Source organism: Panicum virgatum, chromosome 4N (genome assembly GCF_016808335.1).
Source record: "Panicum virgatum strain AP13 chromosome 4N, P.virgatum_v5, whole genome shotgun sequence".
In the NCBI taxonomy this organism is placed as follows: Eukaryota; Viridiplantae; Streptophyta; class Magnoliopsida; order Poales; family Poaceae; genus Panicum; species Panicum virgatum.
In genome coordinates, this window is record NC_053148.1 from 3,907,887 (window position 1) to 4,020,156 (window position 112,270).

Consider the following 112,270-nt stretch of genomic DNA (forward strand, 5'->3'; position numbering starts at 1 on the left):
ATGATGGAGACCAATGAAAATGCAGCCATTTCTTTCCGTTTGTTCATTCTATCTAGTTGACCTGATTATGACTGCTTACCATATTAGAAGAGGATTGAAGTGGTAAAAAATTACATGTACAGGTCATGGAAAATGGTAAATTTTACTTGACTGAACCCTGATAGGCTTTACATTGCGCTGGCACAGTTTTCACGTTTCACCACCACCCTATTTATGACAAGTGGAAGAAACTGATCAACTCTTAAGATGAAAAAAAAAACATCGCCACACGATGCACATGCACAAGCTCATGCTCATGTGTGTGTCGTTTTCTTGCACGAGTTATGAAAAGATGCAGTTACATGCACATGTGCACTGAAGCAATCTGTAACTACCTTGAGGAAGCCAAATTGAAACATCATGTGTTTTCGCTATTCACAACACGTTGTGCCCTACCATTTCTTGTAAGCTGTCACATTAGCTGATTTGAATGGGACCTAGTAAATGCATCAACTGTCATATAGTAAAGTTTCTACTTTGAGTCCATGTATACTCATTATTCTGTATCAACCTAAGTTGTGAGTGCTGTAAACAGTTAAAGTTGCCTTCATCCTAAAAAAAGGATAAATTACGCTGCATTGTGCCGTTGTCTAAAGAAAAGATAAATGAAGTTGTGGGGCGGCTGTTTCTGCAAATTGCACTTGTTTCAGTTCACTGGTGGCTAGAAAACTGCACTTGTTTCAGTTCACTGGTGGCTAGAGAAGCCTTGGCACTGAGTTTTCTGTAACTTATACATTAGGGGAAACCTTTACTTTGTTATGTATTTGTATAAATATGTATGAGAAAGGCTGTACTCGGCCTGATGGGCTAATATTTCTTAATAAAAAATAGGGAAAAATTAGAATCTATACAAGGACATTGGGCCAAGAAGAATAGGAGAGATCTGAAACAGCTCATTCTATGTAATTGTAGAGAGACTTCTTTGGTGAAATCACCTTTCCACTTCTGTAATGTAGGCCTGATCTGTCTGAAAATGTGGTCATTTCTCTGTTTCCGGATGGTCCAGAAGATCTGAAGATGATTATGAATGCCTCCATGAAGAATGAGGCTTAAAATTATTGCTTTTTGAATCATAGGAAACACTTACGGATTGTTGCTGGGTGCCTTCTATTCGTTTCATTTTATACTTCATAGCTTTTGTGCCTATGAGGATTGAATTGCCATATGAATGTTGATTCAACTATATTTTACTGTTTTAGTTCTTTGAGTTAAGGTCCAGTCTGGATAATTTGGATAGTGATACTCTAATGACTGTGATGTGCTTAGCTGCAGCAACATAATTTTCTTGTACTATATTGATTCCTGCTGCAAGAGATTTCTCATGTTTATCCTAATTGCAGGAGGCTTCTGGATACTTCTTCTGCCTAGAGGACCGTGCACTACTTTGTAGAGATTGTGATGTTGCTATACACACGGTAAATTCATTTGTTTCGGTGCATCAGAGATTCCTGCTAACTGGAGTTCAGGTGGGCCTTGATCCTGCCGATCCAGTTCCGCCCATTGCTGAAAACCGTGTTAATGACGCTGGTGGCTCGGTATATCAACCAGCAAAACATCTGCCAAGGAGAAACCCAACAGTTCAATTTTCAGGTGAAGGCACTGCTTCTGTTCCCAGCAAAAATTTAATAAATGGAGACTATTCAAGACAGAATTCTGTTCCAACAGTCAGGACGGGAGTGGTTGATTGGACAATGCACAATGCTGCAATTCAATCCGTAGAATCTCCGACTAAGTACATGTCAGAGGAAAGTCCAACACTTCTGCAATCTAGCCAGACCACAGCGGCCTTTTCCAATCAAATTAACAGCAATAGTGATCGGGCCTACAACTTGCCGTTCTCAGGTGGTAATGGGTCAGACAGCCTACCAGACTGGCCTGTGGATGAGTTCTTCACTAACTCAGAATATGGCACAAATTTCAGCTTTTCGGAGCATGGTACTTCTAAGGCAAGTTACCATGTTATACACTTCATGTTCTGCCTCTCTTCTCTCAATGTCATTAGAATCTTCTTTTCATTTTTCTTTTTTTTTTGGGACTGCAGATGACATGGAGATCATTTCTTGTTTCCGTAATATTTAAGAATTCCAATTGTTTATTCCATCGGTTGACTACCTAGATACATTTGAATTTAGAACCTTTTACTGTGATAATAGTGTAGATTTTGTTATAATCATGTTTAAGAGCTTAGAGTCACATTCTTTGTCATTTACCTGAAGAACATTAATGCATAAGATTGTTTAGGTTGAAGCTTAATCTGACCATTTGATAACTAACTAATGATGAACTGTAGAGGTTCAGGCTTCTGCCACCAAACAGCTAGTTTAGTGACTTAGTTGCTAGATTTGTTGACCATTACTCTAACGTAGAAGGCTGGCTCTTTGCAATAGTTTAGGTTGAGTGTTTTGTGACATGGTGAACGTCAAGGTCTTGATGTAGCATCTACATTTATTCATTCACTTGAAATCCTTGAAAGGCAGACTATTAAATGTCATCTTCTCACTGGATAAACTGTTTTTGGAGACATTAATCTTTTTCTCTCCATTTCTGGGTTTACAGAGTGACAATGCTAAGCTGGGGAGTGCTGGGGGGTCTCCACAATGCCGTTTAGCCGAAGGCTTCGTTGCTGAGGAACTATTAGGCCAGGTGCCTGGATTGGTAACCGATGAATATATGAGCCGAGTACCTGAGAATTCATGGGCAGTCCCTGAGGTTCCCTCACCACCAACAGCATCGGGGCTCAATTGGCATGGGAATTTGCATTTCGCTGCATATGACAGCACCATGTTCGTTCCTGAAATCTCCTCCCTCCAGAGCTCTCAAGATCAATTTGCTGTACCTTCCGGTTTCAAGCGCCAGAGGCGACAGTATTGAGTGACAACAAAGAGCACTAGACACCACTGTCTATTTTAGACACTCTTGAGAAAGGCCTCTTGCTGGGCCAAACGTCGAGAAAGGATCAGAACTTGATGATCATTCCAACTTCAACTGAATTATCTGGTAGCCAGGTTTTAAGTGTGTTGTCCATTTTCCAAATATTCGAGCTTCAACAGTGAATCGTTGTGGTGTTTGAGTTTGTATATATAGAGAAATAAAGAGGAGCACCAGTAACATCATAATTAGTGGCACATGAAGTTCCTTCTCCAAGTTTTACTCCCGTTCGGTTTTGGTTGAAGGGGCACCGGTTGCCAGGGAATGCTAAAAGTTGCTCAGTTTTGATGGTACTCTTGCTGATAATCAACCTGGCATTGTGCCACGGTTTCCGTCCTGCTTAAATTAGCAAAGTATATATGCTTATCCAATCGTACTCAGAAACACATATCCTATGAATGAACGTTGAACGTTGGTGCATGTATGAAGAAAAAAAAAAGGTTATGAATGAACAAAGTTGCTCCCCCCCCCCCCCCCCCACTCTTTATCAGTTTGGATGAAAATGATTCGGTTCGAGAATTTGGGGCACCTTTTTGTGCGCATCTTTTTTTTTTTTTTTGCACCGGTCTATTTTTTCACAACTATACCGTTTTGTCTAAATTCAGTAGTTGACTCTCGTACTAAATGTGGTCTATGTGAAATGATGAAAATAGATGTTAGTTTAATTTTCAAATTTTGGAGAAATTCTCGCGTTATTGCAAATGGGGCGTATGCATTTTTGAGACAATAGCCTTCCATTTAGGCCAAATCTCAGTGGGAGTTTGTTTTATAAAGAGTTTCATGCATTAAATTATATATGTCACATCAGCATTTTTGATAATTTGGTATGATCATTATTAGGAGATAGGAGATGAAGTTTCATCAATTTGGCATGATCATTATGAGGAGAGGGGAAAGCGAGTTTCATGAGATGAGAGAAAAATTTTATCCCCATAAAACTCACATGACACGATTACCTAGTTCCTATTTTTGGAAACTGTGCACTCTTCGCCTTCGCGAGCCGTGATCATTACGAGGAGAGAGAAGAGGGAGTTTCATGGTATGAGAGAAGAGTTTTATTCCCATAAAACTCACATGACACGATTACCTAATTCCTATTTTTGGAAACTGTGCAATCTTCGCCTTCGCCGTTCGATTGCTCATCTAATGGTTCGTAAGATTTGCAGTTTTGCACCTGAGAGCCCACCCATCTTCTTAGCAAAGGGAAAACCGACTTGCTCATCTTGGTTCTTATGTTCTCAGGCATCTGATCCAACTTCTTCCATTGAGTATTGCTGCACTGCACGACTGCTGGTGCCTCCCTCCCTATCTCTAAATCAATTTATATGTTGAACAACATTCTTTCTGAAGGGTCTCTCCATTATATGGTTCTAACAGCATTTACCTTCTCCATTTCTGTTGAACATTGATAGAGGAGCTGTTGACACTGGCAGTTCTTTTCCATTGATACCGTAGTGCAGTGTAAACTATTTTGTTGGGAATAATGTCCTTAGTTCACATATGTGTTTTAAGCGGTGTGGGTTTTTCTCTGTAAACTTTGTTAGTCCTTAATATGGTTAAAATCTTAATAATTATATGTAAGAATTAATTGTACTACATGGGTAGAACATTACCTTTCCAGTTTTGACATGAGAACTGTCGTGGTGCTGCAAACCACAACCGGGTGGCGGAAGGCACCCGCCCTAGCCCAGAGGGTGTGTACTCGGGGGTTAGCTAGTCTTAGATCAATCTTCCTCAAGAACTCGATGAACACAGCAAGATTTAGAGTGGTTCGGGCCGCCGGAGCGTAATACCCTACGTCCACTGTGTGTTGTATTGCTTTCCCACGAGAGTGAGAAGGTGCGAGAGTTTCAGCCTATCTGGATTGTGGAGATCGTCCTGTGCACAGCGGGCACCTCCCTTTTATATCTCAAGGGGGCGCGTACACGGCTGTTGGATCCCCGACAGGTGGGTCCAACGATGCGATATAAAATAACGGGGTGTTCATACATTATGGCGTTGCAGGCGAAGGAGATCTCTCTCTTGGATTCGCTCGCCTGCTCCCGGAGCCCTCCGTCCATCATGTCTTGGCGCTGTCTTGTCGAGACGGAGCCCGACGCAGCTAGTAGCATCGCCTGTTACGTAGCTGAGCGGCTGTGTAGGGAGCGGCGTAGGTGGCATGATGGAAAAGTGCCGAGCCGTCGTATCCATTTAACGCGGCAGACGGGCTCTGCGCGGGCGCGGCTCAGGCGGCTCCACTGTGCTCCTTGGTAATACGCGGCGTGCAGCGGGGCCTGACAAAAGGCTGTCTTGTGTACCGCGGCGGCAGAGCACGCCTTGTCCATCGCATTAAATGCGGTAGGTGGGCGAGTCTTCCTGCGGAAGACTCGCGCACAACCCCACGTCTCCGGGACACGCGGCGGCTCCGGACCCCTACACGGTGAGGGGCGTCCGGACGGGCGCAGGAGGTCCCGGACCTCTCTGGGGGTCCGAGGCCTCGGCGGTCAGCTCGGAGCTTCCCTTTTGTGTAGACACGTGGCGTCACCGGACCCATCCTCAGGCGGGGAACGGTCCGGGGCCATTGGCCTGGTGAGGGAAAAACCTGGCCTGTGGGGCCTGGCTACTCCATCTTTCCCGCGCAGCTACGGGTAACTACGCGGGTCCTGCCTTGCTGCAGTAAGAGTGGGTATCCCTGTTACAGGGTACCGACAGTGGCCCCCGGGCCCACCTTGGGAGAGGTACGAACCCACAGGTGGGGCCACTTCAGCGATTTGGCTCTGTATAGCTTGAAGCTCCTTTCCGCAGGGGTCTTGACCGGCTTTGACCGCCCATTGGGTTGGTTGCTGCTTCATCACGTCGCAATGGATTACTGACTATGGGCCCCACGATCAATGGTTCACCTAGTCACACGCGCGACGTTCGGCATTGCTGCGGCCGGAGTAAACGGGTCATTTACCACCGGCGCAGCTCCCGAAAAGCTCGGCCACGCCTGCGATTAATGCGCGCACGTCAGCTCGGCTTTCGCCTTGCTTCACGCGCGCAGGCGACGGTTCGGATCCCGCCTTCTCGCACCCTCGTTGATTACCCCCCCTCCCTGACATGTGGGCCTGGCCCCCCCCCACGTCATGGACTGGGCGGCCAACTCCGGGTGCGGGCGTCGCTTGAGTTCCGGCGACGGTTCCGGGGCGCGCCGGTTGAGTCAGGCTTTATAACGGGGCATACCGCATTCCACGGTTGCTTTCCCGCATTCGTCTTCTTCCTCCAGCCTTTGCGCCCCTTTGCCTCCGAGCTTTCCTCGCCCTTCTCTCCCCCTTACACAGGCTCCTTCCTCACCCACCAAGAGATGGCATCCCTTGTTCATCCCCGTCGCTTCCAGACCGAGGGAGAGCTGAACACAGTGCGCCGCCTGCTTGGGTGGAGTGCTCAGGAGACCGGCTGGGGGGTGCGAGCAGGCTCGGTTCCCCTTGGCAACCTCCGCGGCGGGGAGTTCGTGCTATTCACCTCGCATGTCTCCGCCGGCGTGGGACTGCCGATTTCTTCATTCTTGCTGCTGCTGCTGGAAGACTTCGGCCTCCAACTTCAGCATCTGACGCCGCACTCCCTCCTCCTGACGTCCATCTTCGTGCACCTATGTGAGATGTTCGTAGGAGTTCGGCCCTGCGTCATCCTCTTCCGCTACTTCTTCATTCTGGTGAGGTCCGGAAGGAGCAGGGACGAAGTGGGAGGGTACTACTTCCAGATAAGGAGCGACCTGCCGACTACTTACATTCCCGGCCTTGCTGGCGGAAGGTGGGAGGAGTGGCGCAGGGATTGGGTGATCGCCACCACAGAAGCCAACGAGCGCCTTGCCCTGCCGATCGCGGGGCCCGCCTCCGACAAAGCATCCTGGAGGGCCAAGCCGTCGCTGCAGCCGGAGTTCGACTCCGTGCTGGACAAGATCAGGTCGCTGGCGGAGAGCGGCCTCACCTCATGGCACGTGCTCGGCGACTTCGTGAAGCGGCGGATCGCCCCCCTGAAGCAGCGGCCACGACCGGCGTGGAGCTTCACCGGCCTCAACGATTGCAGCAGGACCCACCGCGGGGAGGGAAGCGACCTGACCCAGGAGGCCTTGGAGGTCCTGGTGCGGAACGTGACGGGAGACACCTTCATCCCGGAGAACCTGATCCTCCCGCAGGGCATAGTCCCCCTCTGCGAGGACTCCACGAGGGTGGCAGTGCTGGCAACCCTGCCGACTCTGGACGACGGGGGACTGGCCCCACGCCAGACCGGGGGTGACGCGAACCGTGGGCTCCGGATCCCTGGCACGTCCGGGGATCAGGCTACGCTGGGCGCTGCGGGGTCCGGCGTCACTACGAAGAGGGAAACAGGCCGCGGCTAGCAGCGCGGCCGCGGCCGGTTCTAGCCGGGCTCAGAGCAGCTCCGGTGCGTCGTCGGGGGACGCAGGCCGGCGGAGGCTACTCCGGGGCGACGGGACCCTGGTCTCGGAGCCCGCCGCGAAGCGCCAGAGGTCTTCTGAGGGCGCAGGCCAAGGTAGCTCCCGGGCTGCCGGCCCCCACGGGCCCTCTGGCGCAACTGGACCACCACCATCGCCGCCGAGGAACTCATCGCGCCGGCAGCAAGAGCAGCAGCAGCAGGAGCAGCCGCAAGAGCAGCGGCAGCAGGCACGCGGACGGCAGCAGCAACAACAGGTGCGACCCCGGGTTGCGCCCATGCCGCAGCCGCAGGAACAGCAGCAACGGGTGCAGGCCCGGGTTGCGCCTGCATCGCAGCTGCACGGGCAACAACAGCAACAGCAACAGCAACAGCAGCAGCCACAAGAGAAGAGGCCCGGGCTCCGGGGACACTGGGTACCCAGTACTGCTGGGTTAGTGTCATCCTGCTCTCCTTGCCTGCGCTGGTGTTCTGTTTGTTTGTTTTTGTTGATGGCTTTTCTGCTTTGCTACTAGGGCTTCCCGCCCCAGCGGTTCTTCTACCACCGTTGGCACATCAGCAGGTGCCCGGGCGGCGGCGATCTCGGCATCGACAGCGACGGTGGCAGCAGGTGCGGGACCCTCAGGTACGGCGTCCTGCTGCTTACTCCGTGGCACATGATGCGATGCTGACTGTCATGCCATTTCCAGACTCTGCAGTGCTCAGTGCAGCAGCGGCGGCGGCGGTGGCGCCGGTGCTGGGTGCAGCCGCACCCGACACGGTGGTGGAGGTGCCAGTGCAAGGCGCAGCCACTCCTGACGCATCGGTGGAGGGGGCACCCGATGCGGCCGCGCGTCCGCTACGGCGGCAGCGGGAGTGCCGGAGTTAGGCTCGGCCGCGCCCGACTCGGCGCAGCGGGGGCACCGAGCTGGGCCCCCCGTGCCCGACTCGGCGGCAGCTGGGGCGCCAGAGCTGGGTCCGGCCGCCCCGACTCGGCAGCATCAGCGGGGGCGCCTAGCTGGTCCGCCGCGCCCTACTCGTCGCATCACAGGGCCCCGAGCTGGGCTCGGCCGCTTCCGACTCGGCGGCATCGGGGGCGCCGAGCTCTCGCTCTCGGCCCTCCTCGACTCGGCACATCGGGGGCGCCGGAGCTGAGCTCCGTCCCTCCCGACCTTCGGCAGCGTTTGCTCCCTCTGCTCTCGGCCGTCTCCCTCCATCAGCCGGGGGCGCCTTGCTGGGTCCGTCCGCGCCCGACTCGCGGCGTGCGGAGGCGCCGGAGACAAGTGCCGCAGCGGAGACGACCCCCTACCTCCAGCTCGGTCCTGTTGCGGAGGACGAGTTGGAGGTGGTGTTTGGCAGACGGCTCCTGCAGCTCCAATCCCCAGGAGGAGGATGCGACTCCGCTTCCTCAGGTGCTGTTGCGAGTTCGGCGGTCGATCGAGGAGGCAACCTCCTCTGCCGAGGCGGCCTTCCGGCGGGAGTGGTCTGCACTGGAGAGCGAGCGCCAGCGTCTCTCCGACTGGCACACCCGCCTAGAAGCGCACACGAAGGCAGAAGCCTCCCGCGCTGCGGAAGCTCGGTCGAAGCTCAAGTCGGACCAAGAGGCCTACCGAGCCAGCCTTAAGAAGGTGTTTGACCGAGAGCTCGCAGTGTCGAACCGGGAGAAATCCTTGGCGCAGCGGGAGCAGGACTTCACCCTGGAGGTTGTTGGCTTCGCTGCTCAGCGGTCCGACCTCGAGGCTCACCTCGCAGTTCAACAGTCCGAGCTGGAGAGTCGCAGCGAGGACCTCGAGTTCCGGAGGCTGGAGCTCGACGTCTTCTCTGCGACTCTGCAGGGATGGCGCGAGCAACTGCAGGAGAGAGCCAGCTAGCTGGCTGCCGACGAGGTGGATCTGGAGGAGGGCCGGAAGTCCCTCGCCAAGCGGGAGGCCCACGCCACCGGCATAGAGAAGGAGCTCGGGCGCCAGCGAGAGTCGCTCAAGAAGCTGAAGGGATATGCGGAGCAGAAGGAGGCCAAGCTGGAGGAGCGGTCCCACGAGCTCGAGGAGAGATCCCACGAGCTCGAGGAGAGGTCCCGCGAGGTGGAGGCGGCCAAGGCGGCCTTGGACACCCGGGTGCAGGAGGCTGTCCGGGAGGCGGTCCAGAAGCAGCAGGAAGACCAGCGCGCTGGAGCCCAGCGGATCGCTGACTGGGCGGCCAAAGCGAGCCTCGCACTGGTGCCATTTGGAATGAGCCCGATCCAGGTGGCGGAGCCGCCAGCTTCGATAGCTGACGCCCTCCCAGTGTTGAGCTCTGCTTCGGATAGGCTCCAGCGCCTGGGGCCGGTCCTTACTGGACAGCTCGAAACCGAGGGCCGCGAGCTGATCCGGATGGTGGCGGAGCACATCCTGACCTGCCTCCGGAGCCACGACCCGGCCATCTCGCTGGCGCCCATGGTCGATGGCCCTGTAGCAGAGACGGAGGCCGCCGCTCGGGACAGCGTGCGGGAGGTCGTTGACTTCGTCGCCGCCTACTTCAAGCGAGAGCCTGCGGACCCTTAGGCTGGGGATTGTATCTTTTCTCCTTTGCATTACGTAACAAACATTGTATTAGTTGAAAGTTTTTGAAATAGAAGAAACTTCAACTTAGCTGTTTGTCGGTTGTTGATTTGCGGTATGCGGCACCCTGGCGCCCTGGCCCCCTGGCGGATAGGTTCAGTTGTTTGGACCTGTCTGCCACGTGAGCCGCAGAAGATACTCCGGACCTCCTTGGGCATGGGTGTCACATAGTTTGTAAGACGAGCAAGCGTCTTGTTCCCTGCGTAGCATACAGAACTACAGAGAGAAGAATCAAATTTGCTTATATGGTAGCAATGATACTGCAACTTAGCTGTTTGGCGCATGCAGAATCCATTCATGGTGTCTGGGACAAGGTGGATGCTCGGGCCCCCTGGGAGATAGACTCAGTTGTTTTGAGTCTGTCTACCATTGAAACCGGACCTTGGTCTGCATGAAGGCTTTGAAGCGGATGCCAGGACCCCTGGTAGGTAGGCTCAATGGTTTGAGGCTGGCTACCACCCTAGAGGCGGCTTAACCTGTGTACCACTTCAAATTCACAGCTTAGTAGCAGGCCCGCGGGACTCATCCCTGACCAGTGCCAGGCTGGTACAGGGTCCGGGGCTCAAGATGCGCAGGTCCAGGTTGGTCAGTGCTTGTTACAGAGTGGTGGAGTGCGTAGGCTTAGGGTCGGAACCAGGCTAAAGCGCTACGCAGGGCTCCGGACCATTCCAGGAGACAGCACGATCTTTCCGGACCTGGCTTCACCGTCCCAGACCCTTCGCAGCAGTGGGTGAGGTCACTTTGCTGTGCTCGATCCTTTGAGATATAGTGCTGGACATGCCGTGTTGGACTTAGGAAGCCAGCCCTTGAGTTGGGACGAGGTCCGGGCCCCTAATTACCCGGCTCCAGGTACTAGAGCACTCGTTACAGGGTGGTGGAGAGTGCAGGCTTTTGGGTACGGAACCAGCTAAGCGGCTACACTGGGCTCCGAACCGCCCCAGGAAACAATTACCCGCTCCCCAGAGTAGGTCTCTAGGGGTCCGGACCCCTCTCCAGCAGCAAGAGGGTCCGGACCTGTACGGTAGTCCAGCAGCTCAATGCGGATCTTAGTTGCAGCAACAAGAGTGGAGGTCCCGCGGGGGTTAGAAAAAGGCGAAAATTCCGAAAATCGAAGCGCGTAATTTAGCTTTGACACAAGATAGAACTAGGAGAAATTCTTTCCTTTGCAATCTCGATGTACATGGCTTGCACGATGGATGTCAGAGGCCGGGTTTACGAGGTCGGACCTCTACCGCTCTGAGCCGCGCGTTAGCCGACGGTGCGATGGATACCAGAGGTCGGGTTTACGAGGGTGGCCCTCGACCGCTCTGGGCCGCACGCTGACTCTATCTTATTACAAAGGAAAAGTTATTTCCCTGCTCTGCCTAGGTGTAAAACTTACGCAGATGCTCTATGTTCCACGGGTTGGGCAGCGGCACTCCGTCTTCTGTGGCGAGGCGAACGCATCCGGGCCGGCATACCTCCGTAACCTTGAAAGGCCCCTCCCAGCTGGGGGAGAGTTTGTGGAGCCCCGCTCGGTTCAGGATCCGCCTGAGGACGAGGTCGCCAGCCCGGAGCTCCCTACTGTGCACGAACCGTTGATGATAGCGCCGGAGCGCCTGGTTGTAACGTGCATTTCGGATTGCTGCTCGCCACCTTCGCTCCGCATGGATTCGTCAAAGGCCTGGACCCGTGGGGAGCCCAGGTGAATTTCTGGGGGAAGGCATGCTTCGGCCCCGTAGACCAGGAAGAATGGAGTCTCCCCAGTAGCTCGGCTGGGTGTGGTCCGGTTGCCCCATAGTACACTCGGAAGCTCGTCAACCCATTTGGCTCCATGCTTTTTCAAGCAGTTGTAGGTGCGGGTCTTGAGTCCCCTGAGGATCTCTGCATTCGCTCTCTCAACCTGTCCATTGCTGCGGGGATGTGCCACGGACGCAAAGCATAGCTGGATGCCGATGTCCTCACAGTACTCTTGGAAGAGTCTGCTTTTGAATTGGGTCCCGTTGTCCGCGATGATGCGGTTTGGGACGCCAAATCTGCACACAATGGACCTGAGGAATGCGACTGCAGATTTCTTAGTAATATTCACCACAGGAGTAACTTCCGGCCACTTGGTGAACTTGTCGATGGCGACATAGAGGAACCGGTACCCGCCGACAGCCCGGGGGAAAGGCCCCAGGATATCCACACCCCACACAGCGAATGGCCATGAGGGTGGAATCATCTGCAGGGCTTGAGCTGGGGTGTGTATTTGCTTTGCATGGAACTGGCATGCTTTGCAGGACCTTACCAGCTCAGCTGCATCCTGGAGTGCTGTTGGCCAGTAGAAGCCATGCCGAAAGGCCTTGCCAACAAGCGTGCGAGAGGAGGAATGACTTCCGCACTCGCCTCCATGGATCTCCGCGAGCAGTTCGCAGGCCCTCTCCCTGGGAAATGCATCGCATGAGGATTCCGTTGGCGCCACGGCGGTAGAGATCCCCTTCTACCACCGCGTAGCGTTTAGCCAATCGGACTATGCGCTCAGCGGACACATCGTCATCAGGGAGGATGTTATCCTTCAGGTAGCCCCGGATCTCGGAGATCCATGCATCGGGAGCTCCCAAAGCAGGTAGGAGTGGCTCCGTGAGGACACCAGGTTCCTCATCAGAACACACAGCCCCGGTTGGGCACCATAGGTGGAATGCTGCCGGGACCGCTAGCTTCGAGGTGCCAGCTTGATCCCCCTCACCCGGCTCGGCAGGCTGGGCGGTAGGTTTCAGCAGCCGTCTTTCAAAGACACCCTCGGGCACAGATGCCCAGGTAGATGCTCTCGCAGAGAGATCATCTGCTGCTGAGTTGTGCTCGCGGGGAACGTGTTGCAGTTCCAAGGCGTCGAAGTCCTTCTCGAGCTTCCTCACGTGAATGAGGTATGCCGCGAGCTGGGGATTGTTGCAGTTGCAATCCCCTCGGACCTGCTTGATGATCAGCTGGGAGTCCCCCTTCACCAGAAGCTGCCGGACCCCCAATGAGAGGGCTTGCGTCAGGCCGAAGATCAGAGCCTCGTATTCCGCCATGTTGTTAGTGGCCTTGAACTCAAGGTGCACCATGTACTTCAACTGATCTCCGTTTGGGTCGATGAGGACCACACCAGCCCCGGACCACCTCTCGCGGGCGGACCCATCAAAGAAGAGTGTCCAGTGAGGCTCGGTGAAGACTGGTGTCCTGATTTCCGGCTCCGGGGGTCCAGCATTTATGACCGGACCCCCAGGGTTGCTTGGGGAAGGAGTCCACTCCGCTATGAAATCAGCCAGGATCTGGCTCTTGACCGCGTGGCGTGGCTGGAAGTCCAGTTGGAATTCTGCCAGCTCTGCTGCCCACTTGGCGATATTGCCTGTGGCGTTGGAGTTGTGTAGGATCGCTCTTAATGGGTAAGAGGTCACTACAACAACTCGGTGTGCTTGAAAGTAGTGGCGCAGTTTCCTGGATGCAATAAGTATTGCATAGATAAGCTTATGCGTCTCAAGATACCTGGCCTTTGCCTCGTGGAGGACTTCACTGACGTAGTAGACTGGCTTTTGGACGGTCCGGACCCTAGTTCCTGGGTCCGGCTCGCCCTTGTCCATCACATCTGTCCCTTGGGCCCCCAGTGGTTCTGGGTTCCCACTGGAATGAGGCTCCTCCGGACCTGCCTGTGCAGGGCCCGGACCTTCAAGCTGGGGTGAGGCTGACGGGCCCCCGTGTTCGGGGTCCGGCTCACCACCCTTGGCCAAGGAGTCCTTGGTGCTCCCCTGGGGAGTTTGCTCCATCCTTTCGGCGACCAGCACCATGCTGACCGCCTCCGCAGATGCAGCAAGATACAGAAACAACGGCTCACCGGGTTCTGGAGCCACCAGTACTGGCAGCGAGGTGAGGCGCTGCTTCAGCTCCTGGAAGGCTTGTTCAGCCTCTTCGGTCCATGAAAATGGACCGGACCTCCTCAACAGCTTGAAGAAGGGAAGGGCCCTCTCAGCCAGCCTCGATATGAAGCGGCTAAGAGCAGCGAGAGATCCAGTAAGCTTCTGGACGTCCTTGATACGGCCAGGAGGCCTCATTGCTTCGATCGCCTTGATCTTGGCTGGGTTTGCCTCAATGCCTCGATGTGAGACCAGGAAACCTAGCAGCTTCCCTGCTGAGACGCCGAAGATGCACTTCTCTGGGTTCAGCTTGGTGCGGGTGGCGTGAAGACGGTCGAAGACGAGGGACAGGTCCTCCACTAGTGTTGACCCTACCTTAGTCTTGACCACAATGTCATCGACATAAACCTCAACAATATTTCTAATTAGATTACCGAAGGTTTTGTTCATAGCTCGTACAAACGTGGGTAAGGCATTCCTTAGACCATACGGCATGACAATGTAGCAATAAAGCCCATCTACTGTTACAAAGGCAGTATGCTTCCTATCCTCTCTAGACATCTGAATCTGGTGGAAACCAGAGTATGCATCTAGGAAAGACAAAAGTTCACACCCGGAGGTGGAGTCCACGATCTGATCGATACGCGGAAGAGGATAGGGGTCTCTTGGACATGCCTTGTTGAGGCTGGTGTAGTCGATGCACATCCGGAGCTTCCCGTTGGCCTTTGGGACGACGACCGGATTGGCCAACCACTCGGGATGGTGGACCTCCTCGATGAAGCCGGCGTGTAGGAGCTTGTGGACTTCTTCGCTACCCTGTAACAGGGATACCCACTCTTACTGCAGCAAGGCAGGACCCGCGTAGTTACCCGTAGCTGCGCGGGAAAGATGGAGTAGCCAGGCCCCACAGGCCAGGTTTTTCCCTCACCAGGCCAATGGCCCCGGACCGTTCCCCGCCTGAGGATGGGTCCGGTGACGCCACGTGTCTACACAAAAGGGAAGCTCCGAGCTGACCGCCGAGGCCTCGGACCCCCAGAGGGGTCCGGGACCTCCTGCGCCCGTCCGGACGCCCCTCACCGTGTAGGGGTCCGGAGCCGCCGCGTGTCCCGGAGACGTGGGGTTGTGCGCGAGTCTTCCGCAGGAAGACTCGCCCACCTACCGCATTTAATGCGATGGACAAGGCGTGCTCTGCCGCCGCGGTACACAAGACAGCCTTTTGTCAGGCCCCGCTGCACGCCGCGTATTACCAAGGAGCACAGTGGAGCCGCCTGAGCCGCGCCCGCGCAGAGCCCGTCTGCCGCGTTAAATGGATACGACGGCTCGGCACTTTTCCATCATGCCACCTACGCCGCTCCCTACACAGCCGCTCAGCTACGTAACAGGCGATGCTACTAGCTGCGTCGGGCTCCGTCTCGACAAGACAGCGCCAAGACATGATGGACGGAGGGCTCCGGGAGCAGGCGAGCGAATCCAAGAGAGAGATCTCCTTCGCCTGCAACGCCATAATGTATGAACACCCCGTTATTTTATATCGCATCGTTGGACCCACCTGTCGGGGATCCAACAGCCGTATACGCGCCCCCTTGAGATATAAAAGGGAGGTGCCCGCTGTGCACAGGACGATCTCCACAATCCAGATAGGCTGAAACTCTCGCACCTTCTCACTCTCGTGGGAAAGCAATACAACACACAGTGGACGTAGGGTATTACGCTCCGGCGGCCCGAACCACTCTAAATCTTGCTGTGTTCATCGAGTTCTTGAGGAAGATTGATCTAAGACTAGCTAACCCCCGAGTACACACCCTCTGGGCTAGGGCGGGTGCCTTCCGCCACCCGGCTGTGGTTTGCAGCACCACGACATTTGGCGCGCCAGGTAGGGGTAACTACGCGGGTCCTGCCTTGCTGCAGTAAGAGTGGGTATCCCTGTTACAGGGTACCGACAAGAACAAATTTGGATATCAAAGTGACTGATCCCTGATATTCTTATGACTATGACTGAAGCAAAACTTATATGAAAATTTTTTACACGCAGAGGAATTGGTAAAAGAGAAAAGGATGTTTGATGCTGTAATTTCTCTTGAGGTACACATATTTTTTGTTACAACAGCACGCATCCTCTCCTAGTCTCCAAAAAAGTATAGAGGAGCCTTTGACCTGAATGATACTGAAAAAGATACCTTGTTGTTTCTGTATATTATTGCATAGAACTTTCCATTTGTGCCATCTTTTCTCTGCTTGAGAGTTTTACCTATTAGAAATGTGGATCAAACAGTTTCAGTACTTTTATGTGCATTAATCATTAAGTGGAAATATGCTTATACTTGTGTTAGCTCGGTCATAAGGTTAGGTAGGGCTATTTGTTTCATGTACATCTGGATCCATGTGAATATCAGTGCCCTGTGCACACCTACATAACTGGTCTATGAGAAACTTATGAAATTTAAGACCGAATATCAGCATATGAGCTCATCCTGAGCAATAGAATCTTTAAACATGCCACACTGCTTTTTTCAGGCTCATTTCATCTACAGCCTTGTTAACTGTTGTACGTTGGATCTGGAATATGGGTTGAACTTCATATATTTTACAGGTGATTGAGCATGTCGCTAATCCTTTGGAGTTCTGCCAGTCTCTCTCGGCTTTGGCAGTTCCTAATGGTGCCACTGTGGTTTCCACAATCAACCGGTCAATGAGAGCATATGCCACTGCAATAGTTGCTGCTGAGTATATCCTCAGATGGGTTAGTATCTAGCCCTTCTTTCATGTTTTAGCTTCGTTTTCTGAAATTGATAAATTTAGTTGGCCAGCCCGTTGTGTTGCAGAACTGTCTTGTGAAGTCTTTGATACTTGAGAGTGCAACTTGTAGTTCGCAAAAAAAAGAGAGTGCAACTTGTAGTTCCAGCCTATTCTGACAGCTAATGCTTCTTAGGAACCTGAGTTGTAAAGAACATGGTAGTTCATTTATTCCTAACAAATGATTCTACGGACGTACATATAGAGAGTGCCCCTTGCTTCCTGCAGTGTTGTCAGAACCAGGGTCTTAGATCCATAAACAAGTTGGCTTATGCTGCTCAAAGTTTGTCTGATTTGAAGACTTCGTTTCGAATATGAAAGTCTTAATGATGTAATGAAGAGAAGCTGTGAATTAAACCGGTAACTATTCTGAAATCAAGGCTCTCGGCTGATTCTTGGCTTTTGTTACCTTGGTCAGAAAGGATCCATTAATGGGCCTTGCGGGTGAAATCCCCAGAGAACCATTCAATACTATGATGTTTCTACAATTGTACTGGCATAGTTTTGCTTATGGTTAAAGTACTAGTGCAACTTAAGATTGATATTGCATTCTGAGTTATTGTACCTATGCACAGCTTCCTAAAGGCACACATGAGTGGTCCAAACTGGTCACCCCCGAGGAGCTTGCCCTAATGCTGCAAAAGGCTTCTGTCTCTGTAAGTTTTCAATCACCGTAACATGCTGATTTTATTTATAAAGTTATGTTGCTGATAGCTTGGGATGTTGGCATCTATCTCCAGGTGGAAGAGATGGCCGGGTTTGTTTATAATCCGTTGAGTGGAGAGTGGTCCCTGTCAGATGATATCAGTGTGAATTATATTGCTTTTGGCGTCAAGAAAAGCGGAACACCGTCAACAGATGGCGCAGAAGCAAGGTTACCATAGTTGGAGAAAAAGAACTGACTTTGAACTATTGTACATCATTTTCATTATGCAATGATGTTACTGCTGCTGCTGGGGCCTGCGGAGGCAACCAAATAGCAGAAGAGAATTTTCCCTATCGTTTTCTGTTTTGCCTCGGATAGAGGAGGGGCATGGTTGGAGATGAAGCCATGCTGAGAAGTTGACAAAGGACAAGTCGCTAATATGTAGCTCTGTTCTCATTGACTGTAATACGAGCGAGCTTCAGACAGTTTTCTCAATTTCGTTGTACCATAACATCGATCACGTTTCTGGCCTTGAAATATAGGAGTCAGATTCTGAATACTGAAAGGTGAAAGCTGACGCCCCTTCGTCCCAAACCTGAACAGCCTTCTTCCCTCACGGTGGGCCGACGAGAGAGAGAGAGGCAAGCGTCCACGCGCGCCAGGCCAAAGTCCATCGTCCCGGCATCAGCGCCACCATCTCCTCATCTTGCTCCCCGCCGAGCCGCCGCACTAGCTCGGGGTGGAAGACCTCCGCCGTCCACGCCTCGAGCCGTCGCCGTCTAGAAGGTAGAGGCTGTTCGGCGCCTGGTTGAATGAATAGTATTTGGTTGATAGAATGAATAGTATTATGTGAGAGAAAATAAGTCGAGACAAGTCGAGAACCGATCAGCCGAACAGCCCCGTAGTCCGCGAGCGCAGCTGCGTCGGGGTCCGGTCTGGGCACGAGGTTAGGGAGCACTTTGACGTTGCCGCGCGCCATTCCGTGGCCGGATCACCCAGCCTCCCGGTCCATCGGCATTCGGTCGGCGGCGTGTCTCCCCGTGAGAAAATCATTGGAAGCCGAGCATCTCCGGCGGCCGTTGCATCAAAAGCCCAAGTTGGGGATGTGGCGTCCTCCTTCGCCGACGCTCAGAAGTCAGAATTGGCTCGAGGAGCGTGACCTCCGGCCGCGAATGGAGAGACGGCGGAGGATGGTGGCCGCGTCCCGCGAGGTGGAACAGCTGGCGGATGGAGAGGCGGCGGAGGACGGCAATGGTGGAATGGCCGGCGAACTGGCGGGTGGCAGAAGAACCAGGGGCAATATGCAAAAAACATGGATGGTGACTAATAACCGCGATACAAAAACAAGGGTTAATATGTAAAAATGGGATCCAATATTTTCCCTAAACCCCCTAATTTGGATCATGATTATTAATTGTGATCCAAACCAGGGGTGTTTTGGTAAATAATTGCACATCAATTTGCAGATAAGCCCTATTTTGTTACTCAATTCTGGATCCGGCTCTCTCTTACCCATAGTCACCAGATTCGGGGTCGACCTCACGTTCCTCGACCCGGGAACGTCGTCCCAAATCGAGGATCGGGGACGACCAGGGTCGTCGACCCAATTTTAGCTGGTTCACGTCCCGATTTACCACCGGAGCGCACACGGCCGGCCTCCCAGTAGAGCGCAGATGACGGACCATGCCGGCGGGTCTCGCTGGTGGAGTGCGGACTGCGGAGGCATGAGAGAGCCATGGACTACCAATTTTGTTCTCGGATGGTGCCAGATGCTGCAGTCAGCTACCATATTGGTGAAAGCAGTGCAGAGCAGAGGCAGAACGGGGAGGAAAGAGATGGCGGCGGCTGCAGCATGCGACGTGTAGCAGCCAGCGACTCAAAGATAGGGTTACGTTAGATGAGTAATGGGCTATTTGGGCCAACATGGGCAGCCCAAGTTTCTTTTCTCTCCTTTTTTGCTTTTATATCTTTGCCAGACTACACATCTCTAATTGTAGGACATATGAGATCTACGTGACTTGTGTCATCGACCCGGAGGGTCGACCCCGGGGTCATTGGTTCCAAACTACTCCCTTCGACCCGCATTTTTATACACATTCGACCCTCGATCCTCGACCCCGATCCACGACCCGATCGACCCGGGAACTATGTGACTATGCTCTTACCTTCTTCCTCAAGAGTTAGGTCCCTCCATCCTTTGCGACGACGAACTCCCGCCATGGATGGTGTTCTCTCCTGTTCCGTCGTGCGTGCACTGCCTCGTCTCTGTTTGCGGCACTGTGAAATTTTCACTGCATTGTGCCCTCATGTACATGTTCCAAGGCTGCAGAGCGTCAGGCGATGGCCTGATCGAGTTGTAACATTTCATTTCATCATACCTGGCCCGGAATTCATGATTTGGGGGTTCGAATGGAAAATCGTCGATTATCCCGGAGAATTCAAATTCAGAGAGCTACGATTGCCTGTTCAGCAAAGCAGCACAAATGATTTTAGCTATGGACTGGCGGGTTTTGGAGCAGACATTTCAGATGGTTACAACTTGACAGAAGTGAACAGGACTGGGAGTTGATGCAAACAACGGGTAGTACGATACTATCAATATCCAGTTTGCAATCCAAAAGTTCTGAAGTTCATATTGTACCCAAAATTCAGCCAGATGCCTGGATTCACAGAAAACTTTACACTAAATGCTCAAGTCCTGTTATAAGAGCCTGAATTTAATTTAAGGATGCAGACCACATATCGTATTTGTGATAACAATCCTTACATGAACCGGAGGGTTCACATGAATTGTTGGAAACTGTCGGTACCCTATAGCAGAGATACCCACTTCTACTACAGCAAGGCAGGACTCGCGTAGTCATCCGTAACTACACCATAAGGGGCGGAGCAGCCGGGCCCCACGGGTCAGCCTCTTACCTCACCGGGCCAATGGCTCCGGACCCGCTTCTCGCTCCGGGACAGGTCCGGAGACGCCACGTGTCCCTGAGGAGGGGAAGCTCCGAGCCAACAGCCGAGGCCTCGGACTCCCATAGGGGTCCGGGACCTCCCGCATCCATCCGGACCTCCCATGCGCGCGCCGGGGGGGGGGTCCAGAGCCGCCACGTGTCCCGCAGGCACGGGCGCGGGCGCGGGTCTTCCGCTGGAAAACTCGCCCACCCACCGCATTCAATGCGGGTGGTTTAGGCGTGCTCTGCAGCGGCGGCACGCGGGGCAGCCTTTGTCGGGCCTCACTGTAGACCGCATATTACCGAGGTACACAGTACAGCTGCATGCGCCGCATCCGCGCAGAGCCCGTCTGCCGCATTAAATGGATACGACGGCACGGCACATTTCCATCATGCCGCCTACGCCGCAAGCTACACGGCCCGTTCAGCTACGCTGCAGGCAACGCCGCAAGCTACACCCTGGCGCCGTTTCGACAAGATAGGGCATGGATATGCTGGACGGAGGATTCCCATGGGCAGAGCAAGTAAATTCAGGAATGAGATCTCCTTCGCCTGCAACGCCATAATGTATGAACAGTACGTTATTTTATACTACATCGATTGGGTCCACCTATCGGGGACCCAACGACCATGTACGCGCCTCCCTTGAGATATAAAAGGGAGGCGCTCGCTGCACACACCAAACTCTCTCGGACTCTCTCGAGTCTAAGGGAACACAAACAATACAACACACAGTGGACGTAGGGTATTACGCTCCGGCGGCCCGAACCACTCTAAACCAGCTGTGTTCATCGTGTTCTTCCAGCAAGATCGAACTAGTCCTAGCTAACCCCCGAGTACTCATCCTCTGGGCCTAGGCGGGTGCATTACGCCACCCGGCTGTGGGTTTCCACTCCACGACAATTGGCGCGCCAGGTAGGGGCACATTTAGCTGGTTTTAGTTCATCTCTTGCTCGTCTCCATGGTTCGGGTGGCTGAGCACTCCCACCACGACGACGACGTGGAGATGACGGAGTGTGTGGCGTCATCCGCGCCACACGCCTCTCGCCTTCCTGCTCCAGGGGCAATCGTGCCCGTGGAGCAGCCACCGTCGGCGGCGGCGTGCGCTGCACGTCGGCAAGAGTCAGGGCGCCCGTCAAGGGCCCCCTCACGAGCTGCGAGCGGCGGAACGCTGGCGGCAGCTCGGGAGTTGCTTCGCAACCCTCCGGCTACTGCAGCCTCGCCAGACGCCCTGAGGCAGTGGCGGGATGACGTTGACCGTCTCCTCCATCTGGCTCAGGCCTCCCCCAGTTCTGCAAGGACTGGGCAACGACCTCCGCCTGGCAATGCGGTGGTACCCTACCATCGGCGCCAGGGTGCTGCGTCTGCGTCCGTGCGCTCTCCCACCGTGAGGGGTGCACGAATAGAAGACCTACGGGCAGAGCTCAACCCCAGGCGCGCGGGTGAGGACGCCCGCATCTCCGTGGAAAGGGCGCGAGAGTGCCGCCTCAACATTGAGGGCCGCAACCTCAACGCCGACTTGGATGCAGCGGCACCCAAGCCTCCGGTGAACGCCCGGATACAAGCGGGCACCCCGGTGGCTGGGGTGGGTTGCGCTGCGCTGGAGGATCACCTCCGCGCGGTGGCATGGCCGTCCAAGTTCCGCCCACACCTGCCGGAGAAGTACGACGGTACCACTAATCCGTCGGAATTCCTGCAGGTGTATGTTACCGCAATCACAGTAGCTGGTGGTAACGACGCCGTCATGGCGAGCTACTTTCATGTAGCCTTGACTGGGCCAGCCTGGACTTGGCTCATGAACCTCACTCCTGGGACAATTCAGTCTTGGGAGGAGCTCTGTGCGAGGTTCTCTGCGAACTTCGCCAGTGCGTACCAGCAGCATGGTGTGGAGGCTCACCTCCACGCCGTGAGGCAGAAACCCGGAGAGACGCTCCAGGCATTCATCTCGCGCTTCACCAAGGTACGGGGTACCATTCCTCGTATCTCTAATGCATCTATTATAACTGCTTTTCGCCAGGGGGTACGTGATGAGAAGATGCTCGAGAAACTGGCGACGCACGAGGTGGAAAGCGTTACCACACTTTTCTCCCTGGCTGACAAGTGTGCCAGGGCCGCTGAGGGCCGCGCATGGCACTCAGCCCCCCAAGACGGAGACGCCAAGGCTGGTGGCTCCGGGGCTACCGCCCAGGGCGGTGGCAAGAAAAAGAACAAGAACCGGAGTCGCGGGGAGCCACACCCCGGCGGTTCAGTTGCTGCAGTGGCGGCACCAGCTGCTGCGGCAGTGGCTGGGGGCCATAATGCGCATGGCAAACGCCCGCGCTCGCAAGGTGGCAGCGGAGGTTCAAGCCCAGTGCATCCCACCGCTCGCCACAACGCCGCTGACTGCCGCGAGATCCAGAAACTCACGAAGCGGGCCAATGGGCGGCGTGAGCAGTCTTCCAAGGACGGCTCACCCCCTCCTAGCCAGCGGTCTGGCAAGGAGAAAGCCTCCGACAGTGAGACCGCTGCCGGGGAAAAGGAGCTGGGGTACCAATCCCCCGTTAGGGAGCTGAAGGGCGTTTACCGCCACGATAACTCCGACTCCGACAACGGGGAGCGCCGCAAGAAGCTGTACGTAATGTACGACAGAAGCTGGGAGCTTGACTCCCGGCGGGACGTGAAGACCCTTCGCCGAGAGGTCCTTTCGGTGAAGCCGGGGGTCTCGAAGGCGGCGCCGCACCACAGGTGGATGAACACCACCATCTCTTTCGGGCCATCTGACTGCCCGGAGAACTGGCCGGAGCCAATGTACTACCTCTAGTCACCGCCCCTGTCATAGCCAACATCAGGCTCTATCACGTGCTGATAGACGGTGGGGCCGGCCTCAACGTCATCAGCTATGCAGCGTTCAAGCAGCTGCAGATCCCGGAGTCCAAGCTGACTCCCTCTCGCCCATTCTCCGGAGTGGGCCCACATCCGGTGTTCCCTCTGGGGAGCATCACTCTGCCGGTCACGTTCGGGACCGAGGAGAACTTCTGCACAGAGAGCATCCAATTCGATGTTGCGGAGGTGAACCTCCCGTTCAATGCCATCATTGGCCGGCCGGCTCTCTACCGCTTCATGGCCATTGCCCATTATGGGTATTTGGTCCTGAGGATGCCTTCCCCTGCCAGTGTCCTCACCGTGCGTGGTGACCGCACCGCTGCCGTCACTGCAGTTGAGAGACTGCATGCTCTGGCGGCAGAGGCTGCATGTTTTGAGGAGGACCCATCCACCTCGCAAGTCAGGGCGCCTACAAAGGCACCTAAGGTTCAGCCGTCTGATCCGGATGACGTTCCAGTGAAGACGGTGCAGATCGGAGCGGACTCCTCCAGGACCACCCGCATCGCGGGAAACCTGGAGGAGAAATAGGAAGACGCGCTCATCACTTTCCTCCGGGAAAATGTGGACGTGTTCGCCTGGGAACCGTCACAGATGCCCGGGATCCCCAGGGAAGTGATCGAGCACCATCTAAGGATCTACCCCGATGCCACTCCGGTACGCCAGAAGCCTCGGAAGCAGTCCGTGGAGCGGCAGAACTTCATCCGTGAAGAGGTCCGCAAGCTGCTACACGCTGGCTTCATCAAGGAGGTCCACCACCCCGAGTGGTTGGCCAACCCGGTCGTCGTCCCAAAGGCCAACGGGAAGCTTCGGATGTGCATCGACTAAACCAGCCTCAACAAAGCATGTCCTAGAGACCCCTATCCTCTTCCACGTATCGACCAGATCGTGGACTCCACCTCCGGGTGTGACCTTTTGTCTTTCCTAGATGCATACTCTGGTTTCCACCAGATTCAGATGTCTAGAGAGGATAGAAAGCATACTGCTTTTGTAACAGTGGATGGACTTTATTGCTATATTGTCGTGCCATATGGTCTACGGAATGCCTTACCCACGTTTGTACGAGCTATGAATAAAACTTTCTGTAATCTAATTAGAGATATTGTTGAGCTGTATGTTGATGACATTGTGGTCAAGACTAAGGTAGGGTCAACACTAGTTGAGGACCTGTCCCTCGTTTTTGACCGGCTACGCGCCACACGCACGAAGCTGAATCCCGAGAAGTGCATTTTCGGCGTCTCGGCAGGGAAGCTGCTGGGTTTTCTGGTCTCACATCGAGGCATCGAGGCAAACTCAACCAAGATTAAGGCAATCGAAGCGATGAGGCCTCCCGGCCGCATCAAGGACGTTCATAAACTTACTGGATCACTGGCCGCTCTTAGCCGCTTCATTTCGAGGCTGGCTGAGAGGGCCCTCCCCTTCTTCAAGCTATTGAGGAGGTCCGATCCATTCTCTTGGACTGAAGAGGCTGAACAAGCCTTCCAGGAGCTGAAGCATCACCTCACCTCACTGTCAGTATTGGTGGCTCCAGAGCCAGGTGAGACGTTGTTTTTGTATCTTGCTGCGTCCGCAGAGGTGGTCAGCATGGTGCTGGTCGCCGAGAGGATGGAGCAAGCTCGCCAGGGGGACACCAGGGTCTCCCCGGCCAAGGATGGTGAGGCAGACCCCGCACATGGGGGTCCGGCAGCCACTCCTCTGTCTGAAGGTCCGGACCCCAGACAAGGGGGTCCGGAGGAGCCTTGTCCCAGGGGGAACCCAGAACCGCTGGGGGCCCAAGGACCTGACGTGGTGGATAAAGGCGAGCCGGACCCGGTCGCCAGGGTCCGGACCATCCAAAAGCCAGTCTACTACGTCAGCGAAGTCCTCCACGAGGCAAAAGCCAAGTATCTTGAGACGCATAAGCTTATATATGCCATACTTATTGCGTCCAGGAAACTGCGCCACTACTTTCAGGCACACAGAGTTGTTGTAGTGACCTCTTACCCCCTAAGAGCGATCCTGCACAACTCCAACACCACGGGCAACATCGCCAAGTGGGCAACAGAATTGGCTGAGTTCCAGCTGGACTTCCAGCCCCGCCATGCAGTCAAGAGCCAAATTCTGGCTGATTTCATAGCGGAATGGACTCATTCCCCAAGCAATTCTGGGGGTCCGGACCTCAACACCGGACCCCCGGAGCCGGAAGTCAGGACGCCAGTCTTCACCGAGCCCCACTAGACACTCTTCTTCGACGGGTCCGTCCACAAGCAGTGGGCTGGAGCTGGTGTGGTCCTCATCGACCCAAACAGAGATCAGTTGAAGTACATGGTGCACCTTGAGTTCAAGGCCACCAACAACATGGCGGAGTATGAAGGTTTGATCTTTGGCCTGGCACAAACCCTGTCTCTGGGGGTCCAACAGCTTCTGGTGAAGGGAGATTCTCAGCTAATCATCAAGCAGGTTTGAGGGGATTGCAGCTGCAACAATCCCCAGCTCGCGACCTACCTCATCCACGTGAGGAAGCTCGAGAAGGACTTCGACACTTTGGAACTGCAACATGTTCCCCGCGAATTCAACTCAGCAGCAGATGATCTCTCTGCGAGAGCATCTACCTGGGCATCCGTGCCTGAGGGCGTCTTCGAAAGATGGTTGCTGAGACCTACCGCCCAGCCTGCCGAACTGGGTGAAGGGGATCAAGCTAGCACCTCGAAGCTAGCCGTCCCGGCGGCATTCCACCTGTGGTGCCCGCCCTGGGTTGTGTGCTCTGTTGAGGATCCTGGAGACCTCATAGAGCCACTCCCACCTGCTCAGGGAGGTCCCGATGCATGGATCTCCGAGATCTGGGACTACCTGAAAGACAATATCCTCCCTGATGATGATGTGTCCGCTGAACGCATAGTACGATTGGCTAAACGCTACGCGGTGGTAGAAGGGGATCTCTACCATCGTGGCGCCAATGGTATCCTCATGCGGTGCATTTCCCAGGGAGAGGACCGCGAGTTGCTCGCGGAGATCCATGGAGGCGAGTGTGGAAGTCATTCCTCATCTCGCACGCTTGTTGGCAAGGCCTTTCGGCATGGCTTCTACTGGCCGACAACACTCCAGGATGCGGCTGAGCTGGTAAGGTCCTGCAAAGCATGCCAGTTCCATGCAAAGCAAATACATACACCGGCTCAAGCTCTGCAAATGATCCCGCCCTCATGGCCATTCACCGTATGGGGCGTGGATATCTATGTCGCCATTGACAAATTCGCAAAATGGCCGGAGGTTACCCCTGTGGTGAACATCACTAAAAAATCAGTAGTCGCATTCCTCAAGTCCATTGTGTGCAGATTTAGCATCCCGAACCACATCATTGCGGACAACGGGACCCAATTCAAAAGCAGACTCTTCCAAGAGTACTGCGAGGATATCGGCATCCAGCTATGCTTTGCGTCCGTGGCACATCCCCGCAGCTATGGACAGGTCGAGAGAGCAAATGCAGAGATCCTCAGGGGACTCAAGACCCGCACCTACAACTGCTTGAAGAAGCATGGCGCCAAATGGGTTGATGGGCTTCCATGCGTACTATGGGGCAACCGGACCACACTCAGCCGAGCCACCGGGGAGACCCCATTCTTCCTGGTCTACGGGGCTGAAGCATGCCTTTCCCCGGAAATTCACCTGGGCTCACCACGGGTCCAGGCTTTTGACGAATCCATGCAGGAACAGCTGCGGCGTGACGATGTGGACTTCGTTGACGAATGAAGATGGCGAGCAGCAATCCGAAATGCACGCTACAACCAGGCGCTCAGGCGCTATCATCAACGGTTCGTGCACAGTAGGGAGCTCCGGGCTGGCGACCTCGTCCTGAGGTGGATCCTGAACCGGGCAGGGCTCCACAAACTCTCCCCCAGCTGGGAGGGGCCCTTCAAGGTTACAGAAGTGTGCCGGCCCGGATGCATTCGCCTTGCAATAGAAGATGGGGTGCCGCTACCCAACCCATGGGATATATAGCATCTGCGTAAGTTTTACATGTAGGCAGAGCAGAGAAATGAATTTTTCCTTTGTAATAAGATAGAATTTGCGTGCTGCCCAGAGCGGTGGGGGTCCGTCCTCGTAAACCCTGCCTCTGGCATCCATCGCACGCGCGGCCCAGAGCGGTAGAGGTTCGCCCTCATAAACCCGGCCTCTGGCATCCCTCGCACCAGCCATGTATATCAAGTTGCAAAGGAAAGATTTCCTCCCAGTTCTATCTTTGTGTCAAATTTTATTTCGCATTTCGATTCTCGAGCTTTTCCCTTTCTAACCCCCGCGCGGACTTCCACTCTTGTCACTATAGCTAAGATCTGTATTGAGTTGCTGGACTGCCGTACAGGTCCGGACCCCCTTTGCTGCTGGGATAAGGGTCTGAACCCCTAGGGACCCACTCTGGAGAGGGGGTGCTTATTTCCTGGGGTGGACCAGAGTCCTGTGTAGCCGCTTAGCCGGTTCCGTACCCAAAGACTACACGCTCCACCACCCTGTAACGAGTGCTCTAGTACCCAGAGCTGGGTAATTAGGGGCCCAGACCTCGTTCTAGCTCAAGGGTTGGATTCCTAAGTCCTACACGGCAGGTCCACCTCCATATCTCAAAGGATCGAGTACGACAGAATGACCTCACCCACTGCTAGCGAGGGGTCTGGAACGTCGGAGCCAGGTTCGGTAAAGTCGTGTTTGTTTCCTGGAGTAATCCGGAGCCCTGTGTAGCATCTTAGCCTAGTTCCGTACCCTAAGCCTACACACTCCACCACTCTATAACAAGCATTGAACTGCCTGGACCTGCGTATCCGGAGCTCCGGACCTCGTACTAGCTTGGGGGCCGGTTCAGAATAAGTCCCGCAGCCTACTACTAAGCTTCGACCTTGAGTGGTATGCAGGTTAGGCCTAGACTGGTGGTAGCTAGCCTCAAACCATTGAGCCTACCTACCAGGGGGTCCCCGCATCCGCTTTAAGATTGCATGCAGATCGAGGTCCAGTCTCGGTGGTAGGCAGACTCAAAACAACTGAGCCTGTCTCCCAGGGGGCCCGGAGTGTTCGCTTTGAGCCAGACATCACGAATCGATTCTGCATGCGTCAAACAACTAAGTTGCAGTATCATTACTAACATACAAGCGAGTTTGATTTTACTCTCTGTAGTTCTTTCTGCTATACAGGGAATAAGTCGCTCGTTCGACTTGCAATTTATGCTACACCTATGCCCAATGACGCTTGCTCAACCTCATATGGGGGTCCGGAGTGTCTTCTTCAGCTCCGATAGCAGATAGGTCCTAACAACTGAACCTATCTACCAGGGGGCCAGGGCGCCGGGGTGCTGCATACCGCAAACCAGAACAACTGACAAACAGCTAAGCTGAAATTTTCTTCTATTAAAGTTTCGACAAGTACAATGTTTTTTACATAACACAAAAAACAAAAGATCGCCTGCTGTGATGGTCTAGATCAGGGATCTGCAGGCTCCCGCTTGAAGTAAGCAGCGACGAAGTCGACGACGTCCCGCACGCTTTCTCGAGCAAAGGCCTCCGTCTCCGCCACTGGACCATCGACCACGGGGGCTAGCGAGATGGCTGGGTTGTGGCTCCGGAGGCAGGTCAGAAAGTACTCCGCCACCATCCGGCACAGCTCGCGGCCCTCGGCTTCAAGATGACCGGCAAGGATCGGCTCCAGGCGCCGGAGTCTATCAGAAGCAGAGTTCAGCACTGGGAGGGCGTCAGCAATCGAAGCTGGCGGCTCCGCCACTTGGATTGGACTCATTCCAAGTGGCACCAGCGCTGAGCTCGCTTCGCTCGCCCAGTCGACGATCCACTGGGCCCCCTGAGCTGGTCCTCCTGCAGCTTCCGGACCGCCTCCTAGACCGCCTCCTGTACCCGGGCGTCCAGTGCTGCCTGGGCCGCTTCCACCTGGTGGGTCCTCTCCTCGAGCTTGGCCTCCTTCTTCGCCGCCGACTCCTTCAGGGACTTGAGGGCCTCGCGCTGACGCGCAAGCTGGAGCTCCATGTTGGTGGCGTGGGATTCCCGCTTTGCAAGGGACTTCCTATCCTCCTCGAGCTCCAACTCGGCAACAACCTGCTTGCTGGCTGTCGCCTTCAGCTCCTGGCGCCATTCGTGCAGAGACTCGGAGAGCTTGTCAAGCTCCAGCTTGCAGACCTCGAGTCCCTGGCTGCGAGACTCGAACTCGGACCGTTGAGCCGCGAGGCTGGCCTCCTCCTTGGCAATAGCCTCCTCCTGCAGCGCCACGGCTTTTTCTCGGGTCGCCACCGCAAACTCCCGGTCGAACACCTTCCGAAGATTGGCTCGGTAGGACTCAAGGTCGGCCTTGAGTTCGGACCGAACACGCGCAGCATGGGAGGCTTCGGCCTTCGTGCGCCCCTCCAAGCGGGTGTGCCAATCGCCGAGGCGCTGGCGCTCGCTCTCCAGGGCCGCCCACTCCCGCTGGAAGGCTGCCTCGGCGGTAGAAGTCGCCTCTTCTATGGTCCGCCGGACCCGGACCAGCATCTGGGGAAGGGGAACCGCATCCTCCTCCGGGGGACCCTGCAGGAGCCGCCTACCAGAGACCACCTCCAGCTCTTCCTCTGCTGCAGGTTCGGAGCTGGGGGTGGGGACATCCGGCATAGACGACGGGACCTCGGGTACCGGGGTGCTCACCGTAGCTGCACCCGCTGCCGCTGTGACCGCCGTCGCCAAGCCCGATGTCGGCGCGACAGCCTCTGTAGCTGGGGGCTCAGGGGCCACCGCGTCGGGAGTGGCTGCTCCAGGCACTGGTGCATCCGCCACCGCCGCGTCGGGCATTGCTGCGCCTGGCGTTGGCGCATCCGCCTCCACCGCGTTGGGCGCCATCGGGTTAGCGGAAGCCGCCGCACCTGAGCTCCCCGCACCTGCCGTCGCTCCCGCCGTCGCCTCCGAGGCCCCGGTCGCCTGGACCACCACTGATGAGCCAGTGGCGGTGGAAGAGCTGCCTGGACGAGAAGCCCTGGCAAACAAAGAGAAGAAGCCTTCAGCAAAAAGCGAAGCACCGATAATAAGGGGAGTGAACGGAAGAACACTTACCCCGAAGCGCCGGGTCTCCAGCGCCCACGGAGGCTCGGCGACTGCCGCTGCTGCTGCTGCTCTCGAGGCGGTGGCGGAGGCGCACCTCGCTGCTACTACTGCTCCAGAGGCGGCGGCGGAGGCGCACCTCATGGCTGTTGTTGCTGCTGCTCCCGAGGTGGCGGCGGAGGCGCAACCCGTGGCTGCTGCTGTTGCTGCCGGGGGGGGAGGCATCTCCCGGCGGTGGTGGTGGCGACGCGGCTACTCAGGGGGTCCCGCGAGGGCCGGAAGCCCGGGAGCTACCCTGGCCCGCATCCTCAGCGGTCCTCTGACACTTCGCGGCGGGCTCCATAACTGGGATCCCGTCGCCGCGGTGCAACCTGCGCCGGCCTGCTTCCCCCGACGATGCGCCGGAGCTGCTCCGGGCCTGGCTGGGACCGCTCGTGGCGGAGCTACCAGCCACGGCCTGCTTGCCCTTGGCAGAAGGGCCGGACCCCGCGGCGCTCGGCACGGCATGTTCCCCGGACGCACCAGGGATCCGGATCCCACGGTCCGGGTCGCCTCCAGTCTGGTGCGCTGCCAGCCCACCGTCGTCGAGAGTCGACAGGGTGGCCAACACCGCAGTCCTAAGGTTTGAGTCCTCGCAGAGGGGGACGACACCCTGAGGAAGGATCAGGTGCTCCGGGATGAAGATCTCCCCCGTCACCGCCCACACCAAGACCTCCTGGGCTTCCTGGGTCAGATCGCTGTCCTCCCCGCGGTGGGTCCTGCTGCAGTGTTGGGGCCCAGTGAAGCTCCAGGTAGGACGCGGCCGCTTCTTCAGAGGGGCGATCCGGCGCTTCAGGAAGTCCCCGAGCCCGTGCAGCGAGGTGAGGCCGCCCTCTGCCAGCGCCCTGATCTTGGACAGCACGGAGTCGAACTCCGACGGCAGGGACGGCTTGGCCCTCCAGGATTGGCGGTCGGAGGCGGGTCCCCCGGTCGGCATGACGAGGCGCTCATTGGCTTCGGTGGTGGCGATCACCCACTTCTTGTGCCAATCCTCCCACTTCCCGTCAGTGAGCCTGGGGATGTAGGGCGTCCGCAATTCGCTCCTCGTCTGGAAGTAGTACGCCCCCACTTCATCCTTGCCCTTCCCGGACTTCACCAGGACGAAGAAGTGGCGGAAGAGGATGACGCAGGGCTGCACCCCCACGAACATCTCGCACAGGTAGACGAAGATGGCCGTCAGGAGGATGGAGTGCGGCTTGAGATGTTGAAGATGGAGGCCGAAATCTTCCAGCAGCAGCAGAAAGAACGAGGAGATCGGCAGCCCCAAGCTGGTGGAAATGTGTGAGATGAACAGCACAAATTCCCCGGCGCGCAGGTCGCCGAGGGGAACCGAGCCTGCTCGAATCCCCCGGGCAGTCTCCTGTGGACTCCACCCTAGCAGGCGGCGCACCGTGTTCAGCTCCTCCTCGGTCTAGAAACGACAGGGGCGAACAAGGGACGCCATCTTGCTATGGAGGCGAGCAGCAATCTGTGCAGAAGAGGAGGGGGCGAGGAGGCTCGAAGGCAAAGGGGCGCAAAAGTTGGAAGGAAGAAGGCGAATGCGGAAAAGTAATCGTGGTATGCGGTTCGTCCCTTTATGAAGCCTGACCCAACCGGCGCGCCCCGAAACCGTCGCTGGAAGCCAAGCGACGCTCACGCCTGGTGTTAGCCGCCCAGTCCGTGACAAGGGGGCCCAGGCCCGCCTGTCAGGGAGGGCGGGTAACAAACAAAGGTGTGAAAAGGCGGGATCTGAACCGTCGCCCGCGCGTAAAGCGAGGCGGAAGCTGAGCTGACGTGCGCGCATAAAGCGCTGACATGACCAGGCTCTTCGGGAACTTCGCTGGTGGTAAATATCCCGTTTACTCCGGCCGCAACAATGCCGAGCTTTGCTCGCGTGACTAGGTGTACCACTGTATGTGGGGACCACGAGTCAGTAAGCCGTTGCGATGTGATGAGGCAGCGAAAAACCCGATGGATGGTCAAAGCCGGTCAAGACTCCTGCAGTATGCATAGTCTAACACTAGAGGCTTCAAGTTATGCAGAGCCAAATCACAGTAGTGGCCCCACCTGCGGGTTCGTCACCTCTCCCGAGATGGGCCCGGGGGCCACTATCGGTACCCTGTAGCAGGGATACCCACTTCTATTGCAGCAAGGCAGGACTCGCGTAGTCATCCGTAACTACATCATAAGGGGCGGAGCAGCCGGGCCCCACGGGTCAAGCTCTTACCTCACCGGGCCAATGGCCCCGAACCCGCTTCTCGCTCCGGGACGGGTCCGGAGACGCCACATGTCCTTGAGGAGGGGAAGCTCCGAGCCAACAGCCGAGGCCTCGGACCCCCCATAGGGGTCTGGGACCTCCCGCGTCCATCCGGACCTCCCACGCGCGCGCCGGGGGGGGTCCGGAGCCGCCACGTGTCCCGCAGTCGCGGGCGCGGGTGTTGCGCTGGAAGACTCGCCCACCCACCGTATTCAATGCGGGTGGTTGAGGCGTGCTCTGCCGCCGCGGCACGCAGGGCAGCCTTTGTCAGGCCTCACTGTAGACCGCATATTACCGAGGTACACAGTGCAGCCGCATGCGCCGCATCCGCGCAGAGCCCGTCTGCCGCATTAAATGGATACGATGGCACGACACCTTTCCATCATGCCGCCTACGCCGCAAGGTACACGGCCCGTTCAGCTACGCTGCAGGCAACGCCGCAAGCTACACCCTGACGCCGTTTCGACAAGACAGGGCATGTATATGCTGGACGGAGGATTCTCGCGGGCAGAGCAAGGAAATCCAGGAATGAGATATCCTTCGCCTGCAATGCCATAATATATGAACAGTACGTTATTTTATACTACATCGATTGGACCCACCTGTCGGGGACCCATCGGCCATGTACGCACCTCCCCTGGAGATATAAAAGGGAGACGCTCGCTGCACACACCAAACTCTCTCGGACTCTCTCGAGACGAAGGGAACACAAGCAATACAACACACAGTGAACGTAGGATATTACGCTCCGACGGCCCGAACCACTCTAAACCAGCTGTGTTCATCGTATTCTTCCAGCGAGATCGAACAGTCCTAACTAACCCCCGAATACTCACCCTCTGAGCCTAGGCGGGTGCATTACACCACCCGGCTGTGGGTTTCCACTCCACGACAAAAACATTGTTGTCGGTTGGTGACGTGCATGATGACGTGCATGCAACATCGCTCTTTCGCTGGCACTGAAATCTAGAGTGGTTTAAAACATGAGAACATACTCACAGAAAACCTGTTTACATCATTGTAGGCAGTCGCTAGTTGCGTAGAAAAACGCAGAGTCACTACTAGGCATACATGTATTTTTTTAGAGTTTATTAAGTGCCAGATAAACTGATACTGCCTAATGGCATATCAGACAGCCAATTCTCCCTTACAACGTATTACAAGCCATGGCTGACTATGGCATTCAAAAATGCCGGTACAATACAGTTGCAAGTAACCGTTCCATCAGCATGGGGGAATGCTCACGCATCATCATCACCTTCAACAGTGTTGACACGCTCACACTCATCAATCCATTCACTATATCTGTTAAAATTAAAAATATTCCAGATCAGTCCCAGTTGTGGATAAAATGATGAATTTATTACTAAGTTGTAAAGCGTAAGAATAATTAAATGGGATTGACTTACATGTCAATAGGCTCAGTGAGTGCTGCAAGAAAAGAGATCAGACAATTAGCACAAAGCCACAAACATGAAGAAATGCCACTTAACAATGATTTAACTTCTACCAACCACACTACTATCTACACATGGTTTTCCATGCAGGTTTACTTTTGATGAATGCAGTTTGGACGTTTTACAGCTTGCATAATCAGACATCACCGTGATCAAGTCCGAGCCAAAGAAGAAGCAGGGGATATGCATGAGCAGAAGGGATGAACTACACCTGCATTTCCTTGTTTGAAGTTTCTAGATCCAAAGTAGTACGCATAACAGCTAACGTAGGAGAAAGTAGTGCAGTTATATACAGTTTCAACATACCATTAACAGTAGTGCTGAAGTTTTCCTGACAGATTCTGCAAGAAGCCTCGCCAATCAAATTCTTCATGTCACTGGAAAAAAGTGAGAAACCAAGTCAAAATCCTGAATGCATTACTAAATCCAGTATCAACAGATGAACAAGAAAACTGGGAAAATGATACTCACATACGGCACTCAACACTGTTCCCGTGATTGCAGAATGGGCAGGAAAAGACAGTGTCAAGCTTGTCCATCCGCTTCTTAGGAGGTGGCTTAGCAGCTGACTTTCTCTTCCCCATGCTTCAACTTTTTTTCTTCCTTCAAACAAAACCAAAAAAGCAGCGATTAAGTCTCCTAGGCTAGGCTAGTCAACACATATATGCTGTTTCTAGATGTAACAAACAAGCCACAAGAAAATTATACTCGCAGCAGATACATGTCAGGAAATCCAACATAAACTATATATTGTGGAAGACATTACCCAATGACCTAATGAATTCAACAGAGCTTTGGCTAACTTAAAAGGCTGTGCAAAGTAAAGATGTATAGAAGCTACAAAATTCATAAGAATACAGGAGCTAACTAAGAATAAATACAAGATATTCATTGAGAACCTGTGTGATGGGACAACTTAAATATAAGAAATCGTATTTGACATAATAACTGTTACTATTACCCGCAAAAAAAAACTGTTACTATTCAATCGTCCGCATCTTTCAATTGTAAAAAAACAAGTATTAATCCACCTACAACCAGTTTGGACATAAGAATTTGAGACATAAATTAGGAAAATATTCTTGTTTCCTGGACATATTTATCTGAATCGAATCTCATTAACGCCTGCACATGCAAGATTTGGGGAGACGGCATGTACCCCCCAAAACAAACCGCCGCACCTCCCGCAAGCCGCCCTCCACCCCGCCATTCGGTAACGGAGGAAGCCGCTCGCCCCCGCCATTGGCCCTTCCCGCCCGCCGGTTGTGGTCCGCCACCCTACCGCTCATCTAAGCCAGTCGGCCATGGAGATGGAGCCCTCCCCCAAAGAACCCCGAATCCGAAACCCTAACCCTAACCCAGCCACCACCATACCTCAATCCCAGAGGTAGGAGGAGCACGAGGAGGAGGACGCACCTCGTCGCCGGCCGTCTACCACAACCCACCAGAGTTGGATCGGGCGGATCAGGTCGTCAACACGCTCGTGCAAACGACGCAAAATTCACGGGAAATGAACGAGGGGACAACGCAGGAAGAGCAGTGAATCGATAGAAGAACATGAAAGGCAATCGGAAACCAGAGAATTGAGCATATTTTCGGGGATCGAGACATACCTCGTGCGGTCGAAGGGTTGGGGAACGCCGGAATGGAATGATCGGGAAGAGGAGGGAGGGGGAGCCGCGTTTGGAGGGAGGCGACTCCTTATAACAGAAGGGTGCGGGCACGCGGGGTACACCTCACTGACGGTTGGGCCCCACCGAGTCCACACCAGTTGCCTTGACCACTTCGAGGCGCATGCCGAACCGGACGCCACCCGCGCCGCCGCTTCCGCCGCCGCCTGCTGAAGAGTATGGCGGCCGCTCCTACCGCCGCTGCCACGCGACAAGCGGCGGCGGCGGCGTCAGCGTCAGCGGCGGCGGCGTGTTGCATCAAATACTCCGTCCACCACGCGCACCTCGCGGCCCTCCTCAACCCTTCCCCGCGCTCGCCACCGCTTCCGCTCCCCCTCCGCCGCCGCCACCTCCCACTCTCGCTACCCGCGGCCTCCCGCCTCGCCGCGTCCTTCCCGCCGCTCCCGCTCCTCGCCTGCCTCCTCCGCGCGGTCCGCCTCCTCCCGTCCCCGCCGCCACGCCCCTTCGACGCGCTCATCAGGTCCTACGCTCCCCTCCCCTCCCGTGCCTCCCTCGCCGCCGCGGTGCTCGCGTTCGCCAGGTCGGCCGGGTACGCCCCCTCCGTGCCCACCTACAACGCCGTCCTCCTCGCGCTCTCCGACGCCTCTCTCCCCTCCGCGCGGCGCTTCCTCGATTCCATGCTCCGCGACGGCGTGGCGCCCAACGTGTACACATACAACATCCTCGTCCGCGCGCTGTGCGGGCGCGGACATCGGGAGGCGCTCAACATCGTGCGCGACATGCGTGGCTCGGGGTGCGCGCCCAATGCTGTGGCCTACAACACGCTCGTCGCGGCGTTCTGCAGAGCCGGGGAGGTGGATGGCGCCGAGAGGCTGGTCCACATGATGCGGGAGGGCGGCTTGACGCCGAACCTTGTGACCTCCAACTCGGTGGTGAACGGACTTTGCAAAGCCGGGAGGATGGAGGACGCACGCAAGGTGTTCGATGAAATGGTCAGTGAAGGGTTGGCGCCAGATGGGGTCAGTTACAACACATTGGTGTCTGGGTATTGCAAGGAAGGGTGCTTGCAGGAGGCATCATCTGTTTTTGAAGAGATGATGCAGAAAGGAGTCTCACCAGATGTGGTGACATTTACATCGCTGATCCATGCGATGTGCAGGGCTGGGAACTTGGAGCGGGCAGTGGAATTGTTGAGGCAGATGAGAGAGAGGGGCATCCGGATGAATGAGATCACTTTCACAGCCCTGATTGACGGGTTCTGCAAGAAGAGATTCTTGGATGATGCATTGCTTGCACTGAAGGAGATGAGGGAATGCGGGATACAGCCTTCGTTGGTGTGTTACAGTGCGCTTATAAATGGCTATTGCATTGTAGGAAGAATCGATGAGGCAAGAGAATTGGTACGTGAAATGGAGGCTAAAGGAGTGAAACCTGATGTTGTGACATACAGTACGATTCTCAGTGCATACTGTAAGAGTGGCGATACAGATTCAGCGTTCCAAGTGAATAAAAACATGCTTGAAAAGGGTGTGTTTCCAGATGCAATCACCTACTCATCACTCATAAGGGGTCTTTGTGAGGAGAAAAGACTAAATGATGCGAATGCGCTCTTTGAGAATATGATTAAACTTCGCATACAACCTGATGAATTTACATATACATCACTTATTGATGGCCACTGCAAGGAGGGGAATGTGGAGAAGGCTCTTTCTCTGCACGATGAGATGATAAAGATAGGAGTTCTCCCTGATGTTGTGACATACAGTGTGCTTATTAATGGTCTTAGTAAATCAGCACGTACTAAGGAAGCGCAACGGTTGCTCTTCAAATTGTATCACGAAGATCCAGTTCCAGCAAATATTAAGTATGATGCCTTGATGCATTGTTGTAGAAAAGCTGAGTTCAAGAGTGTGTTGGCTCTCTTGAAGGGATTTTGCATGAAAGGTTTAATGGATGAAGCTGATAAAGTATATCAATCCGTGTTGGACAGAAACTGGAAGCTTGATGGGTCTGTGTATGGTGTGCTTATTCATGGGCATTGCAGGGGAGGAAATGTTATGAAGGCTCTCAGCTTCCATAAACAACTGTTGCAGTGTGGTTTTGCTCCAAATTCAACAAGCACAATTTCCTTGATCAGGGGTCTATTTGAAAAGGGGATGATTTTGGAAGCAGATAAAGTGACTCAGCAGTTGTTGAATTGTTGTTCCCTAGCAGATGCAGAAGCATCAAAGGTTCTCATTGACCTCAACATGAAGGAAGGTAACGTGGATGCAGTGGTAGATATGCGGCATGACATGGCAAGGAATGGACTGCTTCCAAGTCCAAGATGAGGGTGATTCAGGTGTGGAATACTGGAGACCTGATGATATTGTCTGGAGCACTTTGCATCTCATAACTCACAGAGAATTAGGATCAGTGTTTTGTGGCAGGATACTTTTCTGTCATGAGTCGTGATGTGCTCCATATTGAAGAGCTAAAAGAAGTTCTTTGGCCTCATGCTGCATGATTATGTGAAGTGAGCAACAACCTGATCTCATCAACTTTTCGGCTCCTAACAAGTGAATTAAATTTTGGTTCTTGATAAATACTTGATTTGGTACTAGCAGCTTGGAGTATTCGTTGTTTATAATCATTGCTAGGTTAGAGAAGGTATTTCTTGTTAAGGTTGGATTGTTTATTTTCATAGTATTAGACACTAAAAGAACATGATATATACTTTCCCAACTTACTAAGAGCTTCCTGGTGGTCTGGTCTATGTTTAGCACACATTTATCACAGCTGGAACAGGCCTTTCTTTGTATAAATTATAAAAGTCCAGTTATGGATATGCTACATTTTTTAGGAAAAAAAAAGATTTGCAATGGTGAGATTAGGTTCAGCTATATTAACATGTGAAACTCACTTGCTGAGTCAACAAAAATATGATATCTTAAAAAAATAAGCCTGATTAAAATGGTGTGGCCACTAAAATAATTCTGTGACCAGACAATGGTGTCCTTTTAATCACTTTGAATCAACAAGAAGTGACATTGTATGGTATTAGACTTTTAGGTAAATCACCTTATTTTCATACAATAACACTTGAATTGTTTGGCTTCTGCAGGATGAAGAATTTCATGCCCAGAAGGAAAACACAGTTTAGAAGAAGCCAACTTTGAGAAAAGAAGCCAACAGCAAAACAGTAGTGGTTTGTATCTGCCATTGGGAGCAAAGCCCATATGTCACCAAACAGGAGATTATTGTTATTTTCAGAGTGAGAAATTCATGGAAAATGAGGAGCATGAAGAAAATGGAACATCTGTGGCAATTGAAGTATACAGGCAGTTAGCACTTATCAGGTACACTTGTCTAATTCTCTAGCCGGAGATATAACTTGTTTCTGATTTTTTTTCCTACTCAATACCAACTATTTTGTTTGTACCTGTAACAACTTGGGTACTAGCTCTAGAAACCTTTGACTCCAGCTAAACTCTTCCCATTTTCTCAGTTGCATCAAATTGTATACTGTCAGATTTTGAGCTAGCCTTCCATGTTCTCAACCTTCCTCAGCACATCCGCCTCTCTGTCTGCTATCCCCTTGGCCTCCTCTGGGGTGAACTGTGGTGGCAGGGTGCACGGTTCGAAGCTGGCGACATGCCTCTCCATAGAGTCCATCATGCAGTCCCGGTGTAGGCCCTGTGCAGGGCATGCAATGGACTCGGTGCAGATCTCAACGGCCTTCTCTGGTACGGTGGGCTTGTACCTGAGCAACTTGGCATACTCAGTGAGCAGGTGAAGCATGTAGTCGTAGATGTAGTCCATGCTCATCTCCTCCCTTACGAACCAGCTGCCCTGCTGGCCGATGAGACGCACCTGCGTCGGGTGCTCGTTGCCTCAGTCGACGGCAAACTTGATGGACTTGCAGACATGCTCCTGGTTGATGGGCCAGTAGTGCTTGCCGGCAACGAGCCCCCTAGACAGGATGTCTTGGAACGGCGTCGTGATGAACAGCACCGGTGAGTCGCACGCCAGTATGTACTTCTCGCTCACTGACCATGCGTTTCCCTCCATGTACACCTTGTACCTGCACCATTGACAAATGATATGATCTACACAGTGCATTTAATTCGGATCTTCATATGTAGCTAGGAACGAATTTCACCAGAATTTCCCAGGAAACAATATGATTTGTTATAAGAAATTCAGCAAGAGTCGTGCACGTTGGTGCGCCTACCTGTATATGCATTGCTTAGGTATTCTTGAATCTTTGAACCCGTTTTGAATTGCATGATTCCAGTTCTACAAGAAAAGCGGTAAGGTAAATTAACATCATCTATTAGGCATACACGAGAAATGAAAAAACAACTGAAATGCAGCTTTCTTTTTTTGAAGGAGCACCTGGGTGAAGACGCGGACATTCCATTCTTGGCCGTTGGAGGCGTTGCATCTCAGGAGCTCGTGGCGAATGCGGTAGCCTTCGGGGTTGCCCTTCCAGAACGCGTAGGGTTGCCTCTCCGGCCACCGCACGCGCTCGTTCTCCTGCCTCACCTCCAGCATCTGCGTCCACGGCCGGATGCCCACCTCCGGCCATCCCCAGAAGGACCAGTCCGGGAACACGATGTCGAGCGTGGACGCGTCCTTGCAGTACCGGAACACGGGCGGCGCCTGCGACGGCGTCGGGAAGTCGGCGGCGCGCACCTGGCCGGGGTCGTCGCAGGCGAACATGATGTCCAGGTCCGGGACGCGGCCGGGGTAGCGGCGGATGAGCTGCAGGATGACCCACTGCGTGAACACGTCCCGGGTCTGGTACGCGCGGTGGTACGTCTCCACGTACGCGCGCCCGCCGACGACCACCAGCCGGAAGTAGGCGTGCGGCCGCGCGCGCTCCACCGCCTCCCGCGTGATTCCGGAGCCGCGCCACGGCCGGAGGTCGATGTAGCGGAAGTAGTCCGGGCACGATGGCGCCGGGCCACCGGCCGGCAGCCGCCGTGCTGGTGTTCCAGTTGCAGGGCATTTCAGCGGCTGCGGTGTCGTCTCGTTGCCGCAGGTGAATGGTATGGGCACGAGGGGCGCCGTAGAGTTGCTGTGGTGCCGCCGACGTTGGCCGGCGCCGATGCTGACCGTGTTGCCCAGTAGTGACGACTGTTGTTCATGCATGCAGGGAAATCGGAGTAAGCTTTACTAGTAAAGTTGTAACTGTATTGCACGTGTCCTTAACCTGTCAGCTCATTCTGAACCTCTTATATTCAGCAGAAAAATTCAGCTTCTTTCAAAAAAATTCAGGATGTTATATCAAGTAGAGTGGAGTAGGATTGAAAAAAATATGTGAAATGGCTCTTGGTCGTAAGAAACGCAAAATTTGCTGCTTTCTTAATCGGATGCGGCTAACGTAGGCCGGCCGTATGGCCACCCCAATTAGGAAAGGTGCAGGTATAGAAATAATTATTTTCTATATTTAATACAACATCTCGATTAGTACAAAGCTGACCCGACAACAATTATAGTAGTAAAAATAGTATGTTTCCCGTTAGATTCAAACCCACGCCACTACCCTCTTGCTTCTGGAGGCTATGTATCACCGATACGCGATACGGGTACGGCGATACAGCGATACGTGAGTTTAAAAAACGACATAGTGGTAGTATAGAGAGAGTATCGGAGTATCAAAGTATCGAAGTATCGGATACGCAAGTATCGGATACGGGTACGGCTGGGTTAGTGAAGTATCGGTGATTCATAGTCAGGTTTTTACCTTTCTAATACAGGTAATACAACTCAGCAGTTACATATAAGCAAAGTTTTGAATAACTACAAGCAAATTACAACATATACAAAAGCAGTTTTACCGTTTAAACATCAGACAATAAAAACCAGTGCTCAGACCTAATCCTCTAGAAGCAAAAAGGCTTGGACCGGCTCCATCATCAGTTTTGTGTGAGCGTGTTCTAGAAAATAGCACCAAACATATAAAATTGAATTAGATAATCAGAAAATAAAAAATCTTAACTACAATAATACAAAAAAAATGCTAAACCAGAAATGAATGTTTGCTGTACCATCATATCAAAGAATGCTAACACAAGAACACAAAAAAAAGCATTTTTGCTAGAAGTTATAGACATATTATAATGAACTCGCAAGCAATTTCAAACATATGAGCAGGCGAAAACTAATCAAAACCCACCCAACCTAATTTCTAGAAATTTATATGCTAGTAACCTAAATCAACAAGTTACAATAGGCAATTTTTTAGAACATCTTGAGCAAAGTTTCAAAAAACTATAAGAAATTAGAACATGGACCAAAGCATTTTCAAAAGACCGGATGTCATGAATTGGTTACATCAACAGTTTGTGTGAGCCTACTCTAAGACCAAGAACAAATCAGGTAGTAATTCAGTAGAAGAAGATGGTAGATGATTAGAAAAAACAGACATAACAAACTCAACTAAAATGCTTATGAGTTAAGCATTTCAGATGTCCATTCCAAGTAATTTATTGCCTAATGAAGTATATTCATTTGTATAATCCAGAATCATAATATTTCCTAATTCCCCCCATATTATTGCCTAACTGAAAACTGTAATTTCGCGTAGCAAAATATATTGGTTTGCCTAGTCATAACTATAAAATTGTATAATCAGAACAATATTATTGCCTAATGAACTATATTGATTTGAAAAATTGGGCTAGTTACATCAGCATAGCTCTAAGACAAAGACACAACAAAAACGGTGGGCTTGTTACCTGCAGTAAAACAATTTCACCAAGATCAAAACACATTAATAGAACTACTATGATTAGGTTCAACTATTCATTATGCAGAGTTAGTGTTTTGTACAAATATTTACTATATTTATTCAGTGATGATATTTTCCATATGAAACCTACAATTGAATTCCAGCAAACCAATGGTTAATCAATAAACTGTGATATTGCCTAATAAATATAATATTATTGCCTACATCGGATTACTAAATTGGTATTGAATAATTAATAAACTGTTTGACTTCAACTTAAATGCTGGAAATGATATATGTGAACACTCAGATTATAAGTGGGGCGGGTCGTGCCGCAAACCTGCTGATTAAACTCGCGCCGCAAACCCGCGTAACCCGCGTCGCAAGCCCACAAATCATGAGCGACCTAGGTGGGTCTGCCCGCGCTTCCCAGCGGCGCCGCGAAGCCCGCCACTCACCCTCCCTTGTAGAGACGACTGCTTCACCAGTAGTCTAATCCCCTCCGTCGTCCGCCGCTCTATGCTCTGTTATTCCAATCGATGATTGGGTTAGCAGCCCAACGCACGGTAGAGTTCGATATAGTCTGCTTCTCTAGCAGCTCTATTCAGCTCCCTGTCGCTAGTGATAGTAAAATCAATCATGCTTATTTAATTCAGCAGCAGGATCTTCCAATTGTTCTAACAAGCAAGATCTGATTTCAGCCTAAAAATTGAAAAAGAGATGGAATATGGAGAAGGAAGACAACAAGATCAAGCAAGCATGGTCACGTGGAGATTTTGCTTCTCCTTGCTACCGGCCGAAGGGTAATACTAGCATGTTGTAAGATGAAAAGCTTGCATCGAAACTATGAGGAGATGATATAAGAGCTACTAGTATACAGAACAAAGAAAGGAAAGGCACTCATGAAGAAGCTCCTCTCTCCCATCTCCAGTTTCTGCATCTGTGGCTGAAGGGGAGCGAGTGGGCCTTCACTGCAGCACTCGAGAAGCTGCCTCCATGCATCACGCACCAATGTTGGTTTGCCTATGCGCGGTGGAACAGAGCCAACAAATAGATCACGGCCGTCGCTGCGCCGCACACCAGCCCCAATGCCTGCTCGTGTGGCTGCCGTCCCGCTGCATCCTTCCACGTTTCATAGGGCTCGAAGTAGCCGTGGATGCGAGGCACCTGGAGGAGGGGGAGGAGGAGGATGCGGAGGTGGCCCTCGAGCTAGCTAGGGAGAGGAGCGGTGTGTGGATCTGAGCAGCAGTAGGCGGTGGATCTGAGCAACGGCAGGCGGTGCATCTGAGGAGGGGCGAGGGGAGGGAGAGAGCGGTGTGAAGGGAAGAAGGGGAAAGAGTTGGCGTGGTGTGGAGGCCGGCGAGCCGCACCTACTTCACATCCACAAGCGCGACCGTGGACCTCAACACTGCTCGCCACGCGGCCGTGGACGGTGGATGCCCGCTGTGGCACTCCTGCAGCTTGTAGTCACCCACCTTTGCCGTCCACCGTGGATCTAGATCTGAGAGAGGAAGGAAAAGGAGAGGAAGGGGGTGGACGCAGAAGAGGAAATTGCGGTAGTGGCAAAGTAGCAAGGGGCGGTGGCCGCGCTAGTGGAGAAGACAAAGGAGCGGCACCCGGGCGTGGGAGGCGGCCTCGATGTCGAGCCAGTGACAGCAAATGATCATGGATGTGCCCAGCGACGTGGGGCGCTGTCATCGCGGCGAGGGCTGGTAGCGGGGGCGGGGGCTTGCGGCAGCGCGGGCGTGGAGGGGCACGGGCCCTTGCGGGCGGCGGCGGCGGATCTGCTGAGGAAGGGGATGGGGAACAGGAGAGGCGTGGGTGGGTGTGGGGAGGAGGGGGAATGGGGACAGTTTCAATTAAATGTTCTGTTAGATGCTGATGCACCGAGCCCGCCGTTCCAATCGAAGAGAATACGGCCAGCTGTATAGAAGTCATTACCTTCTTAATCATATGGATCATGGATGTGCCCATCATCTTGTTCAAAAGAAAAGTGCCCATCGCCACAAGTCCTGTAGGCCCATCTAGAACGTTGGGATTTTTTCTGAGGATCAAGCTTTCTCCTTTGAAAATCATGCAAGATGATTAATACGTGCCAAACAAACAATAAGCCTAGGTTAGCACGTAATTGACTTCAAGCTGCAACTGTGACTGTGAATGATAGCTAGCCAGTCATGCAAACGGCAAAACTGAACACGAAAAAAAGTTCTTCAAAGGATGCATCACTGTTCTAGTTCTTACGGCGTCGAGGTCGATCCATCTGCGCGCGCCAAGCAGCAAGGCAAGGACGACGAGGCCGACCATGACGGACCCCACGCCCCTCGTCCGCAACACCGCCCCCAACGACGATACCGCCCGCCCGGCCCGCCCCACCGGGGGCGTCGCCGTCCTTGCACGGCGGCGTCCCGCCCTCCTCATCAATCTCCTCCGTCGCCGGTGGCACCAACGGCGCCCCCTCCTCGTCTTGCTCCCCCGACGACGTCGCCGGGAAGACGGTGCCCTTCATGATCGATCACTCGCCACGAAAACGAGAGGAGCCAAATTCTGCTGCACTAGCGAGCTACCCGGTGATCTGCAAGAAAGCGCAGCTTGCTCTTATATGTAGCTCTCGGAGCAAGTCATCGCGCAATCCAGTACCACTACGGCCCTGCTTGAATTCTGATCCCCAAGAGGGGAAATGAACAATGCTCGTACTGAACAACTATTGCAGGGCAGGGACGTCTCAAGAGAGAGTTTCTTCAGATTGCCACGGGATCAACCTCTCTTTGGTTTGAAAGTAGACGAATGCATGGCCCGTGCAAATGCGCGACTAGATGCGAAAATACGATTGCATTTGCTACATAGGTGTTGGATTACTACGATGCCGTGTGCCTATTTCGGCTATTTCAGACTTTCTTCAGCAAAACGTGGACTTTCTTCCGAAGTTTGGCCAGGTCCCCTCGTGCTTGCGTTCGGAGAAAATAAGCATGAGATGGCGTGGGAACAACGGCGGTTAGTTTTAAACAAGAGTTACTAGCTGTCTGGACTCTGCACACAAACCCCAAGACTTGACTTGGCACATCCTGAGAGAGATTTTGATAGATTGAAACGGATAACACCTGGCTTCAGGGCTAGTTGCTGTGCTTAGGTTGATGTTGAGTTGTGCTCAATGATGTCCTCCTCAACGTGTTGTGGCGTTGGGCGATTGGATCGTCGGCCAAGCTATAGAGTCGTTGTAGTAGTTGTAGGTGGCATTGTTTCCAGTAGTTGTCCAGTAATCTGTCCATGTTTCCTTCTCCTTGTTGGGGGCTTTTCTGATGCCAAATCTGATCAGTAAACTCGGCGCCACTGGCGCATGTATTGCTCTCCTTCTTATCAATTAATGCCGTCAATGTCCGGGTCTGCTGGAGAAAAAAAAGGTTTTGGGTAGTGTCCATACGGCTTTTAATCCGTTTTCTTACAAAATAGGTCATTTTTTCTTCTTATTAGTACAGCCGGACACCAAAAGGATTAAACCTAGTGATGACTAAAGAAGCATTCTGACTAAGCTCTTGATTGGAAGATCATCTTCCCTAAATGTGGTTTGTGGGCAGCAATGTTGTAAATAGCGAGCTATGAAGTTTAGCGGCAACCATTTCTAAAAGTTATAGTGGGCTATAGAAAAAACTAAACTATTTAGCAGAATGAATCATATATAAAATTATAACCACTACTGGTCTAACATTAAAAAATAAACTCTAATATGTCTTTTGACTGCCCAACGGTGTCCATGCCACGTTGTCTATGGTCCACACTACGTTCATTTAGTTATTTCGGTTCCTTTGACTGCGTTTTAAATGAATGACACCATTAAAATCTACTAGCGACTTAACATTTTGCACTGCTAAATCTTGCAAAACCACTTTAGCGGACATTTAACACCGCTAAATCTCGTGAAACCCCTTTAGCGGACGTAGCGGATAAATGTTGCGTAGCGTAACGGTAGATCTCCTATAACGCTAATAGTGGGCTATTTTCAACATTGTTTGCAATTGAAATCAACGAGGGGAGCTCGTACTAGTTGGCTCTCCACCACTCGCTCCAGCATTTAAGGCATATTTTTTAGAGTAAAATATACTACCGGTCCTCAAACTTGGCTTGGAGTATTACCCTGGTCCCTAAACTTTCAAAATATTCATGTCCACAAACTTGCTAATCACAACATGTGAAGTTCAAATTATTATTTTAAGATAGAAAGTGGAAGCGTTCCACTTATATGGTAGGTCCAATTTTTTTAATTAATTTTCAGCTCAACTCTTATATTTTAAAAAAATTCCAAACTTTTTTTTTTCAAATTTTATGCCAAAATTTTTCTTTTTCAATGTTTTCTCCAAAATTTTCATTTTCTATTTTTCTACAAATTTGATAATATGAGTTTCTTGTTTTAGAATTTTTATGCAAGGCTTTTGTATTTGAATATATTTGTACAAGTAAATTGGTATGAATTATTTTGGTGCATATATAATTTTTTATTTGAACAAATTATATAACTTCATATTTAGCTTAAACAACTAGGACCTCGCGTGATATGATTAGCAACTTCAAGGATTTGAATGTGTATTTTAAGAGTTTTGAGGACCGGGATGACAACCTGAGCCAAATTCGAGGACTGGCGGTGCATTTTCTCTTCTTTTTTTTACTTGACGCGGTTAGAAAAAAATATTTTGATACCCTGGTGCGAAAACATGGTGTTTTCTTTCCACGTGTCATCATGCATTTGCACTCATCTACCAAGTTGTTTTTTTCAAATATATGAGCAATTAGATAGATTAATGATGTATGAGTATCTAAGTTTACCCTTCTTCTAAGTTTCTGTGTTAATGATACATTTAACGTTTTGCTCAACTCTTTGTCCTTATTAACTTACCTCGATGGCTGCATCAATAGTGTGCCTCCAGCTGAACTGTATACTGTCAGTGTCAACTGTCATCTAGCTTAGCCCTCCATCTTCTCTACGTTCCTCAGCACCTCCGTCTCCCTGTCGGCGATCTCCTTGGCCTCCTCCTCGGTGAACGGCGGCGGCAGCGTGCACGGGTCGAAGCCGGCGACGTGCCTCTCCATGGAGTCCATCATGCACTCCCTGTGCAGGCCCCGGGCGGGGCACGCCATGGACTCGGTGCAGATCTCGACGGCCTTCTCCGGGACGGTGGGCTTGTACCGGAGCAGCTTGGCGTACTCGGTGAGCAGGTGGAGCATGTAGTCGTAGACGTAGTCCATGCTCATCTCCTCCCTCATGAACCGGCTGCCCTGCTCGCCGATGAGCCGCGCCTGCGCCGGGTGCTCGTTGCCCCAGTCGACGGCGAACTTGATGGACTTGCAGATGTGCTCCCGGTTGATGGGCCAGTAGTGCTTGCCGGCGACGAGGCCTCTGGACAGGATGTCCTGGAAGAGCGTCGTGACGAACAGCACCGGCGAGTCGCACGCCATGATGTACTTCTCGCTTACTGACCACGCATTCCCTTCGATGTAAATCTTGTACCTGCATCCATTGACCATTATCATCAGAAGTTCAGAACCACACCAAACATCGTGCAACCAGCCAACCATTCGATCTTCCATGAAAAATTTAAATTTTGAACATGATAAATCTTCCATATATATATATATATATATATACCCGTACGGCCGTACCTGTATAGGCATTGCTTCGGTATGCTTGAATCTTTGAAGCCATTTCTGACGGCATGCCTCCAGTCCTACAACAAGGTAAGAAAAGGTAAATTCACCCTGCTGATTCAGACTTTGTGCGAAGGATGAAAAGAACAGGAATGGTAGCTTCTCTTGATATGAAGCACCTGGCTGAAAAGGCGGGCATTCCATTCTTGGCCGTTGGAGGCGTTGCATCTCATGAGCTCATGGCGGATGCGGTAACGCGAAGGTGCCCCCTTCCAGTAGGCGTAGGGCTGCCTCTCCGGCCATCGCACGCGCTCGTTCTCCCTCGCCACCTCCTCCAGCATCTGCGTCCACGGCCGGATGCCCACCTCCGGCCAGCCCCAGAAGGACCAGTCCGGGAACACGATGTCGAGCGTCGACGCGTCCTTGCTGTACCGGAACACGGGCGGCGCCTCCGACGGCGACGGGAAGTCGGCGGCGCGCACCTGGCCGGGGTCGTCGCAGGCGAACATGATGTCCAGGTCCGGGACGCGGCCGGGGTAGCGGCGGATGAGTTGCAGGATGCCCCACTGCGTGAACACGTCCCGGGTCTGGTACGCGCGCTGGTACGTCTCCACGTACGCGCGCCCGCCGACGACCACCAGCCGGAAGTAGGCGTGCCGCCGCGCGCGCTCCACCGCCTCCCGCGTGATGCCCGCGCCGCGCCACGGCCACAGGTCGTCGTGGATGTAGCGGAAGTAGTCCGGGCACGATGGCGGCGCCGGGCCGCCGGGGACTTGCAGCGTTGTCGACGGCGGCGGCGGCGCTGGCGCCGCTGGGCATTTCGGCTGCTGCGGCGAGGTCGCGTTGCCGCAGGTGAATGGTATGTGCACGAGGGGCGCCGTGGAGTTGCTGTGGTGACGCCGCCGTTGGCCGGCGCCGATGCTGGCAGTGTTGCCTAGCAGAGACGACTGGGGACACGCATGCAAGGGAATTCATAGACAGTAAGGTAACCTGCACCTGCACGTATACTCAACTGCTCCCTCGTTTTTGACGACTTGTATTTTTCAGCAAAAAGTTCAGTTTCATGTGCCCATGATCTTGTTAAAAAATAAAAGAAGTCCCCAACACAATTCACACAAGTCCTATCTCCTGATCTGTCACAGCCCGATAATTTCTACTTAAACCGAGTGCAAATTGAGCGGTTCTCACATGATCCCTATGAACAACTGAACATGAAAATTACAAAAGCAAATGCATCCTTACGCTTACAGCGTCGATGTCGACCCATCTGCGCGCGCCGAGCAGCAATGCAAGAACGACGAGGCCGACCATGACGGACCCGACGCCCTTCGTCCGCAACACCGCCGCCAACGAGGACGACGACCGCCCGGCCCGCTCGCCCGACGCCGCCGCCGGGAAGACGGCGCCCTTCATGCTCAATCTGAACGGAACGGACCTGAACGGCTGAACCGATCGAAGCAGGGAAATGAGAGGAGCCAAGACAAGTCTGAATTCTGACACCGTGGGCGTGTATCAGTTTTCTTCAGCAAATCGTGGTCTTTCTTCAGAATTTTCTTGTCTAGGTCAACTCCGCTGCTTGCGTTCGGCGAAAAAATGCATGAGATGGCGTGGAGCAACGGCGACAACCTTGGTTTAAAAAAGAGTTATTACCAGCTGACTGCGCACAAAGCCCAAGACTTGCTTTGGCATATCCGGCCAGCGAGTTGGATAGATTGGAATTTGGAATGGATATCATCTGGTGATGCAATGGACTGATGGAACAGTGCTGTAGACTATGTGTTAATAGAGCACGGGTTTATACTAATGGCAGCTGCTTTAAGTGGCTAATACGCATGTACTGGCAGTCTCCGTAGCAGTTGCTTAAGAAAGATCAGTCCTCCAATGTTACCTTTTGTATTACCAGCATAAAGATGATTGCTGCAATGAACTTTTCAGTTGGCATTTTCAGATCATTTGTAGAACAAGCCCTCGTCCAAGCCTTATACACAACATTGACTGTACATTTCAATGTAGTAGTACGTGTGAACCATGTGTAACCCTGTATTTGTGTGTTTGTTTTGAAGGGTGTAACTCTGTATGTGCAGTCACGACAGAACAATGGGGAATCAGAACTCGACCCCGCTGTTCATCTGAACTGAGAACCATGGCCGGCCAAATCCGTGGAGCGGAGCGTCTACTCTGAACACTACCCCTGACCTTGCCGCGCCGCCGTTCAGCTTCGATCTTCCGATCTGTGTGTGATGAGGTCAAAACAAGAATATCAGAGTCTAGAGGTAAAATTTCTCCAGATGTAATGGGTACAACTGTTCAGACCGATATGGAGGCATGTGCAGAAGGCGAAGCAGTGTGGGAGTAGCCACAGATGACGCCAACATTCTCATTCGCCGAATAGATGAGCTCCATGCACACCCCAGGATGGCGTCCACCGATCGTAGGGCATATGCTGTGCATCAGAAATTCAGAATAGAACAACAGTCAGTCTGGATTCTGGAATCGGGACACCTATTTTCAGCAAGATTCTGGTCATGATCTGGTGAAGCAGATTTTAGTACAACGATAAACAGCAAGAAAAAAGCAACAGTATGGATCAAATTATGAATGCCACAAGGCAGTCAGGGTTCAAGTAATTTACCTGATCTGGGTTGCTGGTTGCAGCATCAGGCCAGATCTCCTCCAAGACAATGGCTGGACAAGCCCCAGTGAGAGGGAATTATCAGGCCACTGAACCATTGGGACAACGCTGCCCCCACTCCTGTTCTGCAAGCAACTGACAGCATATTGTAAGTACAACAATGCAGCTTCTGTTCCTCATGGACTAAAGCATTTCAACCATTGGCTGACCTTGAAAGAGAAGCTGATCCTCTTCTCCCCTGGGAACTTTCCATGGGCTTGCAGGACTCCACCGCCGAGCGGGAGGAAAGCGCGCGTCGTGAAGCCTTCGCCGGCAACGTATCTTAGTTGCCCATTTGGGAATTGCATGTCCATGAATGACTGAACAAAATTCTCAGTTAGAAATGGGCATGAGAAAACTGTAATGCAGTAGTAGAAACAGAAGGACCATTTCTAACTGACTTACACAAGCAAACGGGTTCAGGCATAACATGGACATGAAGAACCATCTCTTGTGAGCCGACCAATAAGCAGGGCAAACCGAGTGAACTCCATTCTGCAAGGGAAAAAAAGCACTTGTGCTCTCAAGTCAAGGCATTTTGCACGTTGAATTCTTTGCTTAGATGAAGCAATGCTGAATTTTTGGCGCGAAATCAACCGACGCACCTTTCGCTCGAATCCGTACCAGATGAGGTGCCGCTTGGACAGGTGCACCGGGAACAGCAGCGTCGTGTCGCGGACGAAGAGGACCGGGCCGAGCTGCACCAGGAACAGGTTGGCCCCGTCGCCGGAGCTTCTCGGAGCAGAGCCACCGGCGCCGCTGCTGTGCGATGCCTCCGCGCGCCACAGGTCGCCTCTGGCCACCACCGAGCTCTCCACGTCGTTCGTCCTGCTGTCGTACGTCGCCGACAGGTTCATGCTCCCCTGGGACCGCGCGAACTTCCCGGTGGCGCCGAGGGGATCGCCGCCGCCGGTGGCCCCCTCCTTGCCGGGCGACGGCGCTCCAGGCGCTGGCCTCCCGCCATTATTCTTCCCGGCGCTGCTCCGGCGCTGATTTGGCAGGCCGGAGTAGAATAAGGTGTCGTCGATGCGGAGGCGGCGGAAGACGTCGCCCACGGCGCGGCCCAAGCGTCCCCCGGCGTCGCGCACGGCGGCGGCGACGCCGGAGAGCTGCTGCTTATGCGGCGGCGGCGGGCGCTGGGGCATGGGGAGGAACGCGGCGACGCGGCGCACGAGGTCGTCGGCCGCGGCGGACATCGGGGCCTGGTTCGGGGTGATCGTTGGGCCGTCGGCGGATAAGGGGTTCGTGGCGGGAGCGAGCTGTGGCGAGGAGGAGGGTGGAGCCTCGCGTGGACGCGGTGTTTGGAAAGGCGTCGTGGATGTTGCGCGGGCTCGTTAGCGTGCTGCACGTACGGTGGTTTTGTGGACGCGGTCCATGAGGTTGGGTGAAGAGAGCGTGTTCAGATAGCCGTTGAACTGTTAGGCTATTTCCACGGCATTATTTCATTGCACGAATAGAGTGCTAATATCATCTAAAACTAAACCCAACGCTAATTTTATAGAGGTTTTATACGCATTAAATACAGTGACATGTCCCTTTCAAAATACTCTCACATTCATATAAGTTCTATCTTGATCAACAAAATCATTAAAAGTATCATTTACTACTGAAAAACAGTACACATAACAGTAAGGTATGGGAGCTCCTATCTATACTCTCGGAAGGTACTTAACCTATACATCGCACGGCCTGCTAGGCCCGCCCACTGTCGATCAGCACCGTCGTCCGTTGAGGGCCTGCTATCTTTTATGTGCGGAAACCAGCAGCTCTCGTAGAAATCATTAACTAGCAGCAAGGCTGGACAAAAAAAACTCGTAACTCCCTAGCTTGCTCAATTCGCTCGTCAGTGGCTCGGCTCGAGCTTGACTCGTTTTATAATGAACTAACTCGTTTTATAACAAGTCAGCTCGTTTTATAATAAGCCAGCTCGAGTTGGCTCGCGAGCCATAACGAGTCGAGATAAATAACAAATATTGTATGAATTACTCGAATCGATCAACGGATAATGATTGATCATGGTCATGGATGATAGCATACTTATATTTTTTATTATAAAATTCACATATATTTTATTTATTTCACTTTTAATATGCATGTGATGTATTCTTTTATGGATTTACGGTTACCATCTCTATGTAAATGTTTTTTATGCTCTGGCTCGCGAGCCAAACGAGCTAGCTCGAGCCACTAATGAGCCGAGCCGAGCTAGCTTTCTGATTCGTTTGTAAAACGAGCTATAACGAGCTGAGTTATAACGAGCCGAGCCACTAACGAGCCGAGCTGGCTCGTTATCTAGCCCTAGCTAGCAGCTGCAAAAGCTTACCTGCTTTCTTTATAATGCGTGAGGATCAACGGCAGCACCGAGCAAGGAATAAAGTAATCAAGCATTTTATCTGTTATTTCATCTTTTGATATTTTATTGTTTTGCTAAATAGTTTTTTACTTGAGGATATTAAATTAATATGGTTAACATTTTAAGATACTAGATTTAACATTTATTCAAATGTTGTATTTTGAAAAAGAAATTTTAAAAATAAAATATATTCATGTTTAATCTTGTTTTTTGTGTAAATTTTAAGTAATACTATGGTTCAAACGGAATACAAAACACATTCGTAGTTTGAGAGAAAAAATGAAATCAGAGTATTAGGTCCAAAAGAGATTCCTCCGGTCACTCCTCCACTGCAGCCCACCGGACGCTAACATGTATTCTGCTCCCCCACCTATAAGACAGCCGCACGCTCACTGCTTTCTCATGTGGTTTGATCTGGTTAACTTACTCTATTTGCACGAATTTATTAAAAGATCAATAACAAAATTTCTTCCAAAAAATGTATAGATGCTCTAGCGACACGTAACTAAAATCTGACCCAACCCCGGTCTGGTCCAATTAGGTATAGATCCAAGGAAATGGAGCATGTTATGGACGCTGGATTGTGGGCTTCAACCCCAATCCTCTTTTGTGCGACCAATTATATACCTGGGCTAGTGGTCGCAACTTTCTTTTTCTCAGAGGTTCAAAAAAAAACTTTGTTTTTCTCAGGACCAGACCAACTTCAGCCAGGGTCCGAGTTTTGCAGGCACGGAAATGAGCCTAAAACTGAGCTAAGCTCGGTTAGGATTTGCCAAATTTGCTCACCTCTACTACAGTGATTTAACTGTCATACGGATCCTAAAGAAAACTTACTGACTCAACTTCTAAAAGACCCGATCACATGCGACCAGGTTTTCTTGGAACAGAATGGGCATAAACTTATGTTTTTAGTGTGCTCCCCTAAGCTACTGGGCCTGCCGTCAGTGAACATGACTTGGGGGGATTTTACTGCTCAGGTTGCCTGATGAAGATGTGAGTCGACGAAGCACTCGTTCTTGTCACACCCGATTTCGGAAAGAAACCAGATGCATCTCATATGTGCGCCAGGATCAAGTTTACACACATATGATAGACATTATAAGTGAATATATCAAAGACAATGACCAAAACGTAAGTAAGAGAGAGTACATAACATTATTACACTCCGATAAACAGACACGAAGGTCTTTAGATGTTCCACCGATATCCTATACGAGAACTTCAATAAAGCTTCATCAAATCCCACAGGCAATTGACTGGTGAACGCACGCCTAAAACTCCTTGAAGTTGTTGTAGTTCTCCACTTCAATGTTCTTTTCTGAGCAGCAATTAGACAAGGATGAGTACATTTATGGTTGGTACTCAGCAAGTGAGGGAAGATGCAAGGCTATCAAAAAAAAGCTGAGGTTTATAACAGCTAGCATTTTAGTTGGTCAAATTTTATTAGCAAGCACCTAATTACTAGGTAAAGTTTATACCAACACACTTAAGCATAGGATCATAAAGGATCCAACACATACCAAAGAAACTCAAGTTAATTATTCTTCAAGTTTAATTATCATGTGAGGGTACAGGCCGCTCATGACTGTGAGCACGGCTGATATATTAGTTTTAACACTCTGCAGAGGTTGTACACTTTACCCACAAGTCGCGTAAAAGTTTAAAAGAACTTTGGACCCAACCATGTTGTGCTGATCAGGCACAATACCACACTTTGGAGGTGTAGTTGCATAGGGACGCAACGAGGCCTTTACAAAGATTCCCTAGTAAGAAGTAGTCCGCTAAGGTTTCCGGAGCAGTAGCAGAGTATAAACCTCCCTAATAGGCATAGTGTCTTAGCAAAGCCCACTTCCCAAGAGGACCGGGTTATACCCCGACAACCGCCGCCCCTCTTGCCCTTTCGATAAGACCACTTCAAACTAGAGTCTCTAATTAATCAGCCAAGACCAGAGCCATGTGGTCCTTGTGGTTCTACTATTTTCCTGGGTGGTTCTCCATGTTCCAATTAAAATCATATGGTCTTATAATTAACCAAAACATAACAATATAAATAAAGCATGATTAACATTTCTCAAAAGATTATGATATTCCCATTCCCAATGTTAAGCAACTAAGCATTTCTACCCAACAGATATATTAAACCCGGTGTTCAAGGTTTTTGGGTAAAAGACTAGGTAAAGTCCTTAATAGGTGTCCCATCAAATTTATGCAATTCAACAATAAAGTAAAGTGAATTATCATACTATTATTGGGACAAAACGAAATATGCAAGAGGAGAAGTCCACTTGCCTTCCTTGCCAAACTGCTGATTCTCTTCCTCGTATACTTGTTCTTGATTTCCCTCGAACGGCATGTCGTCTACACGATCACACAAGCAAAACATGCACAAAATAAGGAACAACACATAAAACAGTAAACACAGGGAAATATAAGGTGATAAAGATGTTGTACGCATTACAAGGATCGCGTGAGCGCAAGAATCGCTGAAATCGGAGTTAAAACGAAGAAGATATGGCTAAAACAAGATTACAGGGGCTTATTTGCGATGAAACAGAACTTCTAGGGATTATTTCTGAAGAAACTAGGGGCTAGATCAGAAATAAACCTTAAATATAAGGTTTAGATTGAAAAACAAAGGCTAAAGGATGGCGAGTACAATTTTAGAGAAGTCGAGGGGCTAAAACAGAAAAGAAAGGACCTTCTTGGAATTATTTTTGAACTGTGGCGGAGCGTGGATTGATTTTGATAAAACCCATGGGGTTTTTTTTTTGCAAAAATGATCAAAGGTTTTGGGGAATTGACTCATGTTGGATTGATTGGATCCGTTGTATCTCGATCCAATGGCTCAGGGCGCGCGGGACGGCTCGGCTTGGTTCTGCCGCGGCTCATCTGGCGGCTGGCTCGGGCAAGCCGCTCGGTTGGGAAGGCGGCTCGATGGGTGGCTCTAGCGACACGGCTCGGCTGGCGGAGCGATGGCTCAGCTGTGGCACTGGGCGGCTCGGCTCCGGGCGGAGCTGGTGGAGCTGTCGGTGTTTACCGCCAAGCCTGCTCAGGGATACCCTTAGCAGTAAGGTTTGTAGGTAGGGATCGACTGCTCTGGAACTCGATGGTGCAAGGAACACAAAGATTTAGACAGGTTCGGGCCGCGAGTTGCGTAATACCCTATGTCCTGTGTGGTTGTTTGTATTGCCTTAGGTGTTGATGTCTTTTGAGGGGATCCCTGCCGCCCTTATATATTCGGGGGGACAGGGTTACATGGAAAGTCCTAGCCGAGTACAGTTGGAACCCTACTACAACACAATCGGGTAGTTTATTTTGTACTGCAGCTAATTCTACACCTATTTGGGTAGTTACAAGAGAGGTAAGGTACATCCATAAGCTATCTCTTACTCTAGAACATTCTATGCTTATAAGCAGTCCCGCTGCCCCGGGTCTGACAAGCCCCCGAGCTCTTCGAAGCCGAGTCTTGCAGGCGTCGAGTACTTGGCTGGATGTCTTCGAGTACTTCAAGTAGTCAGAACATCCTTCTGGTTGCTTCTGGGCCTTCCTTCAGATACATCGAGTAGTCCTCCAAGTACTTCCGGTTGCTGTCAGACCCGTGACTGCTTATAGATATAGAATATTTTAGAGTAAGGGATAGCTCATGGATGTACCTTACCTCTTTTGTAACTACCCGAATAGGCGTAGAACTAGCTGCAGTACAAAGGAAACTAACCGATTGTGTTGTAGTTGGACTCCAACTGTACTCGGCTAGGACTTTCCATGTAACCCTGTCCCCCCGGATATATAAGGGCGGGCAGGGGCCCCCTCCAAACAATCATTAACACCTAAGACAATACAAATCACACAGGACGTAGGGTATTACGCAAACTCGTGGCCCAAACCTGTCTAAATATTTTGTGTTCCTTGTACCATCGAGTTCTAGAGCAGTCGATCCCTACCTACAAACCCTACTGCTAAGGATATCCCTGAGCAGGCTTGGCAGTAAACACCGACAGCTGGCGCGCCAGGTAGGGGCTTCGGCGAGTTCACCAACGAATTCGATGGCCGGATCAAGCAACTCCAACAGCGTGCCAGAAGACACGACTTTCATTTTCAGTTCCTGGGCTTGCACGGCTGATGGAACGGGAGGCTCTTATAGCCACCTTGTCACGCCTAACTCGCCTAAATCGAAAACCCGCTCCCAACTCGCCGACATCCGTGAGTCCGCAGATCTCGACGAGAAAAGAGTTCCACCCGAACTCGACTCGGACAACCCTGGAAACGTGACAACTCAAAACCGAACTCTTGGTTTGGTCGAGTTCGACACAAATTCTAATTCCGAAAAGCCTTACTTTTCAAAAACTCTTGGAAAATACCTGGCTCATCTGAAGACAATCAAACGCCCTAAGATTAAAAACTTAGAACTACTCGCCGGAGTAGATCAAGTTTCACGATCAATTGAGGGCTGCATCAAACTTGCAGAAACCGCTCTCAGCTCATCTGCGCCACAGCAGAACCCTAAAGCACTAAACCCACCATAGAAGAGGTCGGGCAATACGCTTTCAGGGGTCGCTCGAGTAAATCCGAAGCTTGCCAACTGCATTAAGGTGGCTGAAAGCATTCTGCAAAACAAAGAGCAGAAATCGGGAGGAGGAATCTGCGGGGGAGCTGGTGAGACAAACCCCCAGCTTGTTCGGATGGGACCGTCTATCTCCAGGATACCTCAGAGTCCTTCACCGAAACCTACTCACACTCGGATTCCGAAACCAGTCGAGTCCAAATTCGATCAGGACTTTGATCGCTTCATGAACGGTCTCGAGAACCTTGAACCGTTCGACGATCTTGAAGAGTGGTCAGACAACGTCGAGCAGTTTAGGGACGCTATGGCCAAACCAAACGAGCATGCTGACGCTCTTTGGGAATTGGCCAAGCTTAAAAAAAAGGAAAAGCCAAGGCTCCAGAATAATCCAGCAACTCAATCTATGACAAACCCTGGATCAAGAAGCCTGAGGGACTAACTCCTACTCAATCATGGCTACACTGGATGAACGAGAACACCCTCCGTATAGAGATGGACATACCACTTCTCGCTCACCCAAAGCATACATACTCAAAAATTGGTGGGCTAACCGATTCCGAATCCGAGTACTCCTCCGATCCGGAGGAACAGCTGGACGACCTAATCCAGTATAGTAAGAAAGTCAAGTTTAACTCGGCTAAGAACTCCAAGTCCGATCAGGACTCCATCCCTAACCTGATTATATATGCAACGCCACAAGGACGGATGGTGCACCTTAGGAAGGCACAAGATTCCAACGCTTCTGCCTCACAGCTAGCGGATCTGCCTTACCAACAGAGCACTCCTTTAGACCCGTCCTCAAACAAACAAGACCAAGAAGTTCAAGACCTCTGCCGTGAAATCCTCATGGTTCGTATCGCCGAAGAACCTGAGGGCGATCCCACGGAGCGTCTCAACCTCGACGACTACAATTCTGATGATTTCAACGAGTACCTTTCCGATAACACGGAAACTACTCCTACAATCACAAAAGCCCAAGTCACTACCAAGGTGGATCTACCCGCACCTCCCCCTCCCCCAGCAGTGACCGTCACCATCCAACTGGATAAGCAGCATCCAGCTGAAGATCTCTATGAACGTCATCGCCAGCTCAACCAGAAGAGGGCGTTCAGGCATCAGCGCCTTGCTAACAGCCTACAGGAACAGCAAGGCGACAGCTACGACTACTCCAGCTGCGACCTCCGCAGTGTGATCAACGTTGGGCGCGATGCGCGTAACATCATCATCTCAAGAAGAAAGGAATGAGAGGAAGTCGAGGCATACAACCCTTCTTCCAACTACTGCATCCCGCCAAAGGCTTCCGCATCTTTCAAGAAGTACAACCTGGCAACTTTCACTATCCGTCCTCAGGGTAAACCACGCACCCAGCATCAAGCTGAACTGTCTCAGAACGGAAACAGGATCAACAAAGCACTGCTACGCAAGTGCTTTATCCACCTAAAGAGCTCTCACATGATCTTCCAGTGTTACTCACTCCGCAAGGCCCTTGGGGCACCTCTCCTGAAGGAGACCCCACCAATAAATCCAGTCGACCTCTGCATCGACTAGCTCTACCCCAAATCTAGTCGACCCCCATATCAACTAGTACTATATTCGAATAAGTTTTATCCAGCTATGTAAATCATTGCTCACGTCCAATGAGCAAGGGGTAGGTCTTAAGAGTCAGAGTCTGTCACTTTACAGTTATTGTAATTTCGACAAATCCAAATAAAGTTGATTTCTCCTATATCGACTACTTGGCTCTCGCTCACACGACCAATACCCCACCTCGAAAGTCTTGCTCAGCATTAGAGCAGCTATCGAGTAGTTTTTATAGTTCTCACTCGAGTGCTTTTTTGACATTTATGTCTTGGGCAACCCGACGGGGTTCGTACCTAACAGTTCTGTCCTAAAAGACACTCTAGTCCTCCGGTAGGACACTCTACTCACCCTGCTCGAGTAGGTCTTGGATACTCTTTCATCACCTTCATCTTGGGCAACTCGATAGGGTTAGTACCTAACAGACTTGCCCTAAGAGTTACTCCAGTCCTTGGTTAAAGGACACCTTACTCGCCTTGCTCGAGTAAGTTTTGGATATCTTTCTGACATTTACATCTTGGGCAACCCGACGGGGTTCGTACCTAACAGTTCTGTCTTAAGGATTACTCCAGTCCTTGGTAAAGGACACCTTACTCGCCTTGCTCGAGTAAGTTTTGGATATCTTTCTGACATTTAGGTCTTGGGCAACCCGACGGGGTTTGTACCTAACAGTTCTGTCTTAAGGATTACTCCAGTCATTGGTTAAAGGACACCTTACTCGCCTCGCTCGAGTAAGTTTTGGATATCTTTCTGACATTTACGTCTTAGGCAACCAGGCGGGGTTTGTACCTAACAGTTCTGTCTTAAGGATTACTCCAGTCCTTGGTTAAAGAACACCTTACTCGCCTTGCTCGAGTAAGTTTTGGATATCTTTCTGACATTTACGTCTTGGGCAACCCGACGGGGTTCGTACCTAATAGTTCTGTCTTAAGGATTACTCCAGTCCTTGGTTAAAGGACACCTTACTCGCCTCGCTCGAGTAAGTTTTGGATATCTTTCTGACATTTATGTCTTGGGCAACCCGACAAGGTTCGTACCTAATAGTTCTATCATAAGGATTACTCCAGTCCTTGGTTAAAGGACACCTTACTCGCCTTGCTCCAGTAAGTTTTGGATATCCCTTCGACATTTACGTCTTGGGCAACCCGATGGGGTTCGTACCTAACAATTCTGTCTTACGGATTACTCCAGTCCTTGGTTAAAGGACACCCTACTCGCTGGCTCGAGTAGGTCTTGGATACTCTTTCGGCACCTTCATCTTGGACAACCCGACGGGGTTAGTACCTAACAGACTTGCCTTAGAGTTACTCCAGTCCTCAGGTAGGACACCTTACTCGCTCTGCTCGAGTAAGTTTGGGATGTTTCTAGAATATTCACCTCTTGGTTAACTCGATGGAGTTCAATCCTAATAGTCCTATTCTAGAAATCAATCCAGTGCATTAATAGGACATACTACTCGATACGATCGAGTAGTTCGGGCCATTTTCGTAAACAACTGCATACTATCTGGGTAACCAAACAAGGTCTATCCTAAATGATCAACTACGAAAACCCCTCAAAGAGTACAGATAAGCCCTTGATACTCTAAAATAAGTTGACACAAGTTTCCCGCTTGCTTGGTTTACTATGGGAATCTCCGTTACAAAATCTTTTTGCCTCGAGTACTTGACGGGTACAACTCGCTTGCTTGAGATACAAAAAGAACTCCTATTTTCCCTTAGTACTCTTAGTAGTTGTCGAGAGCTGCCTGTCTTTTTATCTATCAAAAAACTTATTATACCTCCTAAAATACTCAATAAGAGTTCTCCCCCCGATTGTACAACAAAGTTCATATTAGCCATGTGCTAATTGAAAATTTTTCCTCCAAAAAGGAAATTCATACTAAGCTACGGCTTCTCACACCTTTAAGTGCTATTCCCACTTGGTTAATCCCGCGGGATTCAATCCTAACCGGTCAGCACTATGGTTATGATTCAGAACCATACAAACTCGATCTGATTCGAGCATATGTTGCCTCCTAAGGCACCCACGGATATAATGCATCGTATCTACTATTATGACTAAGTGGGCCCAATGCTGCCTACACAGGACCCACGAGTACAACTACTCGACACATTAAGGGATTCCACAATCCTAACAAGTACTTGACTTTACACAAACATCCAGCATTTGTTCAAAGTACTTCTGGCTCACACGCCAACTCAAATACAGGAAAAGCTTAAGGAGACTCTGCTCTGCTCAAGGCTTCTACAATCTGATCAGCCACCGCGGAAGTTTTCGCCAAATACTGATGGAACTAATCATTAGTACAATCAGCCTTGGCTCCTCGTCCAAGAGCATCTAGATGAGTGGTTGGCCAATAAGATTTCATCAACCCAAGTACGTGACCCACATACTGGCGGGTGATGGTTGAAACAAACCTCTCAAAAGCTCCGGGAACTTTGCGAAGCCTCCCTGCCAGTGTGAGCGGTTCATCTCCATCTCTAACTGGGATATCCATGGCCTCGGCTACCTCCAGGGCGGCATCTCTGACTTCTTTCAGCTCCACGAGCTCACGCTGCATCGAGTCTTGAGACTCTGACAAAGTCTTGAGCTGTTGCAGAATCATCGCTGCCTCACGATCAGAGTCCTCCTTGATCTTCTTAAGCTTCTCTATTTCATCTGTGTTTCGGTACATAAGAATCTTTAAATCCAGTACCAAGCTTTCCTGAATCTTTAAAGATTTGGCACAAGCTGTGTACTCGATTAACAAGAAAATCTTATAAACACCAAGCGGATCTACTAGTCGAGTGCATATCAAATGCTAAAGACTAACCTTTCTTAGATTGGGAAAGCTTTTTCAGCTTCCCTTCAAGCGCAGTCTTCTCAGATGAGAGCGTCTTAACCCTCTCCTTGAGAGCATTCAGCTCTGTCTCATCTGGCGACTGGACACCCGTTCGTCCTAGTGCCTCCTGCAAAACAAAAAGATCAGTATACTACTCGATCTACTCTAAAAGTACTCGAAGCATTCGACTACTTACCTCCAGTAGCTTGAAAGCTAGCTCCACCTTCTCTCTTGGCAAGTCACTTCCCGATATGACTTGGGAAGTACTCGCCACAACAACAGCCTTCTTGGGCACTTCTTCAATCCTTCCTACAGTATTCCCTGTGACTTGGGAATATAAAGAAAGAACATACTACTTAATCACACTAAGAGCAAACAGAAGGATACCTTTCTACAAGGCACTACAAGCTTACCTGCAGGGGTCTTCGCAGACTGTTTATCATCGCCTCCCTCACGAAGCTTCTCGCCTTCTCCTTCTCCTGGAAGTTTGCTGCTTCCACCATCCTGTGGGATCTCCTCATTGGCCCTCTCAGGATTGGGCAATGGAGAATCCAGAAGCATACTATTGGCCATCACCTCTGCATCATGAGTACTCATTTCAGGAGTACTCGGGGGCTTCTCCAGCCCCGGCTGAGAATCCGAGTGGCTCTCAGCCCCCACGTCCTCTCCCAGGACTGCATCTCTGCAAAGATAAAATAGTTACAAACTACTAAATTCAAAATAGATCCTACACATACAAGTTCTAAAGAACTTACACATGACCTCTTATTAGGGCAAACCCCTTGATGCCAAATTTACGGGCAGGCTTTGCGATTATGGCCAGCTTAGCCGCATTGACGGTCTTATTTATATCGGAACTACTCACTGAATGAGTAGCCCCGATCCCACTTGATGGGTCCACTGTGGTGGAGGGGACAGTTTGTTCCACGCAGTATCATCCCCAGATGGTGAGGTCCGTGGCATCTTAGCCGCCGGACTGCGAAAAGCAAAAACACAAATCAAAACTTGTAATTCGACAACTAGAAAGTACTCAATTGCAAAATAACTAGATACTTACCTATCGCTAGTGGTATGGGAGGAGCTGTTATACTTCCTCGCCGCTGACCGAGTACTCTTTGGGCGCTCGGTCTGGGCATCAGCACTTGGAGTGGGGCAGTGCTCCCCATCACTCCTTTTCCCAGACGCTGCCTCATCTGCACAACCATGTCTGGATATCAGTACTGTTTATATGAAACCTCATATGAGCATACTAAGATTTGATTAACAAATCGAGGAAATTAGAAGAACAAAAGGGCGAGAACAAGAACACCAAGGAAAAGCCATGGTCGCTACACTTTGGTGCTTCTGGCAAAAGCCTCTCCCCTGCCTTTTATAGCCACAAGGAGGCTTGCTGAAGGAGAACTCGTGAATCAACAGTGCATGTTTCACGGACGTATTCATGGCAGCATTCACGAACGCAGTCAAAGTTGCAATAATGCAGATTCTCCAAACAGTAATGTCTCATGTGAGCACTGAATAAAGAGCCGTACATCCCGGGTTTTATTCCTGAAATTATTTCGGGTGCAATCATTGTGGCGGATCCAATTGTATTATTTTTCTGGGATTTTACCCGAAAAAAGAGGTCTTTTCGGATTCCGGATCTGATGAATCCTGCAAATAATTTGAAGGATAAAATCTGATGCCACGACTTAAATCCTTAATTCCAAATCTACACTCGGGGGCTACTCGCAGCAAAAGGGATTTTGATCTAAGGCTCGGGGGCTGCTGGATATAGGCATCAGAGATTTGTTTTTCAATTTTTTTTGGAAAATAGTCTGAAGTGACCCTCAGCCTGATTATGCGATTCAACCTAAGGCTCGGGGGCTACTCCATATGGAGCGCGAGTATTTCGCGCATCATATATGATCAAGACTTAAGGGCTTGAGCACCTCACAGCCTCGAAGCAAACAGAAGTACTTGAAGGGCTACTCGACGTATCTGAAGGAAGGACCAGAAGCAACCAGAAGGATGTTCTGACTACTTGAAGTACTCGAAGACGCCCAGCCAAGTACTCGATGCCTGCAGAACTCTGCTACGAGTCTACGAATAGCTAGGGGGCTTGTCAGACCCGGGATAGCGAGACTGCTTATAGACATAGAATGTTTTAGAGTAAGGGATAGCTCATGGATGTATCTTACCTCTTTTGTAACTACCCGAATAGGCATAGAACTAGCTGTAGTACAATGGAAACTACCCGATTGTGTTGTAGTAGGACTCCAACTGTACTCGGCTAGGATTTTCCATGTAACCCTATCCCCCCCGGATATATAAGGGCGGGCAGGGACCCCCTCCAAACAATCATCAACACCTAAGGCAATACAAACCACACATGACGTAGGGTATTAAGCAAACTTGCCGCCCGAACCTGTCTAAATCTTTGTGTTCCTTATACCATCGAGTTCTAGAGCAGTCGATCCCTACCTATAAACCCTACTGCTTAGGGTATCCCTGAGCAGGCTTGGCGATAAACACTGACACCCCAGATCTAAATCTTCCTGCTCTCTCTTGCTCCCCAATCTGCCTTAGTGTTTAGCCAGTGTATGCGCGTGAAGCGCTTCGTTGATTTTCGGATGGCTCCCAAGAAATCAGGCAAGGGAAAAGGCAAAGCTGCTGAGCCATCTCGTGATGAAGGCTGGGAATCAAGTAAGTGTTCCAAATCTGATTTGAAATCCCTAGTTAAGTAGGACTTTTTGCCATCGAAATCAGTAATCCAATGGCGTCCAGCACTAGGGGACGCCAGTCCGTATGAAAATATGGGCGAGATTGTTGGATTTCTTCCATATTTTGAGCGAGGGTTGGGTCTCCACTGCTCTAATTTCTTTTCTGGACTCCTGTATTATTATGGGATCCAGCTTCATCATCTCACCCCTAATTCTTTTGTTCATATATCTGTCTTTGTACATTTGTACGAAGCTTTTCTGGGCATCGAGCCCCATTTCGACCTTTTCCGCCACCTTTTTCATCTTAAGCCCCAGCCAAGTTCGACTAGACTAGATGTAGTTGGTGGGGGCAGGGATTCAACTGCGGCAGAGGATGGATAGGGTTTACATCCCCTATAAATTGTCACAAAAAGTAATTGACTGGAAACCGAGATGGTTTTACGTCAAAAATTAGGGAAACAACCTTCTACCCATCCTAGCTGGCCCTCCAGTTCAACTAACTGAATGGCTGAAGAAGCCTCTTAATATGAGTCAAATTCCAGAACTACTGGAAATGATTGCAAGTCTGAAGCAAAAGGGAATAAGTGGAGTGGCTGTGGCTTTTGACTGGATGAAGCGTAGAATCCAGCCTCTCCAAGCTTGAGTTACTGGCTTCGAGTATCAAGGGAAAAATGATCCGTCGCGGTGTTCAGAGGAATAGATCTCTAACGGAGAAGCTCTTCGTCGAGTACAACGACTATTTGATAAGGTGGAACATGTTCCGCACCTCCTCAACACATTTTCAGTGTTGAATCCTCCCAAGGAGGTAAGTGATAAGTTGTCGATTTGTAATATCAAGTACTTGTTTTTGTAACTGACAATTTTTTCATTCCTTTTGTAGGATGATGTCAATGTATATAGGAGTAGTCCTCTTCTGCCAGGCATATTTCGCCTATCCTATCTTGTTCCGAGTGCTCATGCCAAACCTTTGCCTGATTCTGAAGATTCTTCAGAAATTGAAGGCTTTAGTTCTGATGAAACTACTGATGCAGAAGCTGGGGAATCAGCCGGGGATGATGGCAGGGCACATAGTTCCAGCCGAAGCGAAGATACCCATGCAAGTCATCCAACGGGTACTCGTTCGACTGTGAGGAAGTGAAGCAGCTCCTCATAGACTACTAGCAATAGGTAAGTAGCTAGTTAATTGCAATTGAGTACTTTCGTCTTCGATTTACTGGTTTTGATTTGAGTTTTTGCTTTTTCAAGTTCGGCGATTAAGGTGCCACGGACTTCAGCATCTGGGGATGATGCTGTGGTGAGACAAACCGTCCCTTCCACCACAGCAGACCCATCAAAGGGAACTGGGACTACTCTACCGACGAGTAGTTCCAATGTAGATATTGCCGGAGATGCGGGTAAGTAGGCCGTCATTACGAGGCCTACCCGAAAATTTGGCGTCAAAACGCTTGCCTTCAAAAGGGCTCCTACGTAAGTTACTTGAAACTTGTAATTGTAGGATTTTGTCTGTGTATCGAGTATTTTTCAACTGATTTGTCTTGTCAGAGATGCGCTCCTGGAGACAAAAGGGGATACTGAGGACAACTCAGCCCCTAAATCGGGAGTGGAGAAGCCCCCGAGTACTCCTGATATGAGTGCTCACGATGCAGAAGACATGGCCGATGCCATGCTTCTAGACTCTCCACTTCCTGATGCTGAGAGGAGCGAAGAAGAGCTCCCGAGGGGCAGTGGAAGCGACAAGCTTCCGGAGCAGAAGGGTGGCGAGAAGCTTCCTGAGAGAGGCAATGCGAAGGTGCCTGAGGACATCCCTACTGGTAAACTTATAAAGCCTTGTACTGATGGAGTACTTCTTCTTTGCTCTTAATTTGATTAAGTAGCGCTTTTTCCCTGTAGATTCCCAAAATCCAGGGAATACTGTAGAGAGGATTGAAGATGCGCCAAAAAAGGCGATTTCTTTGGTGCAGGCAAGTACTTCCCAGGTCTCATCGGGAAGTGTCTTGCCGCAAGAGAAGTTGAAACTTGCGTTCAAGCTACTGGGAGTAAGTAGTCGAATATTTCGAGTCCTTGCATATAGATCGAGTAGTATATACTAATCCTTTTTGTACTTTTTGCAGGATGTACTAGGGCAGGAGGGTAGCCCGGCCCAGGATGGTTCGGAGCTGAATGCTCTAAAAGAGCGAGTAAAAACGCTCTCGTCCGAGAAGGCTGCCCTTCAGGAGAAGCTTAAGAAGCTCTCTAAGGCCAAGAAAGGTTAGTCTTTAGCATACAAGATGCAATCGACTAGTTGTTCTGCCTGGTGTTTATAAGGTTTTCTTTTGAATCGAGTACACATCTTGCTCAAAATTGTTAAAGATTGAGGAAAGCTTGGTACGGGATCTAAAGATTCTTATGTACCGAAACACAGATGAAATTAAGAAGCTCAAGAGGATCAAGGAAGATTCTGACCTGGAGGCCGTGACAGTTCTTCAGCAACTCAAGGACCTGTCGGGGTCTCGGGACTCGATGCAACAAGAGCTCGTAGAGCTGAGGCAAGTGAGGGATACTGCACAAGAAGTGGCAGAGATTGTGGAGATCCCGGAAGGGAATGAAGACGAACCGCTCAGTTTGGCAGGGGCTTCATAAAGTACCCGAAAGTTTTGAAAGGTACATCTCCACAACCACCCGATAGTACGTAGGACATGTACTCGGGTTGGTAAAATCCTACTGGCCACAGACTCCTCTTGATGCACTTGGGAAGGGTGCAAAGTCTGATTGTACTGATGCATATTTCAATCAGTATTTACAAGAAACCTCCGTAGTGGCTGACCAAATAGTGGAGTCCCTGAACAAGCCTGAGTTCCCTTGAACTTGTTTGTAGCTTGATTTGGCGTGTGGGCCTCAAGTACTTTGGAATAAATATTGAATATTTGTGTAATGTCAAGTACTTATGGTTGGATTGTACAATCCTTTGTTGTGTCGAGTGAATGTACTCGAAGGTCACGAGTTTTGGCAGCATCGCGCCTACTCAATGCGGATAGTTGATACGAAGGGAAGTATCCGTAGGTGCCTTAGGGGGCAAAGTATTCTCGAATAGTATCGAGTTGTATGGTTCTGAATCAGAACTCTAGTGCTGATCGGTTAGGATTGAATTCTACAGGATTAACCATGTGGGAAAAGCACAAGAAGAGTATCGTAAGCCGTAGCTTAGTCCAAATTTCTTTGTGGAAAAAAATGTTTGGTTAGTGCGGTGCTCTTGTGGACTATATTTTCCAACAAGGAAAAAACTCTTTATCGAGTATTTGGAAAGTTAGGAGCTTAAGGTGTTCTTTGATAGATAGGTGAACAGGAGGCTCTTGACAACTACTCAGATTACTAAGGGAAAACAAAAACTGTTTTTGCATCTCAAGCAAGCGAGTAGCACCCGACAAGTACTCGAGGCAAAAAAGCTCCGTAGTTGGAACTCCCTTAGTAGTCTAAGCAAGCAGGAGACTCGTGTCAACCTTTTGGAGTATCAAGAACTTATTTCTGCTCCTTAGGGAGTTTTCATAGTTGACCAGTTAGGATGGACCCTAATTAGTCACCCAGGTAGTATACAACTTTTTATGAAAATATCCCAAACTACTCGATCCAGTGAGTAGCATGTCCTATACCAGGACTGGATTGATTTCTGAAATAGAACCGTTAGGATGAACTCCGTCGAGTTAACCAAGACGTAAATATTCTAGAAATATCCCAAACTCACTCGAGCAAGGCGAATAAGGTGTCCTACCCAACGACTGGAGTAGTTTTAACGACAGGTCTATTAGGATGAACCCCGTCAGGTTACTCAAGACGAAAACGCCGAAAAAATATCCCAAAACCTACTTGAGCCAGCGAGTAGGGTGTCCTTAAACCAAGGACTGGAGTAATCCTTAAGACAAGTCTATTAGGTATGAATCACATCGGGTTATCCAAGATGAAAATGTCGGAAGGATATCCAAAACCTACTCGAGCTAGCGAGTAGGGTGTCCTACCCAAGGACTAGAGTAACTCTTAAGACAAGTTTGTTAGGTATGAACCCCGTTGGGTTATCCAAGACAAAAATGTCGAAAGAGTATCTAAAACCTACTCGAGCTAGCGAGTAGGATGTCCTTAAACCAAGGACTGGAGTAATCCTTAAGACAAGTCTGTTAGGAATGAACCCCGTCGGGTTATCCAAGACGAAAATATCGGAAGGATATCCAAAACCTACTCGAGCTAGCGAGTAGGGTGTCCTACCCAAAGACTGGAGTAACTCTTAGGACAAGTTTGTTAGGTATGAACCCCGTCGGATTATCCAAGATGAAAATTTGAAAGAGTATCCAAAACTTACTCGAGCGAGGTGAGTAAGGTGTCCTCAATCGAGGACGAGTAATTCTTAGGATAGGTCTGTTAGGATGAACCCCGTCGGGTTGCCCAAGACAAAAATGTCGTAAGAACACTCGAGGTAAACCATAAAAACTATATGAATGCTGCTCTAGTGCTGAGCATGGCTTTCAGAGTGGTGTTTATAGTGGAGTATTGGTTAGGTGAGTGAGAGCCAAGTAGTCGATTTATGAAGGAATCAACTTTTATTGGAAACTTGTCGAGATTACAAGGATTGTAAAATGATAGACTCATACTCTTAAGACCTACCCATTGCTAGTAGACGCGAGCAATGGTTTATATAACTGAATAAAATTGTTCGGGGGATAAACTTAGTCGATACAGCAGTCGACTAGATTATTAGTAAGGTCTCCTTTAGGAGTGGTGCTCCAAGAGCTTTGCGGTGTGAGTTGCACTCGAAGATCGTATGAGAGCTCTTAGGGTGCATGAAGCACTTGCGTAGGAGCGTCTTGTTGATCCTGTCTCCGCCGAGAGATGTTTCTCCATGATGTGAGGTGCGTGGTTTACCCTGGGGATGGGTACTTGCCGGCTTGTGCTTTTTGAAGGCTGTGGAAGCCTTAACTGGGATGCGGTAGTTGGAAGAAGGGCTGTACACCTCTATTTCCTCACACTCCTTTCTCCTTGAGATGATGACATTGCGTGCATCGCGACCAACATTGATCAGGTTGCGGAGGTCGCAGTTGGAGTAGTCGTAGTTGTCGCTGTCAGTGTTTACCGCCAAGCCTGCTCAGGGATACCCTTAGCAGTAAGGTTTGTAGGTAGGGATCGACTGCTCTGGAACTCGATGGTGCAAGGAACACAAAGATTTAGACAGATTTGGGCCGCGAGTTGTGTAATACCCTACGTCTTGTGTGGTTGTTTGTATTGCCTTAGGTGTTGATGATCGTTCGGAGGGGGTCCCTACCCGCCCTTATATATCCGGGGGGACAGGGTTACATGGAAAGTTCTAGCCGAGTACAGTTGGAGTCCTACTACAACACAATCGGGTAGTTTCCTTTGTACTACGGCTAGTTCTACACCTATTCGGGTAGTTACAAGAGAGGTAAGGTATATCCATGAACTATCCCTTACTCTAGAATATTCTATGCATATAAGCAGTCCCGCTGTCCCGGGTCTGACAAGCCCCCGAGCTATTCGTAGCCGAGTCCTGCAGGCGTCGAGTACTTGGCTGGGCGTCTTCGAGTACTTCAAGTAGTCAGAACTTCCTTCTGGTTGCTTCTAGGCCTTTCTTCAGATACATCGAGTAGTACTCCAAGTACTTCTAGTTGCTTCGAGACTGTGAGGTGCTCAAGCCCCGAATTCTTGATCATATATGGTGTGCGAAGTACTCGCGCTCCATATGGAGTAGCCTCCGAGCCTTAGGTTGAATAGCAAAATCAGGCTGAGGGTCACTTCAGTCTTTTTTTCTTCATTATTTTCCAAAAAATTTGAAAAATAAATCTCTGATGCACATATCCCGCAGCCCACGAGCCTTAAATCAAAATCTCTTAAACTGCAGGTAGCCCCCGAGCAAATATTTGGAATTAAGGATTTAAGACGTGGCATCGGATTTTATTCTTCAGAATATTTGCAGGATTCATCAGATCCAGTATCCAAAAAAACCTCTTTTTTGGGTAAAAATCCCCAAAAAATGATACTAATGGATACACCACACTGATTGCACCCGAAATAACTTCAGAAATAGAACCCGAGATGTACGGCTCTTTACTATGTGCTCACGTGGGACGTTTATTGTGTGGAGAATCTACATTTTTGCATCCTAAATGCATCCATGAATGCTGCAACTGTAGCATCACGGGTTGTCCTCCAGTAGTTTCCCTTGTGGCTATAAAAGGTGGGAGAGAGGCCTTTCCAGAAGAACCAACGTGAAGCAGCCATGGATTATCCTTGGTGTTCTTGCTCTCGCCCTCCTGAAGTTTGTGTAGTCTTTTCCAACACAAGATGCTAGAAGAGAACTTGCGAGTGACAAAAAAAGTCCCTGCTACCTCATCCTGCCACTCCCATGCTATCATTGGATCCATTCTCGACATCATGTCCTTGCATCTTCCAATGAGGCAGGTTCTCTGGGGACTGGTTGAGTCTTGTTGTGTCACATCCTTGGGATTGCCTGTTTCTGGGTGCCCAAGAACTGACATCTCTGGTAAGGAGACTTAATCTTGTCACAACGTATTCAGAGAGAAGGAGAAATTTCTCCGCAAGATGCTACAAGAAGACTTGCGAGGTGATTACTGCAATCTGCCTCCATACTCTTGAAAATTTTCTCCCAGAATACGAGTATCATTATTCCTTTGATGGAAATAACAAGTTTGTACTTTGTCACGGCCTCGGGCCGATCTAGCTGCAGCAGGCTTCTCAGGAAGCCAAGAAGTGTGCGTGTAGACCCGAGTCGTTGTAAAGTTAGTTAGGAAGAAGTACTCGAGTTGTAATATCGAGTAGTTGTACTGTGTCGAGTACTTTTCCTTGTTCTGGAATGTAATCCCAGTCGAGGAAAGAAGAGTCGAGTAGTTGATTAGGGATGTGAGTGTTTTCTTTTTCCAGAATGTAATCTTAGAAAAAAGAATGTCTCAGAAAATCCCATTTTTTCCGCGATTTGCAATGGATTGTTAGCCTGTTGGGTGTTTTTACTATGCTACCACCGCCATTATAAAATGAAACGGTAACTAGATTTTATCCCACCGGCCGCCATTCACTTTTACTGTGTTAGATCTGTTCTTGCCTTCCAGCCCCCAAATCTATATTTCTTGCTTCTCCTTGCATCTCAACTTCACCTTAGGGTTCCCGTCAGTGTATGCGCGTGAAGCGCTCTGTGGATTTTTGAATGGCACCCAAGAAGTCAAGCAAGGGGAAGGGTTTGGCTGCGGAGCCTGCTCAGGAAGAAGGATGGAACACAAGTAAGTGCTCCAAATCTGACCTAGAAACTTTAGTTTCGACTGGTCTTTTGGTTCCCAGATCTGCTGTCCAATGGCGTCCTGCCTTGGGCAAGGATCATCCGTATGAAATTACGGGGGAAATTGTTGCTTTTGCACCTTATCTGGAACGGGGATTGGGGTTTCCTTGTTCGTTTTTCTTTTCTGGGCTCCTGCGTTATTACAGGATCCAGTTCCATCACTTGACTCCAAATTCCTTTGTTCACATTTCAATCTTCGTACATTTCTGCGAAGCTTTTCTGGGCATCGAGCCCCATTTTGAGCTCTTTAGATTCTTTTTCCACTTGAAACCGCAGCCAGATTCCTACGTTTTAGATGTAGTTGGCGGTGTGGGTCTTCAGCTTAGACAGGGGAAAGACAAAGTTTACATCCCATAAAGTAATCGACTGGAAACCTAGGTGGTTCTATATAGAAAACCAGTGGGAAAGTGTCATGTCGATTACTCCAGGCCCTCCGATTCAGTGGCCTGAATGGAATAAGAAACCAGTCGACGAGAGCCAAATTCCTGAGCTACTCGCGTGCATTGCTGACCTCAGGCAAAAGAATGTGACTGGAGAAGCAGTCATGTTCGACTGGTTGAAGAGAAGAATCTAGCCGCTGCAGGCTCGGGAAACGCTAGGTTTCCAGTATCAGGGAACATCTGACTCATCAAGATACTCGGAGGAAGAGATCTCGGATGAGGAGGTATTTAGTCGAGTTCAGCGACTGCTAAGGGATGTAAAGAAAGTTCCCTTTGCTCCAGAAATATTTTCAGCTGCGAATCCTCTGAAGCAGGTAGCAGATAAGAGTAGTCGTTGTATAGTAATCGAGTACTTTACCTTAGTGTGATTCTAATAGAATTTGCTTTCTGTAGGAGGATGTGGAGCGCTTTAAGAGTAGTCCTTCACCGCCAGGCATTTGTTCGCCCTTTTATCCTTCCGTGCGCTTTTCAATCTGTCAACTGTTGACGGTCTTTAAGTGCTAAAATTGACCGTCAACTCTGGCAAAGAACTATGCCAAAACAAATACCAAACTAGAGATAGGAGTTTAATACTAATCATTTCCACAAGTTTTGGTGAATTACCATTTTCAGGAGACCGTGTCTGCATATGGAGGGAAACCATGCTCAAATGAAGCCAACAGTACAAATCAGAGCATGCTACACGAGCATGAGAATTAGAGAGCCCACATCTAGAAGCAAATCAGCTCAAGCCCAAGAGAAAACACACTTCTGACAAAACCAGAAGCAGACACAAGGATCCAAGGGCCAAATGACAAGCTTAACCCACTTAACTTTTGGGGAACACCCACAAGCCAACACAGGGAGCCCACAGGAAGTCCACAGGCCGAAGATGGGGCCTGACGGCCTCAGAAAGGGGCCGGCCGAACCCCTGGGTCGCCCGACCCCTTTTTGGGCTCAATCAGGCCCAACTTTCTCCTATAGTTCCCTTGCGCATCCCCTATGCCGGTCCCGGATGGTACCACCCCGAAAGCTGAGGCAAAGATCCACCCTTAGAGGGCTATATAAGGAGGAGGAGAGCCCCCCCATTGAGGACACCACCATCATGTAGATCTTGTGCTCCATTGCAAAGGTGAGGAGCTACCTAGGCTAGTGCTTAGAGTAGCAGGAGCGTGAGGAGTAGTTAGGAGGGACGCTGGCCTGTCGGCGCTCTTCTCCAACTTGTACCTCTACGGATGCTGGCTTCCTCTAGTATGAGTAAGTTAGTATTTATGATTCTTGTATTGCATAGTACTTTCGTATAGGTGAGATCAGTTCTTTTACTCGCGGGTTCGTCGCTCCGTATTTATACAGAGTGATGTAGTTTGCTACGGGATATCAGATGTAGTTAGACTGCAGTAGTAATCAGTAGCGTAGGCGTGGTATCTATGCTAAGGGTTACCTTTAGGATGGTTGTATTTGGTTTTTCTGTTCATAATATCTATGCAGGGCTCGTTGTTGTATTTGTGCACTAACCTTGCAGCTTGAACGATGATAAATCAATAAATGGTGGTGAAGCTGGGAACTACATCACCATGGTAGCTGCAGGATGAACCCACATGGTCGAGCTTGCGACCACAAACAAAGCACTGCCGGGAGATAGTCCGGATTCTAAACAAAACAAAAAAAAACTGGTGCTTCAAGCACTTCTCACTTTTTATTTCAATAAAGTTTAGACTCTCCGGTGTTCAAAACTGGTAGAGTCCTTGTTCGTTTCCACCATTGTTTTTCTTTTGAATAAAAGTAGGTACAAGAATAAGTGTGGGGGGAGATCTCTCAAAATCACCAATTGCAAACTCTTTCGTGATCTCTCCCCCAACATGTTGCACATCATCGATGGTCCAACACGCTGAAGATCAGGACAGATGGAATCCAGAGAAGGATGGCCGAACCTCTGGTTCGACCAAACAACCTCTGATTTCCCTCAGCTCCCTCTTCTTCCTCTTCAAACGATGGTTTGTACAACACTACCCTCAACTCCCTCACTCTTGAGTTTAAACAAATTGCATGTTGATCACTAAATTTAAACTCAATGAACATTGCCAATCACCTTGTGCCTCCGTGCGCTTCCATGAATAAACTTGCATACTCTTTATTCCTTGCATTCTTTTAAGTTCTTGTGAACATATATCCTCATAGGGACCCCATGCTATCTAAGTAATTGACAAATGTGATATGATTGGATGAATGGAACCATACTCTTCCTTGCAAAGTACTAGGGATTTCTTTTAAAAAAAATTATCAATAGCTTGTCTCCTCAAATTAATGAAAACTCCTACTAAGGCCAAAGTTAGATTTTCATGCACAAACCTTCATATGCAGTTTGTCTTTTGCTTTGAGTTTGGTCAAATTCTTTGACCCTTGTTAGAGACTTGTCATACTCTCATGATCAAGATCACGTACACGTCCACTCACATAGGAAACATTATCATCCACCCACAAAATAAAACTCCAAGTTCTATCATGACTCTCTCTCCAAAGTTACCATGAAGGATATGGGCTATACAAAAAGAAATAAAAGATGCATACCCAAATAAGGTATGCCACATGCCCAAAAGGCATGAAAAAAAAGAATGCCAAGAAAAGAGAAAAGATGCATACCCAAAGAAGGTGTGCCACATGTCCACAAGACATGTCGAAAAAAGAGAAGCGAAGAAAAAAAATATAGCCCATGTCCAAGAAAAAAATATACAAGGAGAGAGATAGATCATACAAAGGAGTTCATCCACTATCCACCAAAAATATTCCGCACACTTGCACCTCTTGATCAGATTGTATGACTCGTTTCTGCTTGGATCTTGTTTTTGACTTAGCAACAGAAGCAAAGCAAGCATGCCTCTCTACTCCTACCCTGAGCTCCACATAAGCCTAATTAGAAGATAGGAGAAAAGAAGGCAACAACTTTGCCATGGTGAGGATTTCAAACAAAACGAGTGATTCAAGAGAACAATTTGAGGAGCAAGACTATTCTTTTATTTCAAAATATAAAACCCAAGTTTCTAAGTAGGAAGAGCTAGGGACTTGAAGTCTGCATTGTTCCATCTTCAATTACCCTAGAAAGCATGGTAGCCACTTCAAAGTTCACAAGACTGGAGGAAGCTTGGAATAACTTGTATGCAGGTTACATCCATGGAGTAGCGTCCACCTTAGTCCTTTCTTCTTCACTCGAGGATGAGAAAAGGCTAAGTGTGGGGGTGTTGTTGACGGTCTTAAGTGCTAAAATTGACCGTCAACTCTGGCAAAGAACAATGCCAAAACAAACACCAAACTAGAGATAGGAGTTTAATACTAATCATTTACACAAGTTTTGGTGAATTACCATTTTCAGGAGACCGTGTCTGCATATGGAGGGAAACCATGCTCAAATGAAGCCAACAGTACAATTCAGAGCATGCTACACGAGCATGAGAATTAGAGAGCCAACATCCAGAAGCAAATCAGCTCAAGCCCAAGAGAAAACACACTTATGACAAAACCAGAAACAGACACAAGGATCCAAGGGCCAAATGACAAGCTTAACCCACTTAACTTTTGGGGAACACCCACAAGCCAACACAAGGAGCCCACAGGGAGTCCACAGGCCGAAGATGGAGCCTGACGGCCTCAGAAAGGGGCCAGCTGAACCCCTGGGTCGCCTGGCCCCTTTCTGGGCTCAATCAGGCCCAACTTTCTCCTATAGTTCCCTTGCGCATCCCCTACGCCGGCCCCGGATGGTACCACCCCGAAAGCTGAGGCAAAGATCCACCCTTAGAGGGCTATATAAGGAGGAGGAGAGCCCCCCATTGAGGACACCACCATCATGTAGATCTTGTACTCCATTCCAAAGGTGAGGCGCTGCCTAGGCTAGTGCTTAGAGTAGTAGGAGTGTGAGGAGTAGTTCGAAGGGGCGCTGGCCTGTCGGTGCTCTTCTCCAACTTGTACCTCTACGGATGCTGGCTTCCTCTAGTATGAGTAAGTTAGTATTTATGATTCTTGTATTGCATAGTACTTTCGTATGGGTGAGATCAGTTCTCTTACTCGCTGGTTCATCGCTCCGTATTTATACGGAGTGCTATAGTTTGCTACAGGATATCAGACGTAGTTAGACTGCAATAGTAATCAGTAGCGTAGGCGTGGTGTCTATGCTAATGGTTACCTTCGTTTGCCTTATATCCCACAGTCTGTGATGTAGGCCGCAGGTGGTGACAGCCCTGTTGGTCCTTAGTAGTCCTCCACGTTCGGATATAGCGTAGAGCCGTTGGCCGGAGTCTCCTGACCATTTTAGGGGTAAGCCGGTGCCCGAAGCGAGTCTTACCCGAGAGATCGACCTTTAACTCATTTTTAGTGCTACCGCAGGAATCCTCTCCAGCCTTGCCACTTAATCTTGGTGTGTCCTTGGACCGACTGAGTTAGGAGTTAGTGCACACACGTTCCCTGTGGATACGATACCCCTGAATACTCACGGGTGAAAGATACGACGGTATCTGTGCGCTTGTGGATCTAATTCGCATCGTTAAAATACCCAACATCAACCAAGTTCTAGTATGCTTATATGGATTTGCATATGAACAGTGCTGATGTCTATCCTTGGTTGTGCAGACGAGGAGGTGGCTAAGGAGAGGAGTGACATGGAGCTAAGCCCTACTCCAAGTACAGATACCCAGACCGGGCACTCAAAGGGTGCTCGGTCGGTGGCGAGGAAGCGTCATAGCTCCTCCCAAACTACTAGCAACAGGTAAGTGGCTAGTTGGTTGCAATCGAGTACTTTCATCTTCAATTTGCTAGTTTTGATTTGAATTTTTCTTTTTAAGTCCGGCGGCTAAGATGCCACGGACCTCAGCATCTGGGGAAGATGAAGAATAAGGAGAAGAGCCCGCACGCGAAAGATGGAGCCGAAAGGGGCCAGAAGGAGCCCAGGCCAGCCGGTCTCGAGCCTTTAAGCCGGCCGGCCTAGCCCATTCCAGGGCCCAATCGGCCTCAACTTTCTTCAGCGCGAAGTACTCATCAACCCTAGCCGGTGTTTTACCAAAACCATTGACCAGAGCCGCCTATATATGCCCCGAAGCCGCCGTCAAGAAAGGGAGAGCATCCAGAGACGATTTCGAGAGATCCATTCGAGTTAGACACCGGAGGCCTCATCGTCCCTGGGCGCCGCTGCAAGTTGGAGGACAGCAAGGGAACCATCCCTTGCCGAAGATTTCATCACCATGATCGACTACGCTTCGCCTAGCTTCATGGGGTAAAGTCCTCGTTTGTTCATGGGGTTGTAAGGAGATCTTGAGTTGTAATTGCCGAATCCTTTATGAGATTGATCTATCATGATTCTTGTTGATGGTGCTTTGATGCTTAATAGGTCACGACTTGGCTTTGGGTTTGCTTTGCTCTTGCATGGTTTACTTAGATTACATCAACTATCATGTTCTTGTTGTTCGTTACCGATTATCCTCATGTAGTGACAGTATGCGGGAGGGAAAGGTTTTGATCTTGGAACGCACCTTTGGTAGATTAGATCCGTTCTTTGTTGCTCGGCGATTACATCTCTAGTGATCCTAGACCCTATGGACAAATGCTCTTTATATCTTATGCACACACCTATCACTGCTCACTAATCTAGATTAGATTAGATTGGTTAGATTAGATCTATTTCACACTCAATCACTCAATATAGATCTTTTACCAACGTCATTAGTGCTTAGTTAAGCATAGTAGAATGCTTGTTCCATGGATTGATAAACCTTGGGGGAATACTCTAAGGGAAAAGCTACACGATCCGTGCGCTTGCGGTACGTAAATTGGGGCTCTAAGGAGCGTCAACAGGGTGGATTGGCCATAGCATCCATGAATAAGTCGACGTTGTCTGACCAGCCTTCGAGATCGTCGAATGGTTCGAAGTTGTCGAGGTTGTTTATGAATTGATCAAAATCCTGATCGAACGAGGACTCGGCTGGTTCAGGAGTCCGAATGTGAGTAGAATTCGGTGAAGGGCTCTGAGGTATCCTGGAGATAGACGGTCCCATCCGAACAAGCCGGGGATTTGTCTCACCAGATCCCCCGCAGATTCCTCCTCCTGATTTCTATTCCTTGTTTTGCAGGGTGCCTTCAGCTATCTTAATGCAATCGGCGAGCTTGGAATCCACTCGATCGATCCCTGAGAGTATGTCGCCCGACCTTTTCTGTAGCGAGCTCAACACTTCTGGGTTTTGCTGTGATGTAGATGAGCCAAGAGCAGTTTCTACAAGTTTGATGCAGCCCTCTATTGATTGTGAAACTTTATCTATTCCACCGAGTAGTTCTAAGTTGATCTTGGGGCGTTTGATCGTCATGAGATGAGTCAAGTATTTTCCGAGGGTTTCGGAAAAGTGAGTTTTTTTGGTATTAGAATTTGTGTCGGACTCGACTAACTCAAAAGCTTGAGTTGGAGTCGACACGTTTTCTGATTTATCCGAACCGAGTTCGAGTAGAACTCTTTTTCTGTCGAGATCTGCTGTTTTGCAGATGTCGGCAAGATGAGTGGTAGTTTTCGGTTTAGGTGAGTTGGGCGTGACAAGGTGGCTGGAGAAGCCTCCCGATCCGTCAGCCGCGCATGCCCAGAAACCGAAAACGAGGGTTGTGCCCTCTGGCGCGTTGTTGGCGTCGCTTGATCCGGCCGTCGAATTCGCCGATGAACTCGCCGAATCCCCTACCTGGCGCGCCAGCTGTTGGTGTTTACCGCCAAGCCTGCTCAGGGATACCCTTAGCAGTAAGGCTTGTAGGTAGGGATCGACTGCTTTGGAACTTGATGATGCAAGGAACACAAAGATTTAGACAGGTTCGGGCTGCGAGTTGCGTAATACTTTATGTCCTGTGTGGTTGTTTGTATTGCCTTAGGTGTTGATGATCATTCGGAGGGGGTCCCTGCCCGCCCTTATATATCCGGGAGGACAGGGTTACATGGAAAGTCCTAGCCGAGTACAGTTGGAGTCCTACTACAACACAATCGGGTAGTTTCCTTTGTACTGCAGCTAGTTCTACACCTATTCGGGTAGTTACAAGAGAGGTAAGGTATATGATGGGGACGTGGGTTCCCGATCTTCCGTCAGGTTCTGGATAACTCTCGTTGTAGGCGGAGCGAGACACACCGATCCGGCTTCAGATCCTAAGACCCGAATCCAGCAATCTTAGCACCACAACTCCTCTGGTTATCAACCGTGTCACAACCCGGTTGACCTTGCCAAGAAGGCTAATCCCTGCAAGTGCAACGAAGAACACAAGCAAGAACTCGAAAGAAACGCAGCTCAAATGAAGTGACTCTGCAAATGAATGATTAATCTCACGAGTTGGGGTTTCACAAACCGATGAACGGCGACAACTGTTCTTGACAGAATGAATCTAAGCAAAACCCGAACCCTAATGAGGGCGGCGGCTAATGAAATATAGGGGTTAGGGGCGTGGCTCCCCCCTGGATGCGCCCCTAATGGGCTCAACGAAGATACACGGCCCAAAGACCAAATTACGATGTCGCAGCACCGGAACAGATTCTGGACGCCAAATTCCTTGGACAATTCCTGACGACTCAGAATGAGTTTGGGCCTGAAACCAACGCCAATAGAAGCTCCATGAAATTAGCTTTCCATCCATATGTGTATCGTCGAAATCAGACTTCGGATGTGGCCTGGGCGTCCAATTTATGTCAGGCTGCTCTTGGACTCCGAGGTGGACTCGAAGTTAAATTGTATTGGGCCTCCATGTGGCTTGGCGGCCCTTGCTGTTCCTCCACACCTCCATGCTCCTCTCCATGTGTTCCCTGGCCCTCTCCTTGGTTCCTAATCACATTGTAAAAATTAGGTAGCAAACCATTCTCACAATTATTAATAGAAACGCTTAGGAGCGAGCTCACCTCTAAATTTAATTGTCGCGCGCGAGCTCTTGTGATTGGACCTTGAATGGTTTGAATGTCCAGCGGAGGAACCTCTTGTATATCCATAGGAGTGATGTCCTCATCATCCTCCCCCTCTTGAATCGGAGTCATCCTCGACTCAAGCACATCCTCTTCTCCCAAGTAAGGCTTCAAATCTGAAACGTTAAAGGTGGGACTAACCCCGAACTCGGGAGGCAACTCAAGTTTGTATGCATTATCATTAATTTTCTCAAGTATTTTGAATGGACCATCAGCTCTTGGCATTAACTTAGACTTCCTCAAATCTGGAAAACGTTCTTTTCTCAAGTGCAACCACACTAGATCACGCGGTTCAAGCTTTAATTCTTTCTTACCTTTGCTACCAGCAACTCTATATTTTTCAGTCATCTTTTCAATATTTTGCTTAGTGGTTTCATGTATTTTCAATATAAACTCAGCACGTTCTTTAGCCTCACTATGAATTCGCTCACTAGTAGGCAAAGGTAAAATATCAATAGGAGCGCGGGGGTTAAAACCATACACTACCTGAAAAGGACTTACCTTGGTGGTAGAATGTGTTGCCCGATTGTATGCAAACTCCACATGAGGCAAACATTCTTCCCACATCTTCAAATTCTTCTTTAAAACAGCCCTCAACATGGTCCCCAAGGTATGGTTCACCACCTCCATTTGTCCATCAGTTTGCGGATGACAAGTGGTAGAAAATAACAATTTTGTACCCAACTTGTTCCACAAAGTACGCCAGAAGTGACTCAAAAATTTCGCATCACGATCTGAAACAATAGTAGAAGGCATACCGTGCAAGCGTACAATCTCTTGGAAAAAGAGGTCAGCAATATGAACAACATCATCACTTTTATGACATGGTATAAAATGTGCCATTTTAGAAAACCGATCCACCACAACAAAAACACTATCTCTCCCCCTCTTAGTCCTAGGCAATCCTAACACAAAATCCATAGAAATATCCGCCCAAGGAATAGAAGGAACAGGAAGAGGAAGAGGCATATACAAACCATGTGGATTCAAGTGTGACTTAGCCTTTTGACATGTAGTGCAGCGACTCACGAACCTCTGAACAACTCGCCTCATCTGTGGCCAAAAGAAATGGTTGGCCAACACATCCAACGTCTTTGTGGAACCAAAGTGGCCCATCAAACCTCCACCATGTGCTTCCTGCAACAAGAGAAGACGAACGGATCCAACTAGAATGCATATGCGGTTAGCTCTAAGCAAATACCCATCATTCAGCACATATTTATTCCAAGCACGACCCTCTTTACAATTCAGGATCACATCTTTAAAAGCAGCATCAAGTTCATACTGTCCCTTAATCAACTCATGTCCAAAAATGCGACAATCAAGTTGAGACAACATGGTGTAACGACGAGACAAGGCATCAACAATAACATTATCTTTCCCTTTCTTGTGTTTAATGATGTATGGAAAAGATTCAATAAATTCAACCCACTTGGCATGTCTACGGTTCAGTTTATTTTGCATGCGAAGGTACTTAAGTGATTCATGATCAGAATGAATAATGAATTCCTTAGGCCATAAATAATGTTGCCACGTCTCTAGAGAACGAACAAAAGCATAAAATTCTTTATCATACGTGGAATAATTTAGAGTAGGCCCATTCAATTTCTCACTAAAATAAGCAACAGGTTTACCTCCTTGCATCAACAAGCCACCAATGCCAACGCCACTGGCATCACATTCAAGCTCAAAAGTCTTACCAAAGTCAGGAAGTTGCAGCAAAGGCGCCGAAGTAAGCCGCTCTTTCAAAGTATCAAAAGCTTGATCTTGTGCTGGGCCCCAATGGAAAGAAACACCTTTCTTCGTCAACTCATGTAGTGGGGCGGCAATAGTGCTGAAATCTCTCACAAAACGCCGATAGAACCCTGCAAGACCAAGAAAACTTCGCACCTATGTAATAGTCTGAGGGGTAGGCCAGCTCCTAATGGCATCAATCTTTGCACCATCCACTTCAATGCCCTGAGGAGTCACAACATAGCCAAGAAAAGTAACTCGATCGGTGCAAAAAATGCACTTCTCAAGGTTAGCATACAAGCTCGCCGTTCTCAAGGCGTCAAAAACAGCACGTAGATGATCCAAATGTTCCTCATGTGACTTGCTATATATCAAGATATCATCAAAATAAACCACCACAAATTTACCAATGAAAGCACGTAAGACCTCATTCATCAAACGCATGAAAGTGCTAGGTGCATTAGTTAAACCAAAAGGCATCACTAACCACTCATATAAACCAAATTTTGTCTTAAAAGCTGTTTTCCATTCATCACCCAACTTCATGCGAATCTGGTGGTATCCACTACGCAAATCAATCTTTGTAAAAATTATAGCGCCACTTAACTCATCAAGCATATCATCTAACTGAGGTATAGGATGACGGTATCGAATAGTTATGTTGTTAATGGCTCTACAATCTACACACATGCGCCATGTACCATCTTTCTTAGGAACCAAAAGCACAGGTACAGAACAAGGACTAAGGCTCTCACGCACATACTCGCGGTCCAAAAGCTCTTGGACTTGTCGCTGAATCTCTTTAGTCTCCTCGGGATTGGTCCTGTATGCTGCTCGGTTGGGCAAAGACGCTCCCGGAATCAAATCAATTTGGTGCTCAATACCTCTCAAAGGTGGCAACCCCGGTGGGAGCTCATTTGGAAACACATCCTCATACGCCTGCAAAATGTCAGCGACCGCAAGAGGCAAAGTGCTAGCTATATCACGAATAGGAAATAAAGAATCCTTACATATCAAAGCATAGCACACAGTAGAAGCATCCATATCATATAGATCAGATTTGGTTACAAGCATATTATGATTTTTAATTTAATAGCGGGCTGGGTTGCAACTGGAGCAGCAACATCAGGTGAAGCAAGTCGTTCTATATCAGCTTGTACAATTTCAGTAGGGGTCATTGGGTGCAAAGTGATTTTCTGGCCCTTATACATAAGTGTGTATGTGTTACTTCTACCATGGTGGACAGCATCATTATCAAATTCCCATGGACGACCCAACAAAAGCGAACATGCATCCATGGGTACCACATCACAATCTGCATAATCATAATATGGACCAAGAGAAAAATGCGCCCGTGCAGTTTGATTTACCTTAACCTTACCCGAGTTGTTTAGCCACTGAACATGGTAAGGATGTTTATGAGGGCGAGTGGCCAAACCCAACTTCTGGACCAAAACAGCACTAACTAGGTTGTTGCAGCTGCCTCCATCAATGATGACATGTGCACGCCGATCGTTGATCACAAATAAAATCTGGAACAAATTATGGCGTTGCATCTTGTCTGCTTGTCCCAATTGTGTACTGAGGACACGGTGGACAATACAAATCCGCTGAGAGCCCGCATCACCCGCACTCAATGAAAGACCCTCATTAGAAGGTGGGTCATCCTCAGTGTCGTCCTCAGCATCCGAAGTACTGATGTAGCCACCACCATCAGTGGCAATGTATGTCCGCTTTCTTGGGCATTCTCGAATCACATGGCCAAAGCCCTGACAGCGATGGCACTGAATGCCAGAGGAAGAGCGCGCTGCTGGTGAGGCACTCTTGGTCAGTTCCTGCACACGAGGCTTACCATCGACGGGCGTGGTCGCTGGAGCTGGTGACACCGCCGTGGAAGCACCTTTGGGAGTAAAAGACTTGGGCATGTAGGATCTGTTGGAGGTGCTCCTGCTCTGAGGTGGTTGCTGCTGTTGTTGTCGTCCCTGCAATTCTTTTTCTGCAAGCATAGCAAGCTGGAACAACTGGTTGGTGGTAGTAAAAGATTTATAGTCAACAATGTCCTAAATTTCACGTTTCAAACCACCATAAAAGCGACACACTTTATGCTCAGCATTCTTAACTACACCACATCGAACCATGCCCTTTTGAAGCTCTGCATAATACTCCTGAACAGACATATCACCCTAATCTAAATGTTGTAATTTCTTACGCATATCACGCTTATAAGATGCAGGAACAAAACAATCACGCATTGCTATCTTAAGCGCGTCCCATTAATTAGGTTGTATATTTAATTGAGCACATTCTTGCCACCAGATTATAGCAAAATCTTTAAATTCACTAGTGGCTTGTCTAACCCTATGTTGGTCAGGAACAAGATGGGAAGCAAATTTTTGTTCAACAGTCATCTCCCAATCTAAGTATTCCTCTGCATCATAATGACCATGGAAAGCAGGTATGGTAAATTTGACTTTGGCATAAGGATCATCATTACCTGTAGTGCGCCGATGTTTGGTTCCTCCCATACCTATTTTATTCTTGCGAAGACATTGATGACGGACCTTCTCCGCACGAGTCTTAGCCATATCAGGCTCGCCATCAGACCCAAAAATGATTTCATCATCGTCCTCTAGCCAGTCATCATCGTCGTCTTTGTTCTTGGAAGGGTTGGCTTCAAGATGTTGAACCCTGTCAGTCAGTGTAGAGAGGCGTTTGTTCACACCCTCAATCGTATGATTGGCCCCTTGGACGTCTTGCGCCACCTTGTTTATCTCATTAGCGAAAAACTCCTTGAGTTCGTCCTTCATGGCCTGCAATTCACTAGACAAAACAGGCTTGTCGTCCGGCATGGTTAGTGAAACAAAAAGACCCTATGAAATAGGTGGGTTTGTTGGTGGAATCACACCCTCACACGCGTCTTACCAAGTTCTTACCAACACAAGCAGTGGGATGGTACAACCGGTGGATGGTGAAAACCTGTGAGAAGAGGGTACCAAGATTGCAAGGATCCTTTTTCTATACCAATCTGAAGTATATATGTGGAGCTTGGGAGGCTTAAAATATGGTAGCAAGGAATAGCAATAATTCAATTCAGAAATTGCAAAGCTGAAAATTAGTCCCAAGCTAGTCTATGTCGCCGGCCTAAACTTGTCTCGGACCTAGTTCAAGCAAGCAATAATATAACTCAGCACCAAGACTCAAAGGATGCAAGCACTTCTGAATTTTTTTTTCTTTCTTTTTCCTTGCTTTTTTTCTATTCCTTTTTTCTTTCCTTCTTTTTTGTGCGACTTTTTTTCAGCACCTCTGCCTTTTACTCTTTTCTCTCAGAAAGTGCCGCAATACAGAGATCAACTCAAACTTGATCGCAGTCAAAGGAATTCGAGGCAATACACCTGCACGTTCTCTAATCTGAACACAAAAAGGACCAGGCGACTACTAGAGATACAAGGAAACTAATATTCCATTCGTCACATGCCAAATTTTCTTTTCCTTTTTTCCCACGCAGAAGTCTTAACTTTTCTTTTTTTACTCACCTAAAATTAGGAACAGAACTACAAGACGACTCTTTCTCTTCCACGACGACTAAACTTGCCAACTTCTTTTACAACTTACCGCTTGCACCAAAATACATGCACCAGCAAAACAGCAAGCAGGCAATCGACACTAAGATCCTAGAACAAGATCTAGACATGGAAAACACAACGACACGGCGAGGGACCAAAATTCAGAAAAACAATCTGAAAAGAAAAATTGCAGCGGCAAAATGGGCTAATGGGATGGGAAAACAGCACGAAAACAAAAATTTCTAGGGCTTTTTGGTGGACTGTGGGACAAAGGCGAAATTGATGAAACTAAAGATAGATGTGAACCTAACAGTATACCTGAAACTCTGATTACCAAATGATGGGGACATGGGTTCCCGATCTTCCGTCAGGTTCTGGATAACTCTCGTTGTAGGCGGAGCGAGACACACCGATCCGGCTTCAGATCCTAAGACCCGAATCCAGCAATCTTAGCACCACAACTCCTCTGGTTATCAACCGTGTCACAACCCGGTTGACCTCGCCAAGAAGGCTAATCCCTGCAAGCGCAACGAAGAACACAAGCAAGAACTCGAAAGAAACGCAGCTCAAATGAAGTGACTCTGCAGATGAATGATTAATCTCACGAGTTGGGGTTTCACAAACCGATGAACGGCGACAACTGTTCTTGACAGAATGAATCTAAGCAAAACCCGAACCCTAATAAGGGCGGCGGCTAATGAAATATAGGGGTTAGGGGCGTGGCTCCCCCCTGTACGCGCCCCTAATGGGCTCAACGAAGATACACGGCCCAAAGGCCAAATTACGATGTCGCAGCACCGGAACATATTCTAGATGCCAACTTCCTCGGACAATTCCCGACGACTCAGAATGAGTTTGGGCCTGAAACCAACGCCAATAGAAGCTCCATGAAATTATCTTTCCATCCATATGTGGATCGTTGAAATCGGACTTCGGATGTGGCCTGGGCGTCCAATTTACGTTAGGCTGCTCCTGGACTCCGAGGTGGACTCGAAGTTAAATTGTATTGGGCCTCCATGTGGCTTGGCAGCCCTTGCTGTTCCTCCACGCCTCCATGCTCCTCTCCATGTGTTCCCTGGCCCTCTCCTTGGTTCCTAATCACATTGTAAAAATTAGGTAGCAAACTATTCTCACAATTATTAATAGAAATGCTTAGGAGCGAGCTCACCTCTAAATTTAATTGTCGCGCGCGAGCTCTTGTGATTGGACCTTGAATGGTTTGAATGTCCAGCGGAGGAACCTCTTGTATATCCATAGGAGTGATGTCCTCATCATCCTCCCCCTCTTGAATCGGAGTCATCCTCGACTCAAGCACATCCTCTTCTCCCAAGTAAGGCTTCAAATCTGAAACGTTAAAGGTGGGACTAACCCCGAACTCGGGAGGCAACTCAAGTTTGTATGCATTATCATTAATTTTCTCAAGTATTTTGAATGGACCATCAGCTCTTGGCATTAACTTAGACTTCCTCAAATCTGGAAAACGTTCTTTTCTCAAGTGCAACCACACTAGATCACGCGGTTCAAGCTTTAATTCTTTCTTACCTTTGCTACCAGCAACTCTATATTTTTCAGTCATCTTTTCAATATTTTGCTTAGTGGTTTCATGTATTTTCAATATAAACTCAGCACGTTCTTTAGCCTCACTATGAATTCGCTCACTAGTAGGCAAAGGTAAAATATCAATAGGAGCGCGGGGGTTAAAACCATACACTACCTGAAAAGGACTTACCTTGGTGGTAGAATGTGTTGCCCGATTGTATGCAAACTCCACATGAGGCAAACATTCTTCCCACATCTTCAAATTCTTCTTTAAAACAGCCCTCAACATGGTCCCCAAGGTATGATTCATCAGCATAGTGCCTTCGGCCATCTTAATGTAGTCGGCGAACTTTGAATCTACTTGATCGATCCCTGAGAGTATATCACCCGACCGTTCCTGTGGTGGGTTCAATGCTTCTGGGTTCTACTATACTTTAGATAAGCCAAGGGTGGATTCTGCAAGTTTGATGCATCCCTCTATAGATCGTGAAACTCGATCTACTCCATCGAGTAGTTCTGAGTTGTTGATCTTTGGGCGTCTGATCGATTTGAGATAAGTCACGTTTTTTCCAAGGGTTTCGGAAAAGTGAGGTTTCTCAGAATCAGAGTTTGCACCGAACTCCACCGACCCGAGAGTTCGAGTCGGAGTCGATACATTTTCTGCATTGTCCGAACTGAGCTCGAGTAAAACTCCATTTTCGTCGAGATCCATGGTCTCGTGGATGTTGGTGAGTTGGGTAGCTTTCAATTTAGGCGAGTTGGGCATGACAAGGTGGCTAAAGAAGCCTCCCAATCCGTCAGCCGTGCATGCCCAGGAACCGAAAACAAGGATTGAGCCCTCAGGCACGTTGTTGGCGTCGCTTGATTCGGCCATCGAATTCGCCGATGAACTCGCCGAATCTCCTACCTGGCACGCCAGCTGTTGGTGTTTACCGCCAAGCCTGCTCAGGGATACCCTTAGCAGTAAGGTTTGTAGGTAGGGATCGACTGCTCTAGAACTCGATGGTGCAAGGAACACAAAGATTTAGACAGGTTCGGGCCGCGAGTTGCGTAATACCCTACGTCCTGTGTGGTTGTTTGTATTGCCTTAGGTGTTGATGTCTTTTGAGGGGATCCCTGCCCGCCCTTATATATCCGGAGGGACAGGGTTACATGGAAAGTTCTAGCCGAGTATAGTTGGAACCCTACTACAATACAATCGGGTAGTTTCCTTTGTACTGCAGCTAGTTCTACGCCTATTCAGATAGTTACAAGAGAGGTAAGGTACATCCATAAGCTATCCCTTACTCTAGAACATTGTATGCTTATAAGCAGTCCCGCTGCCCCGGGTCTGACAGGAGGCGCTGTGCGCCGGCGGCAAGCGAAAGCGGCAGTAGACCTCGCCGGAGATGGCCGGAACGGCCGGGAGAGAGAAAGGGGAGAGGGTGTGGCAGAGCTTGGCCGGAAGGAGGCGGTTCACGACGCGCGGCGGAGTAGGAACTTCGGCGAGCAATTGCTGGCGAGGGAGAGCAAGAAGGAGAGGGAAAAAGGAACGCGGGCGATGCTTACCACAACTCAGAGCCCCAGCGATGCTTGGTTAGAGAGGAAGGGCGGCGAGGCGGCGGATTGATGGCGGCGGCGCTGAGCAGAGCTTGCTCGGTGGCGCTGCGGTAGAGAAGAGAGGCGGGGAGCGGAGAAACGAGCGGGGCGGGGCTCGGGCGCGCCCTTTATAGGCCGAGGGAGGTAGAGGAGAGGTCGGTGTTGACGCTCACTAACGATCATTTCCAGGCGTCAACTTGATCAGAAAATCATGAGAGTTTGCATTTCTTACACGCATCCTTATCCAATAAAGTCCCTAAACAACACTTTACCTTCTAGAATATGCAAGTTGTGTTTTTGAGCTAATATGCAGATTGCAAGCACACTTTGGCCCAGCAGAAAATCACAAAAAATATCAGAGTACTGATTCAGGCTCAAATGGGCCAAGTGTAGCCCAAGAACCGAAGCAAAATAAGTCAAGACAGGCCAACCCCAGCGTGGATCAGACAAGGAGGCCCAGACAAGCCCAACCCCCAGCAGTTGGGGACGGTTGGCGGCCAGGGCAGGCCGGCCGACCTATAGGTCGGCCGATCAGGCCCATGGACCCCACCGCCTCAACTTTGCCACGTGGCGCCTCCCTATTGCTCTTTTAGGTCGGTTTGGGGTGCTGCGGCCGGTGGCTCCCTCCTATAAATACAAGGGAAGGGGTAGAGAATGAGGAGACACGCACACACACCACACACCACTCACCTCTCCTCTCTTGCATTCCTTGCATAGTCTTTAGGCTTAGTGGAGTTTAGGAGAAGTCTAGGAGTCATCGAGTCACCGGTGTTGCTCGAGAGTCTGGTATGGGTTCATCTCTAGCTCTCTCTTGTAATATTCGGTTGTTTGTAATAGAATTAGACTATGGTTACCGATACCTGCTTGAAGTATATTCTTAGTTATCGAGTATATGCTTCTTGTCATGGTTGCGTTATCATTCTATGCTTGCATTGTATGATCGCCCTGTGCTGGAGATGGTTAGTCTTTTGTTCTTAGAACTCTATCAACTGCTCCAGTATTCGTATGATTGCTCTAGTGTGATGTCTGTCCATCCGGAGGGTGGGGGCTCCGCACGGGACACTATAGTATCCCTTACTAGTGTAGACATGGTGTCTAGATTAGTTAAGTGTTGCTGGATGTCAATTATACCCACGGTTTGTAGAGGTAGCCGGCAGGTGGTGGTGACAGCCCTATTCGAGCCTTTTAGTAATCCTCCACGTTCGGTATGGGGGGTAGGAGGTACATAAAGTCGCCGGGGTGTACGGGCTCCTCCCGTCGCTTCGATAGCGATCTCCATGTTGTGTAGTTTAATCTCTGACGAGCTAACCAATGAGAAAGTGTAGATATAGCTAGCCTATCATAGCTGACTCGAGCTCTGATTTTTACTTTGCTCCCGGTCTAAAGCATCTTTTATCTTTCTTTTATCCGAGAGGGTAGTTTGTGTGTGTGTCACACTACCTCCTACCATGTTATTATCTTACCCCTGTTTATGCATGAGAATATCCAATCTAGATAGAGTTCACCCACTAATCTATATATTGTCTCACTCACCGCCTTCCCTGCAGAAATATAAAAGACACCCCAGTATACTCCCGGGTAAAATGCTACAACGGTATTCCGTGCGCTTGCGGATTCATTCGTGGTTCATGAAATACTGCCACCCCAAATTGGCGTCTGCGGGCGTCATCGCTGGTGACGTTGGTAGGCGCCAACAGTCGGTGGGGAGGGAAAGGGACGGCGAAGTTTGGCGGCTGGCCATTAAGCTGGAAACGGCGGCCGTTTCTAGTCAACGGAGGGGAGGGGTGGGGATCCGGGTGCGGCGGCTCGTCACTGTGCAATGAAGGCGCGCCGAAGTGGAGGGGGTGGGGAGGGAGGCGTGCGGCCGCGGGGACTAGGGCGGCTGGCGGCGCTTGGCACTATGGGGAGACGAGGCGGCGGGAGGTGGGAGATGGAGCTGACAGGCGGGGGCCCGGTTGGCGGTGACAGAGAGGGAGAGAAGGCGGTTTGGGCTGGAGTGGGCCATTTGGGCCAGATGGGCTGCACAGGAAAGGAAGAAAGGAGGGAGAGAGAGGAGTGGGCTGGGCTGGAAAGAAAAAGAGAGAAAGAGATGTTGTTTTTTCTTTTAACAAAAGCAAAAGATCTTTTTGAAATGAAAACTTTTCAAATTTGAAAAAAAAAATTCAAACAAATTTTAAATCCGGGTGTTACCGTTCTTGATCATGGTGCGCCAATCCCTGAAGACCTGGTTCAGCATTCAACCACACGTGTTGGAAGCCGCAAGAGGACCTCGCACCAAGCCTCTGCTAATGATGATGACAAGATGATCTCGTTGCATGCGCGGCCGACCAACACAAGGCTCTCTTCAAACAACCCCATGGTGGTGAATTGGCCGTGGTGCAGGACACCATCCAGTGAGTATGTAACAATCGGGATGCCATTCCTAGAGACTAAAACAACACTAGAATTGTCAAATTCACTATTACAGAAATATGGCAGATTTTTTAAAATGTATTGTACATGCTCAGGAGACGGATTCACTATTTAAACCGAAGAATGGACATCGAAATCTTCAAAACATAAGATACCATAATTTGAAATCTATGTGCTCATTTGCAATTAGAATAGATGTAACTCAATCACTGGGTACACAGAAAAGAGCCATCAAAAGCAAAATAGAACAGAACATGGTGATGTCCAAAGCAACCAACACTTGTTCACAGGTAATGCAAAGGCAAAAACAGCTAGTAGGAAGATAAATTCTTCCTCACAGGAGAACACACCAAAAAGATCAGTCAGGTGTTGTATATCTTGTACTAGACCAGTAGCCTCTTCGAGTGTTGTCGTGCTTACAGCTGACCAAGGTTCAATGTCTTACTCTCATATATGTCCCATCCGCTCTCTCCTCACCCGTGAAAAAAAAACTCTGCGTTCATTGAGTCGTACTTCGGTGCCATAGTGAGTATGAGATTCCCCAACTTCCCACAAAAATCTAGATGACCCCCTTTCCTTCTATAGATGTGAACATGACTGTCAAGATAGCCATTGACCACACAAAGCGAGTAAAAAATGAACCCACAGCAGATCGTTGTCCATGTATGATCGTTGATCAGACAATCTCTGCATAGATTGGGATTGAGATCCAGTTTCCTCTGCTCCAGCTTCTCGGTGCACCGTGTGACCATTTTACTTAGCCTCTTTCTGTGCCGCCTCGCTTTCCTCTCCTTCCTAAGACACTCAAGCGCAATTCCAACAACGTTGTTGGGAACCGAGGTGGTCCTACTATCCACTAAGCTGAGAAACTACACCTAAGACACACCAACTCATTCTAGAGTCGGTTAATCTTTTCAATTTCTAGCTACTTAGTTTATAAGATGCTTTCGATGGCAAAGCCGCTTTCTCGCTTCCGGGAGACAGAGCCTTCCTACGATGAAACCCAGACCCTTTGTGATCCCGGGTGGCAGAGCCAACCTTCGATAAATCATAACTTATGCACTAAGTACTTAGAAACTGGAAGACAAACACTTACAAGAGAACTCGAACCTTTATTCATAACTCAACTTGATATAACACGAGATGACACTTACACTCTTTACGTGCCTACCCTACCATGACACCACTACACTATATGGCAACATTGACATCTCCTACTTGAGATCTCTTATGCCATGGTATGGCAAGGGGGAGGGGGACACCCCTATTTATAGGACTCCGTGGTCCATATGGTGTTGTCATGTGTTCACCTTGTACACTCTTCTACATTTCTAGAGTTCTCTCCATCTTTATCCTATTATACAAATATCTTTTCTCTAGAGAGTTCTACACTTCACCATGAAACATGATAGGTATTACTCATACTTGCTCTCCACTCTTCTAGAACCTTCTTACCTTGGCATGATCTTATTCTCATGCACTGCAAAGTTAGTTTCTTGTGATTTTCACAATCTTCTAGAATGTTCCAAGTATGCATTGCATATTTCAACACTCCCCCTGAATGCATACTTGTCTCTGGTGATCGGACCACTGCACCCCCGCCCCTTGCATCTTCTGTGCTCTGCCATTCCAAACCTTCTTCTTCTCTTGTCTTGGTGATATGATTCAATCTTCCTTTGACTCGTACTTATCAACCTTTAGTTAAAGCTTCCCTATAGTCTCCGTGCAAATATGCATCTCCTTTTTCTTCTTTACTCTTCTAGTCGTTTGCCCTCTAAATGTTTCTTGTATGAGGGCAAAATAATCTGAGTTCCTGATGTATTGGCATACCTAAGATCTTTACAACTATATCCTTACTGAAGCTTCTTCACCTCAAATCATGTTTTCAAATCTTCAAGGATCACCACTATTCCCTCTATGTCTGACCTATACTCTTGTGGCTCATCTTCATGAAGACTAGGTTGTATCTTGTCATCCGCGTCTGCAGAGGCTTGGTGCGAGGTTCTCTTGCGGCTTCCAGCACGCACGGTTGGACGCCTGAACCAGGTCTACCGGGATTGGCGCGCCATGATCAAGAGCAAGTGCTTCATCGACGCGCATCTGCATCAGGCGAACCTGAGCAGTAAAATCCCCCAAGTCATGTTCACCGACGGCAAGCCCAACAGCTTCAAACCCTTGGAGAGCTTCATCGGCACATCGGACGTCCAGACTATGCGCTGCCGCCATTGGTGGACGGCAGCTCGAGAGTGGTCTGTTCAAAGCCTTGCCATGGCCTCAATGCAGGGAGCTTCATGTGCTACGACTTCGTGTGCAATCCCATCACTGGTTACTACAAGGCCCTACCGCTGGACGACCATCGAGAGCTAAGGGGAGCCTCCTCCGCATTCAGTGATATGACGAGGAGATTGTTGTTGGACTGCAGTGGTGATGGCGACGCCATGTTCGCTGGCCACCAGAGGCGGAGCTTCCCATACCGCAGGGTGGGGCAGCTGCCCCACCTACCGCCGGAGTAGCTTAGCAAGACCCCCTTCTTCCAGGGAGCCAGCGAGCCACAGAGCAGCGGTGCCTCGGCGGCCGGCGGTAGCGTTCGTCGCCTGCAGCTGCAAAGAGACAGTCGTGAGGTGAGAAAAAGGCCCAATAAGCCCATTAGGCGTTTAGCTGGCCCAAGTGCCCCATTCCCAACCCTGCTCACTCCTCACGGACAGGATCCCCTGTTCACTGGCCGCCGCCCCCATCCTCAATCCGCGCCGCTGCTGGCAAACTGGCCGCCGCCCGCCGCCTCCCGCCTCTGTGCTCCAGCAGTCCGGCTCTACTGCTCGCCTGCTGGCTGCTGCGGCCAGGCGGCCAGACGCCCAGATCGCCAGGTGCCAGACGGCCAGAGGCGGCCCGAGCCGGCGAGCCCCCGAGCTAGCAGCCCCGTGACGGCGAGGCTTGAGCTTCGCGACCGCGGGCCCGCGGTACGCCGGCACCTACGGACCGACCCAAGCGCCGGTGGGCGCTGCTCTCTGCTGCTGCCTGGTGCGGTGCTGCCTTCTCAGCTGATTTGTTCATGCAAGTTGATGGAAACAGGAGTACATTACAATTCACAATTTCATATATTATACACCAAGTTAACTGATTTGTTCTTCAAATTTACAGGTTTCTTAGCTCTTGGAATATTAGATTTTGATCTTTAAATTGGATATTTTTTCTTGTTTGATTGGTCTTTGTTAAATTAATGGACAATTATCTTCAAATAAGAGGTACGATCATCAATCATTGTTTAAATTTGATATAGATTAGCTATTGTTGTGCGTCCTCATGATATCATTAAAAAATTATATTTGCAATGCGCCCCAGCTAAATTTTTGTCCTAGCTCCGCCACTGCTGGCCACTTTGGGCTCAGGTATGACACGGAGATGGGCACGCACGTCCTGGTGCGGTCGCGTACAAGGGGAAGAACTTGGCAACACGGGATTACAAGCTCGAGTGTAAGATCCGGTGCATCGAGGACATGTTCTGGGAGAAGCTGGACCCTCCACAGAGACCAATAGCCGACATGCCTCCTGCCTGCATCAACGGCAAGCTCTATTGGATGGCTGATGCTAAGCTCGGGCACTACGGAGCGTCGTCAGATCATGAAGAAATCATCGTGCTAGATGTCGTCGCCCGCAAGTTCGAGCTCTTCAAAGGGCCACTATGCATCCATGATGAGGATAGTGACGAGTGTGTGTCGTCCATTGTCGAGCTCCAAGGGCAGGTTTGCATGGCATGCTCACACCCGCGCAAGGGCACCCTTGAGATTTGGGCAATGAAAGACAATGGCTGTTGGTCCATGGAGAATTATATAGAGGTAGGGATGTTCTCACCCGGGTACTCCTCAGAGACAGTGACGCCATTAGCCGTGGATTCAGAAGATGGAAGGATCTTGCTGAGCACGGGAAAGGCGTTGGGCTACTACGACCCTAAGACGGCCAAGATGCAGACTATCTACAGTTTAGGGGAGCACACTAAAAACAAGAAGTTTGTGCCCATTATAGTCCAAGAAAGCCTGGTCAATCCATGCGATCGGGTCCTTTAGAATCGATGGACCAGACTTTCTTGGAAAAATATCACTCCCATAGTTGGGCTTGGGACTCTCGGTGTAAAAAGCTTCAAAAGGTAGCAAGAGAATATCGAGAGTCCATTTTTTTATCCTTAATTAGCTTATTACGACTGAAATGAAACTCATGGCAAATCTAAGAACAGCCGATGAAGTTTACTCGCAGTGATAGCGATGACTGTGACGGCAGGTACACGGGCAGTTCGGACTCGAATGTCTCGAAACACGTAGGCGCGGGATAGAAAATTTCAAAGCCCGTTTCTGAGTTGTGGTTGTTGGTGGGCTAAATCATACTACTCTCTGGAAATCTACATGGGCCGGCCGGGCTGGAAGGTCAACCCAACTTTGAACACTTTTAGGGTTTTTTTCTTTTTTATATTTTTAAAAAATAAAAATTTCAAAAATATATGTCCGTTTTGAAATATTTCAAAAATATCCCCCGGTCGCCCCCCATAGGGCGACAGGCCCTAAGTGTAATTTTTTTTCTTCAAATTCGCAACGAGGTCCCTGGCAAAAAAAAGGGGCGACAGGGTCCCCTTCACCCTATATAAGCCCTGGCCGCCATATGCCGCCATCCCCTTTGTCATTTGAGCTTAAAAATTCAAGAAAAAAGAGAGGGGTGAGGAGAAGAAAAGCGGCGAAGCTCTACCGAATTGCGTACTTGTGATCTACCGGTAACTTCCGTATGAATCCATTGATATTGTATAAAAATTTAATTTAATTAGCGGATTAGCTGAATTAGATTTGGTGCTTTAGAACACTCGTTTAGTATTACAATTTCAGTACTATTACAGACTTGTTTTTAAATTAATTATGAATTAGAATAGAATTATGAAAGTACCTTATTGATATTGCAGCATAAGGCAATGACTGCCTCCAATTGTGGAGGATTTTCATGGACCGAAGAAAAATCTAATATAATACTTGATATCATGACCCATTTTGTTATCGGTAAGAAGTTGGATCCGTTAGCGGATGGTACGATAGAGATGGTGTTGTCCAAAATAGTAGAGTTTAAAGATTTCACATTATTTCGAGGTACTATGACGCAAGATGTAAAGGGACACCTGCTAGAACGTCGGAAGATATACATGAGAGTATGTGAACTAGCGAATCATCCTAATATCATTGGATTCTTACAAAGTTCTTGTAAGATATGGATGCGGCCAGAGGTGTATGAGATGCACATTAAGGTAACTCTCATTCAGTTGTAATCCCGTCCGTCATTTCGAATCCATATTTATAAAACAGTAACATTGTTTTTTAATTATATGTTAGGATTACTCCGAGGACACGGAGTTGATTAACAAAACGATACCAAATTTCCGTAAATTGGTATGTATCTTCGGTGGACTTATGCCGCAAACTAGACGAAGGAGGCGGATAAGATCTTCGGGTGATAGTACTTGGCCTGCGCAAGAACAGATGCCCGGAGGTTCGTTGAGTCATGCTTCAGCACCTCAACCACCAACTTGTGTTAACTGGGATGACGACATGGATGACTTCATACCCCCCAAACCATGGCCTCCAACACATGATGTTCCTCCCCCTGTACATCAACCTAGAATCAGAAAGGAGACAAAGGGAAAGGCAAGAGGTTCGTCAAGTCATGTTGCACCACCTGCAGCACAAATTTGTGTTAACTAGGATGACGACATGGATGACTTCATGTCCCCCAAACCATGGCCTCCAACACATGATGTTCCTCCCCCTGTACATGAACGTAGATACAGAAAAGAGAGAAAGGGAAAGCCAAGAGGTTCGTCGAGCCATACTACACCATCTACAGCACCACCATCTGTCAACTGGGATGACGACCTAGATGATTTCATGTCATGATCTATAACATATGATGTTCATCGGTTTAAGATGTATTCGCATTTAGTATTGTTAATGTTGTATTATACTTGTATGTATGTCTCGTACCTAACTTGCATTCACTAGACATGTACATAATGTCGAGTTTGAATCGTACTTAGTCGTGATGGAGCATCGAAGTATAAACATATCACTAGAATACTAAAAAGCACATATTTAATTAATATAATGATAAGAAATAAGAATTAAGAAATGCATTACATAATGTGAACCATCAAATTTTACATCATAATACAATGATAATGAAACACACATCACACATGCAGTGGCATGGAAGAACCCGTTGCAAACTACGGTAAACAGATTCTAGACTAATCTAACATGCCTTAGGTAAATTTAAAAAAAAACAGAACAAACACAACGATGCAGCATGTCACTACCACTAGGGTAGTCCTAGTAGCCGTACCCACACGTAGCAAACTGCGTTGAGCCTTCTCCGCAGTATCCACCCATTGCAGATAAACATCAATAGTATCTATAGAAACAAATGACATGTAAACTAGCACAATCATAAACATCGGATACAAATAAGTGGTCCACAGCTATCTCATTACAAATAAACATCAGAGATACAAACATCAGATATATCTAACCACCCCTAGGGCGTCGGACCCTCTTAGCCCTTTGCTGGGCACGGACATGGCCCTCAGAGTAGGTGAGAACATCCGGAGACCTCACCTGTCACTCAGGACGCGCAAGGGGCTGCGGTGTCTGCTGCTGAGGGATCCCAAGTGGTGCTCCTCCTAGCTATGAATAACCCAAGACATCGGGGTCACCTTGCGCGGCAGGCTCTTTTGGAGTCAAGCTGTCGAAGTCGTCTAAGCTGAAGGTCTCGTTATCTGGTCGAAAGGAGGAAGAAGAAGGTCCGGCGCCCGCATCGAGGTAGAATCCTACGCAAAAAATGTGGATGTTAGCGTACGCTCGTATATTTCGTAATGACATGTAGAAACCGAAATACGAAACATAAACTAACCTGTGTAGACCGGTATCTGTGGCCCCGGTACCATCCCTAAATACGGTCCGCCAACTGGTGATGTCCCTCTAAACATTCCAGTATGGCCGAACGCAGTAGCTGGATCGTATCCTGTATGTGATATTAGTAAATATGTAGGAACACTTGATCTAATTTGAAGAGATATGTACGTTACCTGCACTTGGGAAGAACTGCGACGTCGGCCCGTGCACGGTCGACGGACACGGGAACGACGACGAGGCCTGGGACGACCCGTGGCTGTCTTCGTACTGCACATGGCTTCCCGGGTTGTGCACTACCTGCCGCAACTGATCACGCTGCCTCGACCATGTCTCTGTCTGCTCAAACTGGGTCATTGGGGATCCGGCACGTACCCTCGTCAGGTAAGTCGAGCAATCCGTCTCCATCATGTTGCAAAGGCAAAACTGCATCCATTCAGTAAAGGTACAGTTAGAAACGCATGAATTATCTTACGAATATGAATATATATATATATATGCAAATATGATCAAGAGACTCACCGCGTCAGCTAGTGCCTCCACGTGGTGCCGGGCCTAGCCATCTTGAGGCCTCGCCTGGTGTGGCTGCGGGTGAGTGTCAACATAAACCAGACGAGCCCGAGTCCGGGGTAAGTACCAGGTGAGGTAAGCCCTAAAGGAGTTGTCTGTGTGTGGTCCTGTTGGATGTTCCAAGTGCCCGTCTGCCTGTTCCCATTGGTCCACCCACGGCTGCATCTTGGTGAGCCAATCATCAGAGCACGGCAAGCCACTCCTTGACAACCTACTAAAGTGGACCACGAAGAATCGTTAGATTCGACACGAATGTATGAGCCAAGTTCATTCATAATTACCTGTGGTCCTGGCGACTGACAAGCTCCAACGCGGTGGGCACCGGAAACTCCTAGCGCTGCCCAAACTGTCTCCTGACTCTCCAGGGGCAATATGTCTCAACCGCGATGTCATAAACCAGGACGGCGGTAGTAAGCCACAGGCTCGCATTCGCGGAGCAGTGCGAAGACAGGCCTGCTGGTGCACGGGTAGCCACAGCCTCTGGGCTGTAAGGCTCCCAGACAACGTCCTCGGGCGTCAGCATGTCCAGCTCCGAAACAAACTCAGGATATGCGCGTCTAACCTGCGCATGCGCCCAGAACCTCTGCATTCCGAATAAGTAAAATTAAAAGTGCTCTAATACATCATGTAATAATGAATAACAAAATTAGATTTGTTGCTAACGTACCTGACGCCAGATCCAGATAGTTCCCATAGTGGGCCTCTCGTCCTTCTCATCGCCGTACATGCCCCCGTGGTAAGGCTCGTGGCTGACTATGGGCCGACCAACGGCTAGCCTCTCGTACGACCAAAGCTGTAGCAGTAGTGGGCACCCTGCCAGGATAGCATTCCCATGTGTCTTCATGCAGCCGTCGCAGAGTCCACGGTAAGTGGCTGCAAGTACCGCCTCACCCTAGCTGTAGGGCGGTACGTCTTCGTCCCCATCCGCAATCTCCCGTGCATACGGAAGGAGAATCCTATCGACCGAGTTGCCATGAGTGTTGTTGAACATGATGTAACCAAACAACCAAAGTAGGTACGCCTCCAGCGATCTGGTCACACTGTACTCGTCGGCATCCGCAGCCAACAGGGCAGGCTGCATAAACAATTAAGATTAATGGTTTCAACTGTCACTGGAACATGTGAATTGTAACAATTAAATTTATATATGGAATGAATACATACTGTAAACTGTAGGAACCAGGTCTTCGAAGGACCTGCTGCTCGCGGGTGCGGGTTGATCGGACTTGCTTCTTCCACACGGTCAACCAGGGCAAAACGGGACTCCAGGTCATCCTTCCACGAGGCCGCCACCACACGCGGACCTACAGCCTCCCCGACGATAGGGAGGCCGAGGAGGTAGGCCACGTCCTGCAGCGTAGGAGTCATCTCCCCACACGGGAGGTGGAACGTGTGTGTCTCCGGCCTCCATCTGTCAACGAGCGCCGTCAGGAGGGATCGATCGAGCTGAATACGCCCAACCTCGACAAGACGGCTCAGAGTCAGTAGACCGGCCTCACGTAACCTGCAAAAAAACAAAATTGTCGAAACAAGGAATACCGACGAATACATAAGTGATAAACATTAATATTTCATTACACACCGGTCACTCTAATCGTGGTGTATAGATATCGCCTCCCCGGGTGGACGAGGACGTAGCCCCTCTAGGGCTCGGTGCTCAACAGCTGCAAAGTAAGACCTGTGGCTTGAGTCGATAACTGGGTCTAGCAAGGAGTCCATCTCCATACCTCCATTCAAAAATATATGAGAACACATAGGTAAATATATATTTCATACAAACTGGACACATAGGTACAATAATACTTCATTACATATCTGCAATATTTCATTACTACATATTACAAATAATGCAATACAATTGTGGATCATGACACCGAATGCCTTCCACGAGCAATTCTCGCCGATGCTCATCTGAACGTAGGAGGTGCTCCATCTCTGGGATTTCCGGAAGGACCGACGTCAGCAGCATCGTGAAGTGCATTCTGAGGACACTTCTTGTAGTTGTGACCCAATGCTCCTCATTGGCTGCAACGTTTTTGTGCCTTGCTTGCATCCGACTCGTCCATACCATTCCGAATACGGCGTGTCTAACGGCGGCCTTTGCCTTTCTTAGTGGCTGGATCAGAAATAAACATCTTATTCTCATTATCCTGAGTGAAAGGCCCCACAATTCCAATCCCGTATACCTCATGTCCCCAGGTGGATACAGCTGCTTCCTTGCTGAAGTAAGGTGAAACAAATACTCCTGGCTGCAACGCAGACTCTGCACATGCCGCAATGAGATGGGAGCATGACAAATGCAATAACTTAGGCTTCATGCAGGAGCGGAAGGCTTTGCCATCTACTGTAATCAAACTCTCCTGTACCACCCTATCTCTACGGATACCACGACCACTTCTATCCTTGCATAGAACCTCAAATCTATGCTCCATTGTACCTGTCGATATGACGCAGTGCAGTTTGGCCTTTTCAATCTTCTCTTGCATATATTGTGTCACTCTTTTGCAAAACTGAATTTGGGGGTTGCTGATGTTTATGCTTGCAGCCGTGTAACGCTCTCTGAAATACTTCATGCACCCATACATGATGAACTCAACAATTCCCACAAGAGGAAAGGCACGACAAGAATACATAACCATATTGAAACACTCTGCATGGTTCGTTGTCTGAATACCATACCGTATTCCGTTGGTATCATAAAGGAATGACCATTTCTCCTTAGGTGCACCTCGAATCTAGTGTGAAAATGGCTTCTCAATTGAATCCCTAGCCTCCGTAGCCTGACTCGTGCCTGCTCCTGATGCCCTTACCTTCACTAGCTCTGCAGTCAACTGATCAAGCATCTGCCATAATGCATTGAATTTTCTCTGTTGATTTTGGGTGCACAACCTCTTAAACAGGTTTGTAAGATCCTTGTTCTTGAAGTGGTCATAGAAGTTTGCACCCATATGCCTAATGCACCACCTGTTTTGGACATCGGGCCACAATGGAGGCGTTGTCGCAGTTCCACATTGCAATTTTAGCATTGATTGCAGCAGACCTGCATGCCTATCACTAATAAGGCACACATCTAGACGTGCAGCAACAACATGAATCTTCACTCGTTTAAGGAACCAATACCAACTGTCTATGTTCTCATTCTCAACAAATGCAAATGCGAGCGGAACTATTTGGTTGTTGCAATCTACACCGATTGCGGTGAGTATCTGACATTTATATCTTCCAGTCAAAAATGTGCCATCAATGCAGATCATCGGAAGACAAAACTGAAATGTTCTAACACAAGCACCTATGCAAAAGAAGGCTCGTTGCATAATTCTTTGTCCCCTAGTCACGGCTGGTACGAGGTATGTGTCATAAAAGCTTCTAGGATTTCTAGCAGCAACCTGGGATAACATACGAGGTAGGTTATCATATGATGCCTCGTATGTGCCGAACCGCATCTCGAACACCCTTTGTTTAGCCCGCCATGCCTTCAAATAACTGATGGTGTACTGGTAAGTCTGCTCAATGTGTCGAACAATCATTTTTGGCTCATAATTTAGGTTGTCCATAATAAACTCATACATTTGATTTGCAACAAAGTCGCAAGATATATTGCGATGCAAGGGAAGAACTTCTAACAGCAAACAAGTGTGCTCTATCACAATGGAACATTTCCAGTTTGACTTCCATTTTCCCTTGAATGCATGTACTCGCCATGGACATCCATCATTCACACACTTCACCTCATATTCTTTACTGCCAGACTTTACGACTCTGAATTCTCGTTTCAATGATATTGCCCATAGTCTCACAGCATCTTTTACGGCTTCTATGTTTGGATATGTTGCACCTTGCACTACCTCATTCCCTCTGTACACCCACTCCTGATTTCGTACATCTTCTGCGACATGACTGCCAAAACCATGCTCCTTCCACTCTTTTGGCAATGAGTACTGGTCGTCATCAGATGAGCCCTCATATCCTTCCATCTCTATTGCGGTTTGTTCTTCTGCCTCCATCTCGTCCACAATACTATGTATCCTCTCTCCCTCATCAGCAAGGCCCTGTGGTCCCATGTTTTGGTTCTCTGTCTCTTCTGACTCATCTTGCTCAACATAATTGGTCTCTTTTCGAATACTCGGAGTTCCTTGATCTGCATAATATTGGATTTCATTTTGTGTCTTCTTCCGGATTTGAACAAGAATGGCCAGAGGCCACCCACGCTCTAGAGCTGCTTGCATGTACTTTTGCCAGTCATCAGTGCTGTGTATCATCATCAATTCTCATAATTCACTTTCTACCTCCCAATTAACAAGAGACTGGACGGTGATCACATGTGTCAACGGATCAACACGGAACCCACGCTGCAGCCACTTACATATGGAACCAAAACTCCTTTCCAGAGGTTTATCTATGGCGCTAGATGTGCACTTAAAGGCAGAAAGATCTACTCCATTTGGCACATATATAATATTGTAGTCACCATAAAATACTTGAAACTGCATCTTGCTCGACATATCTGTATATCACATAATACTTATCGAGTTATACTCTTTACTTCACTACCTTATTCAATAATCCGTAAAAACTAAGTATGAAATTCAACTACAACGTATAAGTATTCATAACTACGTGACGACACTCAAATTCTATACTGCATATGTCAAATTCTATTCTAAATCATAATTAATTTATAAACACGTCTCTAATAGTACTGCAATTGTAATAATAAATGCATAGTACTAATTTTCTAAACTAATTTACTACTACGTAACTACAAACTAAAGTATCATTAAACTCCTACTTAAATGGTTCTACTATAACACTAATTAAATTAAATTAAATTACTCACCCGTACTTAAATTACTCCTACTTAAATGCGTAGTACTTAAATAGAAAAATATATAAACTAAATGTACTAACCTGCAGATCACAAGTGCTGAATCCGGCAGGGCTTCGTCGCTTCCCTTCTCCTCACCTCTCTCTTTTTTCTGGATTTTTGGTGGAATTTTCGGGCTCAAATGAGGAGGGAAGGGGGGTTGGATCTTATATAAGGAGGGTTACCCCGGTCGCCCGAGGGGGGGCGACAGGCCCCCTGCCGCGCCCGTGGGCTGGGCCCAGTGGTCGCCCGAGGGGGGGCGACAGGCCGCCTTTTTCCCAGGGACCTCGTTGTAAATTTGAAGAAAAAAATTACACTTAGGGCCTGTCGCCCTGTGGGGGGCGACCGGGGGTATTTTTGAAATATTTCAAAACGGGCATATATTTTTGAAATTTTTATTTTTTAAAAATATAAAAAAGAAAAAAGCGCACACTTTTATGGGTCCGTCAACACAGTTATCTCAGGCCCGAATCCTCCTAACTTCCCTGACAAAAAAATGTTATAGAAAAAATCCACAAAAGCCCTTTCTAATCCCTGCAGTTTGACATGATTCGATCGATTGTGACACGAAATAAACCCAATGGTAGTAGAATTAAATTACACATATTTGGAATCCCAATTTTGCAATATCAGTATTAGTAATGGCAAAACTACAAAGCGTGATATTTGGAGTCCCAAATTTGTAATTTTTTCCTATATTTAAGTTAGTGTTTTATATTATAGTGGAATTAAATAAACAACCCAATGAGTGCATATGGCCGTTTGGCTGAGTTAGCTACAAAAGCTTAGATGCTTTGATCGCTAAGTTCTGAGCCAGCACACATTCTGTACTGAAGAATACCTCTCAGAGAGTCAGAGGTGACAACTGATAAAACAATTTAGAGCATTTCACGACAGGAAAATACCTCTCTCACTAGTGACAAATGATAAAACAATTTAGGGCATTTCACTACAGGAAAGATTCGGTTTGGGTAAAGATGAGGTTGAAAAAAAGGAGTTAGCAACTTTATATTTGCACATATGCATATATACACTGAGCGGTAATTAGACTGTCATAAAATGTTTTTTTTTTCAGACACCGTATCCTATGGAAACCAAGACTTTTGTGCAAACTTTGAAAACTCCCACATAAACTACGGGATCTTAATCGTAGGGCACTGAACAGAGAGAGGGAAGTTTTTCATTTACCCGCCCGCCTCTCCCCCACCGATCCATTATCCCCCAACGCCGTTCGTCGCTCCCACGCGCCTCCACGAGACGTTCGGTCTCCCGGGCGCCGTTCCGAAATCCTTCCCTAGGGTCGCTGCCGGGACTGGACCTGGGTCACCGCAGCCTCCCTCGAGGCGCCGCCGCCCTCGTGGCAAGGGTCGCCGCCGCCCAACAGCGCCGTCGTGTGGCATTGGAGCAGCGCCGCCGCGGGCAGGAGGACGGGCAGTCCAGCGAGCCGAGCAGGAGCAGGATTGTAGCTTCGTATGCCACTGTATGGTACCTTGTAAATTTTCTGTGGAGGATCCCATTTTCTGTGAACTGTGAATTGTGATGGATGGTAGACTATTTTCTGAAATTTTGTATTGACAGTGTGGATATCATGGGAGCAATGTACAATCTGTGATACATTCTGATTATTTTACCACTGAGTCAACTACGCTAACAGCTGTGACTGAACATGGTTACCATCTTCTATCAACATCGCACAAGCTTGTTGCAATAGCAGATCCTCCTCACCCTGTATTACAGCAATGCTATAAGTTTTCCACATAACCAACTATAAGAAGAAACAATGTCCTTAATCATTCAAATCGTGTTGAAAGGATGGGCATCCTCAAATCCAACCAGTCTAAAAGAAATATACAGAACTTCAGGTATAACAAAAAGAAAACCAGACTATGAGCATATGAATTCCACATTTTCAGTTCTGATGCTTTAGACTGATAACACAGAATGGCCATAGCTTACCGCATAAAAGCCTAATGAAGCATTTATATTAACAATGCGAAGATCAATTAACAGATTTTTTGAGAAATATGCCACATCATTTTAACATAGCTTTGACCTGTCAGTTCTTATCTATTCTAACAGGATTGCAAAGAATTCTTATCCAATGGATATTCAGCAAATAGTCTGGATACATGAAGTCATTGAACAAAACTAACGAGTCTTTCCGTCGCAAATCTAACGAACACTGAAATAACCACACATAGCAGAAATGTCTATTCTGGTGGCCTGAACTTTTGATCAAAGGCAGAGAATACCTTCTGGTTGAGGTGGTCTCACAGTGGATAGTTTTACGGAAGTATAGATTGCATTAGCTGAATGATACTAAGCATACCGTCTGCAGATTTCTCTTGTCTTCAGTATATGGGTTTGGTTCAGATTCTGCGTCAGCCATAACAATGTCATCATTCGAGGTCAAAGATTGGCTTGTGCTTTTAGTTTCAGAGGATTCTTCTGCAGCATCTTCTTGCCTAGCTCTCTCTTCTTCTATAGAGACCTGAAATGCTAGTGCCAGCTCTGGGTCTACATTTGGGTCCACACCAAATTCAAAACCTGCTGCAGCAATAACACTTTCTTGGTCTTCTACTAATATTGGTGAACTGCAGGAGGACAGAGCTATTAGCAATACATTCATCAATCTGTGATACATTCTGATTATTTTACCACTGAATCAACTGCGCTAACAGCTGTGACTGAACATGGCAGACGGCAGGACCACGGGCTGTGCGACGAGGGCGGCGGCGCTGGACGAGTCGAGGCCGGCGGTGCTCGTACGTGACGGCGGCGCCTAGGGCATGCACTCGGACGTGACGGAGGCGGCGGTGCTGTTCGCGTAGGGCACAGAACGGAGGCCGGCGGTGCAGTGGTAGCCGGCGGTGCTGTGGAGGGCGCCGGCGCTGTCGAGGGAGGCGCGTGGGAGCAACGAACGGCGTTGCGGGATAACGGACGGAGGGGCCGGAATAAAAAACAGCAGGGAACGGTGAGGGAGAGGCGGGCGGGTAAATGAAAAACTTTCCCACCTCTGTCCACTGCCCTACAATTAACATCATGTGATCTACGTGGGAATTTCCAAAGTTTGCATAAATATTTTGGTTTCCATAGGATACAGTGCCTTTTTTCAAACACAAAAGCAAAAGCATATGTAAGTTTGAAGATGATTAAGCTGCCCCACAATCTCTTCTTAACATGCGGTTTTCAATTTTTTTGAGTAACTATGGATATGATGTTTAAGAAAGATTTGAAGTTTGCAACACTTAGCCAGTTTTTAGAACCCGGTATGCACCACTCATCAAGGAATATTTAGTTGCCCAAACAATCGCTCGAAGAGTCAGGATGCTAGCTTGTGCTTCAATATAAAATATAAGCTCAGAGTGCTGGCTTGGAAGCTGCATTTGAGCACAAGTTAAGAATTAGCGTGCACACTTCCATTGATCTCCTGTTAGCGCAGAAAACAACACGCTTAACAATCTTAATCCACTTGTCCCCCATCAATTTGCCAAATTGCCTTCACACGCGTGCGTGTGATTGGGATCACATCAAAGATGAGTTGGAGGTTATGTGGCACTGAATTTATGTACGAGTGTTTGTATTTTAAATTGTTATATTAATAGTATCAGTTTTGAACTCATTAGTGTCAACTTGATCATTGTGGATCAAGTTACTCCATTGACTTTAAGAAGCGGATATAGAAACTAGGGAGATGAACATGCTATAGGAGCTGAGAAAAAGCGATTAGGAAAATGAAAACCCGGAAAAATTGTTGCTGAATCTGAATGGTTAGTGGGTTAGAGAGTGATCGTGATATGTGTAGCTTACTCAACTTGTTGTTTGAGAAAATGGATTTTCGAAGTGAGTCAGCGACACATAGATCCAAAAAATGAAAACCTTAAACTAGGGTTGCGTCCGCGTGGTGCTACAACATTATTCATTTACTCATCCATCTGTTCGTTTTGTTTGTTTGTTTTCAAAAACAAAAAGCTCGCTCTGTTTGCAAAAAATCACAAATTTTGGAATTTTTTTCTAAAATACGAATATGACCATTGCTCCACCACTAGAGCGCAGAGTTGTCACTTGTACATGTTTGCTATGCCACGCTTCCTTTCTGGGGAACAGTAGTAGGTAAACGATGCCATCTATCTGGAGTTGAGACAACATGGACAGAGGGATCGATCCTTGTGATAATAAGTCCAAGGAAGAACACAGGCAACGGGCAACAGTTTGCCTGAAAGAAATGGTGCCTTCTGCACGCAGGCAACACGATCCCGCTCTCGCAGCTTGCGCGCGCCCTCCAACAAGCAGCCAATCCTATGCAGGAAGCCAGAGAGCAAGTGGGTTCCCTTAATTGGAAGGAAAGCTTTCCCGCGAAGAAAGAGCAACGCGATCGAACCGCAAGCTCCAACTTTGCATCTCAAACGAAACGCCTTTCTTCTTTCAAAAAAAACAAAACGCCTTTCCTTGATCTTCTTTTGTTGCATGGTGTTCCAGGTTCGATCAGTCTCCTCTTTGTTTGGATACTTACGCGTTATTTCATTTCCACCATTCACAAAAATAAATAAATAAATAAATAAACGTTTCACTGTTTGAGTATAGACGTGTTTGGAGCGCGGGGGTTTCTCCTTTTCTCCATAGGATTTGAACCATTTTTCTACCAAGTTCCTGCCAAGTTCATGTGAAAATCTACCACCAAACAAGCCCTCGAATGGCACAAAACGACAGAATGTGATTATGTAACCTTTTACCTTTGAGTTGAAGGCCTCGTCTGCTAGCTTTAAAACAAAAGGTCCATGATTCGACCCAGGTTTGTACCGCACTAGTGAGGTCCCTCCCACTTTGATAATCCACCTAAACGAAAAGCTTAAATATCTCAAAGACTCCGCAAACGTCACATTATTCAATTTCCCTTTTCTTTTCCAAACGTGAGTTTGCTTCAAATTTTCCACACACACCCAGTAAAACCTTCACGCGTCTCCATTACTCAGCTTCCCTCTCATCCTGACGCTCGCTCATGTACGCGTAAAAAAAAAGATACTCGCGATCGGTGACGGACGACGAGCGCAAAGCTGCCGATGCCGGCCGGCGAGTCGGCGACCCCCGGGAGCGCGCGTCGCTCTCGTCGGCTCGCGACCCCGCGCAAGGCACACCGGCCGGGGCCCCGAGAGCCTTTTTCCCGATGTGATCGCGATCCTGACGCCGCCTGACTAACCAACCCGCGTCCGCGTGTTTTTTGTCCGCTCCGCTCGGCCCCGATGCTCCGGCCGCTCGGCTTGCCGCCGTACGCACGCGGCTGATGACGGCGACGGCGGCGCGCGGCTGGCTGCTGCGACGCGCCGTGGCGTTGGCTTTGTCCCTACGCCTCGCGTTCTCCGCTGGCGCAGCAGCCAGCCCGCCGGCCGCAACCACGCGCCCACCGGCGCTGCGCTTATATATAAACCCTCCCTAATCCCCTCGAAATCCTCCCCGACCAGCTCGATCGCTCGCGCTGCCTTAGACCAAAGCAAAAGCAAAGCACTCACGATTCCGATCCAGGACGCACAGCCTGTTCTTCGTCTTGAGATAAGTAAGATTCGAGGGCAAGAGACAGATCGATGGCCTGCCGGGTGGCCGCGCTCGTCCTTCTCCTCGCGCTCGCCGTAGCGCTCGTGGCGCCGCCTCCGTGCGGCGGCGCCGCGGCGGCAAGGGTGCTGCTGCTTGCCGACGACGTCGCACCACGCGCCGGCGGCGAGGCGCCGTACGTGCTGGCGGAGGGTGGCACCGACAGGACGGATGGCTCGGCGGCCGGGAGCGGGTTCCGAGGATCGCCGCCGGGGTTCGACGGCGGCAGGACCGCGGGCAATGCCGCGGCGCGGGTGTTGGGGTCCGTCCCGAGCCCCGGGGTCGGGCACTAGCTAGCTAGTAGCTGCACAGTACTACTCCTGCACATACTACAGATTGTCGACATGATTTTAGCGCTATTTTATTCTTCATTAATTCGGTTTAATTAGTTGTGTGTGTTCTTCGAGTGTGATTGGAAGTTGAGTAAGATAGGAAGGAAGTTTTGTAGGTCCATGCCCATGCGTGCTTTAGACGGTCGAGCGAGCTACTAGCTAGCAGATTTGTCGCACGCCACGTCTCGTGTTTCTACTTGTTTGCTGCTAGGCTGGGGAGGGTGTTGTCTGCTTGTGTCGTCTGCTTGTACATAGCAATTTCATTCACTGATTACTACGTGATCACAGCTTGATTGACCATCTATATATTATCAGCTCTCATTCACACGTACGTACACATCTGCTTCGAACTATATATAAATGGCAGATTATGATGTTCCTTTCGGAGTTACATGTCTCACTTCATCCGGGTGATAAGTGGAATGAAAAACCGGTCTTAATAAGCCATGCATCTGTGGATAATACCTCGGAGCAAGTTGGTTTTCTTTCTAATTCCGGATGTAGTATGTGTAGAAGTTGAAACTGTGTCTTTTCGGATGCATAAGCAAAATCGTAGCTAAAGTAGTAAGCATGCATTCACCCGCCAATCATGCTCACATTTTTCTTAATTTATGAACGCTTTTATTGCTTATGTAATAGCAATATTAATGTACCCAATCAATAGCAAGACATTTTATGGTGATTTTCTCAATCTCAAGATCCGCTGGTGCGGTCTCTTAGTTGTACTAATAGAGGTAGGGTGAGTGGAGTATTCATATATGAGTGTCTGCATCGCCAGCGGCCGCTATACCAGTTGGTCTGGCAGTGCGCTAGGCACCCTACCGTCTGGAGTTTGACTTTCATGGGGAGCGGATTTCTTGGCTGGAGGTAGCGCAATTTATCTCCGCGTTGCAAAAAAATTTCCCTACCTGTTCCATGTCCAAAGCATAGTTGGAGTCCGGCCTTTCTTACAGGTAACGAGCCACTATATACAGGTGGGGTAGAGGTTCGAGATTTTTTTTAGACCTGTGTGAGAATGTCTCCTTCTAGTGTAATGTCGTGCATGAAGGCGGTCTCCCCCCATAGGTCTAGTTTTTTTTATGAGTGTCTGCATCTATTTGTGTCCCATAAACAAGTAAACATTCACCGAACTACTCACACTGTAATAATGGAACACAACCCATCAAAAAAATTATAATTGAACACCAAACCTAGCTTTGGAACGGGCTTTAATTTAAATCCATCAATTTATCACGTGAATGCAGCTAGGAACAAGGTTGAAACAGAATCCAATTCATTAATACCTTAAACAATTTGAGCATTCAAATAGTATAGATATTTATGCACCCATGCTGGTCAAGCTGGGACAAAACTAATGGGGGACCAGGACCATCCCCCACCCCCCCCCCCCCCCCCACCCCCACCCCACCCAAAAGCTTTATCTACGCTCTTATGTATATATACATATGTATATGTATCTACAATCTAAATTGTTGAAAAGATAGTAGTATTTACTTTTAATAAATGGTATTCATCTCTTATTTTCCAAAATAAAAATAAAGATAAAATCTTGCACCATGGTTCTTTTGTTCATCAACTTTTTGGAAGATAAGTCAAAGGAAAAAAGTTCAAATTACGCCCCTCAAGGGTGGCCAAAATCCGGATAACTTTTTAAATTATTTTTTGATTCAAATTAGCCCCCACAACATTTATATTTTTATTTCTCCATGCACAAATAGAGGTTTTAGATATATAGAAGTTATTGTGTCAAATCTTGTTAAAGAATGAATTGGACTAATTGATATAGTTGCGGGGGGTAATTTGAACCAAAAAATAATTTAGGAAATTATCTGAACTTTAGTCGTACTTGTGGGAATATTTGCACTTTTTTCCTAAATAGAATGTAGCTCCATCTGAAAACCAGTTAGTATTGATGACAATCGAGCCTAGCATTATCGAGTGGTGATATATTTGAGGAACATCTACCAAATCGGTACTCCTCACTGCTCCACAACCTTTGATTCGTCTTTGTTACCATTTAAATTTTAGAATGGCCATGCATACCTCATTTCACCACCATCACCCCCTGAAAAAACATGTTTTATATAACTCGTTACTCGGTAGTACATTGAAGGACAGCCCACAGTACTTGGCATCTACAGCTAAAAGAGCTCTCTTTGTATGGTTAACTCGTTGTCTTCCTTTTCCACGACCTCCTTTTCCTCTTTTACCGGTGACAACGATCAAGTAAACGCCATGGTCTGATGGTCACATCTGCCGCCCATCCATCACCACCCTGCCAGCATCATTGTTGACTGCTGTTGCTTTGCATTGGCAGATGATATGTTGGCTTGCAACTGCGTGTGTGAAATAATATACCATCCGATCGAACACAAACCGGCAAGTCCGTTTGAGGCTGGTATGGGCTTTTTTTTTGCATGATTACGTAGATAATAATCTGAACATCATGTGCATTTAATGTTCGAACCCAGAACTTCAGGTGCTACTGAGGCTCTTGTAACTACCAGGTTACAAGTCATTTCGCAATGAAGAAGTAATCTTTATAACTAGAAAGCTATATATCTTGGTTGCTAGAGATCGATGTCGTTTTAGAACTAGGCCCTGAAAAGCGTCGCATGTGAATAATATCTCGTACACCGTTTGGACCCGAGCGCAGCAGGGTTCCAAGCGCGTGTACGTCGCGAGGGAGATGCCGCACCCTTGAACGAACGAAGATGACAGCGCAAAAAAGGCCACTGCAGATGCTTGGGTCCGCTTTCGGTCGGGGCTAGCTGACAAACATCTCGCTGTACACCTGGGTCGGCACTGTTCAGGCTCACTCCAAGCTAGCATGGCCTGTGATTTGCAGAGGCTGCATCCACAGCGGGTCCCATCAGAGATGCTGAGACCGCGAACCTGGGAAGGTGATCTGATCCGTTCCAACTTGACGATGTTGTTGCCGATCGCATCGCCGCCGTACAGATTTGCACGGCGATGGT

The 112,270-nt window shown here is 49.2% G+C and overlaps 7 protein-coding genes and 1 pseudogene across 13 annotated transcripts in view; 3 read left to right on the plus strand and 5 right to left on the minus strand.

Moving 5' to 3' along the window:
* Positions 1–3,312, plus strand: part of LOC120669651 (B-box zinc finger protein 22) — a 5,673-nt gene extending 2,361 nt beyond the window's left edge. The window contains exons 2-4 of one of the 2 annotated variants that reach the window (XM_039949461.1): positions 1,380–1,629; positions 1,705–1,985; positions 2,596–3,312. In XM_039949461.1, the coding sequence (XP_039805395.1) occupies positions 1,380–1,629; positions 1,705–1,985; positions 2,596–2,910 (846 nt within the window). In that variant the 3' untranslated portion in view covers positions 2,911–3,312. Of the gene's footprint in view, positions 1–1,379; positions 1,986–2,595 lie in introns of both variants that reach the window. The other variant, XM_039949460.1, reaches the window with a different exon arrangement.
* A 10,781-nt stretch (positions 3,313–14,093) lies between these two features.
* LOC120670471 (ubiquinone biosynthesis O-methyltransferase, mitochondrial-like) lies at positions 14,094–17,738 on the plus strand. The gene is made up of 5 exons (XM_039950565.1): positions 14,094–14,117; positions 15,806–15,886; positions 16,395–16,544; positions 17,173–17,253; positions 17,338–17,738. The coding sequence occupies exons 1-5, from the start codon at positions 14,094–14,096 to the stop codon at positions 17,479–17,481; spliced, it is 480 nt and encodes a 159-aa protein (XP_039806499.1). The 3' UTR covers positions 17,482–17,738.
* Positions 17,739–28,896: 11,158 nt separating this feature from the next.
* On the minus strand, positions 28,897–29,883 carry LOC120670473 (ensconsin-like). Its single transcript, XM_039950568.1, has 2 exons — positions 29,692–29,883; positions 28,897–29,577 (listed from the first exon to the last, which is right to left on the minus strand). Exons 1-2 carry the CDS (start codon positions 29,881–29,883, stop codon positions 28,897–28,899), a joined length of 873 nt encoding a protein of 290 aa, XP_039806502.1.
* Positions 29,884–33,328: 3,445 nt separating this feature from the next.
* LOC120671316 (transcription elongation factor 1 homolog) lies at positions 33,329–35,571 on the minus strand. 2 transcript variants are annotated; one of them, XM_039951617.1, is made up of 5 exons: positions 35,427–35,571; positions 34,285–34,416; positions 34,120–34,190; positions 33,766–33,787; positions 33,329–33,661 (listed from the first exon to the last, which is right to left on the minus strand). In XM_039951617.1, exons 2-5 carry the CDS (start codon positions 34,395–34,397, stop codon positions 33,598–33,600), a joined length of 270 nt encoding a protein of 89 aa, XP_039807551.1. In that variant the 5' UTR covers positions 34,398–34,416; positions 35,427–35,571; the 3' UTR covers positions 33,329–33,597. The 2 variants fall into 2 exon arrangements, with proteins under 2 accessions (XP_039807551.1, XP_039807552.1); XM_039951618.1 differs by having other exon boundaries at positions 34,285–34,412; positions 35,427–35,556.
* On the plus strand, positions 35,548–42,863 carry LOC120671313 (pentatricopeptide repeat-containing protein At5g39710-like). Of its 5 annotated transcripts, none has more exons than XM_039951612.1 (4): positions 35,548–37,959; positions 38,548–38,782; positions 38,932–39,439; positions 39,816–42,863. In XM_039951612.1, exon 1 carries the CDS (start codon positions 35,663–35,665, stop codon positions 37,772–37,774), a length of 2,112 nt encoding a protein of 703 aa, XP_039807546.1. In that variant the 5' UTR covers positions 35,548–35,662; the 3' UTR covers positions 37,775–37,959; positions 38,548–38,782; positions 38,932–39,439; positions 39,816–42,863. The 5 variants fall into 5 exon arrangements, with proteins under 5 accessions (XP_039807546.1, XP_039807548.1, XP_039807549.1 ...); XM_039951614.1 differs by having other exon boundaries at positions 35,640–37,959; positions 38,956–39,439; positions 39,816–40,661; XM_039951615.1 differs by having other exon boundaries at positions 35,640–37,959; positions 38,994–39,439; positions 39,816–40,661.
* On the minus strand, positions 38,664–40,614 carry LOC120671315 (annotated as a pseudogene).
* A 4,077-nt stretch (positions 42,864–46,940) lies between the features above and the next one.
* On the minus strand, positions 46,941–49,107 carry LOC120670474 (protein O-glucosyltransferase 1-like). Its single transcript, XM_039950569.1, has 4 exons — positions 49,045–49,107; positions 47,976–48,743; positions 47,812–47,876; positions 46,941–47,659 (listed from the first exon to the last, which is right to left on the minus strand). The coding sequence occupies exons 1-4, from the start codon at positions 49,105–49,107 to the stop codon at positions 47,116–47,118; spliced, it is 1,440 nt and encodes a 479-aa protein (XP_039806503.1). The 3' UTR covers positions 46,941–47,115.
* A 561-nt stretch (positions 49,108–49,668) lies between these two features.
* LOC120670518 lies at positions 49,669–51,782 on the minus strand. Its single transcript, XM_039950638.1, has 6 exons — positions 51,073–51,782; positions 50,873–50,962; positions 50,638–50,787; positions 50,429–50,553; positions 50,110–50,239; positions 49,669–50,027 (listed from the first exon to the last, which is right to left on the minus strand). Exons 1-6 carry the CDS (start codon positions 51,661–51,663, stop codon positions 49,902–49,904), a joined length of 1,212 nt encoding a protein of 403 aa, XP_039806572.1. The 5' UTR covers positions 51,664–51,782; the 3' UTR covers positions 49,669–49,901.
* Between the last annotated feature and the right edge of the window lie 60,488 nt (positions 51,783–112,270).

What these genes read in the sequence shown, in the direction of transcription:
- LOC120670471 (XM_039950565.1), top strand. Translation starts at nt 14,094, where the DNA reads ATGCACTTCTCTGGGTTCAGCTTG. An exon ending in ACTTCTCTGGGTTCAGCTTG is followed by an intron (nt 14,118 to 15,805) that starts GTGCGGGTGGCG and finishes CTATGACTGAAG; the next exon opens with CAAAACTTATATGAAAATTT. An exon ending in CTGAGTATATCCTCAGATGG is followed by an intron (nt 16,545 to 17,172) that starts GTTAGTATCTAG and finishes ACCTATGCACAG; the next exon opens with CTTCCTAAAGGCACACATGA.
- LOC120670473 (XM_039950568.1), bottom strand. Translation starts at nt 29,883, where the DNA reads ATGGCGCCCAACGCGGTGGAGGCGGATGCGCCAACGCCAGGCGCAGCA. An exon ending in CGGCAGCGGGTGCAGCTACG is followed by an intron (nt 29,578 to 29,691) that starts GTGAGCACCCCG and finishes CGGCTCCTGCAG; the next exon opens with GGTCCCCCGGAGGAGGATGC.
- LOC120671316 (XM_039951617.1), bottom strand. Translation starts at nt 34,397, where the DNA reads ATGGGGAAGAGAAAGTCAGCTGCTAAGCCACCTCCTAAGAAGCGGATG. An exon ending in CTTCAGCACTACTGTTAATG is followed by an intron (nt 33,788 to 34,119) that starts GTATGTTGAAAC and finishes CTTTTCTTGCAG; the next exon opens with CACTCACTGAGCCTATTGAC. An exon ending in CTCACTGAGCCTATTGACAT is followed by an intron (nt 33,662 to 33,765) that starts GTAAGTCAATCC and finishes TAATTTTAACAG; the next exon opens with ATATAGTGAATGGATTGATG.
- LOC120671313 (XM_039951612.1), top strand. Translation starts at nt 35,663, where the DNA reads ATGGCGGCCGCTCCTACCGCCGCTGCCACGCGACAAGCGGCGGCGGCG.
- LOC120670474 (XM_039950569.1), bottom strand. Translation starts at nt 49,107, where the DNA reads ATGGTCGGCCTCGTCGTTCTTGCATTGCTGCTCGGCGCGCGCAGATGG. An exon ending in ATGCCCGCCTTTTCAGCCAG is followed by an intron (nt 47,877 to 47,975) that starts GTGCTTCATATC and finishes ACCTTGTTGTAG; the next exon opens with GACTGGAGGCATGCCGTCAG. An exon ending in CCGAAGCAATGCCTATACAG is followed by an intron (nt 47,660 to 47,811) that starts GTACGGCCGTAC and finishes CAATGGATGCAG; the next exon opens with GTACAAGATTTACATCGAAG.
- LOC120670518 (XM_039950638.1), bottom strand. Translation starts at nt 51,663, where the DNA reads ATGTCCGCCGCGGCCGACGACCTCGTGCGCCGCGTCGCCGCGTTCCTC. An exon ending in GGTACGGATTCGAGCGAAAG is followed by an intron (nt 50,963 to 51,072) that starts GTGCGTCGGTTG and finishes TTTCCCTTGCAG; the next exon opens with AATGGAGTTCACTCGGTTTG. An exon ending in GCCTGAACCCGTTTGCTTGT is followed by an intron (nt 50,788 to 50,872) that starts GTAAGTCAGTTA and finishes AATTTTGTTCAG; the next exon opens with TCATTCATGGACATGCAATT.